This window comes from Colias eurytheme, chromosome 14, assembly GCF_061535395.1.
Source record: "Colias eurytheme isolate Ceu_HAF_F1 chromosome 14, ilColEury1 Martin Lab GWU primary, whole genome shotgun sequence".
Lineage (NCBI taxonomy): Eukaryota > Metazoa > Arthropoda > Insecta > Lepidoptera > Pieridae > Colias > Colias eurytheme.
In genome coordinates this window covers 10,906,471-11,023,457 of record NC_142993.1, presented here as the reverse complement: position 1 = coordinate 11,023,457, position 116,987 = coordinate 10,906,471, and the positions used below count along the sequence as shown (strand labels likewise).

Sequence of the window (116,987 nt, the reverse complement as noted above, 5' to 3'; positions counted from 1 at the left end):
TGATAAATTATTATAGAATTTTGGTAACATTTTTCATTTCTGGCGCGCTCCTATTGGAAAAGGTGTAAATGGACTATGTAACACCAAGATTTTTTCATTTTCAACCTAGTTTCCGAGATTATCTAATTCAAATAAACTTCATTTCTTCTCCATACAACGATGCATACTTACAATTATTAACACCGCAACATTGAGTAGGCGTTTGTAATCTTTTGTTTATCATCTTTTATTCTGTTCTAAGAAAACTTATCTAAAATATATCATGTAAGATAAAATGGTAGTTGAGTCAATAATTAAAAATGTACCGATTAAGTAAAATACGAAAATATTAATAATCATGCATTATTTATTACTTACCTACTAGTTGGGCCTCAACGTGCACCATCGCAGTGCTCCGCTCCTGCTGGTCTTAGCGTGATGATATAATATTACAGCCTTCTTTGATAAATGGACTATCTAACTCCGAAAGAATTTTTCAAATCGGACCAGTAGTTCCTGAGATTAGCGCGTTCAAACAAACAAACACTTCAGCTTTATAATATTAGTATAGATTTAAACTATAAAAATATCTCGTTTATTTTAGATTGATTGTGATAATTTCAACACGTTTAAATTAATGTTTGGACTGCCATCGATCACGGCTCATTTGCTTTGAGTTAATGTTCCTCGTTCTTTACAGATGCCGAAGATAACTTGGATTGTGAAATAGCTAATTTAAACTCATTTGAAATACATTATAATATACATTACTGTCAGATTTACTTAAAATATATTTCGTCAAAGATACCTACATTGTTTTGAAAATCACTGTATTGAACTAAATGAAGTTGCTTTGATATCAGTATAAAATAAAAAAAATTGCAAGTTAAAATAAAAAGTCCTACCTAATTATAAAATAACAAAAATTTGCAAGTTAAAATAAAAAGTCCTAAGTATTGCTCTACCTTCTGAAATAGGTTTTTACCTGTATCTCAGAACAGTGCCTTACTTTAAATATAATTAAATTAGAAAAAATAGTACCTATCTGTTTGCGTATTTTCTAACTGCCTATATTTACCTACATTGTAAAACAGTTCATTTTTCGTTATTTTTTATCGTAGTGTAAATTCTTGTAAATCTATACTAATATTATAAAGCTGAAGATTTAGATAGCCCATTTATTGAGGAAGGCTTTAAGCTATACCTATAGGTACGTATAAATATACCAATACGCCGCCAATACCAACGCCAATACCAACAGGAGCGGAGCAATGCAGGTGAAACCGCGGAGCACAGCAAGTAGTCAATAATTTGATTGGAAAAAGAAAAAACAATCTATTATTGTTAAAACAAAATACTTATAATCATAAACTGAGTAAAACGATGTAGAGTGGCTATCGATAATAATTAATTACTGAATTTGCCAATGTGCTCATTATTTTTTTGTTAATATTTGTCATTATTATACGTGTTAAGTAGGTACCTACCTAGTACCTACAATAAATAACGCCAAAAAATAGAATAATACAGAAAGGTTAATCATATTAATAATGTTAATAGTTAGGTACCTTGTTCTAGTCTGAGGTTGGAACAAAGTCAAATTAAAGGTCTTCGCTAGATTAACAAATTCATTAAAAGCAATCAATAGATAAATAATAAATTATATGAAACTAGATTTCCGCCTGCGGCTTCGCCCGCGTTTTCAAAAAAAAAAACCCGCATAGTTCCCGTTCCCGTGGGATTTCCGGGATAAAACCTAGCCTATGTCACTCAGAAATGATGTAGCTTTCCAACAGTGAAAGAATTTTTCAAATCTGCCAAGTAGTTTCGGAGCCTATTCAATTCATACAAACAAACAAACAAACAAAAAAATCAAACCTTTCCTCTTTATAATATTTGTATAGATACCTTTCAATCGTGTCTATTAATAGACATTAATAGAATCCTTTCATTATAAATTGCATTTGTAATTAACATGGCTTTGTGTGGATGAATCATATGTGTGATGATAACTAATGACTAACGTTATGATTTCTATTAAAATCTATACATAATATTATAAAGCTGAAGAGTTTGTTTGTTTGAACGCGCTAATCTCGGGAACTACTGGTCCGATTTGAAAAATTCTTTCTGTGTTAGATAGTTCATTTATCGAGGAAGGCTATAATATAATATCATCACGCTACGACCAACAGGAGTGAAGCCACGGGGGTGAAACCGCGTGGAGCAGCTAGTTGTTAGATAACACGAGAGAACTTTATTTTGTTTCTTATATATTGTAAATAATAGAAAATATATTTTCTTTCGTATTTTAGTCTAATCCAGGTTATTAACCCATGGAGCCCCAAGTGGCCCGATCGGTCCCAGACACAATAGATTTTCTATTGTGTCCGGTTCCGGGGCCTGAGTTAATAAAATAACAAAACTATCACTACTTTTTTGTGTTGTTAATTATTATTATTATGTTAAATTTGGTGCTGTTAATTATAATTACGTGATTCGAATTGAATTGATTTTTCTATGATTTTTTTAAAGTTTGTTAGAAATATTATTTTTCACACACCTAACATTTATTTTCTCGACTAATTCTTCATCCAACATTTCATCGAATCTTATTATTAATTTAATGGGTATGATTTGAGACTTGAGTATAATTATAACACGAAGGGAATTTGCGCTTATATTCATATGTGTAGGTATTATCTGATAAATGAATATATTCTAACCTTTCCAATTATATCATTAACACTTCAATACATATCTCTAATTTATATTATTAGGCAGCATTCAGTTGGAAATATTAATAAGATCCTCAATTTTAATTATAATAATCTTGCCCTAACAAAGAGAAGCCTCCAGACATAATTAACAGACCTCACAGTAACAATTGTTATTTTAGAAGTCATTATAATTTATTATGTTCCCTTTAAAATTGATTATTTGTTAAATAATGAAGCCACTATGACGCTGAATGCTATCGTGATTCATATATCACGTAGATATGCGAAGGTTGGATTTTTATAAGTCGTGATATATTTTGGAGGCAGGGGTCAACTGACAGATCGGTAACAATGATCCGCGCTTTGGATATATAGTTCTGGAATGTTCTAGAAATTATTAAATTTTTGACATCAGTGTAAATGTGGTGTGTACTGTGTAGTGGGGTTCTGACTTCTGTGGGTATATATCTTACCCTTACAAATATGCAATCCTATCGTACTACGGACTAGTCTTATTTATTAGGGCGAGCCAATCGATCCTATCCTATCACAGAATCTGTGCATTTTTATGATTACATTTTTCTGAGAAAACTATGACAATTATAGGTTGTGCTTTGTTTTTATTAATATCTAGATGTGTCATGCATACCAACTATAAAAATGTATTAATCATCTATTTATATACTGTTTAATCTCCATTTATATAGTTGAAAGTTTGAAAAACTAGATACTTAAAAACTACGCGAACTCTCATAGAGCTCCACTTTTCTCTAGTACAAATAGCTCTTATCGTAAATAATAACTGGGAGCGTTCATGTAAAATCGTATCTATGTATTGAATTTTTAGTATGAATTAAATCAACAGTTGCTCCATCCAGTAATATCTACGCATTGGTAAGTGTAGTGTATGTGAGTGAAAGAGAGGGAAGTATTATGTCATCTCTTGCGCACGTGCAACGGTGACACCGCTCACACAGCTCAGTTGGCTGCAGGCGGTCGGAGTGATAGGTCGTGTGCGTCTAAGAGCCGATAATAGGGAAGGACATACACTACATTTTTGGCGACGAGGTAAATCGGGAATAAATGTAAGTAATTTTTTTTTGATAATAAAAAAAAAATTACAAAACAAAAAAAAAGGGAGGAAATAGGTGTGCTGTGATAACTATTGAACTAATTATATCCACAGTCGAGTTACATCGAAGGGAATATTAAAGTTAATAATAATATACACACATACCTATTTTCATTATGATATTTTGTGCCGCTTACATAAAAAAAAAATATATCCGCACAAAGTAGATAAATAACATGTGCGTGCCTTTCGAGAGGCCTCCGGCCTCCGCGCCGTAGAAAACGAAGGTTTCGTTTACATAAAGATTTAGCAAAACCTCGTAAATAATTGTAGCCAGAAGGATAAAGTAGGTGTTGTAAATTGTTTCTCGTATACATAACTACACTGATACCAATGCATACGCGGGCTGTCTTTATTGCTCGAGCGTATGGTGCCTGTTTGATAAATACACTGTACAGTGTACGGGTATACAGCTAGCGTCGTCCAGTATATTATGTACTCACGTAGTCATGCATAGGACTGTAACTGCGTTATGCGAGACTAAATGTGATATTTTGTTTAGTCGAGGCTGTAGATTATTATTTTGGGACATTTGTTTACATATAAATTTATTGATACTGATATGTAAAAACCTGCATAAAGGATTGGTTAAACATGATTAAATGAGCTAAGAAGGTTCGATTCCCGATCAGCTCAGAATAGATTTGTCTGGTTACAAAAATATAATTATACCAAATACCCACTTATATCTTATTTAATTACTCGATGTGAAGTTGCATGAGTATTATTTAAGATTATTCATTATTGCATAAAGAAGTAATTAATGGTTATCATGCAAGGAACGTAAGTTTCCTGGACAGGCTTATATAGTAACATTATGGAAGTTCATGTAAGTTGATGTATGTGTTTCGATGGTGATGTGGACCACGACAAGGGATTTCTAAAGTTGTTGTTGTTAAGCTATAATGTTACAAGATGAAGCCTGACAAAAAAAAAAATGTTGTGTGGTTTTATGAAACCACGGTAAAAGTGAAACTGTTCGAACGGTTCCGAACACTGCTTTATACCTACTCGGCAGCCGACCGTCACGCGACATGCGCTACACAGACCAAAAAGTTTGAGACGATGTAATAAAAGTTTCACTTTAAAAAGGGTAACGCCCGTGTACGTAATTTGAAATGTGTTACCAGATGATGCCTGGTAGTACAGGAAAAAAAACGGGTGATGCCTGTGTGTACTTTGTACTGTGTTACCAGATAATGCCTGGTGGTCAAGAAAAATCGGGTGACGCCCGTGTGTATTTTATAATGTTATACCAGATGATGCCTGGTGGTACAAAAACAAAAATCGGGTGACGCCCGTGTGTATTTTGTAATGTTATACCAGATGATGATGCCTGGTAGTGCAAAAACAAAAATCGGGTGACGCCCGTGTGTACTTTGTAATTTTATACCAAATGATGCCTGGTAGTCGTAATATAATTACAATACAGGTGATGCCTGTAGTGATGTGATACGGGTGATGCTCGTATAAAATGTTTATATTTTGGGTGATGCCCATATTGCGAATTCATGCACTTAAATACGCGATCTTAAAAAAAAGTGATAGTCGTCACCATTTCACAGTGAAGTATTGTTCGTAAGATAGATTGTATCTTCGAAAATACTTACGGTTAGTATTGATATCCAAATAAAAAATGGAATAATACAATTTTTAAGAGCATACAGTAAATACTAAAATATTTACAGTAGCTTTTATTATTCTTATCTAAAAGTGACTTAATATTTTCATAATTTCATAGCAGATTTTGTTAAACAACGAAAGAATAATCATAATGATAACAATACCTAAAATATCTGCGATAGGTATTGCACATTTAACCGACAACTATAAAGTTAGACAGGTTAAGTGATAATATAATAATCATAAACAGGGTAAGGTAATAAAACAATGAATATTCGAAAACAAAAATAAATGGAATGAGAGACATACAGAGTAGTCTCAATATTCATTATTTCAAACTACCCACCTGGCAGACGTTGTTATGCTCTTTCGCCTTTTATCGGTTCTTTAAACGAATTGGAACATGAATATTATCCGAATTGGTCGAGCCGATACGCCGCGCGCCGAGGTTTGAGTTTTACACTTAGCAACATATTTGGCTATTCATTTTTATTGTATATACTATGTGGCGTTGTAGGTGAGGTGGAAACAAAAAAATAATAATAAGAACTAGATACTCACCATACAGTTGACAATTAATTCAGTTAATTAATAAAATAAAATACAAATATCTGTAACAATAAGGGTCGTGGTGTGCCTAGGTCCAAACTCTCCGGTAGGGCTCTTACTGATATAGGTGGACGTAAGATGGAGTGCGCGTCTCGTTGCGAAGGCTAGGCGGTAGGGTGTCTTTAGGGTTGGTCGCCGAATTCCTCCAACAGGAATTAAGGAGCCGAAGCAAGCAAGACGTAGAAGGATTTCCTCAGCGGCAATCGTAGCAATGTCGTAGTACTACTGAAGATGGGTCTTAAGCGGTATGTAGCAGCGTATGAGGTTCCTTATCGGAACATGGCAAGGACGCGACAATTCCCTGCGCGGGAACGTTGCGGGTATGTAGAAGCTTTCTAAACGGAACGTAGCAGTAGCATAACACCACTCCCTCAGCGGAAATGTAGCACCCCGGTTTGGGGTTAGGTATAACACACTGTTAATCATTACATGTTGGAACGTTGAAAACGACTTTTACGTAATTTATACAATAATATACCGTGAAAGACAATAGTTGGACAATAGACAGTTGGCATAAAATATGAATCGTTAATTGTTAATAACTAGCAAACCTGGCGAAGTCCGTTTCGCACCAGAGACACCTTTTCCTTGTTATAAACCTCACGGAGCCCGAGACCTTTCCAACGAGTGCAAAGCCGTGGAAATCGGTTCGTGCGTTCTGGAGTTGTAGCGTCAGGAAGGAAAACCCGACTTATTTTTATATAGTAGATTACTTTGATAGATAGTGTATAGTGACAAACAACCTGTCAAATATATCTACACTTAAAATTTTTAGATAGATAATAAAGGTCAATTTCAAGACGAACATTTAATGTAAAATAAAAAATGGATCATAACCACATCATACCGCAAATATTGGTATATGTAAGAACCATGGTAAAATCATACACCATGTGCATCTAGTTATTATTATATTAATAACGACTGTTTTTAATTTAAAAACACCAATTTTATAATAGACGAGAAAACACTAGAAACACCAATTACTACTAAAATTTAACGCTTTATGTGTTTTAAAGTGAAAAACATCACTTCTACTAGAGATAAATACTAAATAAATTCTGCGCGATGTTATTGCGCACGAATTCATAAACGCTATGAGCTTGGCAGATGACAGCGCTTCAAAGGTGATGTCAAATTGGCGATGACAGATGACATACTAGGGACGCGCTCTTGCTAGTGAGGTGAAAGATCCATCGATATTCGGTAAGGTGACCCTATTTTATAGAGATATATAGGATTCATAGACAGCTTTCTTCATCCAACGCTGTGTGTTTTAGAAAGACACATAATACATCTTTTAAGAGCTCATCTTTTGAACATTAAATATCGCACCTAATGCATTAACACCGCTGCGAAAAAATAATGGATATCGTACTAGATTGAATAAAAGATTATCAATTAAGAAATATGTACGTTAAAGATTTCTTGTCAAAGCAAAAAAAAAAATGTATTATCGCGAAAAGGTCACCATTCGTGCCTTAGTCAGAATATAAATTCCAAGTATTAATCTCTACAATATTGAGGTGGTATAGTGGTATTGATTTCGAAATGCAAAATTGAATATTGTAAATTCAAGTTAATTAATTTATGCAAATACTTATATAGTTATAGGTAACAAAGTTTTTATTGATTGTTACAGTTAAATTTGTATTACTGATTGTTACAGTTAACATTGTACAGTTAAAAAAAAAAATATGTATCCAACTACTTACTTATTTTCAGACCATTAATGTGTGATTAATGTCTAGCCATTATTATTGTTATTAAGTTATCTTTTTCTTTTTCAAGTGGCTATTAAGTTGTCAGTAATACAAATACAAATGTTATCATAAGTAACAAATAAAAAAAAGTCATCAACAAAATGATACATTTTGATTCGTTTTAGGTTCGTTACATTAATTGAATTTTAAATACCTATGTGTTATTAATGTAATAATCATACAATGAACAACACCGCGTGTGTGTTGAGGTTACAATAAGAAGTATAAAAAAAGTAATACATTATTAATCACGCTTTACTAAATATTCATTATTGTATTGTCAATAAATTGTTGTAATATTGTCACTGAAGTTAAATCTGTACGGTTTGGGTAGGTCATAAGCGAATCGAAAAGAATCGGTTGCATACAGTCATACGAACATACAGGTGAAGCTAAAAGCGGTTCAATAGAAGTCAATGGCACAGTATAGTATGATATTGTACTGTTGCAGAGCAAGCTCCACTAAGACTATAATTCTGTCAGAGTGGTTTATACCCGAAAGTTGGTATTTAAATAATTGATAATTATGAACATTAACATTGTAATACTATGTATCTGTATGAATTAAATATTTTTAATGCGCTATAAAAAAGGCTGCCACTTTCTAGCCTCTAAACTATCACCCAAAAATATATCATAAATCGCTTTATTGCGATATGAAAGAGAGACGGACAAACGAATAAATAAACAAATCTTCCCTGTGCATAAGGATCATATGATAAGTTGTTGTTGCTTAAATAAGAATAAATAATGAACCAATTAATGTTTGGTTAAAATTTTGCCGTACAATATTTATTATATTATTTAGGGTACAGATATATACATATTATATTACATTCCGATTTTATTAGGTATATTGAATTAAAATCGGAACATATATTGTTTTAGTAACGAAGTACATATACAGAATATAGATATTAAATAATAACCGAGCATTTAAGTAATGTACCCAGTCTATAGGCATTTCACTTGGTAATAATTCGGTTTGCAGCTATCGTTTATTAATAATTTTAATATGTGGGAAAACAGTGGTTACTTAGATGGTGCAGATGCCGGTGCAGGTAAAGTGAATTAAATTATGCGTCAGAAGAAGCAGCATTCACCTCTTCTAAATGACCTGGAGTGCAGGTCATGATAAATAGTGAGTGAAACATATCAACAAGGTAGTGCAATAGTCATGTAAGGAAAAAATAAAACAGGTTAAGTACAGTACAGGTACAGTACTGGTACAGTACAGGTACAGTACAGGTACAGTACAGGTACAGTACAGGTACAGTACAGGTACAGTACAGGTACAGTTAGTCAAAAGTATAGTCAAGTTACAGAAGGAACATAGTTTAAAGATTATACCTTACATATACATTAAGTTACTGAAAACGATTTCGTCCCATTGGTTAATAAATAAATAATGACTTAATAAACTTAAATATAAGTATACAACTTATTCATGATAGATTGTCGTATACATAAATAAATTGTCATTATTGTTATTATAAATACCTATGTAAGATGTTACATTTCTGTGATTTTGAAGGAGCGACTATATGCCTATATATTCTTGCCGGCTCTTCTCTGTTGAGGCGGCTTTCCGAACCAGTGGTAAATTCATATTTTGTCCTTATACTGACGATTTTAAAACGTTTCTGGACGAGGTCTGGTTGATGAATGAAGGTTTGAGTTTGAAAAAATTATTAATTAATATCGATTTGAATACATAGATTGTAAAAATTATTATAATTTTGAATATACATATACTTAATGGAAAAAAAAAGAAAAAAAATGAAAAGGAGAGATGTTGCATATAGATAGAATTATATTACTAGGCCAGGTGACACATTCTACTCTATCGCTGGTATGGAGCGGACGTGTCCCTGAGTTGTGTTTACTAACTGATACTGGTGCTTAGGTATAGACTAGAATAGAAGCATACATATAACATACCCGAATAGAACATAATATTTTATTTAATAAAATTAATTGAAAAAATTAAAAATTTCTAAAATAAAGGAGGGATGTAGTGTATGTGAGTGAAAGAGAGGGAAGTATTATGTCATCTCTTGCGCACGTGCAACGGTGACACCGCTCACACAGCTCAGTTGGCTGCAGGCGGTCGGAGTGATAGGTCGTGTGCGTCTAAGAGCCGATAATAGGGAAGGACATACACTACAGTAAGTCAATACATCACACAACAGAAGTGACGGGCGCCTTGCCGCGTCAACTTGTCAAAATCTTCATTGATAATCATTTTATTGTGCTAGGAACACTGAAAATGGCTGAGAATTATGACGCATTGTAACACAAAGTGCGAATATTTGAACTTTGGTCAAACGTGATGAGGAATTTAATTAATAAAGACGTTTTAATGAACTGGTTGTATTATTCAATTTCCTATCCTATATTAGCTTGTGTTATTAAAATGCATTTTTTTATTTAAATAGCTTTACGAATCAATTAAATTTTTAATAAATTAGACTCACTTCATTGTGATACAAGAAACAATAAATGTCAAATAGAAACTAGATTTCTTTTATATTTCCCTGGATTTACACATATATTATTTTGATTGCGTAAATAATAATGAAATGAAATAAAATAATTGGTGGGAAGGTACGCCTTCGTCTTTTAATGTTAAGTGATCTTCAGAGTATTGAATACCACTTGACATTTTTTTGCATTTTTGGGTAGAGGAAAAGTGTCGACACCAGTTTTTATGTTAGCTTAGTACCTACGGAACGGGAACTATAGTCCATTGAATGAGTCCCTCCAAGGGGGGTCTAGAGTGCGTGAGTTAGTAACGTAAGATGTTTCTTCGGAAACATGTCAAGAGTCCCTAGGTAATAAACATACTAAAACCCCGGGACACTAGGAGGAGCCCCGGAGTGGGGGGAGGGGGGAAATGGGTCCATTTTTTCATTTTTCGCTTAAATCTCAAAAACGGTACATGTTAGAGAAAAACTTTCAAGGAAAAGTTGAAAGGCCATAAAATTATCTACAAGTTGTACCTAAATCATTTTTTCCTATATCCTACCGTTTCTGAGTTATACGCAGTAAAAAATGATTTTGGCTCAAACAATTTCCCCATACTACACATCAATCGATCAAAAAATATTTCTTTCTTCCAAAAAACTCAAATGTGCAACTTGTGACCGGTACTGATAGATTGCTCTTAATTAGGTCTATAATTGGTAAAATAAACACATTCCTCCATGGAAGCCTTTAGGAGGAATCGATTGTCAAAATATTATACAAAAAAACAACTTGTGTTGAATTTTTACTACCAAACGTTAAAAAGTTAAGCAGAAATATTACCTTGAACGGGGAGGTATTACACCCTACAGAATCGACTGTATTTCTTGGGTTAACATTGGACGAGAAACTACAGTGGGGAGCCCATGTCAACACCGCTGCAGGTAAGCTCAGTTCAGCAGCATATGCAGTCCGAAAGGTAAGGCATCTCACCGATGAAGATACAGCTAGATTGGTTTATTTCAGCTACTTTCATAGTATTATGTCCTATGGAATTCTACTATGGGGCAGGGCAGCAGATATAGAAACTATATTTATCTTACAGAAAAGAGCCATTCGTTCTATATATAATTTACGTGCTCGGGACTCACTAAGAGATCTCTTTAAGAATACTGGTATCCTTACTGTACCATCACAGTATATATTTAATAATATTTTGCATGTACACAAAAACGCCGACTTACACACAAGAGTAGGAGATAGACACTGTTATGGCACAAGGAACAGAAATAGAATTGAAATGCCATTTTTCCGATTAGCTAAAGTTAAAAATTCATTTATGGGTCAAGGTATACGCTTTTACAATAGAATTCCTCATAATATTAAAGAGTTTAGTAGTTCTAAATTTAAAACTTATATAAAAAATGTACTAGTTCAGAGAGCGTACTACAGTATTCAGGAATATATGGACGATAAAAACCCATGGAGGGTTGTCGCGTAAAAACCACAGGACAGTTCTTTGGCATGTTATTACAATACTTATATGTTGTTACATATGTATTTTGTAAAATTGTAAAACTGACATGATTTAAAAGAGCAACTATGGAGTTTCTTGCCGGTTCTTCTCCGTAGATACTGCTTTCCGAATCGGTGGTAAATTTTAAAATATGTAATGACGTTTCAAAAGTGCTTCTTTAAGAAGTCTAATTGAATAAATAAATGTTTTGAGTTTGAGTTTATATTAGGGCAGTTTCAGTTACTGAATTTGATCTTTTTATTTTTTTCTTCCAAAAAACTCAAAAGTGCAACTTGTGACCGGTACAGATAGATTGCTCATAATTAGGTCTATCATTGATAAAAATACCAGATTCCACCACGGAGGCGTTTACGGGGAATTGAATTTTATCAGGGTAGTTACGATACTTGAACTTTTTATTTTTTTTCTTCCAAAAAACTCAAAAGTGCAACTTGTGACCGGTACAGTTAGATTGCTCATAATTAAGAAAATATAGTTAAAAGATAAATATAGTTCATGTCTGTCACGTACCGCCCACGTCCTCTCAATTGCAAGTATTGCTACAATGCAATAATTCTTATGTTACATCGAATATAAGTGGGATACACGATTTGGGTCGATATTTCGATATGACAGGCTAAGAGCAGTTAAAATAATAATCCTTAAATAAATAATTGATAATTTTATGCTGAAAATGTCGGTTTTCATTACCACACGGTAAAAGGTAAATAAAGTACCTGGGACTAGGTCGATTTGTGTAATAATGTCCTATAATATTTAATATTTATATTATATTACTTGGCGCTATGCTCAACAACTTAGGGCTTAAAGTTACTAATGTTTGTACGCCTAACAGTTCATTTAAATATATAATCAAATCACTGGATCATTTCAGCTTTAATAAGAATAATATTGTAATTATATTATATGGGGACAGTTTAAATATAAATAATAAGGATATTGATGTAGGATTAAAAAAAATGTTAGATATTAGTAGTAAGACTAAATGTAAATTTATGTTGTGTACCTTGCCATACCTACCTGGTTTGACACAAGAACAAAATAGATTAATTTATAATATGAATTTAAAATTGTATAACCTAACAAATCATCATCGTGATGCATTTATTTACTTTGACATTAACTCATGTATTAAATCTTTTACTTTGACAAAGAATACAGTGTATCTGCCATATAGATATAAGCGTGAACTTGCTATGTTAATAGCATATAATATTAACCAGTCTGGTACATGTTCGGTATCAGACCATCGATCTACTATAATTTTATGTAGTAGTAATTTTATACATCAACCTAGATTAAGTGTAGACAGACAATCTAGCCCTAAGCTAGATTTAAACTAGTATATAAGACAACAGCTAAGCAGTGTTTTTCCATTGTGCATCAAAATATTCAAGGCTTGGCTAGCAAATTGTTAGAAATAGAATTGTTTCTGAATGATAACAATATTAAAATATTTTGTGTAACAGAACATTGGCTTAAACAATGTCAGTCGTTAGTAAATATTGAAAATTACAAATTAAAAAGTATATACTTTAGGACACAGGCTATTCACGGAGGTTCTGTTATTTTTGTACATGATAGTGTAAAATGTAAAGAACGAACTGACATTGTTAGTCTTTCTGTAGAACGGACCATTGAACTGTCCTGTGTGGAGCTGGAGCGTTATATTATTGTTTGCGTTTATAGACCCCCTTCCAGTGACTATAATATGTTTGAGACAGTCATGGAAGAAATATTAAAGCGTCTAAGCAGGAGTAAAAAAAAAGTTATAGTATGTGGTGATTTTAATATTGATTTACTTTTACAAACACAAACGGCTACACGAATTGTTAATTTGTTTCAGTCATTTAATCTATATAAACTTTTTAACGAACCCACACGAATTACACCTACTTCTGCAACTTGTATTGATAATATATACTGTGACTGCATCTGTTTAGAGAAAAATATTCTCAATACATTGACTTCGGATCACTGTGGCCAGAAAGTAGTTTTTGAATGGGATTGCATACCTACATTTAAAAGGATTAATGTTAGGCCTATAACTAAAAAAGGCATTAATAAATTTAGGAATAATATTAATAAAAACCTGCCCGTACTAAATGATCAATCCTATCCTAATAGTCCTTGTGAAATGTTTAAAAATCTTTTTAATTTAGTACATAAAGAATTTGAAAAAATATTTAAAGTTAAATCTTTAAATATTACCAAGGATTTACCATTTAGTAAATGGGCGACAGCTAGTATACATAGGTGCAGGAACATTCTTTATGAATTATATGGTATGAAGCAATATAATAAAGACCCATCTTTTCTTAGTTATGTTAGAAATTACTCAAAAATTTTTAAAAAAGTTTGTTTCACTGCAAAGCGTTTGTATATCAAAGAAAAAATACGCGACTCTGATAATAAAGTTAAAACAGTTTGGTCAATTATTAATGGTGAAATGGGTAAAAGCAAATCAAGTAATACCATAAAACTTGTAAATAATGACAGGGTTATTGACAAAAGTGCTGATGTTGCGCTTGCTTTTGAAGAATTCTTCAGTAGTGTCCCTGCTACTATTACTAATAGTTTAAATTCGTCTTCAGCACTTGCAGAGACCTTTTTGAGGGACCATGTTGCGGAGTGCAGTACATTATTTGAATTACGACACGTAACTGCTAATGATATTGTTACTGCCTTTAAGACGCTTAATCTTAAAAATACTTGTGATCTTTGGGGAATGTCCGTAAATTTAGTTAATAATATAATAGAAAATATTGCGAAAAATTTAGCTTCCATATTTAATAAGTGTTGTGACTATGGTACATTTCCTAATTTACTAAAGCTTAGTAAAGTTATACCTTTATTTAAGAAGGGCGATCAAGAAGACTGTAACAATTATAGACCTATCTCTATTTTACCAACATTAAGTAAGGTATTCAAGAAGTTAATATTAAACCAATTGAGTAGTCATTTTGCAAATAATAATTTACTGCACACCAAACAGTTTGGTTTCACAAAGGGGCGCTCAACCACAGATGCTGGAGTTGCACTTCTAACACATATATATAAGGCATGGGAAAACTCAAAAAATGCTCTAGGGATATTTTGTGACCTCTCCAAGGCATTTGACTGCGTTGAACATTGTACTTTGTTACGTAAACTTAATCACTATGGAATTAAAGGAAAAGCCCAGAACCTCATAGCGTCATACCTGCATGATAGGATACAGACTGTAGTTGTTAATGGAGAACGTTCTAGCGGTGCGTCAATTAACATTGGTGTTCCACAGGGGTCAATTTTAGGTCCCTTCTTGTTCTTGGTATATATCAATGATCTTCCCTATTATTTGCAGGATAGGTGTGAAATAGTTCTGTTTGCAGATGATACCTCATTAATTTTTAATGTGGATAGGCATGACCCAAATGTTGACGAAGTGAACAGTGCTCTTTTACACATATCTGAATGGTTTACTGCCAATAATTTATTATTAAATGCCAAAAAAACCACTTGTGTTGAATTTTTACTTCCTAATGTAAAAAAGTTGAACAGAGATATTACCTTGAACGGGGAGGTATTGCATCCTACTGAGTCTACTGTATTTCTAGGGTTAACATTGGACGAGAAACTACAGTGGGGAGCCCATGTCAACACCGCTGCAGGTAAGCTCAGTTCTGCTGCATATGCAGTCCGAAAAATAAGGCATCTCACCGATGAAGATACGGCCAGATTGGTTTATTTCAGCTACTTTCATAGCATTATGTCCTATGGAATTCTACTGTGGGGCAGGGCTGCAGATATAGAAACTATATTTATCTTACAGAAAAGAGCCATTCGCTCTATATATAATTTACGTGCTCGGGACTCACTAAGAGATCATTTTAAGAATACTGGTATCCTTACTGTACCATCACAGTATATATTTAATAATATTTTGCATGTACACAAAAGCTCTGACTTACACACAAGAGTAGGAGATAGACACTCTTATGGCACAAGGAACAAGAATAGAATTGAAATGCCATTTTTCCGATTAGCTAAAGTTAAAAATTCATTTATGGGTCAAGGTATACGCTTATACAATAGAATTCCTCATAATATTAAAGAGTTTAGTAGTACTAAATTTAAAACTTACATAAAAAATGTACTAGTTCAGAGAGCGTACTACAGTATTCAGGAATATATGGACGATAAAGACCCATGGAGGGTTGTCGCGTAAAAACCACAGGACAGTTCTTTGGCATATTATGTAGTTAGGTAGATATAAGTTACATATTATGTAAATTTATTGACATTATTTAAAAGAGCAACTATGGAGTTTCTTGCCGATTCTTCTCCATAGATACTGCTTTCCGAATCGGTGGTAAATGTTAAAATACTATGTAATGACGATTCGAAAGTGCTACTAAATAGTAGTCTAATTGAATAAATGAATGTTTGAGTTTGAGTTTTGAGTTTACTTAATACTTAGGTATATCATCAAAATAAATATTAGAAAATATTTAGGCTCTACATTATATGCCCACTACAATACTCCACAATATTAATACACTTACATTAATCCAATTAAGAGATATTTATATAATTTGACCTATTTAAACCATTAAGGTACCGTTGACCTTCTTCTTAAGCATTGGATGGAAGAATAAAACGATTTGAGAATCTCGTTCACGTACATTATCGTTAAGTATATTACATGCACTTAACGGCTAAAATTTAAATAATATAACGTATAACGAGATAAGCTTGTAAAAATAAACTATATCACCTTGAGATTAAACCTTCATCATCATTTATTTTGATTTATTATGTTCGAGTTTTGCCTCACTTTTCTGACAGGCGTTTTAAATTTTATCACACCGTTTATGGTTTAAGTCACAGCTCACAGATGGTTTAAGTTGTGTAGTTGATAGACTTTATTATTAATCAGATTATAATCATCCAAAGGCAATTTATTTGAAAGTATTCCTGACAACAATTTGTACATTAAATTCAATTTTCCAGTAGTCAATATAGACGAAAACAGAATTGTATGTAAAAGAGGCTTTCAAAAATGCAAACACTCGTATATTGCATGTTTAACGTGAATTTTGGTTAGATATAGTACAATAATTTCAAAGTGTAGAATTTACTGAAGATAGAGATGTAGAAAATAGAACCTATAATCTAGTTGTTAATCTCTATCATATTTGCATTAGGTACCTAATTACGATTAAAGTGCTATTTATTTTTAATTATTATAAATATTGCGCACACACAATCGTGGTTTTTGATTTCAACAAAATGGAAAATCATCGTTTAAAAGATTTAACCTTTCCAGAATCAATAACTTATTAGGATGACTCTAGCTATGACTAATCTAGTAACTAAAATTAAATACAAACTTTCGCTTTCAACTAGACAAAGAAGAACATGAGTTTAGTCACGAATTAGTTTTTAAGTTTGTTACATGACATCTGATAACAACAAACGCTTCCGTGATTTTTTGTTACATAAAAACTGTAACATCCTGTAATATGAAGAAGGATGTTGAAAATCTTGTTAAGTATTTATTAGTTTTATCTTTGAGACTATCTTTTGAGATTTAGTTGAATTTTGTAAAGCTAAAAATAGATTTAAGTATTTTTCTAAATGTAATATTAGCGATGATATGATATAGAGTTATATTGTATTTCGTATAACATTTTTATATTATGCACTGGTCTACTAACCTTCTTTAAAACAAAACTTCCTAAAAGTAAAAATAGAGGTCATATTATAGTAGTTATTTAATCATATGAAAAAATATGTAAAAGAATCGTTGTGACAATTTTTTAATAATAACAATGTAAGCCATTTTTATCACCTTTTTTATATAACCCAACCGGAAAAAATTTAATATGTTTAAAAGGAAAATTATTTTCTAATTATAAAATCAGTAAAAGCGATTGCTTTCTATGAGCAATTGTCTAAAAAGTATAGATAATCTGTGCTTATATGCAATACTTTCCGAATCTATAGTCGCAACCTATAGTATTATTGTCTGTACTGGCAACATATTTCACGTACCGCCCCCATCATTCACGATATCTCTAACAAAAGCTTCACACAGAGGTACTTAGAAAGGTGATAAAAGCCTTATGTCATGCAGGAAGAACTATAATTATTAGGTAGTGTACATGTTGCCAAAGTGTAATGTATCTTGTGTAAAAGCTGTTTTTGTATACTATTCAATGTTCTGTACTGGGATTTATAACTTTAACTTACTTTAAGTCATGTTTTATGTAACTATCTTTGACTATAATCTATCTTTCATAGGCAATACCTCTTTTAGCTCTACATTGTTGTCCTCTATTAACCCATTGAGCCCCGAACGGCCCGATCGGTCCACGACACAATAGATTTTCTATTGTGTCTGTGATTTCGGGGCCTGAGTTATTAAAACCAATAATACCTATCACCACAGATTACTAAATAGGCCTGTATGTAGGTATTCAAAAACTTGTGTATTATATATTTTTCCTATCTCTTGTCACACGTAATGTTTTAATGCTGGTAATAAAATTATGTTTACGTCAAAGAACAAATTTCACTCGTGAAACCTATGAAAGGACTACCTAGATATTTTATAATGTACCAATACAATGTACAAAATGTTATTATGTACAGGTACAGTATTATAAATGAATATCTCAGATAATAATATAATACAAGTAAAAACAAATAAAAATGATGATCCCTTAACCGTGTTTTGAATCGCGCCTCACAGTTGAATTTTCCGTGTTTTCCATTTTAGGAAAACTACAATATTTTCCTTAATCTAAGCAGCGAAGCGTGTTTAAACTAGCTTTTATAGTATTTACCTATACCCAGTCTAAAATCGTATTATTTTTTTCAATTACAATACATCAGATAAGCATGGGAACTTGGTTTGTAGGATATTGTAGTATGGTTACTGTTGGTCTCACAACCATAAAATATTATCATATATACGCAAATGTATACACAATGCATATTGCGTTAGATACACCAATTTGTGACTAAGTTAATTAATAAACGATGCCAAAGGATTTATAGTGGAATTATCACATTAATCATTTATTAAAAAAGTAAGTATATGTTACAGTATTTTCAAATGAGATAGAGTAATTGAAAATTATTTCAAATATTGTGTGGGCTTCAGTAAAAAAAGACATGCATTGGAATATAACTATATAATCAAATTAATAAATGTTCAAATGCTGTGTTATTTGGAAAGAAAATAATCCAGAGTTATGTAACCAATTTGTAGAGTTTTTACAAGTAATAAAATTAAATCTGTCATACGAAGGCTACCTTGGCTAAATACGAAATCTTGAATGTATATTTGATAAGCAAACTTCTTTTCTTCTGAAGCCTGAAGAAATCTGAATTGATTTTCTATTATACATTGTTATAGTATAGACTCTAGAATTTTTAATAGCTTTTTACTTGAACAACCGAACGAATTAACGAGCAGAATCTGTAAATAACAAACGGTAGGAAGAATAACATTTTAAAATAGGTAGGTACCAAATAAGTACCTACGAAAAATCTTAACCATTGTTATTTTAGCTAGAACGTTTATAAAATGCCACAATAATAAGTTTATTTTAGGATCAAGACAATTAATTTTCTACAATATAAAATAGCTCCTTCCATTATGATGATGAAAATAAATAGGATTTGTTCTGTGTCGTTGGAATTGAATGAAACAGATAAATTTATTAGCAAACATCCGTACTGGATTGTTCGGATAATAGAACAATTAAACACTTGCAAAATCAACGACAATGGAGCTGTGTGACCATGCTGTATGGAAAAGTGGGACTTAAGTAAATTAACGTATGGAGAATGACTAAATTTAAAAGTTGATGAAAATATTAAGTAATTTATTATTATGAGAATCAGGTAGTTGTTTCATTAGAAGGCAACAATATATAGAAATCATTTAACATAATGGGTAACTTAAGTTAACAAATAACTAACTTAAGTCCACGTCTAAGCGAGAATTTTGAAAGAAAAAACTTGTAATGTAATATCTCTAATCATGAAATGTCGGGATAACTACCTAAAATCATCAATCAAGCATTAAAATACCAAATTAAAATTGGAAGTTAATCAAGTCAGGTTCCAACTTCGTTTTTAGTAAGCGTCATTTTATAATGCACGGTTCATATAATTCCGAATAATTATATTTCTTCTATCTTGAACTCACCAATTTGTCTGTCTTACCAATTTTACATTTATAGCATTCCTCTAATAATTAAAATTAAGATACTTCTCTGTATTAATTGGACCTACTACCTAGCGTATACTTAACTAGAATTTTAAGTACATAACAGTACCCTATCATACAGTCCTTATTTCTACAAAAACCTAGTCCCTCTACAAGTCCTCTGACCTATACAATAAATCCTGATTGGTGATAACGGTCAGTGACGTTGCATCCTTTAGACATTTGTATTGGCTAGTTAACCTTAAACTACATACAGTCATATTTCTTGATAAGCAGGAAAATTACGCATTGGAAATATAGGTGCGTAATGCGTATTCATATTTCGGGAGAATCGGTTCAGCTGTTTTACAGCTTTTGTGGTCAAGCATAAAATTACGTAACACATTTTAATGCATTATTAGCACTGATCATTTATAGGCCGGGAGATACTGACACAAAATTTTGGGTCATTTGTAACAGGATGGCGGTTCTACAGGGTTCTTAGTAGGCAATGACAGTGTTTATTTTGTTTTTAATTTTCGTACTTATACAAAATTTTATTAAGTTTTTAGGTACATTTAACACATGATGCGTCACTCTTCAGGGTTAAATTTATTTATTGTTTCACCAACAATGCCTCGATTTTCGGTCAGGGACGAAGAATTTATCGGCAGCAATATATTAAGCCTTATATTGTATCCATTTATTTATTAAACACCGTGAAATGATATCCTGAGATACCTTCTGATGTGTTTATTTTATTTTTAATTAAGCTGTAGAGAACCAATTATTCAATATAATAATATGATTTTTGTACCTAAACTGTTACTTTTGTTAGAAATTACGAAATGTTCTCTTCTGCAGTTTATACATCTTAAGAAATGGAATACATTTTGTTGTTTTTTCGTAAAAACCATGAAAATCGGTTAAGCCGTTTCGGAACAATTTGATGATCAACACGACTCTATTACAGAATAAAAAATAGTAAGATTTTCTATTCAACTGCGGTCTGCGTATAAGAAGAAGATGGCCATAGGAAATATTTAAAAATACAATAAAAAAAAGTTTCCCTTTAATATTAGACAGACAAGGTCCAAATGTTGATTGATTGCCTTATAATAATTAGTAAATCGTATCTAATTGATGAACTTCATTTCGTGATTAAAACTTATAGGAAATGTTTTATGAGTAATTGTAGTTTATTTCTTTTTCTGTGGACGGTACAGTGAAGTTCTAATTAACATGTTTTTCTGAAGTAATTACTAGTTTGATTTTTTATTAGGTTTTTAAACCTAAAAAAGGTTAAATATTATTCACTCAATATTTTAAACTTTTTTGTCCCCTAGTGCAGTAGTAATATTCAGCAAATTGGGTCATATTAAAGTATTTTTTTAGAGTAATGTGGGCTTAGTTATAAATCAATTAATTGTTTATCTATCAACAATCTTTCTCCCTACTTTGACACTGGTATTTAGTACAATTGATTATAAATCTGATATGGTCATTTCGTTTCAATTGGTTACCCAATTTCCTCTTAAAAATAGATCAATACCATTTTTGTAGCTGATAGTGGCAAATACATAACTATTGAAGTATATACTTATAATCTATAGTTATTTATAGTGAAGAGCAGTTAAGCCTTTGTACTTCTATAAAAAAAGAGACTTGACGCATTTACAAATATGATATACTTAGATATTTTGAAATAAATCTGTCACTATCCAAATGACCACAGATCCAATACGAAAGGAAAACTTTGATAGGAATAGGCTACAATAAAAATTTGCCTGTCATCTCCCAACCCAAATTATGGCCTGGGTGAATTACTGGGCCGTATTATAACCTCTTATTTCCAGACAGACTATGCCGTGATAAGAACTGACTAGCAAATTCATATTATGATCGCAACAACCAGCCATGGCTAATTATCACAGAAGACCTGCGTGTGGCTGACAATGACGAATTTTAAAATAACCATTATTGATTTTTTTTGTTTCAATGCGTATTGACTTAAGCCTTATTTACCTAATCAAACGTGCGTTAGCTTAATGACAAAATAATAATTGACAACTGCCAATTTCTACACATTCTTGACACGTTTGACGTACGGATAAATTGTGTCAAGCGCGTTAATTAAATAAGTTTTGCCGGACTGGGGGCTAATCAGAATATCATTAATCACGATTCAATTGTTGGTTTGTCAATCATTGTTCCAACCTTGACACGATCTTAATTACCCAAGTACAGTTTTTATGGCCGACCCTTGCCGTAGGGTAATCTTTGAGTTCAATATTGTGGCTAATACTTCAATCTTTTTTTTAAGTGAAATATGAAGCTTTTGTTAGAAGCAGCTAGCGTGTCATCGTATTAAAAATGCGATTAAACGACTCGTCATCTAAAAAGTTATAGCGTCGGATTTACGTTTGTATTTTGTCGCCGGTGTATTTATTAGTCTCAGTTATGATAAAAAATGTAAGCTTTTTATAGAAATTATAAAAGATTTATTATTCTATCAATTTATCAATTATTTACAATAATATGCAATTCCAATGCAATCTTCGTGGAATAGAGGTGATAAAAAATGACTTTACTTTCAGCCATAAGTGATACCTATCCACATAAAATATACCTTGTATATAAATGCTTTACTTTGTATTAGTATTTCCTTGTTATTTATTTTTTATTTAAAAAGAAATAAACATACAGAGTATAAAACTCTATGCAGGAGCTAGTTTTTTTATTTGCACATCTGCCACTTGCGTCATTATTAATGATCAATAAGAAGCTATAAAATGCGAGAAATTCTTCTCATTAACATACTATTTCCCATACAGCCGTAAATAGTATGGAGTCAATAAACGTCATCCTGTAGGTACCCTTTAGTTTTTTTACCTACATTTTCTGTATATAATATATATCTAGAATGTATTTAAAAAGTCGCTTCCAGCTTTATCTCGATTACATCCCGGTTATATCCCGGATTTAGATGACGCTTTTTAAGCTATTGTATAGCTTCTATCGCGGGCCTTGAGCGCGGGGACCGAGTCGAGAAATTCCGTAACGAAAAAACCTCACGTCGGACAGGCTCGGAGGTGTGGCTTGAAGGCATGCTATGCAACAGCTTTACCGCGGCAGTCCCCGAGTGCCACACGTCTTTTTTTATTGTCGATAGGGAAGCGCTCGACCACAATCTCGCCTGATGTTAAGCTGAGATGTGAAGATGGTACGCGATTCCCTAGAAGGTACCTGTTCACTCTACACTGGAAGACCCCCATATTGTACTCGTCGGGGAACACAGACTCAGGAAGCATGTTCCAGTCCCTCGCGGTTCGGATCAAGATGGTGGATGGGTTTAAGATTAGATGGTGGTCCTCGAGGAAGAATAAAAAAGTAAAAGCCCCGAAATTACAGAATCGATTTTGAAAATTATGTCAAGATGAGAATACCTGATCATTTTTTGTTTTTGTTTTTATCTGCAGTCAATTTGATTTGGAGTGAGCCGGTAATCTTGATATTACTTATCTACTTAAATATTTAAATAAAAAAAATATGATTCATGATTTTTTTAATTATGGTGATAACTATATCAATCGTTAAGTTTATTGACATTTCAATACGTGAGAAATTTATAGTTATAATCACATAGATCGGTATTTGACCTATAGCAGTATATTATTCATTAAATAAACATGTTGTTATTTCTATCCATACCATACACATACTTAACTAAATAAAGCTCGCGACTTCGCGCGTGGAGAGATTTCTTAGTAATTTAATATAGTAGAGTTAGAAGTCTACAACAACTCTCTTTGACCGCCTCATTGGTACAGTGGTTGACGCGTGATCGTAGAAACGAGGGGTGCCGGGTTCGATTCCCGGTGGATACGAGAAAAAAAATGTCTCGCTCTGGCAGGACACAGAAGGCTGATCACCTACTTGTTAATAAGAAAATCGATCAGTGAAACAGATGTATGCATAATGCATCTGCCCCTTACCCCACTTAGGGACACGGGACTGCACTTTTATAACTTTACATGTGATTTAAGTAAATGTCTAGAATTCACCTCTAGAAACGTAGGAACTATACTGTAATAATATAGCGTGAAATAAACGAAGCTCTTAATGCAACAGAGAATGTAGAGCAAAGCTTAGACACTATAATTTTCTTCGATGTTTTCAAGTACCTACTTCGGAAAACTTAATATAGTTTTGATGACCAATGTCTGAGTTTTTTTTTTTTTTTTGTAACACTCAGTTCGTTATTTTGTATAATTCTAAGTGATAAGCGTATCCAGGGGCCCATGCTGCCTTAAATGGTGCATTGGATTACTTTTTGTTTAGTTAGAAATATCATTTACAACAATAGCGCCAAAAAATACAATGAATCATTGACTCAAAAAAATATTTAAAAATTAACAAAACGACTTCACAAGCGTCCGTAATCGTGACAAAACAACAGACAATGCTGAACTTTGACACACCTAATTTTTTGCTACGACCTGTTTAGAATCGAAACCACGGATGCGCCTAACTTACCCGCGAACAATGTAAATTGTATATAATATATATATGCCCAAGGACGTCCATAGTAGGGGCATTCGATAGACTCGCGCCAAATGTCAGTAATATCTCGAACGCCGCGAGCGATACTCGTTGAAACGAATATCGATAAACTATCGACTCTTTACAACCCTAGTGTAGTGCTGTACGATAAACAAGGGTGAAATAACGTTTGTGCAAGTTTGTTGAATGAATTTAATATACAATATTTATTACTTTTTGATTTAACTCGTATTATTTTGCATAAATACATAAAAATTGTGTGTAGATTGATGTTATATATTATACTATCAAACAGTAGCGACAACTGAATTAGGTCAATTATAAATTATAATTTGAACTAAATTGATTTATTAATAGTTCGACACATAAACTATAAAACATTTCGAAGTGTTTCAATCTACGAAATCTTTGACGAATTCATAATTCATTATTGAAATGTAAATTTTGAAACGAGCTTGCACAAACACGTTATTATAATAATACATTTAATAATAAAGAGTTGATTAACTAGAATTTAGTATTCATTAGGAGCCTGGAGTTTTATAACGTTAAGTATCTTTGTAAGAAGTAATAAGTGATGTCAAATTGATACTGTGTCGAAATGAATCGAATGAACTTTTTTTTGTTGTGTGCAACACTCACTTGCATCTATACGGTTACGACTCAGGTGAGAAACAATGGTTTTTACTAACAATTATAGTCGTTATTCAATAGTTATTGTACTAGGTAATAATTGAAATAGATAAGTATTTATTTTTCTACACATAGGGTGGAAATTTTTTATGAGCCGTGGAGGGAAAGTACCTGAAACACTAAGGAGAGTAAATTTTTCAGGAATGTTCAATTTCAGCAAAATTTGCTTTATCCAATATTTTAAGTACTTTCCTCCTAGGACCATAGGAGATTCCACCCTGAATAAGAGTAGCTGCTCGTCTTAATCTAGTTCGGGATTATGTTAATATTTTGTTGCAATAGGATGACTAAATGCTTCTTATTGTTAGATAGAGCGATCTACAGAAAATTGCAATCTATATTTTGTAAATAAAATTATGTAACGAATTATTTTTCTGGTAATTGGATTCGAATCGTCACAATTTGGGTGATGGTCAAGGTTATTAGCACTTCGCCAATAGGGTCAATATTATTGTAAATTTAAGATTTTTAAACTTTGATTGTTCGATTCGGAAGTGAATTATTTTTTTGTTATCATTATTTCTACTTATCTGAACACTGGACATTATTAACTAACCTCTAGCCTTTTAAATACAATTTTAATCACATGATATTATTTTTATTTACATTTTAAAGAAATTACTTTATTGGTTATAATATAATAATACTACATCTAATAATTTAAGTAATCGACTATAATAATTGTATTAAGTATGTAAAACTAATTTAATATGCAGGACTTTATATCAGGTAACAGGTTAGAAAAAAAATCTTATAATAAAATGCAAAATGATCTGTTATAATATATCATAAAAAAATACAACCGTACTTTATACCCCCAAGTTTTTGTTGATTATTTATATAAATGAACGTCTATCTAAGTATTTACTTGAACTTTAAAAGGTTATCAAGTGCTCTATTTAATGTCGTAAACATCGTGTTTTTTCTATTAGGTATCTTCGTTATATATAACTAAGTATATATATATATATATATAATCTTATGTGTATATGTTTTTTGTTTTTATTTCAAGCAGATTGCGAAATTGAGAACGTGAGACTATGCTTTACTTGTATTTTTGTAATTTACTTTCATAATTCAAAACTTTTCTTTTATTACCCAAAAATATACGATATGGTATTTTGTCACACTATAATTAACATTAATTACAATTAACTTTAATTCAATTTTACTGAATAAAAAATAGTTCAGCATTTATCGGAATTTCTAAGCAGGCAATATTCCATCGAAGGTGCACTGTTTATAATGCTAATAATAGGTTCTTCTATATTATTAAATATAAGGATCTAGTTATTTACAAAAGGCAGGTTTAGTGGTTTTTTAATTAAACAGCAAACTAGATTATTGGCTCGATCCGGGTGTTTAAAATATGGTGATAAATAATCATTTATTAATTAATTCTTACATCACTTAAAATTTGCGCAAATTAGAGAATAGATAAAATTGTTTATGTAATATATAGAACTCATTAATTTATTACTTCTTTTTCTTTTAATTTGATAGAGTTATGTAAACAATTAAGAATGTGAAAAAAAAATATGATTTTTGTATGTTTTCGAGTGTATATATGTACCTATGTCTATATTTCTGTATGTCTGTATGTATATTTCTTCGGCACGCCCTAGAGCCCAAACGGCTCGTCGTATTTTAATGTGAGTGGTGTCAATTGATTCGTCCTAATCGTGAGTGACTACATCAAATAAGAAATGGCACAGTTTTAGAAGTCGAGCTTTTTGTTTTTAATTGGTTTTTAAAATAATAACTTGTCAATATTCATAAATTATTCACTATAATGATATAATAAATCATTGTTATTAAATTGAATAACTACAAACATAGTATTTAGACATTTAGTATTAACTTATACACTGCGAATGATTTTTGCATTTCAAAATAATTTAAAGCAGGTCATTAATGTGCAAGTTGCATATAAAATGTTTGTTTGATTCTATTAACATTAATATATTATATGTATTTCATTATCATACAATTTATAGATTTTTGCTAAACAGATTTGGTAATGTTTCGAAACAATGGAAAAATCAGAGTATTGGGTAAATATTGTGCATCATCTTTTTGGTGATATTGGTTAAAATGAATAATAATATTACAAATTGATATTCTGGGAATTTGCCTTTAGGTACAAATAAGGAAAAAACTAAAGAGTTTGTTAGTAAGGCCTCCTTTATCTCTGGAATGAGTGGACTATTTTGCACATGGATGTCAATTTAATACACAATACAATAATTAATCAGCTTTCTAACATCTTTATATATAGTTGTGAATTTAAGCTCTTAAATTTTGACAACTCGCCCCGGCTTCGCTCGTGGTCGTGGCACTCACTTGTTTCGTTTTCTCTCCATAAGAACCCACCTCGTACTTCAGGAATATTATAAAAAAATAATTAACGAAATCGGTTAACACACTTTGTGATTCGTTTTTTTTTATATTTATTTATATGTACTAATATTATAAAGCTGAAGAGTTTGTTTGTTTGAACGCGCTAATCTCAGGAACTAGTGGTACGATTTTCAAAATTCTTTCGGTGTTAGATAGCACATTTATCGAGGAAGGTTATAGGCTATATATCATCACCTTAAGACCAACAGGAGCGGAGCAACCGCGTGGCACAGCTAGTAACTCATAAAAGACAATGACCTATTCAACTCAATGTCCCTATTGCCTATTTGAAATGGATCATTTAAGTAATAAAGACCAATTTAAGCAATAAATAACAAATGAACTTTAGCTTGTTCTCACTTATTACAATATTATTTCCTTGGGTGCAAAGGTGCAAGTTTTCGGAATAACGTTGAAATAATTGATGCGAAAAATCGATTTGTTTCGTTCAGTTGCAAAACAATAACGAGGACGTTCATTAAAATATTGTTTCGTTATATATTTATTGATTGACATTTGTCGAAACAAATAAGTTTAGATTTGATGAGATTTGCGTAATTTGTAGGTAATAATAAGGTTTTATTTTAATAAATGAACTTCCTTTTTGTTAAACGAGTTATTTAGTAGGAAATAAAACAGATAATTTTTGTTTTTTTTTGTGTGGTGTCTCTCAATGTTAGCCAGAAGGGCTTCTACATTTTAACGCGGACGCGTGGGTGAACTGAAGGTTCACCCTGGTAGCGACATGCGCAAGGGCGTCCCCGCTTGACGGGGATCTCGAACCTCGGCTTGGGCTGTCGCTTGAGTGGAGGAGGCCGGAAGGGCCCTAATAGTCGGACGGGCAAACAGAAGACTATTTGCAAAGCCATATGACATTGATTCAGTTTAACAAAAGATTGTTAATATGAAAGTTTGGAAAGTTGTTTGTAACTCAATTTAAATTTACCGCATTTAAATATCTATAATAAAAAAATAATTACTGATAAGCGCCTGGATTGTAAACTGGAAGACTTGATTTTTATTTTGTTTTGATTTTTATACTGCATTTAACTTAATATAATATTTCGATTTATATTGTATATTTGACAAAAAATGCGTCTTTAAATATTTCCGTAACACTTAACTTCCTGTATAGGCGCGGCTTAATTAAGTTAATTTTCTATTTAACATAGGACACTTCCAACACCTAATATGTATAGATTTTATTGTCTTGACTCTAGATCCTGGTATCCTTTTCTACGCCTTGCCTTTCATAACAAATTGAACAGGAAATTTCAAAGGTAGAGTTTGGTACCGAACACTAAGACCGCCTTACAATTCATGACTTACAAAAGCTTCACTGATTTAGACGCTTGATAAAATGGTTAAATTCTTTGTTATATTAATCTTTTACAATAGTCAATCAACCAATAAAACTATAGAAGACTTGTCTGGGTTTCACATAAAAACCCATTGGCTGATTTTGAATAATTGTGTTGTTATACATAAAGCGAATAGTTTTCAGCAACATATAAGATACATTTTGAAGAATTTAATTTGAATTTGAAATCTACGTGCGAACGAAGACGCGGGCATAGCTAGTTTATAAAAAAAATATTCCTCAGCATTTAGTAAAAAGGTGAAGTTAGTTTTGACAGTTTGATCTTTCTATTAGCAGATTACATTTTGCGACCGATTTCTATGCACAGGTTAAGGCCACAGAGGTGAACTATACGATAGAGATAAACAGAATTGAAATAGTAAGAATGTAGCGCTTGTTAACTAAGCTATTGAGCCAATGTACGTGTTATTGTAATGATCATTTATTGTTTTCATTACTTGCATTTGTAGATATATTATACTAGCTTTCCGCCTGTAACTTCGGCTCGTAGTCAAAAGAAATCCCGCATAGATCCCTTTCCCGTAGGATTTCCAGGATAAACCCTTTCCTATATTCTTTTATTCGTAAAGAAGAGACAGACAGATATAGTTATTTTAGCATTTAAAATATTAAAGTTAGGATTTGGTAACGAACCAAACCGAGTTCAATGCCACAGTAGAATCTTATTAAATTTAGCCTCATTAAAGTTCGTGAACTAAATAATTATATTGTTCAGAGTTGTTCTACAAAAAAGCATCTTCAAAAAGGAAGTTACTCAATGTTACAAATTATCTCTGTAAACATATATAATGTTATTTACACATCAATATATACATATAACACTAGCTGCGCTCCGCGGTTTCACCTGCCTGGCTCCGCTCCTGTTGCGTTGGTCTTAGCGTGATGATATACATATAGCCTATAGCGTTCCTCGATAAATGGGCTATCTAAAACAGAAATTTTTTCTAATCAGACCAGTAGTTCCTGAGATTAGCTTAATATTAGTATAGATTTTTTTATTTAACCTAGAAATGTATCATCACGAACATAATAAGTATTAGATTGGACAATAAATATCAAATTCGTGACTGCTCTGCCCAAATTGGGTACATCACGGTCAAATTTGACAAATTATAATAATATACCATCCTCTCTGTTGCGTTATTTTATAGTATTTCGTAGTTTAACAACATTTATTACTTAATAATAATAATAATAATGGCGTAGGGATGTGACGACCCCATCGCCCACGCTTGGAATATCTATTGTCTACGTGACAATAGATATTCCACCCGTGCAATCAGTCAACCCGCAGGACACCTTGTAGCGGGGTGTCGGGGAGTAGCGACCCCGCGGGAACCGAGTGCTCCCGGGGGAGGCCCCTGTCTTCATCTCCGGCTCGCCTTCACCGGCCGGTCGGAGTGAAGCCTGACGAGGACAGGACCCCCACCTCTGGCTTGCCTTAACCGGCCGGCCAGAGTGGAGTCGCGAGAGCTTTTAGCTCGAAGGGTGGATGCGAAGCGTAAGTGGCGAGTGGGCACGTGATGCTGGACCCTCAGGGAGCGCGTGATCGTAGTTTAAAGTCCAGGGACGCCTCTCCACCCTTAGCTGCTCACAATATGTTGCCCCCTTGTCGCACTATTGCAGCGACTTATTTCGGGGGCCCATACAGTGAGAGGGCGAGTCACCACCTGCCAACAATTTTTTGCTATATCTTAGTAGAAAGGCAGGTGCCATAGTCTTCCATAGTCCTTAATTCCGGTCCATTAACATCCCATTCCATAGCCCAGTTTATTTTATTCCCTTATCTTGCAATAGTCCTACATCGGCCGTGGACTGCCTAGGACTGTATCTCTATATAGTGCAGTCATGGGCAGGCTGCGGCTGGTGTCCCACAACACATTAAAATTCTCGAAAGGGCCTCTGCGTGTTGGATCCGTGTCCCCACGTAAGCCTTCCAAAGATCCGGGTACCGTCCTTCTGGTGGTACCCGAGTATTATGGAACAGAGAAACATAATAATAATAATATATATTTATTTTCAGATAATTATCCATAATTGTGTTAGTATACATTAAACTTAGGAACTATGTTAGTAATACATAAATTATAATTAAATTACATACAAATCAAAATCATACAATTAAAAAAAACAAGATTAAAACCATTAAAAATTATCCATTATCATAATTATTATATTGCATACAATGTAAATTTGCCCACCGCTTAAGGAATGGACCGTCTACTTTCTCAATTAATGTCTTCAGAATACCATTGGAACTCTCACGCATTCTCCTCATCATAGATGCTGCCCTTTTCCTCATTATCGCGTAAAAATCGTCGGTCTGGCAATTTGCAAACATCTGAGACGCGCTACAGAAGCGCGGAAGCCCCAATAGTACCCTAAAGCCATTATTGTATTGTACACGTAGGACATTGTAAGCCCGCTGCGTAAAAGATAGCCATAGGCTGCAAGTATAAAATGTTTGACAGTACGCTTTAAATAAAGTAACTTTAACCTGTGGAGAACAACGAGCAAATTTCCGTGCTAGCATATTGCAGCGGACTGCCAATGCCCTACGCTCCCTCTCAATATCTTGTATATCATTCATATCTTCTGTCACAATATGCCCTAGATATTTAAACTCAACTACTTGTTTAAGAGGACTGCCATTAATATACACAGGTGGTATGTCATGTACAGGGACTCCCTTACTTTTAAACACAAGAAGTTCGCATTTTTTTACATTATATACTAGACCATGCGAAGCTGCATATGACTCACAAATTTTAATGAGCTGCCTGAGAGCACCAATCGATGGACTCAGCAAGACCATATCATCCGCGTAACTAAGATTATTTATGGTTAGTCCATCGATAGAACACCCGATACCAGTCTTGCTGAGTTCATCAATCAGCTCGTTCACATATATGTTAAAAAGTGTCGTAGACGTCAGGCCGCCCTGTCTAAGGCCACACTCCAATACATATCTATCAGAATACTCCCCCGCCCATCTGACTGAGTTAAACTGGTTGTTATACCAATATTGCAACACTCTAACAATCTCAAAAGGAACTTCAAGATATCTTAGTTTTTCCCATAGCTTTTCGTAAGAAACACGATCGTAAGCCTTAGACAGATCAAGAAAAGCTGCGTAAACAGGTGTCTTCCTGTCTGTGTAATATTTCACAGTCTGTTTTAATGTTAATATAGCATGCTCTGTGGAGAGGCCGTGCCTAAACCCAAACTGTGCATCGTTAAAGTTTACATATTTTTGGAGGCGTCAATCGAGCAAGCAGTCAAAAACTTTGCCAAGAATCGCGGCTAGTGAGATTGGTCGGTAATTACCTTTATCTCCGATATCGCCCGATTTGTTTTTAACTACTGGAACGACGACGCTCTCCATCATGTCTGCAGGCAGATAGGAATGACGGATACAAAAAGTATACAACATTGCTAAGACTCTGTAAATATGTTGTCCCGCGTTTAAAAGGTGTTCTACGCATAAACCATCGTGCCCTGCTGCTTTCCCTTTCGCTAGATTTTTTACAGCGAACTTAACATCATTGGCATTAAAAGATAATGCACTTTCTTTTATAGGTAAGCAAGCATGAGACATCCGCTGGGACGACGGTGTATTTGAATGTACACGGCAATAATCTTTAAATATATTTGCTATACCTTTTGGCTCCGTCTCTCCATCGACACTCATAGGGAGGCCCGCCCTACAATTCAATTTGTTAGTGGCTTTCCAAAACTTCTTAAAATTTTTATTTTTATGTAAATCTGCTATAATGTCCATTTTAACCTGTTCGCTATTATTCTGATAATATTTTAACTTATTTTTAAACTTACTTCGGCTTTTTCTCATATCTTTATAAATATTTCCATATAAAGGCATGCCACACGCTTTCCAAAGCAAAAATTTACTGCGCGCCTCCCTATGAGAGTCCTTGACATATCTATTCCATCCTACAATATGTCTACGCTTACGATACAATCTAGTTGGTTTACTCAATATTGCAGCATCTTCACATGAGTAGAAAGACGGAACAGAGACTAAGCTTCTTAAGAACGTGCAAAATTGTTACCTATTTTGGTAGGGTTGTCACAATAGGTTAAGACAAATTAAACAAAACTACCTACTACAACCCAACCTAGGTATGTACACACTTACAATACATACATACATACTTACAAATGCTAAACTTGTAATAATAATGAAAGGTAAAAACACACCATGTACAATTCTCATCTTATTAAAAAAGGACCTAATAAAATAAACGCAAGTAGGTACTGACTTGAAAAAGTAATAATCAAAATATTTACTCACCTATTGTACTCCTTGAGATAGTTGAAGTATGATATATTTTTAGTTTTTCTACTATTATTCATACACACAGTACAATAAACAACCATTTTTGACAATGAAATATTACGTTTTATATTAAAATATTCAAACTTGCAAGTTGCAACTAATAAAACAAACAACGTGCGTCGTATCAACCCTGAGACTGTACTCTGCCTGTGCAAGCGCAAACCGGTTTTTTCCAGAATCGCTGCGTACGCGACAAGCGGCCAGAGTCACACACACATGGCCCCGCGTACTTGTAGTAGTGCAATCGATTCTCGCGTTTGTTTGAAGCTTAGTCTCTGTTCCGTCTTTCTACTCATGTGGCATCTTGTAAAATATTTATTATTTTATAATACAACTCATCAATAAAATATCTATGCTCCCTATTATCATAACACATATTATCACAACAAATTCTCAATTGGCAAGGAAAATCAATATTTTTAAGCTCCGAGTTACATAATTCAGAATACTCGTCTACATTTATATCCTCATTCCAATGTACTGTATTGCATTTTTGTGAAGCTACATAGCTACTTAGCATTAGATTTATTTTAAATGTGTATTGAGATCATAAGCGATGATTGCTGTTATTTGTTAGATTTTGTTGTAATCGTTTTATGTAATAAGTAGTTCTTTATGAAAGAAATGACCTAGTCTATCGCATATTGTACTGTATATAGACAGGACGAATGTTTGTATGTATCTATTTCATAAGTTGAAAGCTTAGTTGAAAGTGACACATATTTGCTTTTTGCCTATTATGGTTAGGGAGCCAGGTGCAAATTTGGTTAACTATTTCCTCTCAAGAGATAATTCGTCAGACGCATGAGAGTATAGTATTATAAAGCCTCGTGAACGTCAGCTGGCGCTCGGTTGGGGGGGTGAGCGGTTGTAGCCTCCCACGCACATAGGAAAAAAAATACATTCATTCATTCATTTCCTCTCAGCTAAAAATTTGTCAAATTGTAGCTAACCCAATATCTCAACGAAAAAAAATAGTCAGCTGGTTACAACATGGTGTATTATACGTCAGCTGGTGTCTCGAACATGAAAGTTAAATTTAAAGAAAAATTTATTTTCCGTTATTTCCTCTCAAACAAAAATTTACCTGATGATAGCTTATATGTAACTGTGGATAAATATATATGTCAGCTGGCTGTATCTTGGTGGAAAAACCGTCAGCTGATACGGGAGGCTACAACCGCTCTTCCCCCCAACCGAGCTCCAGCTGACGTTCACGAGGCTTCATAATACTATACTTTGATGCATTTTACTAATTACCGCTTGAGAGGAACTTGGTCATAAAACCTGCTGCTGGCTCCCGGACCATTACGCTCAATTTTTTGTAGGATTAAAAAAAAATAATGAATACAATTCATGAATTAAAATTACTTGTCATGTAGGTACTTATGTTTTTGTTTAAGAATATTATGTCACTGATTTCGCAATAATTGTGCTTCTCCATAAATTTTATAAAGCTGTAAGTGTTGTAAATATTTTTGTAGATTTACTTTGGAAGTGATTTTAATTAAATAAATATAAATAAATATTTCGGGACAATTTTCACACACGGCACGATCTGATCCCATACTAAGCTTTCGCTTGTGTTATAAGTGCAATAAGCTTCATTTTGTAAAGAAACAAAACTTGTAGATCAATAAATGGAAGGTAACATAAAAAATGTACTAAGTGTAAACGACAAGCTGGCAAAACGAATGATTACATACATCATTAATCGATAAAATCGGAACAAAAAATGAGTTCTCACCGTAGTATCGATTCATCACAATCGGTTTTAAGGCGATGAATTAATTTTTCTAACATTTACGGCCCTTTTTAAACCTTCGTAATTTTTATATTATTAAAGTTGTCGTGATGAAAATTCTTGACAAGAAAGTTCAATAGTAACACAATACGTCTACCGTTTTAGAAACATGATTCCATGATATTTTCTCGATAGAAAAAAAATACAAAGTTCTCATTGTTATTTTTTTATAATCTTTGGCATCTTCAAAATAACAAACGTAAAGTTACGACTTTTTGGATATAAACTATAAAATATACAACCTATACGTCTACCGATTTAGAATTTTGAAATATGCGATGGTTTTGAAATAAACAAGAAATACTTGAAATTAGCGCGCGACCAGCCAATATAGCGAGAGCCGCCCTGTACCTTCCTACCCCGATCGCTGCACGAGTCATTCCCGCTACGGCCGTCACACGGGGAACTTGTGTCGCTCGCGCAATCGTAAAAAAGGGTGACAACACGATAAGACAAAATGAGACAAATGGGGACAATAAAGAAAATAAGAAGAAGAAACATAAAGGTTGGAGGAAAAAGAATGCTTACAATTGGAACAAATTAATGAAGTAAGTTGGTTTTATTTTAAATTTGATGATAATTGTATTATAGACGATGTTTGATATGTACCCCTGTTTTAAGTACATAACGAATGTGTAAGATTTTTTCATTTATAGCATAGATAATCTTTTCAGAAATCCGGAATCCAGAAGGAAAATAAACCCACTGATTGTTCACAATGTGAACCCACTCCTTCGTAAGTACCTTTATTCAGTCAAAAATGTATGTTATCAACGTTCTACTGGTTTTATCGCATGATTCCATTTTTAGCAAAAAGCAACAAAGTGCAAAGAAATAAAAAATCATGGTGAACTTAGTGGAAGTATGGCGGACATAATATGGAACAGGAGCTCATTGGAGTAGTATTATATTTAAAAAAATACGAAATAATTTCAAGAATTACATTTCTTAGAAGGTGGTAGATAAGTATGTTGTATAAAGAATTTGATGTTGATATTTATTTCATTTATACTTACTACACCTGTGCGGGAAATTGCTTAGTAATAAAACAGGTTTATATTCATATTTACATAGTAATGTGAGTTTTCATTTCGAAAAATTTTGTGTAAGTATATTAAATTGAGTTCCTGGGTGATCTGGAAACACAATTGGGCCCGGAAGATGGCGCTGCAGTCACTCCTCCTAATGACATGAACCGATTTGGATGAATATTTGTGTGCACATTTCATTTTTGTGGGATGATTGGTTGATTCGCTTTCACATTAGCTAATATTATGTATTTTTGTTGTTAGAAAGTAAACTTAATTTAATGTTTATAATACATTATTATTGGTATAAATAAGCCAGTGTTCGTCTCACATTGCTGTACCTGCCTACCTACCCTACCAGGGCCTAACTTTGTTCTGGCTATTTTATTTTGATTATTTGTAATGAATAATTACAATTATAATAGAGTGCAAAAAATAAATACATGCGTCAATATATTTTGTGTTTTTTTTTAAACAATTTTTTTATTTAAAAAAATATCATTCCGACCGCGGCTTTGCCCGCGTGGAATTAGGTTATATCGTGAATCCTGTTTTATCCCATAGAAGTGTTCAGTTCGGATAAAAAGTATCCTATGTGTAAATCCAGGCAATTAGCTATATTTTATCAAAATTGGTAATGTAGTCTTGACGTGATTAAGTAACAACTAACAAAAAAATATACAAATTAACATCCAAAGTTTCGCATCAGTTTTACTGTATTAGTGATATCTTCCACTCTTGACTTTGACTGAGAAGAATTAGGGTTTATAACTTCTTTCAGAAATAGTACCTTTCATTTCTGGGCATGATGTAATATCTACGTCAGCATCAAATTCTATCTAAATCAATTCAGTAGTCCGCGTTATTGAGTACCATTTCATTTTTTCAGAGTAACAATATTTTTTGTTATTTTAAAGATTATTTATAACCTGTATTATTTTGTAATAAAGTAAACATTACGAAATAATAATAATTATTAATAATGTCTAAGTAGTTGTTGGAAAGAAGATTATTTGTTTATAAGCAAGAAAATAAAACCAATAAATCAACAATTGAATAAATGTATAACAATATTATAACTGTATGACGACTCCATACATGTTTGTCCCGAGTCGGCCAGCGGCAGCGCGGCGAGTTTGCAATGAATGACTTCGCGCACACCGGCGTTCGCGATAGCGAGCTATTAGACTCCGCCCGCCAAGCAGTGGATTTTTTTTTGTGTATCGTCTTAAATCATCACGTCTCACGGCCGTTGGGAGATCAACCAAATTCATCTTCACGACTCGATGATAATATCGATTTTGGACTCGTTAAGTAATCGATAATTTATCTCGATTGTAAATGTCATGTGATTGTATTTTAGATACGCGTAATGAACCCATTTTCGATGAATAAGCATATTTAATATTTTATAATAGAACTTTTAAGTGGTCATTGTATTTAAAACTTTCTTTAAGTTGTTAAGTATGAAGTAGTTTAAGAATTGATACGAAATTATCGTGAATTAGGAAGAAACGTTAATTTGAGTTATTTTAAAGATTACCTATTTATAGTACCTGTTAAACTGGCTCTATAAATTATGATTTAATCAGTTCATTCATTATCATTCATTATCTAAAATTTTATAGATTTCTACTTTATTAAAGTTTATCTCTACTATAATATCCTATTAACTATAATATTATAAATGCGAAAGTTTGTGAGGATGTGTGTGTGTGTGTGTGTGTTTGTTACTCTTTCACGCAAATACTACTGAATCGATTTCAATGAAATTAAGCACACTTATAGAGGGTAACGTAGGATAGGTTTATCCCGGAAATCCCACGGGAACGGGAACTATGCGGGTTTTTCTTTGACAACGCAGGTGAAGCCGCGGGCGGAAGGCTAGTCTTCTCTAAATTCAACATGATTTTAGCTTTAACATGAAATATAGGAATATACACTTAAAATGTAAAAGTATTAAATCCAAGACGATACAGTGATAAATATATTCAAGTAAACATAAATATATGTCAAGATCGAGTTTGCTGTATGTCACGAAAGGGCAGGCGTTATCATAATGTGCTTCGTAAACTGTTCAAGAAGCATTAATCTTGGAAATTATATTTGAAAGAGGTAAATTGATATCTTTTTCCTGTTTTTAATATTCTGGATTGCATACGGAATGTTATATTGTGACGTTTGTTTCATAATACCACTAAAAATATATGAAAAAGCAAATTAAAACGAAATAAAAGTGCAGCTTTCAACAAAAGAGGAAAGTTCATTAAAATAAAATTAAAATACCTCCTTTGGGTTTTATAATGGTTCTCATAAATAATATCGTAACTTTTATTGCTTTATTATAATAAACTATATTTCCACTCGCGGCTTCGCCCGCGTTTTCAAAGGAAAACCCGCATAGTTCCCGTTCCCGTGGGATTTCTTGGATAAAACCTATCCTATGTATTAATCCAAGTTACCCTCTATATGTGTGCTAAATTTCATTGAAATCGGTTCAGTAGTATTTGCGTGAAAGGGCAAACATAGTTACACAAACATCCATCCTCACAAACTTTCGCATTTATAATATTAGTAGGATAAGATGATTGCCCCTACAACAAGATTCCTTCCATACCTCACCAATACTTAATTTCCAAAGTCTATATACCGATTATTATTGTATAAGTTTAAATAATAACTCAAATTACTGTAATAACTTCACAATTAAAGTAGGTAAACATGTTGCGTGTGTAACAATTTTAATGGGATGAGATTAGGCAATATTAAATAATATGTTTAATGACTATATACTTATTATAATATACTTCCTACTAATATAATAAATGCGAAAGTTTGTGAGGATGTGTGTGTGTTACTCTTTCACGCAAATTCTACTGAACCGATTACAATGAAATTTAGCACACATATAGAGGGTAGCTTGGATTAACACATAGGATAGTTTTTATCCCGGAAATCCCACGGGAACGGGAACTATGCGGGTTTTCCTTTGCAAACGCGGGCGAAGCCGCGGGCGGAAATCTAGTATTAAATAATATTATGTTTAATGACTATACTTATTATAATATACTTAATTCATAATATTCCCTGATTCCTCTTGAGAAGAAGTGAAAAAGTGAAGGCCCATTTTTTTAAATTTGTTCTCGTAGGTTGGTTTCTTTGTAGATGAAGCTTTCTGCGAAGCTTTCTATTGAGATTGTAAATAATATGAGTAGTATTGTACAACATTTTCTGGAATGTTCTTCTGCGATGATTTTACCTTAATGATATGATAAATTATGAGTTTGGATGTAGGTTTATATTATGTATTTTGTTCTATTTTTCCGCCCATTGCATCCTTAACAACTTGAAAAAATAATGCTTTTATTTATATATATTAAAAAGAAACATTCCAATACATAAATAATCCATAACACCATATAAACACAAAACACATGAACTTATAATCAATATCCTACAAAAAATAAAAAGAAAATTAATTAAAATATATCCTCAAGCCCATATATAAATACTTCCACAATCCATAATTGTTGTTTATCATTTCCCTTCCTCTATAAAACCTGCTTGTTACCTTTAGGCTTTAGCCTTAATAAGGTTAAGATGTATATTTACTTTTTAAACAGGATTAATATATTTTTAACTAACCTTATACCCTCATGAATCGTTGAAAGAAAGTAAAAAGCAGAACATTTTTGATCAAGGTTCTTAAAAAAATATGACAGAACGTCCGCGTCCCGTTAAAACACAAACGTACAAAGTTTTAATTGTCGATCAGTCATACAATTTTTTCTAATTTTACTCGCAATTTTCTAAATATTTTATTTCATAGAATCTTCTCCTGCCAATTGCGAACATAACAAAAAGAATAAGCAAAATCGCGGAAATAGTGTGTCATTTATATTCGAATATAATATGTAAATAATTCTATTTGAGTTTAAGTTTAACAGAACTATATTGACTTAGAGACCTCGATTCAACTGGTCAAATTCAGATATCCAAATAAGTCAAAATTCGTCATCTTTCCGTCCAAGCCACATGATTCACTGCCAAATATATTTAACACATATATGAAATCTGTATAGTTCGTTAATATTAGTCTACAAATATTAAATTTAAGTTTTTTTAAAGCTAATCTAGAATAACAGCCTTTTTGATTGCTTACCTATTAACGAATAACGGAATAAGTTAATTAAAGCATAAATGAAACAATAATAAAACATGATTAAAGTTTCTTCTAATTTTAATCAACAAAGTATAACCCGAGAAGCCAAAATAATTTGCAACCTATCTCGACTCGAACTAACTACGGGAAAAACCATACTCTTTGAAAGAGCACAGATGTTCAATAAATTGCCAAACAAATTAAAAAATTGTAAAAGTCAAAATGTATTTATGAAATTACTTCAAAATCACATTAACTGTAATTTAGAATAGCATAGTAGAATAGTACCTAATATTTAGTATAATTTCTGTAACAATAGAACAGGTTTTGCCAGTACTTTCACTAGTATAGTTAACTGAAGGTATAGGTAAGTAACGTCGGCTGTTTTTATTTTGTTAAACTAGTCGAAGATGATCATAGACGAAGCCAAGAAAATCGGGAAAACCTGGAGCAAAATCAAAAGGGAAGCTCTCGATAGAAACGCCTGGCGGAGCACTGTGGATGCCCTCTGCCCCAGCTAGGGGACACAGGAACATAAGTCAAGTCGAAGATGATAGATAAATAGAGCTTTTAATTTGGGAGACAGGGTGGAATCATTAAGTTTAATACAATCATTTTAATTAATTAAAAACATCTTCAATAAAGTTTAAGGATTAAAGTTTATGCAAATATGAATTTTAAAACAAGCTTCACATAATTAATGATTAAAAGCTTAATTTGCCTGATAGCAGATGACTGAAACTAGTATATCTTTATATGCATTTGCAATGTTCTTCAATGTAAATCAATGTAGGTACCTATTCAATGTACAATATTCCTATAAGTATATAAAAGGATAAACTCCACATATATAGGTATGTAGAGTAGGTATTCAAAGGGGTCGGTAGGACAGTCACTAAAATATTTTTATTTTATTAAAGTGAAACTTTTATTACATCGTCTCAAACTTTTTGGTCTGTGTAGTCTTTTTTGACGGTCGGCTGCCGAGTTAGGTATACCTACTCGGCAGCCGCGATACACGCGACATGCGCTACACAAAGCAGTGTTCGGAACCGTTCGAACAGTTTCACTTTTACCGTGGTTTCATAAAACCACACAACATTTTTATTATTATTTACAATTGTGTATTTGTATAAAACTGAAAAACACATCGTAATGATAAAAAAACGTGTTTAATTTTAATCTATTTAAATATGGTATTGATTTATTCATATTTATTTTGATTTAATTCTGTTTATTGTTGGTCGGTAAGCGAACAATAGCATGTAATGGTGTTACATAAAGTTACATAAATATTGAATACAACGGCCGACAGCGAATCATGACTTTAAATAAGTCTCCAGTGAAAGCTATACTATACTGGGATATAGCTGTCAACACGCAATATTATTGTGGAAGTAAATTTGGCTCTTTTAGTTACATATTTAATTGTAAATCACATAGCGATTTTTTCAATTATAAAAAGAGGTAATTCATGATTCTTATTTAAATTAATTAACGCAACATTATATCGGCAATAATGAGTCTGTGTATGTTTTTAGTGAAAACGCTACGCTAAATTTTAATTTCTACCTGTTTAATTATTTTAAATAACTAACCGACCAATTAAACACCATAAAATCAAAACAATTTTATAAACATAAACCCTCATACCTACCTGTTAATAGAATAAAGCATAAAAGCACAGACTAATAATAATATACTACGTATACAAATAAAAGTATATAGCTTTCTTTGGACTATAGCCTGTAATTTTATGTGACCTTTGGCTATATCGGTAATCGGCAAAGCTGTCTGACCACAAGGCATGTCCGATTGTCATCATATGACATAGAAAGTACATGTTGTTTTGGACAGAAAAATATGTGGCAATCGCTGGGATGAAAATAATATTATAATATTATGATTTTGTGAAGTGTATGTGTATGTGATTTATAAGGGTTTTGAGGGTCTGGTTTAAACATTGTTGCTATAAGGAAAATAGCTCTTCTAAGAGCGTCTAATATGCAAAATATAATGCTTCTGAAAAAGCACAGAGACCTCTAGACAGTTACCTACAGGGTATATTTTGACTTATAAAACAATCTTTTTACAGGGTGTTTCTTACGATTGCGTTTACTCATACAAATTTTAAAATAAAAAAATGTATTTATAAATTAAAGTTATCCCATAAAATAAGTGGTGAATATTATTAATACCTACGCATGATTTAATATATAGATATGTACTTTCAACAAAATTATTCAAAACTAAACCGAGATTTTGTTACCTGTTAAAATCTGTATAACATATACATAGAGTGATCATTTATTTTGGATGTTTTTACTAAATTCGTGAATGGCATATAATATATACCTAACTTACTTAAGTTACCTACCTGGTAAGTCAGGTAAGCTCCTATGACATTGACCTGTGTATTCAATACTTTAAATTCGAATAAACGTTAAAAAAATAATCACAACTTTTTGTGGGCACGGCTCTATTTTTTACTTTATTTCGAGCCTTATTTGGTAAGAAGCTCACGCTTATAGTAAAACAGTTGTAAAAATATTATAACGATTTAGATCTATGTAGTTTTTATTGTATAGTTCAGTGACCGGTGGATCTTTGAACTTACTATGTTAGAACGGGAATATGTGTATAATGTTTTTTTTAATATGATATGAAAAACAAAACTTAGGACTTTAATACGGTATATAATAGGTTAAAAAGCTATGAGCTGAGGGAATAAATATGGAATTTTAACACATTAAAATGGAAGTTATCAATGTCTTAAGTGTACGTATGTAAAAAAATTGTCAACTTTATTTTTACTTTTAAGAAACAAGTAACTTGAAAAGACCAACAAGATTTACATAGATGACTTATATTCTTGTAACTTTGTTGTGCCAAATGTTAAAATAAGGTTATTTTAACCAAGAAATATCTAGAAATAAAAATTACGTGTTTTAGCGCCACCAGGATGTTATACTAACCCATTAACACATGCCTACGTGAATCATGTGAATATAAAATAAGATTTATTAAATTTATAGTCCAATTCTAATGGAATTCTGATGGAATAATAAAAAAAACCTACACCCAGTCTATAAATATAGTTGTAGTAATCATTTTCCGATGAACGTCTAATATTTTTGCAATTTAATATATGTATTATTTTGAGTGATCCAGCGTTTGGTCATGGCTGTTAACTTAGTTTTGCCAAGTTTTTATGATATTTTTAAAGTCTACAATTCTCAATTCGTTTGCGTCACAAACAAGGAACGTTTAAAATTAATTATCGGAGGTAGTAAATATATTTGTGTGTGTATGTTTATTGTTTGTCGATCTTTGTGTGTAAAATTGTAGCTCGGAATCGACTTTATTCAAAATTTATATTGAATATTTAATATCAGAAGAACTTATTTCAATATCAATTTGTTATTTTTTTTTTCCTTTTTGATAAACACGTAAGATTAAATATTAATATGAAATAGCGTTAAACTTAACACATTTTTGATCTTACAAATATGAACTTAAAATTTCTAAAGTATCGTTCTTATTTTTTAATTTACAATTGTATGATAAAAGTAAAGGTCGAGGTCACAGACATTCTTCAAAATGGCCACATTTCACACCTGTCCGTAAAAATCCTGTTTTTATTAAAAAGCTATAAACATAATAAGGTTATTTAATTATTATTATGCACAAAATATGCAAATAACAACTCAAGACACTTTTTAACCGACTACAAAAAAGAGAGTTCTCAATACGACTGTTTAATTGGATTTGTATTTTGTTACCTCAGAACTTTCGACTAGGTGGACCGAATTCGATGATTCTTTTTCTATTTGATAGCAGTGGCCGTATTACAACCCCTTATTTCCAGGCAATTTACGTCGTGAATTCAACTGACTGGCAAATTCATATCATACCAGAATTTACCATTGTTGGTTATTGCGATCATCATTTGAATTTGCCAGTCAGTTCAATTCACGGCGTAAACTGTCTGGAAATAAGAGGTCATTACATAATATAATACGGCCCTTGTTGCCATTTTCAAAATTAAATGTCACGAAAAAATTGCTCTACAAAGAAGCCTACATTTAATTCTAAATATGTAACTACATGGTATAGGTAATCCATGTTTTTTTTTTTATTCTAACAACATAGTTATCCAAAAACGTAGAATGAATCATTAACATCGTTTTACCTACATACGTAATAATTGTAGGCGTAGTAAACCTACGGAACGTTTTCGTAAGTTTTATGAGAGGTTTCAATTTCATAGATTTATCTAATGATAGCCCCAGAGGCAGGGCCTTGAATCTCTTGTCACCATATTTGGTTAGTTAGCAATCTTGTTTACAAAGCATATGATTATAATGTCAATTGTGCCAAAAATACTCAATGGGTTTGTGTGATTTTTTGTATAAAGATAGTAGTGGCAAAGGCTAATTTTTATCGCGAAAAACAACTTGAGTAACGAAAAGAAGTGGAAGCCTCGTGTCCCCTAATGGGGTATAGGGCAGATGCATTATGCAATATGCATACATCTGTTTCACTGATCGATTTTTCTTTTAGGGGCAAGTAGGTGATCAGCCTTCTGTGTCCTGCCAGACCAAGACTTTTTTATTCGTCTCCAACGGTAACAGAACCCCTCGGTTCTACACTCACGCGTCAACCACTGTACCAAGGAGGTCAATGAAATAGGGTATACAAAACATTTCCTATGTAATTACGTGAATTGCAAGCCAAGATGCGAGAAGAAAGATAGCTAGATAAAATTATCCTAGAGTTTATCTAAGCCGTTTATCAGTATTGCATCAAAATCTGTTTAGGCATTTGAGCCTAAAATATTAACAAACGTTCACAATAATGTATCATTAAATACGCAACGAAGTTTTATAATAGTCCCAAAACTAAAAGACACTAACTACGTGTAATTATAAAAACAAAAAATAAAAAACAATTCCGTGTAAATAAATGTAATTGTAGCCAGTTATGTAAGAAACGCAACTTGCATAATCTAAATAAGGTCAGCTGGTCAAAAGATGTTAGTAATTGTTCGCCTCACTCAGGTTCTTCGCAAATATCATTGATTTGAAAGTAACTTACGTTTATAAGTCACTAGCTGTGCCGCGCGGTTTCATCCAAAATCAAGTATTTCTATAGTTCATGTGTTATTCTATGTATAACCTATATTACCTACTGTAAAGTTTCGTCCAAATTCGTCCAGCAGTTTTTTCGTAAAATCGTAACAAACATACATAATATATCCATAATCACACACTTTCTCATTTATAACATTAGTCGGATAGGATAGGACTAGTAAAACATCCGGATTCGCATGGCGAAATATTAGCGAAATGTTTTTATTACACACATGACATTTTAATTAAAATGTATCTATTTGACATATAACAGGCTTCTGTGTTCGATTATTTGCGTGATGGTGAACGTTGCAAAATCAGTTGCATACATATGAATTAAGCGGACAAATAAACAGAGACTTCTTTCTATTAAATACTAGTGGTCCGCCCCGGCTTCGCTCGTGGTACCTACATGTTTAAACTATCCTATCTCTATCTGGATCGAACTGCACATGGTGTGCGAATTTTATTATAATCGGTTAAGTGGTTTAGGAGTCCATTGAGGACAAACATTGTGACACGAGATTAATTATATATTATATATATTAAAGACTAGCTTTCCGCCCGCGGCTTCGCCCGCGTTTTCTGAGAAAACCCCGCATAGTTCCCTTTCCCGTGGGATTTCCGGGATAAAACCCATCCTATCTCTCAAGTTGGATCGAACTGCACATGGTGTGCGAATTTTATTATAATCGGTTAAGTGGTTTAGGAGTCCATTGAGGACAAACATTGTGACACGAGATTTATATATATTATTAAGATTATGAGATAACATCGAAGAGACAAATGGCTTCGTTCAAATACATAATAGGTATATTATGTAATTATTGATATATAACATCCCAATTTCAATACATCGATATTTGTTAAATAGTATTTACTAAAGATTTATAACAACTATCTGAGTCTTTGCACACGCAATATATAAAACCTATACGTAACAAAGTTACAATAGATTCCAATATGATATTTATACTCTAACACATTAAAAGCTATTATTGAAAAAGCAATAAACAACTTCACATACATAATATTTTGACTTTTATTAGAGCTATAAATAAATTCTATAACTATATAATATTATAAAAAAACTTTTCTTGATTATCGCGTAAGCAATCGATAGAATATATGGCTTGACCTCGATGGTGGATGCAAAAAAAGGCACCGAACTATGCAGAAGTTTTCCTGTAAATCAATAAATAGATATAGATATTCTAGAGAATCGTATCTATTGAAAGGTTAAAAAATATAGAATACCTACTAGCGCTGTGCCCCACCGCCGGCCACGGTGTTACCCGCATTGCTCCGCTCCGGTTGGTCTTGCCTTCCTCGTTATAGGGACTCGAGAATCGGACCAGTAGTTCCTGAGATTAGCGGGTTCAAACAAACTCTTCAGCTTTATAATATTTGTATAGATATGTGATTTATACGTCTGCTCGGAATCGGATAGTTATAAGACGGTTTTCAAAAGCGTTTTATTAATATGTTAATACTGTTTTAGTTTCGGATTTTTTACGGGCAACCTTGTTTATTCTGCCAGACCAATCCTTTTTAGTCTGCACTGGGGATCGAACCCAGCATCTATTGATATATTATAACAACATGTAACAAAAAATAAAATTATCTACAGTCGATTTAGTTACATCTTCCCTTTAAATTGGAATATTATTATTTCCATAGTTTTCGTATGTAACCTATGGCTTTTGCATTTAGTAGGATATTTATAAGTGAAACTTCAAGTAAGCCTTATTATGAAATGTTGAATACTAAAATAGGAGGATTATAACGTTGAAGAGATAATATAAACTGTCGCTAAGGTACATGTTGCGACACAGTGGGGTAACAAATTGTTTTAAGCTGGGATTAGCTGACCAAAAGTTGGTTAGAGTACTCCTCTAAATGTGTAAATGTGAATTAGTTTTAAAGTATTGTACGGAACTTATCTACTACCCGTCCGTACGTCCGAATATTGTTTTTAATTTTTCAGAACTCCATAACTAAATTATGTACCTACTGAAATAAATAATACCTTTTTATATGAAAAATAAAGGCATTTTCTATTTCAGTATTTACGCAATAGGCCAGCCTAGGTTAGAGTTTGTACTACTAGACTAGAGTAGATAATTTTTGAAACAAAAAAAAATCGCAGTCGGATGAAACCCATTAGAAAAGGAGGGGAATATGATGAAAATTAAAGGAAAAATAAATTACGGTCAATCCGAGTTCGGGAAAAGGGAGGGGGGAGCTTTTAAGAGAAAAAAATGGTTTCTCTTGATTTCCGACAAAACTACAAGTCCTACGGAAAAAAGTTCAATGGCAAAGTTGTAGGTAATAAAAAAATCTACAACTTTTTCATTGACAATTTATTCACATAACCTCAAAATTTAGGTGAAAAATTCACAAAACCAAGTTTTTGGTTTTTTATTTTTAACTACTTCAAAATTTATTTTTTTTCTACGACATTTGGTAGAAACTTGCTTTATTATGTCCCAAATACACTGTAATTTATTTGATTGAAAATATTTATTTTTTCGCCTTATTTTGAATTAATACCAAAAAAACAACCTAATTTTCAATCGAAAAGTCACCCGTCAAAATATCAGCTTTTTTCAAAAACTTTGGGAGCCTTTTATTCATCAAAATCTCTACTTTTATATGGTGTAAAAAAAATAAACCTTACCATAGTAAATTTTCTCAGGAAATGCTTACAAACAGTGTCATAATTAGCTTTTACTAAATCAGGCACACTTCTCGAACTCTATATCTTCTCTTGTATCGGCTTTTCGGTAATATTTCAAAAGAAAAAAAATTATCTGTTCTAAGTATAATATTTTACAGCATATTCAAAAGCAAAATGATGTCGATAAAAACATTTCAGGTAGTTTGAGAAGTGTGCCTGATTTAGTAAAAGCTCATTTTCACACTGTTTGTATGCATTTTCTGAGAACATTTACTATGGTAATGTTTATTTTTTTTTACTCCATATGAAAGTAGAGATTTCAATGAATAAAAGGCTCCCCAAGTTTTTGAAAAAAGCTGATACTTTGACGGGTGACTTTTCGATTGAAAATTAGGTTGTTTTTTTGGTATTAATTCAAAATAAGGCGAAAAAATAAATATTTTCAATCAAATAAATTACAGTGTATTTGAGACATAATAAAGCAAGTTTCTACCAAATGTCGTAGAAAAAAAATAAATTTTGAAGTAGTTAGAAATAAAAAACCAAAAACTTGGTTTTTTGAATTTTTCACCTAAATTTTGAGGTTATGTGAAAAAATTGTCAATAAAAAAGTTGTAGATTTTTTTATTACCTACAACTTTGCCATTGAACTTTTTTCCGTAGGACTTGTAGTTTTGTCGGAAATCAAGAGAAACCATTTTTTTCTCTTAAAAGCTCCCCCCTCCCTTTTCCCGAACTCGGATTGACCGTAATTTATTTTTCCTTTAATTTTCATCATATTCCCCTCCTTTTCTAATGGGTTTCATCTGACTGCGATTTTTTTGCACTTTTTATTATTTTTAAAGGGATCTACCCCAGTGTATACCTTGATAGAGGTATTAAAAAAGATATTTTTTTCTATTTTCTATTTCTATTTAAAACTAGAGGTCCGCCCCGGCTTCGCCCGTGGTACATATTTACGTTTTCTCTACATAAGAACGATCCTCGTAATTCAAGGAATATAATAAAAAAAGAATTATCGAAATCGGTCCACCCGTTCACACGTGATGCCGCGGCCGTGACCAAGGAAAACGGGTTTCATTTTTTTAACCGACTTCAAAAAAAGGAGGAGGTTCTCAATTAGACTGAATTTTTTTATATATATTATATAGGTAGATAAGACCATATCCGTTACAAAATATGTCACACAACAAACACATTTTTTTACATCTGTTTGTCTAATCTCCGAACGCCTAGACTGGTTTGATCAGCATCATAAAATAACTCGATAGGCGGACAAAGTCCTTTGGGCCCCGGCTATAAAATATAAATAAGCCAGACATATAAAAAAATACAATCGCTTAGAATACGAGTTTATAAAATACTTTAAAAAAGACAATTTGTCACCGGGCTTTTTTTGAATCAAAACCGGTTTTAGATATCATTAGTGTCCACAAAACGTGTAGAGATAATTTTAAATGAAAAATTCGATTTTACTTTCATTCGAATGGCGACAAATTACGATATCTTACGGTTTCTGTCTTTATAATTTATTTTTATTGTTTTGTTATTTCTATTCATATCTTTATATAGGCCAATGATATGAGTTTAAAATATAATACAGGTTTAAAATGATAGAATTATTTATAATCGCGTGTTTCAATTTCATATTAAAATACACATAAAATAGTAAACTTTATGTTATCGGGAATTTATAAGAACGACCAATGTAAAACCTGAAAGTAAAATCATATTCATTAAATGAAACCCAAATAAATATCTTAATATACCTATATAAAGCTCGTGTCACAATGTTTGTCCTCAATGGACTCCTAAACCACTCAATCGATTATAATAAAATTCGCACACCATAATATGCAGTTCGATCTAACTTGAGAGATAGGATAGTTTATGTAGGTACCACGGGCGAAGCCGGGGCGGACCGCTAGTTAACCATTATAAATTTCTATATAAAAACTTTTACTTGTTTCATGTGACCTTATGCCATGTCCTTCGAGCAGGATATAGTTGTTTTCAATTCATAATATATCTTATTTAGTACACTAACATTGTAAAATGTCACATTTGTATAATTTTCTTTCGTCTAGGATTCGTCATAAATAACTTGCGTAGGTGTTAATCCGATCGATTATTTCGTAATACCATTTAGGAGAGCAATAAAATATATTTATTTACTTGTAAATGATAAAGAATAGAGTCATTTGAAATACTATTGTATCACTTTTACTTTTTTGGAGTATTTGATGGAGCATTTTTCTAGGTGACATTTTCGGAATGATATGTTTGTAAAAAAAGCTATTTGGTCTGGTATTTTAAGTGCCTTTGATTGTTATTTATCGTTGTATTATTTATTTTATGGGTCATTTACGCATTTAAATGGCGTGATTGTTTTAAGAGGGCATTGTATCAGGCACTCTGTGTGACATATCTATATCTCAAGATAAATTTTTACATGCTACTTTTGAATCAATTTATTTTATTTAAAATTCCATTTGAACGTTAGAACAGACATTATAGGTTTTCTATTGTTTTTTCGTTTGTGAACTACTTACCCACATAAAAATATGTGTACATGAAGATCATTGAAATTAGTTTTAAAGCGAAAATCTCAAGAATTTTTAAAGTGAAACTTTTATTACATCGTCTCAAACTTTTTGGTCTGTGTAGCGCATGTCGCGTGACGGTCGAACCGTCCGTACAAATACGATAATTTTGTGCCTAAGTTTCACTTTTACCGTGGTTTCATAAAACCACACATTTTTTTTTTGTTAGGTAACAGTAGTTTTTTCTGAATATGGAGTACTTTTCTCTCTCAAAATTACTAGATAATAAGAATTCACTTTCTTACCAAATTTTGTGCCAGAAAAAAACCTATATAGGTTACTTCTAATCGGGGTACTGAAGTTGTTTCCTATTGCGTAGTCCAGAATAAGGGATCGCATTATACAGAAGTAAAACAATTAAATCTCAAACCGCATCACAAAGACATGTCGCAACACACAGTATAGAACAGACAGAACAATAACTATGTACATTGTATGTACTTATCGAACTGTTAGAGCGTGCTTTTCTCAGTCTATAAACAATGAACGAAATTTTGTATTATCTTGGATCTAGAGGGTTGGGAAATAAGATCGTTTTTGGAGTTTAGTATATTTCCCGTGGGAGTGGTCTATTTTTTATATGTTAATGAATGTGGGAAGCTAATTGCTTAAACGTTTTGTGTATGTACTGACCAATTAGGAGCATTTGGCTTCATTGTATAAATGTGGTTTTGGACTGTCCTAAGGACTGTCCTAACTTTTCTATATTTAAACGGTATGACAATTGATATACATATGTAGTTGTAGAAATAGAGTTAGAGAATTTCTTTCAATTAAGCCTACGTTATTGTTTTTATATATGTGTTATTTTATGATGAATACCTCGTGTGTAGCAAATAAGAATAGTATAAAGAATTATCTACAAAACTAGTTATGTGGAGAGAGGATGAAATCTATTGCACAGAGATAGAATATTTTCTGAAAAAGATGAAACTGGGTTTAAAAATCTCTATATAGATGTATGTAAATCAACTATCTTGTAATCCTTTCGTAGATATCGAAGAAGTAGTCCTAGTAGTTGCATCAATATTGTTTTTCTGGGAACTAAGAAATCTTAAATGAATCTACAAAGTCTATAATGAAATAAATATAGGCATACAAGTAATAACTACAATTCCTTGCGTTTTCATGCATGAAGATACATGTTTTAACCATGGACGTATAAAAAAAGACGGACGCCGTTTTACGAACAAACAACGTGAAGCCACCGTAGTAAGCTAGCGATCGTGTAAAGACAATGAACACGCACACACTCTCACCATAGTAAGCTAGTCGGCCGCCATTACGTCGTGAACTACCGACTGATTAACTGCGTCACTGTTTCACAAAAAATATTTAAAATGCCGTCTTGCGTGGTTAAATGGTGTCGCAACAGTACAATTTTAAATAACAAAACACAAGGGATTCATTCCACAGGGAAGCAAGTTATTTCTTTTATGTTTTAATGACAAAATTATTACGGCAAAATTTATAGAAAAAAATACAGCCGCCATCGGTATCAACACAGCTGTTGCCATGGCAACATGGCACACACACATGGATGTGTCGCCGCCATTATTAAGCTTCACTCCATGTATAAGCGATATACCGTCCGTCTTTTTTTATACGTCCATGGTTTTAACATTGTCATGTTACTTTTTTAAAGATTAATTAATAAATTGCATTATTGCCAGCAAATCGGAATTTCAAATTCGTTTGAATCGCGTAATGTGTTGTTGTGATTGTTTTTCTTTGCTTTTCTCATCTTGTATTTATATTTATTCTACAGTTACGTGAACCAGGAAAGGATACTGCTTTTGTTTAAGTAAAGATTTAACTCTAGTATTTAGTATTGTTACGTAAATTGGAGAAGTAACTGTTTTGTTCTAAAGAATTTGTCTTGTATTTACTATTGTTATGTAAAGAAGACTCCCCGCTTATTACCTAGTTAATAACATAGTTGTCCCTCGAAACCCAATGCTCTGTTCTTATACAATCTAAACCCGGAAGGTGCACTATTTTAGCGTGTTAACGATTATCCAAGCCTTCCGTTTTACGAAACTCACGAATGTTATGTAAACTGATTGTGATTGGAGTAAACGGGAATGAGTCATTTACTTGTCTTTGAAAGACGGGAATTATGTTTTCAGGTACTTTACTCACACACACGTACGTAAAGGAAACTCACACATATACACCATATGAGTTTTCTTTATGTATGTGTGAGTTTTGTTATAGTGTGTAGGTGTACGCACAGTTTGTGGTTTTATTGGGATTTGTGAATGTTTGTCGATGTGGATGTGATTATTACGATTAAATCTCTTGTTCATCTGATTACCTATATCTAAAATAATGTTGGTTTGAACAATCAAAATAATAATATCAGGTAGAGGTTGATTTTTATTATAGTATAATTAAATTCTTAGTAAAAGTCTTAGTTCAAAACAGTAGTGAAAGCACAGAGTGAAATGTAATAGTAAAGGATGTCAAAGAGCAAGTGCGTGGATACTAAATTTATGATGATTTATAAATGTGAATTTTTTTTCATTACCATTCTCTATTCGCTACGGCAAATTGTAGTTGCTTCGTTTTTTTATGAACCTATTTTTACACATAATTCCTATTGTATTATTCACAATAACATCTGACTTCTTCATTGGTAATACTTAAACAATGTCATTGTATAACAATTTTCCACGCGTGTGACTAATTTCAGATATTCTTGAAGTTATAAATACATTTATAGCCTAGTTTAATAGGTAATGATTATATCATTTTACATTTCTATGTTTTTATCGTCAATGTTTATGTTCTTGTGTAATAAATTGCGGTTTTTATAATGTTTACATTGTACAGACAGTATTTCTTATGTTAATTGAATTAAATTGATAATCTTATGCGTGAACTGTCAAATTGACAGGTGTAGCAAATGTGTGCTATTATAACATGTATCGCATTGTATTGTTAAATCATACAATAGTATTACGTGACTACAATATACGTATATTATTGAATTGATCTTGATTTGAAAAAAAAAGTTAATACATAAATACTATAGGTACTTATTATGGTGATTAATATAGCTCCGCTGCGGCGCTGCTATCGGTTTCTATAACATTTTCATAGTTACTATTTTTTTTTATTTAATTATATCTATGTGTATGTACTTAGTTAGGTCAAAATTAGAGTGATTGTTTTCGGGCTCTATATTTTTATCCTAATGAAATTTATAGGCTGCAGCGAAACCCGATATTCACCTTCAATTTAACATTGCATTACATTATCTGTGATTGTTTTATCTTGATGTGAATACCTACTAATCTGTAAAAATATCTGTAAAGTACCTAGTTATACCACATTCCACACACGCACTATTATATAGTCTGTATTTAAATTAATTAATAGATAAAAATATGTATAAATTATGTTTTAAATGCCGGCAATGGATCCAAGCACCCACAATGTAAAACGATACCCACATAGCTATAATACACCACACGCTACGCTTCCTAATTATAATATATAAAGATATTTATACAAAATAATAAATTATTTAAATTGTTTACAGGCCGGCAAGCTCGGCCGAGTCAAGATCCCGGCCACTCGGTTCACCTGTCAAGGTCGCGCGTCGGGCTACTATGCAGATGTCGATACTGGCTGCCAGGTAACTTTCACTGCTTTTTACTGCTATAAAAAATACGTTACGCCACAGATTATTATTCTATACATAGGTTGGCAACCTCTTATCTATTAAAATATTTGTAAGCTTGGTACTTGGGTGTCCTTTTTCATTAGTTCATTAGATGAAGATGATTTATTTTTCAGCGTGTATTTTTAGAAGTTTTAATTTAAATAATTATGCGGTTGGACTAAAGCAAAGGGGGCGCAGGACTTAAAAAATTTTTGATGGAGTTGGTGTCATTATAACACCTATTTATTATTGTTTTATCGTAAAGATTACGCTAATATAAGCATGTTTTATAGGAACAACTTTTCTCTAAAATCAAAAATGGCCGAGATATTCGCCCTCAAAGATTGATGGTTTTCATTAGGTTAGGTTAGGTTAGGTTAGGTTTGTTAAAAAAAAAACTACACAGAAATAGGAGCCCCGCGAAGCGGGGCTCCGTCGACGCGCAAAAAAAAAATTTTTTTCACTTTTGATCAAAAAATTTCTAAGTCCTTACTTTGCGCCCCCTTTGCTTTAGGCGGACCAATTATGCATTTAGGTAAAGCCATGGTATAGCTGTTATATTACTGAAGCTTTTGGCTGTTCGTCTGTTCGATATCTGCATCTTTTACCGAATAGGTAATCTCTGGTCACCGGTCGAAGGGAGTGCCAGTGAAAAACTGTTTCATTACATATATGTACCAAAAAAGTTATATATAGGTACACAGTCATGGATTCAAAGTAGTAAACGATTTGTTAATGATTATGTATTCTTGTAATTTTAGATGTGTCGTGATTCAAGTAGTTTATCCCATAAGAGGAATTCCATAAAAAATATAAGAACCTTTTCACCAACTTCTTAGATTCTAAAATCAGAACAAAACTCGAACGATGTCCATTAATACTTGTTTAACGAGATTTGCATTTGCTTTTTTATGAAGCGCTTTTAGAATGAACATCTTCGTATAGGTGCCGACGTAAAGATGCGTTTTTTTCAAGGGTAACTTGTTTTCGAACATTTAAGTAGTATTAGTAATTTAGTAATAATTAATAATATTATGCATTAATCAAATAAAGGAAAAGTTTGAGACTACACATAATTAGGTGTTATTCGGTTTGATAATATTACTGTTTCTAAAAATGCGATATAACAAAACAACATTACAGAAATAATAACAATCGAGATACCTAAATAGTTTCCATCTTTAAATTATGGCTCTGACTTGTTCTTCTGTGCACATTTCTTATTCAACTATGTGCGATGAGTATTTTCTTTTAAAAATAGAAGAAGTTGAATCATGTTCGGCAGGATTCGAACTTGCGTCTTTCTGTCATTCCGGGACGTTTATAAAGCACTAGTGGTCCGCCCCGGCTTCGCCCGTGGTACATATTTCGCAATAAAAGGTAGCCTATGTCCTTTCTCGGGTATCAAAATATCTCCATACCAAATTTCATGCAAATTGGTTCAGTAGTTTAGGCGTGATTGAGTAACAGACAGACAGACAGAGTTACTTTCGCATTTATAATATTATAGTATGGATTTGAATGCTATAAAACAAAATATCAAATTTTAGGTTTTTGTGATATTAAGAGATTTAACAAAAATTATTAACAAATATTGTTAATGTTAAGGGAACTTAAATAATAAAATACAATATTTATCCTGGAAGTGATAACTATTATAGGAACAAGAACATTAGATTTACATACTGGTAAACAAACTTTACATAACCTTATATGTAATTATGAGAAGATTTATGACATAAGTATACGTAACATTATTTAATAGAAGTAATAGAACAACGTTGTTACTGGGATGCTGCAATATATAATAATGTCTATGGTATTTGAACTAATGTCATAGAGTAAAAAACTGTTATGATTTTTTTTTTCATAATAAGATGGTAAGAAAATATTTCCAAATTTGCTAAACCCGTGCAAACTATAGTTTATACTATAGTCTACTGTCTATTAGACATGGGTAGGTAATGCGTGTAATAGTACAAAAGTAATATCACTTTGACACGTAATGCAACATCACGCATTACGCATCAGTTACAAACATCACTCGCATCACTCTTTTTTTTATTTTGTTTTACATTTGCTTGCGTTCATTACAATTATTAACAAACAACATAAAGTACGTGGCCAAGTATGAAGGAAAATCAACTACATTTTTTTAATATATTACTTAAATTGTAATTTTACGATATGTAATAACTAATAAGTATTGCAGTTATTATTGCTATTTTTCAATATTATGATCTGTAATACTTCACATATCACCATTAATATAATATAAACATTATAATATTATTAATGTCATCATTTCATTAAAAATCGATCGGGTAATGTGTGATGTTACGGAGTAATATCACTTCCGTGGAAGAGATGCGTGATGTTGCATTACTATTTGACGTACTGTTTTGCGCATGTCTACTGTCTATACACCCTTGATGCAATCTATTAAACTCGATTAAACTCCACACTTCAGAAAATAAAAAAAAATACAAAGGCTACAGACCTGTTACAAAGGCGCGCGAACCTTCGCGAAATACAGATTATCAATAATTATCTGGCAGGACGAGATCTCATTGACCTTTGCCTGAATACTGTTTTAAAAATGTCCCTGATCCTTCAACTGACGTATGATTAACGTTGTTTTTACATCATATTATGGACATAACAATATAGGTGTAATTTTAAAAATAAAAGTCGATGGTTAACTTTAATATTGAGAAATATAATCTGTGAAATGTCAACGTCTTATGTCCAATGATTACTAATGTCATAATATGCCGCATGTAATAAATCACAGAAGGATAATACTGGTTGATTCTTGATTTATTATCAATTTATTATAAATAAATTAAAAGAAAGTTCCCTTCGATGTATAAATTATGGTGGTTAGGTTATAATTATCGAGAGTTAATGAAACAATAGAAAAGAATATCTATTTAATAATTATAGTTTTGAAACAATAGGCAACTGAAACGGATAAATGCAAACTTTGAATCGTAATTAAAATGTTTTCAAATTTTGAAATTTATTGATAACTAAGAAAAGAGCTATTAGTATGCTTCTTATACAGGGTGTCCCAAAAAGTAGTGATATACTGAAGCTGGGAGGTAGAGGACTTAGAGGGCTATCCGAATCACCCCCATGTGTGTTATGCGATTTTTCGTATTTTCGGAGTTATTACATTTTTTTCAATTTTTCATCTATCGCCGAGTACGATGAGATTTTTATTTATGGTGACGTGAATTATTGCGCTAGATGCTTGATTTTTTTTGTGTGCTAAGCTGAAAGATAGGCCAATTCAGTATGGTAACATTTACTATCGTTAGATCTTCGAATGGAATAAAAAAAAGAATTAAATGCCAAGAAAGATAAAATTACCCAGTATGTTCATAACTTCAAGGGCCCATAAAAAAATAAAATCACATAAAAAAGGTTTTCCATTTGGCTTTTAAAAACTTGCTCTATCGATCAGGTAGCTACCCTAAAAATTTCATTTTATTATTCTGAAGGCTTCAATCGAAAAATTGAAATCTAAATGTGGTAAGTGCAAAATTTTTAGTAACATGATGATCATTAAAACCAATAAATAGGTGTTTAAAAATGATTTTTTTTTAAATAGCCCCGCTGTTGCTCAATGCAAGTGCGACATCACCGTAAAAAGTTGTCTTTTTAATGTCTGAATGCTCTTTTATCATTTTTAATGGTTTCTTCTGCTACTATGAATTTCCGGGTTATTTCGTCCAAATTGTGGCAGTCTCTCGTCTTTGTAGTATCCCCACGGAAAAAATTCAATAGGGTTTATGTCCGGAGACCGTGGAGGCCAGGCTAAAGGGCAAAAATACCCTGAAAGATGGATTGGTCGTTGCAGCCTGCGCATGCGCCGGTGACGCCTGCTTTAAAGCCTAGCCTCCACGGTCCCTCGACCTAAACCCCATTGATTTGTTTCAATGGGGATACTAAAAAGACTTCGGCTACTTGAGAGAATGCCCCAATTTGGACGAAATAACCCGGAAATTCATAGTAGCAGAAGAAACCATTAAAAATGATAAAAAAGCATTCAGACATTTAAAAGACAACTTTTTACGGTGATGTCGCACTTGCACTGAGCAACAGCGGGGCTATTTAAAAAAATTCTGGTAATTAAACACCTATTTATTGGTTTTAATGATCATCATGTTAATAAAAATTTTGCACTTACCACATTTAGATTTCAATTTTTCGATTGAAGCCTTCAGAATAATAAAATGAAATTTTTAGGGTAGCTACCTGATCGATAGAGCAAGTTTTTAAAAGCCAAATGGAAAACCTTTTTTATGTGATTTTATTTTTTTATGGGCCCTTGAAGTTATGAACATACTGGGTAATTTTATCTTTCTTGGCATTTAATTCTTTTTTTTATTCCATTCGAAGATCTAACGATAGTAAATGTTACCATACTGAATTGGCCTATCTTTCAGCTTAGCACACAAAAAAAATCAAGCATCTAGCGCAATAATTCACGTTACCATAAATAAAAATCTCATCGTACTCGGCGATAGATGAAAAATTGAAAAAAATGTAATAACTCCGAAAATACGAAAAATCGCATAACACACATGGGGGTGATTCGGATAGCCCTCTTGGTCTTCTACCTCCCAGCTTTCGTTCATCACTACTTTTTGGGACACCCTGTATTTTTATTGGATTCAAAGAGAAGGTTTTAACTTTTATCTTTTTGTTTTGTTATTGAGGTCTCATCGTTTGCGGTCTTATCAAAGTGCCCAAAACCTACCTACTTAAAATTCTGCAGATAAGTGGTTAAATATTTTTATATACTTACATATTTATGTAGTAAGTACAACTTGTTTGCATCTTCGATCGGAATACTTGCCACTAACCGCTATCTAAAGCGGGCACCCATCAATTGATAGGTCACGGCTAAAAGTGCTTACCCATAATACGTTAATGCTTCAAATATTTTTAATCGCTTATCTTGAATACTTCAACATTTTTTGATGATTAACTCAAAAGTAAGCACTTGATAATTTTGATGGTATGCACTAAGGTATTAAATAGAGAAGCTACCTACTTACATACTTACGTAATGGTCTTTTGTAAATTGTGTAATTGTTCTAAAAGGTACCTACATATTTTCGTTTTTGCACATAAATAAAATTATCCCACTTTATGGATTGTTTTACAAACTTTATAAACCGAAGTCATATTATTACATAATATCTAAAAGATACACACTCACACACTCGATTTACTCATTGCCAAATAATATGATTAAATGTACACATGAATAAATGGATTAAATAAACCAATGCGTTATAAAAAGCAATTAAGATGCAAAATAATTTGTACTTAACATTTCACCAAGTCAAGGTCGAAAGCAGATGCCTAAGTTATCTAGGTTATCGGTGTATTCATTCACACAGCCTACGTGTGAGAGAGACAGAATTGGTGAATGGGTTAAATCTATGGCATTTAATAAGCTATGCCAAAACGGTCTTTTATTGGATAATACAGTGACATGTTGCTAAACTCAGTTCGATGGCATTGTAAAATAATTTGGAAAATCCAAAAGTGCACGCCTCATAATTTTTTTTTAATAAATATTTATTAATTATTATTTTTGTTTATTTAATAACAATTAAACCACATCGAATCAGACCCTGAAAAATGAAAGGGTTCTATTCCTGAGCATACTCAAGCGTAAGAGAAAAAAAAAGACTCGATTAGTAAAGTATTTCGGTCGCTATCGTGTTAACAAGAAAAAGGATCCGCACATACAGACACACGGACGTCCAAGACAGAACTTTTTTAAACTGTTTTTTAACTAGTTTAAATAACAAAAATGACATCAAAAATATCATGAACGTTAAAAATAGTGTTTTTTCTTAATATGTGTGTGTATGTATTATCTTACAAGTGCAATGTATGATACATAAAGACATTTTAAGTTTGAGAAATCAGATGTTTTGCGCGAAGTGACAGTAGTACCCACCTCAACGCTTCGCTTATGAGGCGTGCAATACATTTAAAATTTGGGGAAACTAAACAAATTAACAAAAAACCTCAAAAAACAGATAGACAAAACACATTCGGAAATAAATGAAGACATAAGTAATAAAATGTTGGATAATACACATTTTTGAATTATACAATATACAGGGTGTAATCGTTAAGTGTGCACAGGCGATTTTTCCGTAAGTATTACAGATAACAAAAAACTTTAAACTGATATCGAAAGTACTTAACCTAATGAGTAAAATGGCCGTAATAAATTTTTAAAAATAAATCGAGAAATATCAAAAAAATTATCTTTAAACCCTCCCATACATTAAAGTATGAAATATGAATATCCCATATACCTACATTTAATATGAAAGGTTTTAGCTTTCTTTTTTTTTTGGTTTTCTGCTTTAATTACTTCGCAAATTTGAAGTGACATTTTCCACGTTTTTCCGGACATTTTCACGCATTTTCCGGATATTTTCCGGGAATTTTCCAGGCATTTTCCGGACATTTCCCTGACATAGCCTGTAAATGTCTGGAAAATCCCCGGGAAATGCTAGGAAAATCCCCGGAAAATGCCAGGGAAATGTCCGGAAAATGTCTGGAAAACATCCGGAAAATCCCCGGGAAAGGGCGCTTGTGCACTACAAGGAATTTTACTGTCCGGCATTCCGATTTTTTACGGTCCGGTATGGCACGCCATTAATCTAAATGCTAGCTTGTCCACTATACGTAATTTTACTGTCCGACATTTCACTTTTCCCTATTCCGGATGGTTTTTTGTGTCTACGAGTCGCTGTACATATAATTGTTTTCAAATGCCCACTAGCTTGGATTTCACTCTTTTTACAGCATATGCCAATTGAAAGCAAGCTCTTGTTTTACTTCCTTTTAGCTGGCAATGTGATTTGAAAAGTCGGTATTGTTATTTTTATATACATTGACCAAGCATTGACCTATAATTATTATCTAAGTAAGTGTTGGTAAGTTAAAGTTCAAGTGGGAATAGATTTAGCTTCTCGTCACCGATTAAAATAAATAAGTGAAACACGCATTTTAAATCTCTTACGGAACTTTAAGTGACTAATATAATATTTCACCTTCTATATTTTTACTCGTTTCTTGTAAAATGCGAAAACAATCATTTATGATAGCATTATACCGCCAAACTTCCTTGAACTGTACCGCACTGATCCGAGTAAAGACGGACAGGTGCACAAGCAATTCATCGGTTTTTTCATGCCACACCGGACCGTAAAAAATCGGAATGCCGGACAGTAAAATTCCTTGTAGTGCACAAGCGCCCAAATGCTCGGAAAATCCCCGGAAAAAGCCTGGGAAATTCCCGGAATATAACCGGAAAATGCCTGGGAAATGCTCGGAAAATACGTGGAAATTTCCGGAAAAACCGTGGAAAATCTCTGGAAAATGCCTGGAAAATATCCGGAAAATGCGTGAAAATGTCCGGAAAATCCCCGGAAAATGCCTGAGAAATGTCCGGAAAATGACTGGGAAATGCGTGGAAAATCCCCGGAAAATGCCAGGGAAATGTCCGGAAAATGTCTGGGAAACATCCGGAAAATCCCCGGAAAATGCCTGGGAAATTCCCGGAAAATGCCTGGAAAATCCCGGAAAATGCCAGGGAAATGTCCGGAAAAGTCTGGAAAACATCCGGAAAATCCCCGGGAAATGCTCGGAAAATCCCCGGAAAAGCCTGGGAAATTCCCGGAAAATGCGTGAAAATGTCCGGAAAATATCCGGAAAATGCCTGAGAAATGTCCGGAAAATGTCTGGGAAATGCGTGGAAAATCCCCGGAAAATCCCCGGAAAATGTGGACTATGGACTATTTTATTTATTAAATCATGTGACCTTGTATTACCACAATTCTGACAAATAAAATAATTTGAATTTGAATTTGAATTTTAGAGCAGCTTATCACATAACCGATTTTTATTTAAATAAATAAATAAATAAAAATCGTTTATTTGTTTCAAAACACAGTTTACAATCATTTTAGAATACACTAGTCCCCACACTAGGATCCCCTGTGTTGTGGGAAACTAGTCTCTTCCTATGTTACAGAAGTATTTTTTAGTTTCTAAAAATTAAAAGCTATACATTGCAGTGTAAGAAATATAACAAAAAACGAAAAACGAAAATAAAATATTTAACAAACTCCAGTGTATGTGTGAGCGAGTGTGCGTGCATGTGAGTGTGTTTGAGTGTGTGCATGTTTATGTGTGTGTGTGTGTGTGTGTGTGTGTGTGTGTATGTGTGTTTTATTTTTCACTGACAAGCAATGCTTCAGTTTCACTATAATTTAAGTTAAGTAAAAGTTGTTCTAATCTCTTTTTAAAAATATATATACAGTAGCACCTCGTTAAGTCGAACCTCGATAAGTCAAAAACCTCCAAATCTCGAAAAAATGTCTTGTTCCCTTCCCTTCAAACCCGAAAACCTCCGTAACTTGAAATCTTGGCCCTCTGTTAGTCGAAATAATCACCGAGTCCCTCCAAGCCATTTTGGTACATATTTTCACTCTATAACTCGAAAAATTAAATTTGACCTCTGTATCTCGAACATGGCAACATTTTATTTTACAATCTTTATAACTTGATCATTTGGACTTTAACAACTTGCCGACAGTGCAGTACACTATAATTGTTTCTTAGAAAACATTTTAGGAGTATACGATAATAAATTTATGACTCACGTAAACACGTGTTTGCATTAAGTAGGTATCTGATGACGAAATTATCGATTCAGTAGCTCAGAAAACCGATACTAATGATTAAGATGACATAGAAGACGTGAATAGTACATGCGCTCTATGCGTTTCCATCAAAGAGGCAAGAACCACATTGAATACCTTACGAAATTTTATAGAGCAAACTCTCAAAAATTTCTCTGAAGAAGAAGAATTTTCTGTTATTTATAGATTAGATAATGCTAGAGAACAACCAAATTATCTAAAGCAAAAAAAATACTGACTTTTTTAATGCCATATTTTTGATTTTAAAATGATTTGAAATAATGTTGATTTATAATAAATAAAAACATGTTTGTCACCTCTGCAAGTTGAATTTTAATGTATTTTACCTCTCTAACTCAAAATTTATAAGAATAAACCTCAAACTCTTTATGTCGAATCAAAATCCGCCTAAGTCGAAATCCTCCATAAGTTGAAAACTCTATAACTCGAATTTTTTGGCGTCTCCCTTGATATTCGACTTATAGAGGTGCTACTGTAGATGCATTTATTATATTTACATTTAATCTTTTAATGAACTTATTGTAGAGGAAAGGGCCCCTATAACTATAAAAGCGTTTGACAAAATAGGTATTACATTTCGGAAGCGTGAAATTGACTCGTCTTGGGGCTCTTGATGTTGGTGCAAAGGTTTGCTTAGACATTTTGTGGAACTTTTGTGCGGTAGCCAGAATGTAAAGTTGACGGACTGACAGAACTTTTGTGTCGGCGTAGAGTGTAGATGTAGCATATCGAAAAGGTTTCTTGTAAGCAACTTTGAGTATTGCCCGTTGAGCGCGCTCAATTTTAAGCATAAGGGTGGAACCGCCGCCTCCCCAGACTGAAATGCAATAAGAAATAATGGATTCGCAGAGTGCTTTGTAAACTAATTTTATTGTATGGGCATCGGCAACTGAACGTAATTTTTTAAATATGTGTATAAGCTTTCTAATCCTAGAGCACAGTGTATTTATCTGAGGTTCCCAGGAAAGTTTGGAATCAATGATGACTCCCAGATATTTTATTTCATTAACTTCTACAATGGATGGACATAAACAAGAAGAAGAGTTTGTACACGAATGTATTTGAAGATTTAGCGACGTAGGTGGGACAGAGCGACTCGTTATACTGAAACTGATGAATTTAGTTTTGTCAATGTTCAAGGTTAAAAGGTTGTCCTGTAACCAAGAAGCGACAGTAAGAAGACCATTTTGAGCTACAGCTTTTACTTCGTTCCAAGAGTTAGAATAAAATACGAGAGCTGTGTCATCTGCAAAAGAGAACAAATTGGTATATGGAAGGGAAAGGGAGCAGAGATCGTTCATGTACAGTAAAAACAATGTAGGAGCGAGCACGCTGCCTTGAGGCAAGCCATATGGGATGTTCATCAGAGTGCTATGTTGATTATTTATGCATACTCTTTGGCGACGGTCAGTAAGGTAAGAAGTGAACCATTGCAGAGCGATGCCTCGAACTCCGTACAATTCCATCTTACGTAAAAGAATGGGCCGCGAGACAGTGTCGAAAGCTTTCGCCAGATCCAGGAATACCGCGATGCATTTCTGTCCTGAGTCTAACTTATTGCTAATGCAATCAACAAGGGAGGAAACAGCACCGTCAGTAGACCTGTTCTGGCGAAAGCCAAATTGGTTGCAAGCAAGTAGCGATTCTTTTTCCAGATAGGAAAGTAGCCTTTTATTTACGACTTTTTCCAGAATTTTGGATAGCGTCGGGAGAAGAGATATGGGTCGATAATTAGAGAACGTTAATTTGCAACCAGATTTATGAATTGGGATGACGTTTGCGATTTTCCAGTCATCTGGGAATGTACCCGTAGTAATACTGAGATTACATAAGTATGTAATCGGGGCAGCAAGGCAGGTTTTTGACATAATAATCATTTTACTTGGAATATTATCCCATCCACAGCTAGAAGAGGTTTTGAGGCTACTAATTAAATTGGCAATTTCAAGTTCGTCGGTCGGTGTTATGAAAAAAGATTTTGTAAAATTAGGTATAGATGTCTTAGCGGCAAGAAGATTCTCAGAGGTATTGAGTTTTTGTAATGTTTTATTTGCAAGATTTTTACCTATGTTAGTAAAGTATTCATTGGTTTTGCAAAGAGACTCGTCAATGGAGTCAGAACATTTTAATAAATCATCAGAATTAGAGTTGGGCGAGTTTAAACTACAGATATCTTTAATAGTCGACCATAACCGCTTTGAATTGCCTTTATTTTTCTTTAAATTTTCACTATCATGGAAGTTTTTAAGATTTTGGAGAATATTATTACAATAATTACGATAACGTATGTATTTTTCTTGCAGTACGGCATCCTTAGGGCGCTTCCTAGCAATGTTGTGGAGACGATCTCTTCGTCTAACGCAACGGAGTAAACCGGGCGTAATCCATTGTTTTCTAATGGCCTTAGAATTTGGAATTGTACGGGGTGGCCCAGAAAGACCGAAGTGGTGTGAATTCCTTATAACTTTTTTATTATAATTTTTTTTTTCTTTTCTTTTCAGTATTTTGTAAAGAAGACTTGGATAATTTATAATGGAGCAATACACAATTGAACAACGTGCCCAAATTGTTGAAATTTACTTTTCAAATCAACGGTCCATTGTGTTGACTCAGCGTGCATACCGTCGTCAATTTAATGTGCGGGTTGCACCCTCTCAGTCAACAATAAACCGTCTGGTTGCAAATTTTCGAGAACGAGGAGCAGTAAGGAACCTTCCTGGTCCCGGCAGACACCGAACTGTTCACACGGCTGACAATATTCAAGTGGTACAGGAGAGTATTCGGGAGGATCCAGAAACATCAACCAGGAGACGTTCGTCACAACTGGGCCTCTCAAGAACGTCGCTGCAGCGAATTTTGCACACCATAGGATTGTTTCCATACAAAATTCAACTTGTCCAAGAATTGAAACCAACAGATTACCAGCAACGACTTGACTATGCAATTTATTTCCAGCAAAAAGCACAAGAGAATCCAAATTTTATTCATAACTTAATAATGAGTGACGAAGCCCATTTTCAATTAAATGGGTTCGTTAACAAGCAAAACTGTAGGATATGGGCTACGGAAAACCCGAGAGTACTTCATCAACGACAATTGCACCCAGTTAAGTGTACCGTTTGGTGCGGTGTTTCTTCAGAAAGGATCATTGGCCCATTTTTTTTTGAAAATGAACAAGGTGTCGCCATTTCCGTCAATGGTGATCGATATCGGGCCATGTTGCAAAATTTTGTAAGGCCAGCCGTGGAAAACCATCCGCAAATATGGTTCCAACAGGATGGAGCCACAGCGCACACTGCGAGGGCCACAATGACTCTTTTACGCGACATCTTTGGTGAAAGAATAATTTCTCGTAACAGCAATTTTAATTGGCCTCCGCGTTCCCCGGATTTAACCGCTCCAGACTGTTTTCTTTGGGGCTATTTAAAAGGAAAAGTTTATGTTAATAAGCCTAGGACTATTGAGGAGTTAAAAACCAATATTCGAGAAGAAATTAACAACATATCACCGGAAGTTTTGCGAAAGGTCATGGAAAATGTGTTGGAAAGAGCACATTTGTGCGAAGCAGAATATGGCCACCACTTGCGGGATATCATTTTTAATAACTAATCCAAAAATATTCCCCATAAATTTAATGTATTTAAAAAAAAAAAAAATTAAAAAAATATCTCTTAAATAAAAAGTTATAAGCAATTCACACCACTTCGGTCTTTCTGGGCCACCTTGTACAACAGCTTGAATTGTTTTTAATCGCTGTGTGAAGTGGATTGACAAAAGCTGCCACTGCTTCGTTAATGTTGTCGATGCTGTACAAGAATTGCCAGTCAATATTTTGAATATCATTATGAAGATTATCAAAATTAATTTTTTTAGATTTCTGTGAAGGAGGGAATGGTTCAAAATTGTTGAGGGTAACACCCACTATAACAGCATCATGGTCGGATACTGCTGAAGGACAAACAGCGACACGGCAAGATAATTGGCTTTTGATTTGTGCATGGTCTAAACAGCTGTCGCCCCGTGTCGGCAGGTTATGGCCTGAGGTTATTCCATAGTAAGCCAAGAGATCAAGATATTTATGGACTCTGGAGTCTGAACAGGAATTCCTTATATCGATATTGAGATCCCCTACGATAAATATGGACTTATTTTGGTACGATAAGATCAAACGTTCCAGCGATATTAAAAAGTCGTCAATATTGTGAAATGACGGGGATCTGTATATTGATATAATAACAATGTTGCTATTCAAAACGGTAACCGTGCAGTTGGCATCAGTAAACGAAGGTTCGTGATTCTCAACTTGCAAGCTCGATTTAAAAAGTAGAACAATGCCATCACTTTTATTTAAGAATTTGTTTGATTTAAATAGAGAGTAGCCAGCCAGATTTAAATATGTAAATGATTCATCAATCCAACATTCAGTTAGGATTATGAGGTCAGGAGCAAAATTGAGTCTATTCAAGAATAAGGAAAAACTATCAAAATTCTTATGAATGCTTCTTATATTTTGGCTTACGATGGTGAGATGACAAGAATTAAAGTAGTTGGAACAACTTTCGGGACATGACAAAAGTGCATTTTGAATAAGCGGCGTGTTATCAATGTTATTAATTAGCTTTAAGTTATCGAATGTTATAAATTATTTTAAAATAGAGGAATTCGAATATATATGCATAAAAAGAAAAAGTATGTAAATAGATGTGAGATAAGATTATTAAATTGATTCCCAATATAGTTAATATTTTAGTATATGGTGAAAAATAATTATTTGTGAGTGAGATTGAGTATATTATGTGAAGTGTGTAAGGAATGTTAACATTAAATTGTGATTTAATCAACAAGCTGGAGTTTGTACTGTTATTAAATTTATAATACGAAGGCAAAGAGATGAGTAGTTTATAAAAGTGATTTTTTCTTACTTCTAGTCATTTATTGTTTTGGAGAGATTTAAGATGGTTTTCGTTTTTCACCAAGATGTAGGGGGCCCCATCGTATTTTCTTAGATAGATATTCCCGTTGGGATGTCTGGGAAACATCCGGAAAATCCCCGGAAAATGCCTGGAAAATCCCGGAAAATGCCAGGGAAATGTCTGGAAAATGTCTGGAAAATATCCGGAAAATGTGTGGAAATGTCCGGAAAAAGCGTAGAAAATGCCTGGAATATGCCCGGAAAATGCTCGGAAAATCCCCGGAAAATATCCGGAAAATGCGTGAAAATGTCCGGAAAAAGCGTGGAAAATGCCACTTCAAATTTGCGAAGTAATTAAAGCAGAAAACCAAAAAAGAAAATATTGAAAACATAGAAATTTTCATATATTAAATGTATATGGGATATTCATATTTCATACTATGTATGGGAGGGTTTAAAGATAATTTTTTTTGATATTTCTCGATTTATTTTTAAAAATTTATTACGGCCATTTTACTCATTAGGTTAAGTACTTTCGATATCAGTTTAAAGTTTTTTGTTATCTGTAATACTTACGGAAAAATCGCCTGTGCACACTTAACGATTACATCCTGTATAATATAATGCTTTACAGGGAAAAAATATTCCCGTGATTCCCATTGTAACTAAAATTGCACTCGGTCTAATCTGTAAAGGGTTCCAAAGGTAAATAATATAAAAGAACGGATTAAAAAAAAATATTATTTCGAAAAAAACATCCTCATAAAAATTTCGCACCTCAGACGAAAACTGTACAATTTTTAATTAAATTAGTATCCTTATAAACACGATATTTACACTCAAGGTGAATGCCATTGTTTTAAAATTGTCTCAGGATCGCTTGCAACCTTTGAGGTTATTTCATTGCTATAATGTTGATAAGCTATATCTCCGTCTCGCCGCGGCCGTCGCTTGCGTACTTTTCAGTTTTCATGTTATCTTTATAAGGCTCGATTTGCATGAGACGAGCGAATGCTCATTCTACTACTATGTCAAATTATTTTAGTGTAAACAGGCGTAGACCATTCTTTCCTTGTTCTTAGTGCGTTCGACAAGATTCTATGCAATGTTTTCATACTGAAGAACACTGAATATAAGTTTTCGTTTACACTAAAAGATCACTTATGAATGCTCTTGCTTTAGTTCTAGCTCTATGTTCGTTTGATGTAAATCCACTGTAAGAAGATAACTACATAATTATTGAAATGGATAAGTAAAGAGATTATAGAGATCTCACAATTTTTGAATTTCACCCTTTTATGGATTTTTGTTTTCGCAAATTGATGGACTAGGAAGGGTTAGATCAATAAATAATAATAATCAAAACATTGAAATTATCAAAACAGAAGCGTTTGTGCCGAGCATACGTGTTAGAAGTGAAACTTATTAGGCAAGATTCAAAGATACCAAAATCGTCGTCATACTCCACGGTGACGCGAAGTGACGGTATTGCCATGACGCGACCTTGAAATTTTACGCTCAACGCGCCTAAAGAAGTTTCACTGCAAAATTTAAATATTAAATCGTGTAGTTTTTGTCTTAACCACATTATTATAATAATTATGCTTTTAAACTGCCTGAATTATTTTATTGCAAGAGTAAATTTGGCTTATAATCCCGCTGTTTTATGCAAGAACACTTGCGCTCAGCGCACCCATGTTTCTTACCAACTACCTACATAATATAAACAAACAATTTTTAATAACACCTAGAAGAAATTTACGTGTCACGGCCTCCATTTCGTTATAAATAAACTGCGAGCAGCGTGCGAACGACTATTGTGTTGGTTTACGACAGAACCTTACAAAACGCCATCTTATTTTACGATGAACATAACTCGTGTCAAAAGTTGATCGATTAAATGTTTGCATTGGTATTTGAAAATCACTATTTAATCAAATCTAAATTCGTTCCAATGCTAATTAAAATTCAGTGGCATTAAATTGGTAATACTAATTTATTGGTTTATTAAAAATTATAGAATTTCTAATTCTAAGAGTTCAGTTTGACGCGATTTTGTACAGAACTTCTCTCAAGAAAAGATGTAATTCCTTGTTCCTTATTTCTATTTCTAAAATACATACCTATAAAATATAAAAATATGGCATACGAAACAGATCAATAAAACTTACTACCCATAACATTGCGTATACATATCGGAAAGTAGATACAACGAAATTATAACCCAGTTTAGTGATAAACGGATAACCTCATTTTCGAAATCGGAAAAAGTCCCACGGATTGCTATCTCATAAGTAAATAGGTGTAGGTAATAAATATAAGTGATTACAAGATGTGTATTCAAGGGCATCCGTTTGGAAGGTGCATAGAGACACACCGACGCACCCATTGTTCTTTAAACTATAGGGCATAGATATTAAAAACATCTTTATGTATAAGCCGTTCGTTCGCATTCTTTACGCACGTACCGTCAGCAAATAACGTTGTTGTAAGATTTATTGGATTAGTTTAATGGTTTGAAAAAGTAGATATGTATTTGTCCAGTGATTGATCATTTTTAGGATAGATGTTAAGCGCCGCCATGTTAAATGTAAATTTGAATAGAACCAGCAAAAATCATAGAATTGCATTATTAACATCACAGAAAATTGCTGACGATACCGTCATTTCATTTCATTTGCAATAACTGCCTGTGTTTTTCATTTGTTTGTAAATAAAAATAAAAAAAATCACTGAGATAAGAATAATAACATCGATTGCTAACTACAGATTCAAAATCGTGACGAGAAATCAATCGGACTGTCATAAATTTTACTTTGTCTATAAATTTTGTCTCTGGAACATAATTCTTCATAATTAATGTGCACAGATTTAATATACCTATATTAAACCTGCGACTATAGTCTATACATCAGTGTCGTACACAATTTGCACTTGATTTTAACTTATTAATATCTTTGGAATGCTGTTTAGAGACCTTTAAGGGTTAAGGGCCAATAGGATCATGTGCACAGTTTAAATTATAATACTAAGTATTGTTTACATACTCGTAGAGCACATCTTCGTACAACAAAAAATAGCAAGTTAAAACGATGGTAAAGATTTGGTTACAAAACGTTATCTTCTTACCTGTTGTCACTTCGAGTGCGTTATTAGTTTATTACCTACTAATTTACTTAAAAAGTATAAGGTAGAACCACGTAGACGGTAGAACTTACCTCATCGAATCAATAACGCAGAGTGTGCTAAAATAATATTAATTTTATTATTAAAACTAATATCAAGCATAAAAAGGTAAAATTCGTATTTTAACCATTGTAATAATAAGGTCATGACCCCAAAATTTCTAAAATTAATACCTTTAAATCGGGCACGAATCGCGCGTAGGTTAGCAAAAAGTTGCATTGACAATTTGACATGCAAGAGAGCTAAAAAGTGACCCACTTTTTGACGGAAGACGAGATTCTAAACGTGTAGAGAATAATTATTTTATTGCAATCATTTTACATTTTATGTAATACCGATTGTGCCATTTTATTTTATTCTGTCAATGTATTTTTTTACAAAATTATGTCGTATGTAGGTTGGCTCAATTTTAAAATTAGGTAGGTAGGTATTAATGTGGATTAGCTCATTCTTAAATTCAAACAACGTCAAAAAAGGAGGTGGTTCTGAAAATTGACTGCATTTTTTTTGTATTTGTTACTATCATAACTTTAGATACCTACTTATGTTTCGGAAAGTTGATACCTCCGATTTCGTCCCATTTAAATTTGGTTTAGTTCAGAAAATTTGAAGTCGGTTTAGTTTTTTGTTAAAAAATAATTATTATAAATCAAATGTCTATTAGGTATACTGCAATTATTATAAATGCCAATATCGTTTTATTCTGATAGCGTTACAGACATAACTAGGTACATCCAATTCAAAAACTTTTGCTTTTAGGAAGTAAGTTCTATTTGTACGTACTACAGTGCGACACAAAAGAGATGAAAATAAATGAGGGCGCCACCGTCGCTCATATAGCAACACTGATACTGCGACGCAAGCAATCTTGATACTATAGAATAAAAATCCAAAAATGTATATATAATATAATCTAATAATTGTTATAATTGTTTCAGTGTAGCAATAGTGTAATTTAAGACAAAAATACATTAGTATTTTAATTGACCTACCTAGGTCAAATTTTACTTAAATGTATTTGGAATTAGTTATTTTATAAAAATCGGTCAAGTGTTTAGACTGCAGAGGCGCACCGCGCACATAGAATCAAACATACAAACAAACAAGCATACATGCAGCTCAAACACATTACCCTCTTTCTGGGTCCGTCGGGTAGAAAAAAACAAGGCGATTTGAAAACCACATATTTTTATTTTTTTTTTGTAGATAAATTTTGTACATTAATATAATTCATCAAAATCTAAATATTCTACTCCTTCAAAGGACTGATCATCACTCTGTTTCGAAGTACTGGCAAGAGGGTACGGGGCATCTTCAGTATCTGTAAATATGATACAGTAAATATGATTTTTTTTTCTTATGGTTTGATTGATTAATAGATAGATAGCTGTATGAAAACAGTTATCACTATACTATGTAGTAAAATCTAAACTAGGTACTTTATTTGAGGCTGGTTGGATTGGATATAACTTCTTGACTCAAATTGTGCTGGTCGCACTATAAAAACTAGTTTTTGTTTACATACAAATAACCTCAAATTAATTTGCGAAAACGTAATAATCGCCATACATACATACATTAAACACTCGTTACTAATGGAATATTCTATTTTACGTAGTACTGAGCAAAAATAAATGGAATCTCACCGGTATATTCTGCTGTACGTTTGTAAACGTTTTCCAAATCAGTCAATAAATTTCCAGCTTGAAATTCGGACAAACACCGAATAAAAACTTTATACACCACATCACGGACACCGCTACGTTTAACCTTTTTCATGATGTCTCCTTTTTTATTTAAATTTCTTGTTCTAAATAACAATTTTATCTCAATAATTCTCCACTTCACGAAAAAAACAACAAATTTTTATTCAACTTGACAGCTACATTGCCAATTCAGGGTTGCCAGGTAATGAAAAACGAATTAGTTCCAAAATAATTAATTTCATCTCTTTTATGTCGTACTATATATATTTTTATGGATAGTTTTTACAAATTTTGAATAAATTAATATGTAAATAAAAACAAAATTCACCATACGAATGTCTCGAGATAAGAATGAATCACCGCTTGACCAGACGGCCGTAATTTCACTCGTGAGTTACGTAACATAAGGTTCAAGGTCTTTGGATCTTAAACTCTTACTTTCCGAGGTTTTATGTTTGTTAGCGTATTGATGTAGTATTGTGAAAATGTTGAAAGGTTGTAGGTTATGTATCGGTGAAGAATAGTGATGCGTAAATAATTTAGGAAAGTGTGTACTTTTAGGATAATAATTGAAAGGGCATAGTTGAATATTGAAGTTCTTCACTTATCCATACTAATATTATAAATGCGAAAGTAACTCTGTCTGTCTGTCTGTTACTCAATCACGCCTTAACTACTGAACCAATTTGCATGAAATTTGGTATAGAGATATTTTGATACCCGAGAAAGGACATAGGATAGGTCCCGGAAATCCTACGGGAACGGGTTTTTCTTTGAAAACGCGGGCGAAGCCGCGGGTGAAAAGCTAGTATTTGAATAAGTTTAACTATGATAATTCGGGGATTGACTGTAAAAAGCTCTTAAAATTTTTCTCTGTATTTATTTACTAGCATAACGCCCGCGGCTTCGCCCGCTTTGTCTACAACCTTATAAATTATGTAGGTACTAAAACCTTCCCCTTGAATCACTCTGTCTATTAAAAAAAACCGCTTCCAAATCCGTTGCGTAGTTTTAAAGATTTAAGCATACAAAAGGACATAGGGACAGAGAAAGCGACTTTGTTTTATACTATGTAGGTAGTGATAGTGATAATTAATAATGAGGACTTTCAAAAATAGAGCTATTTTGAAATCACAAATTTCGCAGAGTAACACATTTTTTTTGTTGCACTGTACATTATTGCAGAAACCACAGATTAATCCAAAAACAGAATTCTAGAACGAAATTGTCTAGTATTTTATATAATCTAAAAATTTATTAACTAACTAGTTTCATGATGTAAGAGAAGAAACCCACGCGACTCTGTGTCAAGAACACGCATTAATATGGTATTGTCACCATATTGGTAGATTTTCTGTAATAGCTATTGTAATATGACGGCGCCATAATAGTAATTAGTTACTTAATCTTTCCAAGAAAGGTTTGAGTAGTGCAGACGCGTTATTGTAATTGGATTCACATAAATACTAATATAAAGCTTTACTTTTGTATGTTTGAACGCTTTCAGGAACCGCTGGACAAATTGTATAAATTATTTCACTATTGAAGAATATTATGTAGTTACGTGATACTTGATGGCACTCAAGGATTTATTTGGCCTACTGTGTTTGTTATTTTCCCACATTTTCTATTTTGGTGAAAACTTGATGAGCATATATTGTATCTGTTATTATATTAATAACAAACTTTAGTATATTTTATTATCATTTTCGAGAAAAATTCTTGAGATTAGAAAGCTTCTTTTTCCTAAAGCTTTTCTCCCTGTTTCATGTTATTAGCAATCGAGTGATAAAAAAATTTATAATCTGTGTACCACTCCGCCTTGTTCTTGTAAATAAATAATGTATATTGAAGGTATATTGTTATTATTTTGCCTCGGGCACTTACTTTAAATGGATCTCAAGATAATACAAAAGCTCATAGAAAAAACACACCAAATCCAATTTGACAAAACGTAATTTAGATTTAATTGGCCATTACTTTGATCTTGGTTTTTATCGATGGCGTCTTCTTTTGGTATGAGGAAGTAAGACCTTGGCAATAAAATAATAAAAAAAATACTTTTTGTTCGTGATCTGATTAAATCAACAATCACATTTCAACTTTTTATAAATGTTAATACAGTTTATTAATATTCTTTTGTAATGATGACCCTCGATAGGTCATGAATTTTTATTGGTTATAATTTTGATTGCATTTTAGCCAAATTGTGGTTTCGTTGATTTGATTTTGTTTTTTCCTGTATTTTATGTGGACCAATTAATGAAATCGGCGGTGGCAGGATTCGCAAAAAAATATTGACGTTTTTTCGTGGAAGATCGTTTTTGAGATAAATCTGAAGTAAACTTAATATTATAAATAGCTATGTTAAAGTTTACTGGATAACGTAAAAACTAAAAACGTATTTAAATTATTTGAACGTTAATATAATATTAAGCATTATTTCAAGGCTTCTTTTAACAGGATGGAACAATAGGAAAAATATTTAGGTCAACAAAGATATTTTTTTATTTCATCAAGTACCTATATATAAAGTATGTTTATATACCCGCGCTATTTTATAAATAAAGTAGGTACCTATCGAATAAGTGCCTACCTATTAATTATTTAAGTTAGGTATCTGTGGTATAACTACTATTATGTATTCTGTGGTATAACCACAGATTATCCATACTATAATATTATAAATGCGAAAGTAACTCTGTCTGTCTGTCTGTTACTCAATCACGCCTAAACTAGGAACTGAACCAATTTTCATGAAATTTGGTATGGAGATATTTTGATACCCGAGAAAGGACATAGGCTACTTTTTATCTCGGGAAAATGACGCATTCCCTGAAATCCCATGGGAACGGGAACTATGCGGGTTTTTCTTTGATTGCGCGGGCGAAGCCGCGGGCAGAAACCTAGTATAATAAATAATAATATATTTGTACAAACTTTAATCGTGTGTTCATCTTCAACTTTAATCGGGTCTTATATACGTTCTTTCCCATGTTCCTACAATAAACGTAAGTATTTATTATCATTAGTTATTACCTTAACTATGATCAAAAAACTTAATTTACAGGTATTTAAATCATGGATGGCTATATTAGTGTTTTTCACATAGGTATTAATCAGTACATTCCATTAAGCCTATACTTATTGACCATTATAATGTTGAATTTTAATGGAAATAAAATAAATAGTAAACGAGTAAAACCTAGCAACGTGGGTGTCGACATAAATGTAATAACTTTATAATAATAAATGTATATCTTTTGATCGTCCTTATGTATATTATATAATATGCTATACATTACGATACAATATCGTTTGTATTATGGTAATAGTTTTGACAATAAGATATTTTACTAATTTTATGCAGATACAATTTGAGTAATCGCTGATAAAATAAAATAAATCTTAGGTACCTACCTACTGCGTCTGTGGTAACATGATAAACTTAAAACGTCTTAAAATTGGTCATGGAAAGTGTCAATTTTCGAAAACCTGTATATACATGCATACTATTTCTTTTTAGAAATAAAGTAATATAACCTTTCCGCAAAATTTGCCATCTTCAGTATTTAAAATATTTTCCTCTGGGGCCCATAGAAAATTTCCACCCTGTATTATTAGACAACACGCACGAAGCCGTGGGCGGGAAGCTAGTGTATCTGAAATAGATTAAAACCACATCGTATAAACGGGTCGTTATACAAATTGACCATTTATGATTCGTGAATGAATCTATTTCTGAGAAGATGTCGTTTTATCATTCGTGTTTTATACACTTGCGCAAGTTCATTATGAATTTAATCTCTCGGTTGTTGTTTTTGCTCAAATTAATAATGCATATTGTTGGACATGTCACACGTTATTATCTATCGAATGCCAAAATAAGCGAAGCTTCTATAACTTAGAAATAAATTGCAATAGTTGAGAGTTGAGTCTCTACTTGTGTGTGTGTTTTTATTAACTATCCGCTCGTCTTCGGGTGAAACGCAATACCTAATAACAAAAGTTTTAACTATGTCTTTTAGAATAACACAACTAAAAAAGCCTTTTTCAAATTCGCTCTATACTTTTTAAGTTTACTTCAAGTATTCTAGAGTACTTTTCCTTTCAACTCGACGAATGTACATAACTATATGTGCCGCGTGTTTTTTTTGCGCCACTCCTATTGGTCTCAGTGTGATAATAGCCTTTCCCGGTACTGAAATATTTTTTCAAATCGGACCCCTGGTTCCTGGCATCAGCGTCTTCAACCAAACAAACTTAAACTCTTCGGATTTATAATATAAGTATACATATTCTTATAGCCCATGTCTAATTCCAGATCTACCACATGTGTGATGGCCTCGGGCGGCAGTTCAGCTACTCCTGTCCGAACACCACGCTGTTCCAACAACGAATGCTGATCTGCGACCACTGGTATATGGTCAACTGTTCCAACTCGGAGGATAATTATGATGCCAATCTGCTTATAGGTCTGTAGTCTACTGTATTAATAGTAGATGTAAATTTATTCAGCGTACTCATACCTATATGACCAACTGTCGAATTTGAAGGAAAATTTTGATGTCAATTTGCTGATAGGGTCAGAAATTTGTTTTCTCCCGCGGCCTTTGAAAATTTTTGATGATTCGCTCTTATTGGTAGCTCCTATTAGCGCAGCTTTCCACGATATATGCTAAGCTATACTACAAGTATACCTACTACATATAAATATTATACCTATAACTGCTATAGGTACGTTTTACGAAACAAAGTTCAGCATTGTATGCCAGCCAAGACCGAAGCTAAAAGGATAAAGCTTGGCAATAAGTTTAAGAAATATGTTATGAAGATTTATTTTAATATCTCCATGATAAAAATAAAATGGTTATTAAATCTACCCCAAATGTTCATCCTACAGATCTGCTTTTTATAGCAGAACAAGATAAATAATGTGAATGCAGGTCACTTGAGGTTAAGTGGTCATCGCTACCACGAAACATTGGCTAGAGTCTAGACATAGGTATTGCAGATGCTTTAGCTTTTTATGGCTTTATGTACTTAAAGCTCATTTCTTAAATGCCTTGAGGTCCGATTTCTGGTTTTGAATCCTTGTAATTAACAGCCATATGAAGGAAGTTATGTGGTTATATTATGTTAAGGTTTGTTGACCGTATTTTTTTTTATATTTCTTGAAACTAATATTTTAACTTAATTTCCAACTTACATACTTAAATACGTAGCGCAAAAACTACACCAATCATTACGAAGTTACCATGACCAAGTAATTTTTTACAACCTAATTAAATCTTACAATATAATAATTAAATCTTATAACATAATAATAATTATGTTTCTGACATTATCAACGATCTGAGCAACTAAAATGCGTGCTGCCCTTAAAAACTTCTCTGCTTTTAGGCAAGGTATCAATGAGTTCATTATTTTAAACCTTAGAGATTACCTTAATAAAATTATTAGTTATAATTAAAGAATATTAACATCTAACAATTTTTGCCAACTTTTACGTAACGTACAATAATACAATTGTAATTAAATAATATTATGAGTAAATTTGCAACAATTATGGAACCATCCTTCAATGGAGGTCGTTACAGACCTAATAGCAGCCTTGCTTCGTATTGCACTTTACAAATTATAATTTGAACTCTTGTTAATAATCAAAAGTACATTAGCACATGAGGAGTCAATCAAAATCAATTTGGTATTGATGTTTAGTATTTAAAAATGACTCCATTCAATTGATTGCATATTATTTTTCGCTTCTAGAATTAATGTAGAGGAAAATGCAATTTATATTAAAAAAAATCAAATAGTCTGTATAATTCTCCGGTTATTAATGATTGCTACCACCTATAAATTGTTATTAAAATACGCAATAACGTTTGCGTGTAACTTTTTATTTAACCTTTCCTTACCGATTACCAAACTCTATAATCATATGGGCAAATTGCTACTTTTCAAATGCAATAAAAAACGTCGCATTGTCTGGTGATGTCTATCATTTTTTCCATAATTGTTTAGCGCCTATTATCCTAACATGGTCAGACATAATGGCCTAAACATTGTTTTTGCTCATATAATCATTGTTTGTTTGAATGGACGTAATCAAGTGCAATGCCCTTGGCAATATTTCCGTGTGTCCGTTACATGGGTGGTATAATTGGGTACTTTTTGCGTGATAACACGAATACGGCAATGTATTATCGGATGTCAGAGTTCACGCGGTAATGACCTGTTTGTGTGTAGAAGGCCGTGTACCCATTTCAATAAATCATCTGTAAGTGTCATGTATTAATGGGCCAAGAATTTCTTCTGATGATTCAGTCATATTTTATCAGTTATCACGTCTTCTGGCTTTAGTCTTTAGGTAGACATACCAGACAGCAGTGTATTAAGAAAATTCTCAACTTTCTTTGTCTAGTATAATTTCTTCGTCTCCCTCATGTCATCCCTCATCATTTCTAACTGTAACTGAAATTAGACTGTATTAAGTTATAGTTTAAATAATATATCAATCACAATTCACATGGAAACATTTTGTAGAAGCTTGCAGTATGCATCTACTTTATAATGACGATGCATTCGTGATAATATATCACGCAATCAACTCACATCGGAGTTTCCTTGCATTAATTAAACAAGTTATGCAATCATTAACTAAAAGTATTTTTTAATTGCAGGTCAAAGAGATAAACCGTTCGTGTCTGATGAGGAGATGCGACAACGGACCCCTCGACCTGACATACTCTCTGTTCCACCGAATAGTAATTACTACGATGGTCTTAAGGAATCTGAAACAAAGGTAATAAAAAAATATTTATCCTATGTATTCTATAGTAATCAGCCAATTCCAAGAATTTGAAATCATCCTGCCTTCTTTAATAAAAACAGATTTAATAGATTACACTGCACATAAACTAAAAACCACAGAACTATATAGTATGACGCACACAATACACATACTTACATAACATACAGTACACACTACAATATGCATAAACGATCTCTGGTTTGATTTGTTTTTCGGTCCATTCGATGAATATTTAGTAAGCAAAGTACCTACAAGCAAATGTTCAATCATTTAATATTTAATTTGCTCCCTTTCAGTTCTCAATCCACCCTGGCAACAGCATCGTCGGCATAGCTGATTCTCTATCCAGCGCTAACAACAACGGTTTGGACAGCGATAAGCAAAACTACCGGCCACCTTCATCCTGGTCCACTGGCACCGGCGTACGGTCAACAACTCCTCGCTACATAGACAATGATAACGATGATATATTAGCCCAACCTACAAGACATACACCAGTCAAAGAAACCCCTAAAATACAAGCACCGTCCAAAGAATTGAACCCACCTTTCCTGCCGTCTCCAGGCTCTAATGATGGCGCTGGCCAATTAGACATCAGAATGGAACCAGAAGATTCAGTATACAATTTTATTAAACGCTTCGATCCAAATTCTCCCGATACACGTACTATCGGAACGTCCATGACGCAAGCGGAGATCTTAAATCTCAACCAACATTTACCAGCTGGACAAGCTAGTGCAGAAGAAGACAGAACTCCGCGCAAGAATAAAAACAACGACAAGAACTTTAACTTCGTCAAGCTGGAAAACAAGAAAGGATCAAAAACTGAATCTAGATTTGATTCTGTAAATTCCAAAGTGAAATCACAAGACACACAAACTACACCTTCCACACAACAGACTTCCACTATACCAGAACCTTCTAGAGATTTGCTGCCACCGAAAAAAGATTTCCCAACACTGGGTATGACCACTACAATGGGACCACCAATCTACTACGAATGGAAATGGGCAGTACCTGCACTGGAGCTCGAACCACCAAAGTTCAGTAACTTCACGAATGTAACTAACGTTCCACAAAAATCTCAAGGAAAACGACCATTTAGCGCACCAAGAACTACGCCAGCGACTGTTGATCTAACACCAAGCAACACAGAGTACAATATTAGTTCTTACTTTGTACCAGACTACGTATTTCCTTTAGACAATCCTCACCCAGGTTACGGTGACGATGAAGCACAGACTTCCTTCCAAGTTGAAGTATCAAGGGCCGGGAGGTCTAGTTATGGAGAAAACCCTAACTGTCCTCAATGCCATCCAGCCTATCTTGAACCTGGTAAATGCGAGCCTTGTGTAGTTAAACGGTAACACTGTTAGTAAATTATTTATTCACATAGTTGTACGAGTCATTATAATTTGAATGATTCACATAAATCCCTTGTCTTTAGGTACTAAACAGCGAACATAATATGCTCAATACCAATTTAACGAATGCAAGATAGACGAGTATCTTTGTAGAATATACAGTAGAATACAAGAAGGCTTAACACTGTGATACACCGACAATAAAAGCAATGAAGAATAAGGAGCCTTATACAATAGATGATAACGTTCACAAATTGTACATATGGCTTTCAAGATTTTGTACACACCCACTGATGGTAATTTTGAATACGAAACTTGTACAAATCTTAATTCTTTAACATAGTAACACGCTAGAATCGTTATTTAAATCGATAAGGTTCATTTATTATCTACTAAATTGTATGAAATATATTTAATAAATACAATATACAGTGAATGTATGATCAAATTGATAAGTAATAAAACAAAATATATGTAGGTAATAAGAATAATTATGATTTTATAGTTGTATTCAACACAACAACACATTTAAAAATTGTTATTTTTATACAATTTGAAAGAATTTGATCTTGCCATTTTGATGGAGTAATTTTATTCGCTTTATACTTACGTCTTATTATATTTTTTGGCTATTAATTATTATATATTATCATGTATATTTTGTTACTGACATCTGTTGTTTATTAATTCGTAATAGTTGTGTACAAATAGATTTATTTTTATACATTGTTGTAATATTTTACACGTGCCTATGTAGAAAGTTAAGTTAAATTAAATACTAAAATGTATTTCTTGTTTTATTTATTACCTGTAGAGCGCGACAGGGACAACTGTTTCCTCTTCCAATACTGGATCGATTTAATTACTTTTTTCATTTTAGTAGAGAAAAGTATAGGCTATGTTCCTAGGTTTTGCTTTTTTTATATTATAATGTTCAAAAATTAGTTTTATGGAAGACGGAACATAACGGATATATTTCTTACGTTTTGAAAGATTCATATATGACTAGATTTCCGCCCGCGACTTCGCCCGCGTTTTCAAAGGAAAACCCGCATAGTTCCCGTTTCCGTGGGATTTCCGGGATAAAACCTATCCTATGTGTTATTCTGATGTATAAGCTATATTGTGGTAAAGTTTCATTCAAATCCATTCAGTAGTTTTTACATGAAAGAGTAACAAACATCCATACATCCATACAAACTTTCGCCTTTATAATATTAGTAGGATTCATATTATCTTGTATTAAGATATGACAAAAAGGAAAACGTAGGAACATGGATAAAGTTACCATAGATTAATAGTAAAACAAAGTGTTAGTGTAGAGCTCTAGTGGCACAATCCAGGGAGGAAACAGGGGACTACGTTTGTATGAAAAAGCGGTACTTTTGTTTGCTCCTGGGTCCCCTATAATTTTAAAGATTTTATCCCGGATTCATCAGTTAAATGAGGCCAGACAATGCCTAGGTACCTAGTGGCTACTATAAAAATAGATATTCTTCAATAGGTAGATACATACCTGTTGGCACTGTGTTGTGAATGTAAATTTATGTTCAGATCACTAAAAAAAGTAGACCGTAAACCGTACTTACCTATTTTTTCTCGTCCAAGATGTGATTATTTAAAAAACTAACTCTTTAAATAAATCTTAATCTTTAATAATTAAACAGTTAAACAGGTTACCAGCAACGAGATAAAAATAAAACAAACGAAAATTTAAATCGAATTGAGGCATCAAATTCAATTCAAAATTCAAAATAAACATTTTTTTAAATTACGTCTACAGACAAGGCAAGGGACTAATGCCACAGAGTAGCAAGGGCACACAGTCATAGACTACAAGTACATATTAATATTTTACTAATGTGATATTAATATTTAATAATGTTATATTATAAAATTGGAAACCTTTACAATATACGAAATATCAAGGTTGGTAAAATAAGAAATTATTTTTTTTATATAACATTGCAATTATTTTGATTTTCATAGACATATTATTATCTATGCCATGTCTATGGTTTTAATAGAAGTGGCAATATTGTTGTAGTCTATGGGTTCAACTTCATTTTCAGACACCTGTCAGTGATAAAAAAAGTAAAAACGCTTTTGTGAAAAATAACTACTCGCAAACTATTCAATTGCAATATTTTATTACCTTTTTTATAAAGTGCAAACCTCGATGAGGATTTTTCAGTGAAACAGTACATGTTATGAAAATACTTCTAAACGTATATAGATATAAGAATGAGTAAGGCTAATCCGCTAGGATTGCTTGTAAATTATGGCGATTCCGATGATTCCGACGATGGTGGTTCAGTGCCCAAGAAGCCGCAAGGAAGTGTAAAATTGCCGACAAGCTATGCGACAAACGACCACGCTTCAGCCGCCATCCATCCACCGCCAATATCACATTGCCGTAAGTGTTATTATCAGAGTAATAACCTATACTAATTTTACAGCTTTAAGTACTGAAAATCAGTGATTATACGTTCAAATTGAAATTAACCACGGACGTAGTGCTCAAGATATTAAATTTTCATTGTTAGAATACTATAGATTTTAAATACATCAGTATCTATTGTGTTTGAACACTCATTCGTTATTAAAAAAAAAAAAAAATATTTAGCTTGTAAGTACTTATTTTTGTGTTTGGAACATTCGACTTCCATTTCAAAAATTCTTTCACCATTAGAAAGCTGCATCTTCACTGAGCAACATAGGCTATATTGCATTTAAAACAAATTAGAGATCCTTTCAAAAAATGCAATAATGTAACCCAAGGTGTAAAAAATATCTGAGCAACCTTTACTTTGATTAATACTATTTTAATGTGAAACTCTACTATTTAGCTTGGTCTGCTTGCTATGATGAGAACAGTGGTTTTACATATTACTGGAACCAACATACAAACGCAGTCACATGGGAAGCACCTCCAGAGTATCTATTGGCGTTAAAATTAGCGCAACAACAGTTGACTACAGTAGGTATGTGTTTGTGTTTATTTTTTACAAATATTTAACTATATTAATATTATAAAGCTGAAGAGTTTGTTTGTTTGTTTGAACGCGCTAATCTCAGGAACTAGTTGTCGAAGTAGAAAAATTATTTCTGTGTTGGATAGCCCATTTATCGAGGAAGGCTATTGGCTATATTATATCATCTCGCTAAGACCAACAGGAGCGAATCACTGCGGATTAAACTGCAGAGCAGAGCTAGTTTTAGATAAAGTGTAAGACTCATACATTTATTAATCAAATAGACTTTGAAAAGTAGCGCTTTTGAATGGTCAAAATACAAAACTATAAAAATGTATCATCAATTTTTATTGTTTATTTAAATGTTGATATAACTCAGGTTCAGCAGAAGTATCCGCAGAGGAATGGCAATTGTATCAACAGGCGTTAGCGGAGAAACAAAGCACGCCATCAAAAGTAGCTAAGCCTTCCGTAAAACCTTCCAAGAAAAATGAGAAAACTTCCAAAAACAAGAAAAACCCAAAGAAAAGGCCTTCCAGTGACAGTGAGGATGAGTAAGTGTATGAATATTATATTAATTGTATTATATTATTTACTAGCTATCCGCCTGAGGCTTCGCCCGCTTTGTCTAAAACCTAATAAATTGTGAACTAAAACCTTCCCCTTGAATCACTCTATCCTTAAAAAATCCCGCATCGAAATCCGTTGCGTAGTTTTAAAGATTTACGCATACATGGGGGCATAAGGACATAAAAGGCGACTTTGTTTTATACTATGTAGTGATTAGCATTATAATAACACATTTTTATGCTAACTAATCAAATTTCTTTTAAATTCCAAAAAAAAATTGCGTTAGCTCAATAATATTATATGTTTTTGTTGATTTTACTTCCTCTAAAGGCTGAAAGTTTGTGTCTTTCATTTCTTAAATATTAGGTAAGTATTTATCCCTAACACAAACTATGTGTTCTTATCTTCTTATATACAGGGTTACAGGTTAAGTCGACCTATTCCTGTTAAGAGCGTGTAGTAGGGGTCAAAACAAACTGATTTGATCATATAATACCATATCCAAAAGTTAGCCGTTGAAGAGTTATTGCAATTTTAATTTTTTTCTTGAAAATGCCACTTTATCTTCGCATTTAGCGTTTAATTTTTTATTTTACTTATTTGGTCTGGGTTTTTTTGAGTTTTTAAGTAAAGGTTGAGTTAAACAATAATTCTCAGCAATAAAAATCCATATCGCTGCAAACAATTCAGAGAAATGGCTTTTAAACTAAAAATAATAACATTAAAATAATTAAGTTAACTCGTTTTAAACAAAGATATTGAAAAAAATCTCTATGAAAATGTGTCTGCAGATGTTTTTAAAAACATGTGCATGTTCTTAGCTATGTAAAAAGGTATGATAACCTCAGGTAGCATTCGTAGATTCCAAGAAATCGGGGATAAACATGGGACAGTGTTAGTAAAGTACAACATCAGAATAAATTTTGTCATAATTTATTTTTCTTAAAAACTTTACAGTTCCTGCTCAGCATGTCTTCCTCTATTGCGAACACATATTCGAAACCTTTTCCGCAGAAAACTCTTGACTACCCCAGTTGTTAATTGGTTCCTCATCTTATTGGCTGCATCGATAATTTTTTGTCGTAAAATATTAACAGATGGAATCGGGTTCGGCTCATTGTACACCAGACTCTTCATATGCCCCCATACGTAAAAGTCCATGGGGGTTAGGTCTGGACTTCTAGCCGGCCATGGTATGGGCCCACCTCTTCCGATCTATCTGTTTGGATAGTTGATGTCTAACCATTCTCTAACACTTCTTCTGTAATGTGCAGGGCAGCCATCATGTTGGAACCACATGTCTCTTAACAAAGTCAGGGGTATGTCTTCAAGTAGGTCGCTTAAATGTTGGCGCAGAAAGGTCTCATAATTTTCACCATTTAGGTTGTCCGGAAGGAAGTATGGTCCAATTAATTTATTTGAAATTATCCCCATCCACACATTAAGACTGAATCGTCTTTGTGATTTTTTTGGATTCTTCTTGTTAGGATTGCCACGTGCTTTCGGAGCCCAATAGTGAGCGTTATGGTAGTTTGTGATACCGTCTTGATCAAATTTGGACTCATCTGTCCATAAATTTTTTTTGAAAAAACGAGGGATTTTCCAGATCCGCATTCAACATGAATCTACAAAAATCTAGTCTTCTTAAAGGATCTCCTTCTTCCATCACGTGCACGGGCGTGTAGTGATATGGGTAATATCCTGAAGTGTTCATTGTGAACCATACTTTCCACTGAGACAGACCAAGTTCTCGGGCAACAATGTTTGTTGATATCGTGGGATCCATTAGAAAAAATCGCTTAATTTCATTTTCCTCTTCGTCTTCCTCATCCCGGACAGATGGCCGACCAACGTCTGTTCGTCATCTTAGAATCGAACCAGTTTCTCTAAGGCGACGATAGGTCCCTTCGAAGACACTAACATCTGGTGCACGACGGTCAGGATAGCGGGTCATGTATTCCGCACGAGCATGTGCAGATACACCTTGACAAAACCCGTAACACATCAAAATGTCTCCAGTAGGTGGAAGCGAGATAGTTGCAGCGTGTGAGTGAGACATCATAATCACGCGGCACAACCCTTTATTGTTCGCATAGGCAGATAATAACTAGACCGATGTTAATGAGCTATTCTAAGAATTATTTCCCCATACCAAGTTTATTCCCGATTTCTTGGAATCTACGAATGCTACCTGAGGTTATCATACCTTTTTACATAGCTAAGAACATGCACATGTTTTTAAAAACATCTGCAGACACATTTTCATAGAGATTTTTTTCAATATCTTTGTTTAAAACGAGTTAACTTAATTATTTTAATGTTATTATTTTTAGTTTAAAAGCCATTTCTCTGAATTGTTTGCAGCGATATGGATTTTTATTGCTGAGAATTATTGTTTAGCTCAACCTTTACTTAAAAACTCAAAAAAACCCAGACCAAATAAGTAAAATAAAAAATTAAACGCTAAATGCGAAGATAAAGTGGCATTTTCAAGAAAAAAATTAAAATTGCAATAACTCTTCAACGGCTAACTTTTGGATATGGTATTATATGATCAAATCAGTTTGTTTTGACCCCTACTACACGCTCTTAACAGGAATAGGTCGACTTAACCTGTAACCCTGTATAAAATTCTCGTGTCACAATGTTAGTCTGCATACTCCTCCGAAACGGGTGGACCGATTCTCATGAAATTTTCTGTGCATATCGGGTAAGTCTGAGAATCGGCCAACATCTATTTTTCTTATGTACCACGGGTGAAGCCGGGGCGGACCGCTAGTCTTATATATAAAATTCTCGTGTCACAATGTTAGTCTGCATACTCCTCCGAAACGGGTGGACCGATTCTCATGAAATTTTCTGTGCATATCGGGTAAGTCTGAGAATCGGCCAACATCTATTTTTCATATGTACCACGGGCGAAGCCGGGGCGGACCGCTAGTATACTATAAAGGCTTAAGTTATTAGGGTGTCCTGAACAATATTTGCACATAATGTAGTAAAAGTATAATTTATTAATTGAATTTTTTATAATAACATATCTCATCTCTATAAATTATATAAAACTAGGTTTCCGCCCGCGGCTTCGTCCGTGCAGTCAAAGAAAATCCGCATAGTTCCTGTTCCCGTGGGATTTCCGGGATTGCGTCATTTTCCCGGGATAAAAAGTAGCCTATGTCCTTTCTCGGGTATCAAAATATCTCCATACCAAATTTCATGAAAATTGGTTCAGTAGTTTAGGCGTGATTGAGTAACAGACAGACAGACAGAGTTACTTTCGCATTTAAAATATTAGTATGGATTAGCCATGTATTATATCAAATCTTACCAATGTCTCGTTATTAAGCCTCCAACTTATTACAGGTACAAAATAGAACTGATCACGTCCTACCACAACTCAGATTCGGAATCTAACGATGAGCAAGAGATTGTTAAACCGCAGATCACACCTAAACCCCCAAAGCATCAGCCGAAGAAACAGAAGACCAAAGTATTGGAATATGGACCCTCGCTACCTGATAATCAGAGTTATTCTGCGCCCATAGGACCGGAACTACCACCTGACTTGGTTGATGTGAAACCGGAAGAAAGTAAAGAAATTGTTAAGGAGGAGGTATTAACTTTATTTTATGTGTATTAAATTAATTTGTTTTTTGTTTGGAAAATTAGGGAATGTTTTGCTCTCTATAAAAACTGATAGTTTCTTGTATAGAACTACAGACTTATGATATTCGTAGCATAAAAATAAGAAGATATTACATTTTTAAATGAATGTAGGCATTAGATTATTTTTGATTGAGATTAATAAAGATGATGCAATTTCTACTGTATTTACAGTAGAAATTGCATTATCATCATAATAGAAATGTATGTATTATTTTTAATATGAGCTAGAATGATTGAAATTTCTTAAAAACATGCTAAAAACATGTATAGTATGTTTATATGTATATTTCTTTACTTATCCCTTATTAAGTTTGTTGTAACACCAATGATGAGAAGCGCAAGCTGAAAATGCAACTGGCAAATAGCCACAAAGTAATGTTTCAAGATCACTAACTTCTTAATTGTCATTTAATTTTGGAAACACTTTGCAAAAATTATGTAATCTTATAGTTTTTGCTTAGTGGGTTCAAGTTATTTAATGATATAGAATTTAGTGAGATTGGATTTATTACTATGCACTTTGATGGCTAAGTTTTCAATCTGAGGTGACGAAAATATAAAAAAAGTATTAAAAATATATTAGTATTGTTTATATACCAGAATATTGTTCATTTCGTTACAGGAAAGCAAATTAACTCCCAAGCCAGTAACAAAATCCGATGAAGACAGTCAAGACGAAAGTGAATTGTTAAAGAAACTCAAAGATAAGGCCATGTTGTTAGAAAAATTAGGGGGTGAACTTCCTTCAGAGTTACAGAAAATAATAAAAGATGATACATCAAGAACAAATTCACCTAAATCAGTGAAAGATTTAGACATTGATGAGCTATTACAAGAGATTGAGCAAAAGGAACTACCTAAAGCTAAAAGTAAAAAAGTAGACATATTTGACGATAAAAGTATATCGAATTCGCCGCGTAGTCTTACTCCAAGTCTAGAAGACAAACATACAAACGGACCGTTATTCCCTAGTGCAGTTAATATAGATGAAACCAAAATTGTAGATAAACCACCGCCACCACCTCCTGAAAAGGAAAAAAAGAAGAATATCTACCTTACTGATGTAACGGAAGGTGAAACTAGAAAACTCAGAATATCTAAATCACTCCTTCCAAGGAAAGAGAAAATAGAAGTTCCGGCGTATACAACGAAATATAGTACGCATATTGAAGGGTTTTCAAGTGAACGAATGGGTTTAGGTTTTAACGAAGAAAATGAAGACAGTGCGCCGAAAAATGCTATTAATTATGGCAACGGTTTGATGTTCACGAAAGGGGAAGTGTTGAATGAAGATAAGAAAGATGAGGCGTTAGATGACTTGGCTGATTTAGTGGAAGCTAAGTTAAAGTATCTGATGCAAGTGCAACCGGCACCACTCACTCCGGTTCAAGAGATGATGGTACAAATGCAGGTCAGTTATCATTGGGTTTTTATGTTTGTAGAAAGTAAAATTTTAATTGTAAAAAATATTGCAATACGGCTTCTCTTGACTATCTCTGCAATTATTAAAGGTTTGTGCTGTTCAGTGGATCTTTTTGCAATTGTATTTAAACTTTTATCATAACCATTTTAAGTATATGTTTAATCCATCAGGCCCCGGAATCACAGACACAATAGAAAATCTATTGTGTCGTGGCCCGATCGGGGCGCTCGGTGGTCAATGGGTTAATATCATAAAAATGTTGAAGTGACTTTTAACTGTTTATGAACCAGAAGGATTTACTTTACTCATTCCTTTTCTGACATGCTTTATTATGCAGTGTAGTGGTATTAAAAAAAAGACGGGTTGCACTCCGGGAGTGCCGGCAGAAGTGAAAACTTGATTATTAACGTTCAGCATGTTTGATATTTTGGACTGGTATCCGTCTTACGCTTTTTCGATCAGGTCACGTGTCCTGACGCGAGTTTAAGATTTTATACCCATTATAGAAAAAGTGCTCAACGCCGCTAAAGAAGTTTTCACTTCAAAAAAAGTTTAGACTAGAAATAAGAATCATGTGTAAACAAACAAATTTATTAACAAATATTTTGATATAATATTGCAGACGCTAGTGTCAGCGTTCCGCGCAGGCGCGCTGTCCGCGCCGTACTGGCGGCGCTGGGTGGCGGGCGCGGCGGCGGCGCTCGGCGCGCACGAGCGGGGCGCCGCGCCGCCCGGCTGGCACTGCGTCTTCCAGAGGTACAAGCCCCTATATATAGACCCGCACGCACACGCGCACGCGCGCCGCTACACCTACACACGTTGCATATGAGATACATGCGCGCACACAAACACACGTACACCAATACGAACATGCGATATATGAGACACATATGCGCGCGCGTACTTATATACGATAATACACGCACACGCGTACAACTACTCGTACACCGACACACATGCACACGTACACCGACACGCACGCACACACGCGCTCATATAAGTGACATAATATTAAAGACTCATCAATGCGCGTAACGGTACGAGATATACGAATTTACAAAACTATTATTTGAGATATGAATAGCAAAGCAATTATAAGCAATTATTGTAATACCACAATTTCAGATAAGTAGATCAGTTCAGTAATATTAATTTTTTTTTAGAAAAAACGTACAGATATAACACTTGATCGCGACGTTTCATAATTACACACACACACACACACACACACACACACACACCCACGAAGACACCAACATTTTACGTGTTATACTTTATCGTCAAACCGATGTTGTGTTAGTGAGGTCAGAGAATATGGAATTAATAAAATTTAAATAATCGCGTATTCCAAATTTAATTTCATTAATAATAAATAAATATATAAAATGTGGTCCTTCAAGCCGGAATCGAAAATGAAGATTATAAATGCTTCTAATGTAGTCGATTAAAATTTTATTTTCCATATTCTGTCATCAAACAAGTCTAATTGTTAACCGAGAATATCTTCAGATTACTACTTTTTTTACAATATTATAATGTGAATTGTTTAGGAATGAATTTTGAAATCATTTTCAATCCTGATACCAACGTGGTTATCTCGTAAACTTACGTATATGTAATACACACATTAATGTTTTTAATTTCAGTCAGTTTTAAATAAAAAAATGAGTTATAATCAATGTAAAAATTAAACTTTTAAACCATTTTTACATGGGAATGTGAAAATGGAATAAAATATGCATAAAATGCGTATTAAAGATAGAAGACTGATTTTTATTCAATATGTTAACAATATTGTGATATAACTGTGATAAAAAGTACCTGAATTATTATTGTTAAATAAAATATTTATCGATATAATTTTGAGTTTCTTTAATTCAGTAACCCGAAAACTTGTAAGTGATAAAAGTGTTAATATCTTAACATTTTTGTCGATTCTCCGCTGGCCCTTATTAATATAATATTAAGAATTAATGAGGTTTATATTATTTAGTTCTATTTAGTGGTTTTTTTTTTGTTTTTAGCCTTGATTGAAATGTAAATGTTAAATATGTATGATTATTTTTCTCTGTAATTATTGACCTTAAGTCTGAAGACAAAATAGATTTTCGCGAAATGGTTTATTTATGTTTTGCTTTTATAAACATCCGTTATTGTTCCAAATGTAAAAGTTTTGATAAAAATTAAATTCAAAATATAAAAACAATCATTTGTTTCGCTTCATTTCTAGTATGTTTTGTTTATAAGTCAGTATTTAAAAGGTATTAATACGGGCCGATAAAAATAATTGTATAAAGCCACTAAAAGTTCCAACAAATCGTTGAAGCAATAAGAAGAAAGAAGATCATCGGATGCTGAGATACGTCGCGCGTGAAACTGGTAAGATAACATTTTTGTTATTTACCATTTATATTCTTGATAATGCACTTTGATCTTTTCCAGAACGGCATAAGGACGAAAATCGAATGGCGGTCGAGCTTCTTTATATGAAGCTTCTTACAGCTCATGGGTTTAGTATGAACATTTGAATTTTATGGGAATGGTCCAGAAATTGGTTTTTTGATACGTTTCTGAACTGGTCCTTTGTGTTATAGCTTAAGTTGCCCCCGCGATTTTAGTTGGTGGTATCGTGTTCTAAGTATACGTTATATTGAATTTATGGCTGGACAGTTAAATTAATTCTATAGTTCAAATTTTAGAAAAAAGTATCTTTATAGGCTTCGTCGGACAATTGCAAGTTAAACAGTAGTAAAGAAATTTTAAAAGAGGAATAGCAAAATAGTGATTAAAGGTGTCTGACTTGATAATAACATTAAAAGAAAAGTTAAGGAGAATACTTGTTAGTGTCTTTATTATATTTTTTTACCGATCTATGATTTTTCTTTTAAATTCGGCCTTCGGACCTTCAATTGAGATGTAAGGTAGCTCTTGCAGCGACATATTCGCGTTTGCAGTAATTAAATTCATCCACGCCAAATTATATCAACTATTTCTTATACTTTTTAATGTAGCCTGCTTGGCAAATAAACGTATTTTCTCTCAAATCCTTAAAACGCAATCTACGTACTACGTCTACTTAAAAAAAAACGCATTTGCTTAAATCCTGCTACTTTTCGTTCCTTTTTATAATAGCCCACTTTGAAATTAAACGTCTCTTCTTTCAAATCCAGCTACTCCACGTTCTTTTTTATGTAGCCAACTTTAAAAACATACGCATTTTATTTCAAATCCAGCTACTCCACGTTTTATGTAGTCCACTTTAAAAACACACGTCTCTTTCTAAATCCTTAAAACGCGATCCACCACTAAACTCCCGGGGCATTACCCAAATTCCCCGGGTGTGTACTAACGGTCCAACCCGGGCAGGTCCGCGGGGCGCTACAGCTACAAGCGCGAGGCGGACGGGCTGCTGCAGTGGGAGTACCCGGCTGTGGCCAGCACGGATATGGAGATATGCACTACACCGCCGCCGCCGGATAGGGTATGTATGCTAGTTAATCAAGCCTCTGCCTGGTTTCTTGCGAAAAACAGCCTTTATTTCGGTGTGTAACTAGCAAAAATCTTTATAATTGCTCAAATAAATGAATCAATTATTATTACACTAGCTTACCGCCCGCGGCTTCGCCCGCTTTGTCTAAAACCTAATAAATTATACACTAAAATCTTCATCTTGAATCACTCTATCTATTACCGCATCATTATCTTTTATCTTTTATCTTTTTCATGAAAATCGGTTCAGCAGTTTTTGTGTGAAGGACTAACAAACAAACAAATATACAGACATTCGCATATAAAAGTATCAAAATATAAAAAGGCTACTAAAACAATTTATACATTAAATCAATGTTTCAGTATAAATTATAATATTTTTTCCCTCTACAGGAGAGTCCTCCCCCTCCCCCTCCGCCGGCGACCCCCCCTCGTCTACCAACCCCCCCTCCCCCCGCGTGGGACGACCCACCCCCGCCCGGCACCGACGATGTGCCGCAAGTGCCGCTTGTGCCGAAAGTACAGCCCCCGCCGCCGCCCGTGAGTATAATATACCTGGATATACTGCACACGATCGTCAAATACACACTAAACAGTAAGCACTTTACGCTACACAGTATTACATACCACTTATAATAAATCGTCATTTCATTTACATCCATATCTAGTTTTGATTGTTTTTTTTTATTTTGCATTGATGCTCACAATACAGGCCACGAGTCTAGTGTGGGCATCTTGGTTCAAATGATGTATACGCTATTTACTGTGTTAACAGCCTTATTGTCATAAGTTCAACGATATTGTATGCTTGATTTTTGAATAAAAATTTTTTACTTTACTTTTACTTTACTTAACGCATGGCAAACACTACGAAAAACGCACGCAACTAATGCTGCAAGTGAAGTGCGCACCGCAAACTGGTGCTGGTGTAATAAATACACAATACAAAACTCAGACACTGTAACACATTATACACACAGATGAACTGTACATAATACATCTCTCACACAATCAACAATCCACATTCTATAACTAAGGAAACTGTATACAACAAACTGCATGCATCACTTATTATAACTACAAGCTGCACACAATGATTATAAAATTATCAAAACCGACAGTTTTTGTTCATATCCAACAAATAAAAAGAAATAATATCTTTTCATTTATAACTAACTTTAACTTTCTAACACTACTTTATATGTATTTTTTTTCATGTAGTATTAATATCATCATTTCAGGAACCAAAGAAAGAGATAGGCGACGAGCTTCTATCCTTCTACAGCGATATAGCAGAACTAGAGAAACACTCCTCCGGTCCACCGACAGCATCCAACTCTCCCGAAGCAAACAGAGACAGTGAAAAGAGAGACAAAGATAAGAGATACAAAGAGAGTGACAAAGAGAAAGATAAAAGATACAAAGAGAGTGAGAAAGAAAGGGATAGAAGATACAGAGATAGTGAGGTAAAGCCAGTGGAGAAGATAGAGAAATGTGAAAAGGAAAAGAGTAGACGGAAGAGTAAGGTTAGTATTTAAAAGATTGTCTTCTGATACTGTTGTTTTATTATAGTCTGTATTTTGCTCTAGAGTCTAGAAGTATTAGGGCCGATTTTTCAATGCTTGGATAAAACTTATCCGTCCAATAAAGTATTACACGATAATATTAAAATGACACGTAAACTGTCAAATACGGGCAATTAGAATACGTTTTTAAAATGGTAGTTTTATTCATTATTCGACGAATAAGTTTTATCCAAGCATTGAAAAATCGGCCCTTAGGAATATAGATATTAAGCATGTTGAAATTAGTAATAATGATTTAGAAATTAAAAAATAACGGATTTAAACGCCATTTATTCATTATATTATTTATCCCACACAAGAATGATGTTCCAGGATAATTAACTTTCGAATTAACTAGTAAAAGATTGAAATAGTTACAAATTTTCCAATATTTGTATGTTTTAGAAATAATATTGAATCGAACCGCCAACTGATAATAAATATAAAACAAAAGACTATAAGGCACAATCCCTACTAATCCCTATAAATGCGAAAGTAACTCTGTCTATCTGTCTGTTACGCTTTCCCGCTTAAACCTCTCAACCGATTTTGATGAAATTTGGCACAGACAATCTTTAGACCCTGAGAAAGAACATAGGCTACATACAATACACATAACATAGCATAACCTTTTATTGCGAAATATGTACCACGGGCAAAGCCGCTAGTATTATATAATAGAAACTGTATTATTTGTTTCATTCATTCTATAACATGTTTGTGTTTAATTTATCCATGAGCAAGTAATAAATTTATTTTAATTAATTCACAGGTAAAGATCTCCAGTTCAATAGGAATGAAGCATAAAACAGTGTCGTCTCTAGTCGCCAAGTGGCAACAAGTCGCAGAAGAAATTAATTCTGATTGAGAATTCTCCACTTTAGTTTATATAACTTCCATTTTGTATCAAAAGATGGCGCTTTAATAAATTTTGTAAATGACATCATGGCTCATAGATGGCGCTGATATTAAAAAGTTTGAAAAAACTAAACGATCGTTGTAAATAATAGGACCACTTTGTATTATTTTTAGTTTAATAAATAATATATTGTATACATTGGTTTTATTTTATCAATATCCAGAAAATTAATTGATAACATAATGTTGTGTTGTAATACCACATATTTTAATCTTAGGAAATGCATATTGCAGCATTGTAAGGTTAATTCATTTATCTTTTTACTGAGTCTGAGTACCTAGATATTCTGAAAATTTGTATCAATTTCAGTATCTAATAATTTTGGAAATACTAATTTTAAAGCATATATTAATATCTTATATTATTATGCGAAATTAGGTATAATTTTTATCCACTCTTATTCTTTACAAATATACATGACACCATAAGATGTGGGTCGATTAAATCGAGCGTCCCTTAAGGTGATCCCTTTTCTGTATGCTAAACAATAGTACCTTACCTTTTTGTATTACGTCACTGTAACTATGGGACATGGTATACATAATAATATAGGTAATATGTAATACCTACCCTAGCGGCTTTCCCGGTTCGATCCCGGTTGACGCCAAACAAAATATAGCCTATATATAGCCATAGTAATTATTGTTGCTTTCTCAAGATAAATATAATTTTAAACCTGTCGAGATATTTTTGAGTTAATTGGATAACATTTATTATTATATTTAATAATTTAATACGCAATTTCAACAAAAACTGTTATAAATACTAACTCATTAAAATTATTGTTAAAACAACAAACAATAGAATTTAATACAAAATGTCGACGAAAATAAGCTATGAAAGTAAAAGGATATCTGATAGTACTTATAGGCAATTTATTTTATCAAAAGCTGTATTCTCAACAAAGTTTCGAAGCCCACGCAAGAAATACAATACAGAATAAGACACCATAAATAAAACAAGGCCTCTATTTTTCGTTGTAACACCAAATTAATGTATCCAAAGATTAAACTTACTCCATTAAAAGTTCCCGCGAAATAGGCTGTAGCTATTGCATATTTTATGTCGTGCATAACTTTAGAATTATAACTTGGGAATTAACTTCATAATGTGGATTTAACAGTTCGTGGAAAAATTTAATGATACTACCGTTGAAATGCGGATTTCTATTTTATACTTGATTTAAATTACGTAATTCATTTGCCATTTCTTGGGCGATAATGTTGTTTTTTTGACGTGACAACGTCTTATAATTCGATAGAGCCGGCTGCACGCGCGAAAAAACATGATTCATGCGGCGTTACCTCGCACTGAGGCGTTCCATGTAAGGCTTGAAGTGCAAGCGAGAGCGCGGATCGAGCGACCAAGAATCACAAGCGGACGTTGTCACGTTCAACTATCGTCAGTAAACCGACTTTACAGACAACCAATTTTTTTATAATATAGTTAGGGCATTTAAATATATTATGGTCAAGCTGTATTCGGAGGTATTTTAATAATTAAAATAGTCATTTTATTAACATAGTAGAATCCTTAATTTTAACAAGACAACTACTTACGTTTTACAGCACAACCAAATGGACTTTTTAGTGGGTTTTGAGAGTGATAAAATACGGAGTGCACTTTTGATCGCATGCATACATGTGCACTTTAAACTATCCTATCCTATCCTATCCTAATATTACCTATAAATGCGAAAGTTTGTGAGGATGGGAGTGTGTTTGTTAGATACTCTTTCACGCAAATACTACTGAACCGATTACAATGAAATTTAGCATACATATTATAGAGGGTAACTTGGATTAACACTTTTTCGAGGGTAGGTGTCAAAATAAAAACACGTGTTTATAACAGCTCTATTTTAAAATTATTTATTTTATTTGCAAATTCATTCAATTTTGTATAGTAATGTTCTAAATTTCATACCTGGTGTCGCTAGCAGTATTTCCTTTTAAAATTATTCTACTTTTCAATATATTAAGGCACAAAACACAATGGACACAGTAAAACAGTCAATGGTCAACATGGCAGTTGCTTTTAACACACGTTTGGAGGAATTTCAACAGCAACTTGATGGAATGAAATCACCTGCAACGGCATCTTCTAGCCCTTCAGCAAAACTTGCTGCAGAATTTGATGTTTTTCGCACTTTTGTAGTTACTTCCTTAAAATGTTTAACATTGCAAGTCGAAACTCTGTCAAATCTTTTTGAAAAACAAGAGATGCGTAGCCGGCGAAAGATGTTACTGTTGCATGGCATACCTGAACAAGCCAAGGAAGATCCAACATCCACAGCTGTTAAAGTTATTAGTGAAAACTTAGAGTTGCCGGAGATCAATTCCAACGCGGTATCACTTTGTCATAGACTTGGTTCAGTTAGAAAGGATAAACCCCGGCCTATATTAATAGAATTGCAGACTATACCTCTAAGAGACAAGATCTGGTATAGTAAAACCGCTTTCAAGGGCACCGACTACACCTTATCTGAATTTCTGACAAAAAGTAGACATTCTTTGTTTATGGCTGCTCGAAACAAGTTCGGTGTCTCAAAATGCTGGACGGTGAATGGGAACATCATGCTGGTGGCTCCTGATGGTTCGCGTTGTCGCCTGCAATCCCTGGCTGATCTAGATGAGTTGCCTGTAGTGGGTGGCTCAGCTGAAGTTCCTGCTGCCGTGACGGATCCGCAACGCCAGACGGAGTCAAAAAAGCCTCTTTCTGCTGCACAAAGAGCCCGAAGACCCAAAGCCAAGTAATTACACTGTCTCAATACTGAGTCCTTTCATATATATATAGTATTATTAGTATTGTCATTTCACTCGGTTTTAAGCTTAGTTGTTTACATTGTTGTATAGTTTCTGTTAATATTATATTTCACGTTTCTATTAATTTTAGTTATTATGAGTTGTCTTTTGTATGCTTCCTTTAAATAGTAGATAAAACTAGATATACATATATTATAGTGATAGTATGTACTCAGAAAACCATTTATAAGAAGTACCCACTGATTTATTTATAATTTAGATTTTTATTTTTGTTCACCTTTTTGTTTACTTTATAATATTGAAACGTCAAGTGTCAACAGCCATCTAATGTCACTGGTGACAAATTGTGTCAAATCAATGACAATTACGTCATAATGAGTTCTAGCTACTAGGCTTTTAGTTAGTGTTTATTTTATTTTAAGGTAGATAATATTATATGATTTACTTTGTACTTTCCTATGTTACTTTGCTATTGTGTCTCTTTGCCTTGAACAGAATATTGTGTTATTTCTGATTATGTGTTTAATTATTGATTTTATCTGGATTAGTCTTAGTGTTGCCTTCTCTGAGATAAGCTAGTGGTACAAGGTTAGCGAAATAATTATTGTAGCTTATTGAATTATAACTATAATTATATTTATATATTCAGATTTATTTATACATACTTTATTACTGCTTATTATTATTACTATTTTTTTTTGTAGTAGTTTGTTTGTTATTCTATCTTAAATATTTTATTATTATATTATAGTAGTATTTATTTATTTATTTTTCTTATTTATTTATTTAACTTACATATTACATTGCATATATTATCATGTCGAACGTTGATACTGACAGTGACGGCACTTATCATTCCCTTCCATTCGATGAACAGGACAGCGACAACAGTTTTCACAGTACATCCTTTTCTCCTTTATCTGATACTCTTTCCTCCCATTTTACTCCTTTCCCTAATAATTTCAATGTAGTGCATATTAATGCACAGAGTATTCCGGCACACTATCCTGATTTATTAACATCTTTTGATTCCCAACATATCCACGCCATTCTCATTTCCGAATCCTGGCTTAAGCCCTGCATCCCATCCATCTCCTACTCCTTACCCGGATTCCATCTTATACGCAATGACCGCGAGGGAAGAACAGGTGGCGGTGTTGCTATCTATCTTCGTACGCACATTCCTTACTCTGTTGTGAACTCCTCTCCTCAACCTCCACCAACCGATGCAGCCGAACATCTCCTTCTTGAAATAACCCTCTCCCACACTAAAATTCTCCTTGGCGTCTTTTACTCTCCTCACCTTTCCGTTGACTACTTCGATAAACTCGATATTATCCTTGACCAATTTACTCCCCTTTATGATCACACCATTTTAATGGGTGACTTTAACACCTGTCTCCTAAAATCCGATGCTCGCGCGCATAAACTATCTTCCATTGTCAATTCCTTTAATTTACACATACTTCCTCTTAATCCTACGCATTTCTTCCCAAATTGTGCTCCTTCCCTTTTAGACCTAATCCTAGTTTCCTCTCCTGATAAAATCTCAAAGTTTGGACAGTGTCCTGCGGAGGGGTTTTCCTATCATGATCTTATTTTTGTTTCCTATAAACTCCGACCTCCCAAACCTAAACGAAAGACAATCCTGCAGCGCAATTTTAGTGGTATTAATGCAGATCGTCTCCTTGATGATGCGTCCGAGATCAATTGGTCTGTAATTTTTGAGGCTCAAGACATCGACGAGAAGGTTAACCTCTTTAACGCACTTATTATAGACCTCTATGATAGGCACGCTCCATTAAAACCAATTAAAATAAAGCACCGGCCTGCTCCATGGTTAACTCCAGAAATTAAATCGATGTTAACTGCCAAAGCTAATGCCAAATCCAAACTGCGATCTGACAATAGTGACGCGCTTCGAGAAAAGTTCAAAAGAATTCGAAATCGCTGTAATACATTATGTAGAGATGCACAAAGACGCCACATTCACAAATCAGTCGAGAACGGCGACTCTGCCAAAGTTTGGAAATTCCTTAAATCCCTTGGTATTGGTAAATCCTCTCATAATTCCATATCGTCAAGCGTAAATTTGGATGGCCTGAATACGCATTTCTCATCTCATGTGCAAAACTTCGATGCTGATGTTAAAAAGCGAACCTTACATAAAATTTCCACAAATCCTAATCCTACACATCCTCCGTTCATTTTTAATCAATTTTCTGATTGTGATGTTAAGAAGAACGTACTATCTATAACTTCTAAAGCAGTTGGCAGTGACTGCATTAGCCGTAATATGATCATCCCAATCCTTGATATCATTCTTCCTGTAATAACTCATATCCTAAATTTCTCCGTTAGTTCACATACATTTCCCAGTGCATGGAAAAATGCACACATTATTCCTCTTCCAAAACTTTCAAAACCTGCCTCGTTTTCCGACTATCGACCTATTTCCATCCTTCCTTTCCTTTCTAAAGTCCTGGAGCGCTTAGTGCAACAGCAGTTAAGTGCCTTCCTTAATAAATATGATCTTTTGAATCCTTTCCAATCCGGCTTCCGTCCCGGTCATAGCACGGTTACTGCTCTTGTTAAAGTCACTGACGACATTCGCTTACACATGGATCAGAAACAACTAACGTTGCTAACATCTCTGGATTTTAGTAATGCGTTTAATACAGTTGACCATGACATCCTTCTTAGCATGTTACATTCTCTTAACATATCTCCAACAGATATTGATTGGTTTCGTAGTTATCTACAGGGACGTCAGCAACGCATCCAAGTCGATAATTCTCTTTCTTCTTGGGCTAATGTTACTGCTGGTGTTCCACAAGGTGGTGTGCTTTCCTCTCTTCTTTTTAGTATATTTATAAATTCTATATCCCTAAACATCACTTCTCTCTATCATATGTATGCAGACGACTTTCAAATTTATTGCCACGCAGAGATCAATGATTTGCCGAATGCTGTGACAACAATGAACAATGACATTTCCACTATTGTTAGATGGAGTTTTAATCATGGCTTAAACGTGAATCCTAATAAGACACAAATTATTGTTTGTGGTACGAAATATTTCGTATCCAGGATAGATTGGACTTCACTGCCGAAAGTAGTAGTTGATGGCGTTGCAATACCATATAGCAACGAAATTAAGTGCTTAGGAATTTGGATAGATTCATGCCTAACTTGGAGTTATCAAATAAAGGAAGTGCGTAAAAAGGTTTTCGCTGCCGCTAGTTCCATTCGCCGGCTACGCAACTTTCTGCCGATACCAACTAAAATTGCGCTCGTTCAAACACTCCTTTTACCTATAATAGATTATGCCGACGCGTGCTATCCTGACCTCTATGAATACCACCTTGACTGCCTTGAGCGCCTTCAAAATTTTTGCATAAGATTTGTGTTTGGCTTGCGCAAATACGATCATGTCTCCGAATTTCGTACTAAGCTCAAATGGCTTCCCATTCGTCTTCGCCGAAATACTCATATCCTTCACCTCCTGTACTGTGTTCTGTTTGATCCGAAAACACCGCAATATTTAAAAGAGAGATTTGAGTTCCTTGTGTCTAATATCCACCCGATTCGATCATCAAACAAGTCTCGTCTGGTCGTACCAGGTCATGTAAATCATATATATAATTCTTCCTTTACTGTGCGTGCCATCAGACTATGGAACGATCTACCATTAGACATAAGAGAAGCTCAATCTCTACTCACATTCAAAACACTGCTGAAGCGATTTTACCTGTCCAAGTAACGAATTTAGATCTACCTGTTTAGTGTTAAATATCTTTGTATTGATGCTGTCTCCGTATGTGTCTGCTTTTCGACTAGTAAATAGCTCATTTCTTTCTGTATGTATGTATATGTATGTGTATGTACGTATATGTATATTTATGTGTATGTATGTATATGTATATTTATGTGTATGTATGTATGTTTATGTTTGTATGTGTATGTATATATGTATATGTTTGTATGTGTATGTATTTGTATGTATATAATATGGATATATGTGTATTTTATTTATGTGCTCTAAACTATAAACGCACCTCTTGCCCATTAACTTTTACTTCCACTGTTTCTCCTTGACCACCAGGTTGTCTGGAAGAGATCGCTGTCTTAGCGATAAGACCGCCTGTTGTGCTCAACTGTGTCTCTTTCTTTTATACATTTGATTTTGTAATTTTTATGTCCTGGTGCACAATAAAGTATTTTTGTTTATTGTTTGTTTGTAACACATAGGATAGGTTTTATCCCGGAAATCCTACGGGAACGGTTTTTCTTTGAAAGCGCGGGTGAAGCTGCGGGCGGAAAGCTAGTATAATAAGGATTGGCACTCATGGTCGAATTAATAGGTCTTCTTCTTCTTAATTAATGTTTCATTTGGCTTTTAGAACTCAAACCGATGAACAATCGTTAACGGTTTCTATTGTAATATAATACTACATTTCTCTCAAGCTTTTATTGGTGTTTATCTTTTGACACCCTTTTAAGATCAATCTTTGTATAAAGTTTTAATTTGTTTCCCTTTAATGTAGACTTTAATTGATTTTAATATTGAAATCAGAGTGATTTAAAGAGGAATAGGGCAAATAATAGTTGAGATAAAACTTCTTTATTACAGTAAAAGGTCTGTGTCAAGCTCAAATAACTCTTAATTAAGACAATTTTCGAAGCCTTTTAATTAATTAATAACCATTTACTATTATAGCTACTTTTTGAGCGGCAATTTCTACAAATAGATACCTACGAATAGTTACATAGATATAGATTTTTGATTATATTATATATGAGGTCATATTACACATTAGAAATATTCAGCTCTATATTATTATTGTTTTAGTGTAGCGCCCGGCAAACTTCTTGGCCAAAAAGTAGCGTGGTGGGGGAAGCTTGCGTATATAAAAATGTACTAAAACTTGATGCGCAAACTTCCCCCACCACGCTACTTTTTGGCCAAGAAGTTTGCCGGGCGCTACACTAAAACAATAATAATATAGAGCTGAATATAGAGCTGAATATTTCTAATGTGTAATATGACCTCATATAATATAATCAAAAATATATATACATATATTAAGTACCTACCTACTTACAAGCATGTAAGAACAATGTAAAATTAAAAAAAAATCCAATTAGTAAAACCTACCTATGTAGATACAAAGTTTGAGATACCTAATTGAAACTAAAGCTCTTTTACGGTATCATCATAATATTTTATTTCTACGTATGATTCGATAAGAGCTAAAAAATAGCGAAATGGAGAATTGAATTTGGTAGTACTTAATGCTTTAGAGAATACTGGATATTTTAAACTGCATTATATTTACCTTTAAAAAGAGTAATCATTTGCAATTTTGCTGAACGATAAACCATTAGGTAAATATTCTTTTATCTCTCTCCATAGATACTGCTCCATAGATACTACTATATCATCTTCTCCATAGACACTGCTTTCCGAATCGGTGGTAAATGTAAAAATATGTATTGACGTTTCAAAAGTGCTTCTCCAAGAAGTCTAATTGAATAAATAAATGTTTGAGTTTGAGTTTGAGTATTCAACCTCAGTTCTTCCTGACTTCAGTTAGTATCTATCTAATTGGAATTATTAGGTACTGCACGAGGATGAAAAATGAAATTTATTTCGTACCTATTTCTGCTCTATTATATGTTGAGAGGAAAAGTAACGAAAATGTTCAAGAATCAAAAGTTCAAACACATTGCCATGACACAGTATTACAATATTATGCCATGTTTAGTCCCTTTAGTCCCTGCAGTGTGAATAAATTGTTAAAAGCTGTAATCATAGGAAAGTAAAAGTAGTCGCATCTAGTACTTTACATCCGTGGTTATGTAATACAGAAAGAGTCACTGTAGGTGAGATAATTAAGTTTTCCGTCACTGACCTGACGCTACGAGCGCCGAGCGGTATCTAGGTTACAATTTTTAGCTGTCGACGTAAATATATTTACTTGTCTCTTTTTATAAAGTAGAGTGGGTAATGTAAGCTAAACTATGGTGTAACAAATAAAATACGTAGAAGTATGCTAAAGTATCTAACGAAATAAAAACTGAAAGTGTTTTTGTTCGTACAAGATGAAAGTATTTAAAATAATTTTAAATAGGTATTTTGAGGAGTTAAATTTAGAGTAACTTTTATTTACTTGCATATAGGTATTATTGTTTACAAATTACAAAGGTAATATAAAATAGCATTGTCTGAAGACACAAAATGGTTGAAATAATTAAATTATGTGAACTAATAAATTCATAACTAATTGATATTTTATGAGCTTTAAATTACAAATTAATTGTAATTTTTAATAAGGTATAATATAGTGTCATTAAATTGCAAAAAGAACCAAAGTTTTCAAGTAGGAAGGTAACAACAATGCAATCTTAAAATAGTAACCCTACCTATAGTTATATCTACATTATGCATTACGACCACAAATACGTTTACTTAACCATATCTAATAATAGGTAACCTATATAAAAGACAATCAAGACAAAACACAATTTACAAACATTCCAATTTTCATAATACTATATGTCCGAACAAACTAACAGTTAAACAGTTTTATATTGAACCACGCCCGTTCCGTGTCGAGTGAAAATTGCTGGTATTGGAGTCAGTGTAGACTCTGTGATATTTTTAGCAAACTTTCAGTAAATTAAAAGCTAAAAGCTCCATTTACGGATAAAGCGTGTAAACATATTATGTGAACTGTTAAGTTTAAAATTCATGTTGTAAGGGAATTCGCTGAAATAAGTTAACCGATTTGAAAATACATGTTCTTGTTTTAATGTTTTGTACGACTTAATATAGAGTCTGTTATCTGTAGCTAATACTCGGTCATCGTACTAATATTATAAATGCGAAAGGTTGTGAGGATGGATGGATGTTTGTTACTATTTCACGCAAATACTACTGAACCGATTACAATGAAATTTGGTATATAGGTAAGACTCAGATTAAGACAAAGGTTAGTTTTTATCCCGGAAATCTCATAAGAACGGGAACTACGCGGGTTTTTCTTTGAAAACGCGAGTTTAAGTATTCTATTGGTGAAGAGAGGATAGGCAATTACTAAATTTTTGGTAATTTTGCTTTGCCAACTGATTTTGTGCTGTGGAATTTAGACATACTAGGATGTTAGTAGGATTTATTAATTAAGGTAAAATAGACCATTAAAATATTATATTATTTAAAGAATAAATCTCTCTTTTCTCGTTAAAATAGTCTCTATCTTGTCATAGGCAGTAATTTTAACCATTTTACCATTTTATTTATTTAGTACCTACTTATCTAGTAGAAAAAGCTCGAAAGCTTTAAGACTTTCAAATTTTAATCTCACTTTTTATTATTATTGCTCTTTTTTCAAGAAAAATAATTAAATATAGTAAGAAATATTTTGTAAATTTCATCTACCAAATATACATATAAGATCTAAATAAATAAATGTTATATTCAAGTAGATGTTTATTTACGAAGTATTCGCATTGTTTGAGTAAATTGATATGATGCGTGTCGGGTTACAGTTTAATAGCGTTTAACGGGAACCTTGAATATGTATTCCATTGCTACCGTTTAGGAGAATATTTATTTATTGAAGTCTATATAGTCCAATCTTTTACTTTTCTGTTTTGTTCAGGCATTAATAAAACCTGGTCTTATAATGGTCACAAATCTATTAGGTACATAGTATTAAAGGCCTCCTTAGTAGGTGGGTATATGATGGGTATGTAGATTTGTGTGTTACAAAAAGGAGATTGTGAATTTAACCAAGTTTTAGTCTGATAGAGCACAGAATTTTCATTTTGTATTTTTGAAATAGAATTTCCCTCAGACGATACAGGATATTAAGCAAATACAAAATAAATTTCTTGTTTCTGAACATTAGTTACCAGTAATAAAAAAAGTTATGAAATTCTTTTCCAAAGTATGATGCGATCCGTGTGCAAGAATTTCCATTTCATCTTTGATTCAATAACTTGATTCTTATACGCTTAATATCATTCTTTAAAAGTTTCCACGAACACAATGTACCTTTATCTTTCGAACCAAGTTTCCCCATTCATTTCAAATAGAATTCCATAAATTGTAAGTTCGTAAAGTTTTTATAAAAGAATCATTCCGACGATTTATACAAGACTTCGCCACGAGTTGCGATATAAAACGAAATAAACGAAATAAGAAGCTTTCTATTTAGTTTTTATTTTTCTTTCAACTCTGAGGCTAACTGAATAAGTTCCGATAACTTCGCTTTGACCTCCGTTTACGGGAACGTGAAATTGCACCTCTGTTCCGATTAAACTTTTAAAACTTGTTGAAATTTAATGAATTACTCTTTTATGAATCCTTGCAACGGTTTTATCGTAAATAGAAATGAAGGAAGTAAGAAAGTCGATGTTTTCTGTTTTCATTTCTTGAAAAGATCGTTCAGGAAATTGTACCAAGTATACCTACTATGTACTGAGATGTTATGAAATAAATGGAACCAAGAAATGATTGCTTCTAGGATTTTGTAGCGATGGAAAACACGGTAACATCTAAATGGGATTTATTCCTAGAAGTAGGTCCATATATTTATTAAACGACTTGTATAAAATAGCTTTATGACACACAAAATTATCTTTTTTACTACGTCGCTACTGAAAAATGAAAATATTATTGATGATGAATGATGATGTATTGATGGTGATTGTGGCTTTGAAATTAAAATCCTTTCAGTTTGATGTATTTCATTGTCAATGCTTTCAGTGTTTCAATGGATGTGTTTTTAATTAAAATGATGCACAACACAGCTTGTAATAAAGAAGTAATTTGTGTAAGTCCTTCTTTCCTACAAAATAAAAACATGACAACAGAATCTTGCCAGCCTGTATGTCTTGAGTCGTGAGGTACAGTGTGTATGTATGTATAGGTATCCTGTAATACATACTATACATTTGATTGTGTGATGATCTTCAGAAAAGTTCTGCATGAGTTCACGGAGGTTTCTTAGCAACCAATCTTCGACAGTGTACCACAGGTGTTGGTAGACAGCTAGTGAATTATAAAGTACAGGACAAAGTGCAGGTCCACGGATTAAGCATGAGTCATGACGCATGCTCTGAGGAACTCATCTAGATGAGTGGAGAGCAATAATAATTAATGTCCAGTCTATGCGATTTGAATGCAATTTACTGCAGGTTGAGAACACTACCTACTGAGTGAGCTGGAGCGGTTTAGACGCAAATAAATAAAGAAATTGGTTGGAAAATCTTAAGATTACGTTACGCCGCATGTTGTAGATAATAGATTTATTAAGGTAGCTTTGAGATTTTGTTACGATGATGCAAAATTTAGTATCTAGAATTATTCAGATTATGCGAAACTATCTAAGCTTTACGTATCATATGTCACGGCCAGAAATTACTTTTTAAACTTTCATTTCTGCTACAGGTTTGGTGAATTTTGTTGTGAATGTAATATCTATATTTCTTTATGATTTCGGAAACGAACCAGAGGACGACTGCGACGGTAATGGATTGGTATTGTTCATAAAAAAATTACATAGAGAGCCATTGTGAATTATTTGCCATTTTTGAGTAACTTATTTTTACTTATCAAATATATAGAATTAGGTAGGTATGCTATATAATAACAAGTGGGTTATCTACATATCAAAATAAATAAAAAGCATACTTATAATATATTTTACATAATAATATATTGTAATATTAAAATTTAACATACACACTGCTACACTAAAAATGATCCACATTGCCAAATACTCTATCTTATAATATCCAATAGCTTCAGGAATTCACACGTTCAATCGTCTACGATCACAACACCCATATCCAAGATCTAAGTGTGAAATATTCGATCTGTGTGTCGACATCCGAGGAGCAATATACAGATTCCCTCCCCGCCATAACGGGCCATAACGTTAAGGTATTTCAGTATTACTTTTGAAACCCACCTGTGAATTGCCAGAGATTTTAAATTGGATAATGCGGATATATTATGTGATCAAAGAGTCGGTAAATTATACGTAAATTGGACCGTGCTCTGAATTATTAATAGGTATTCTTGGGGAATTGGAGAGTGGCTTAATCTATTTTGGAAAAAATGTGCTTTTCTATATTTATTTTTATGTTTTCATGACTGCGATGAAGACATAAAGCTAATCTACTTTCAATTATTCAGGGAATGTATTATAGAGCCCATAGATTGATCTTGAGCCTGAGTCCTATAGGGCTTTCTCTAGGTATACCTATTAAATCTGATTTATAACTCGATTTATTCGAAATTCGATTGGAAATGATTGATAATGTTCTTTTTAAAATAATCAATGCGAATGAAAACAAACACTATCAAAGAAACTCAAACTCAAAAATTAATTTATTCAATTACGAAAGACTTCTTTTGGAAGCACTTTCGAATCGTCATTACATATTTTTAACATTTACCACCGATTCGGAAAGCAGTATCTATGGAGAATAATTCCAAGAAACAAGAAGAAACTCATAGGCAAGAAATAAGGCAAAAATTATTGTTTCCAAGAAACAATGGAGTATCTGCCTTCAACTCCAATTTAATTTTACGTAATATGTAACTTATATATAACTACATAATATGCCAAATAACTGTCCTATGACTGATGACTCTATCAGCAAGATGTTAATCTGACCATAAACCTACTTATCAGTGACATCGCTAACTTCATGTGAACTAGCTTTATCACGAAATTGTAACACGAAATGTTTTCTGTTTAAATTTCCATCTGTGCACGTAACCACTTTGTAATTCCTTAATTTTCTCCCGGATTAGTTCCCGCTTGTTTCTCAGGTAATGGGATGCTGTGGTAAGAATATCTCATTCGCTTTAAATGCTTTAGTTACAGCGATTACTTAACCAACGCATTGTTATTTGGTTTGCGAGTTCGTAAATAGACTTAGTTTTGATACTGCGGTGTTTTGAGTTGAAATTGAGATTGTATTATAAAACTAGCCGCTCCGCGCGGTTTCACCCCCGTGGCTCCTCTCCTGTTGGTCGTAGCGTGATGGATGGTAGCCTATGGCCTTCCTCGATAAATGAGCTATCTAACACCGAAAGAATTTTTCAAAACGGACCAGTAGTTCCCGAGATTAGCGCGTTCAAACAAACAAACAAACAAACAAACAAACTCTTCAGCTTTATAATATTAGTATAGATTTGTAGATATTTTTTATATTTACTTATGATAGAAGTTACAAACCATTATAATTAATTTACCAAACACAGTTTTCATTATTCTAATCACATTATTAGATTACTTACCTAGTTTTTGAATCTAGACGAAATTATAAAACTCGATACCAATCATGTCTATTTATTTACCTATACCTTTATGAAAATTAAGAAGCTTTAAGAACATCTTTACAAAATAAATAAATAAATTTACAATATAATTTTTTACATCCTTTTAACTATATTAAAAATATATATATATTCAAAATCATGTTCAATCCATGTAAAAATATTGGAAAAATCAAACACAAGCAAATACTTCAAATTCAATATTGAAAAGCGTCCACATTATTGAAAGGCCGTCGACAATTCGAGTTCCGTAATAAGACCATTTCTCTCAAGATTTCTATCCTATAAACATAAATTGTATGAAAAATCAAAAATAACGGCACAATCGGAAATCAGGTCGGTCCCCGGTGACCCGGGTAAGGGTCTAAAGTTCGAGTCCTTTGCAATCGAGATTTGAGACAGATCTTATTACTATAAGGAATTTTCCGCATAATTAGACGTTTTTCGGGTACGGAATTTGAAGTGTCGAATTGGAAACGTGGAATTATGTATGGTAGAATAGGAGCTGAAGCGATAACTGAAACAAGGTTAAATAAAAAGCTTTTTCTTTTTTACCTACCGATAGAAATGTTAACGGGTGACATTCTGATTCATGGTAGTTCAAATTTTTGTATTCTTCCAATATAGTTCTTTTCGATGTTCTTTCGAACCTATAGTACCTACCAGTAAAATAACAGCTGTTTTCTAAAATACAAGTTAGGTATATTATATTTTAATTTAATAGTTTTCAATAATGATTAATAAGTATTATGAAAATGTTTCTACATTGTGCCTGTCGCTAATCTATCGCAATTACTATGAAAAGCATCGTAGAACGACAAATCGAAACTCGGCTAAGTACAGGGTTACAGATTTCATGCTCGTGTTATAATGTTATCAAGTCGTAATTAATATTTAATGCTAGTACCAAGTCAATTATCAATTCTAGAATATCAGATATTCGCGTATATATTAAAGTAAAGGTATTAAGCCCCGCAAACGTGTGGGTGACTCCCACGTTACATTACTGTTCATTTCTGGAATATACGAGCATTGCAAAAGGAATTCAATTTCGATTTATTGAGTCTTATATCATGATAATATTAAAATTTTATTTTATTTTACTGTGGACAAATAGCTCAAATTAATTGGGAAATAAAAGCTTCGCAGGATTACAACCAAAGAGTATAATGTATAATAGGGCAATTACAACATTGGGTCAATACGTAGTAATTTTGTTTTGGAACAATTTTATAATCTTTAAAAAATAACATGTTCAAAAGTAAATTCTACTTATCAGATTCATCGTCGTCTTATTTGTATATCTGCATTTATAAAAACATAATCGGAATGGGACGGAATCTGTAATATTATGCTAATAAGCTTTTTATTCAAAAGTTTAAATGATTCAGTAAAGTTGACTAAACGTTCTCGCATTCGTTTTCCAGTTAGTATCGTAATTTGTTACATACAAAAAGTTGCTTTTAAAACGTTAACTTGAAATGTTTACCACATAAAAAAAATTGCGAAACAAATAATACAATATAACTCGTACACGGTGAACATTTTTCGACTAGATTTTCATTCAATTTTGCTTTTCCTAACCTTAATGCCGCGGCCACACATTGGAGATATTTGCACCAACGTAACGTTTTGCGCCCAATGCACCAATGTATGTATCAGTACTTTGGCACAATGTAGACATTGCGTCCAATCACTGTCCAATGCCCAATACTAACGCGCTCAGTGTCGGTTTTCGATACACGTTCAAAGGAGAGGGGAATGAAAGGGGAGTGCGCGGGGGCATCTTGGACACAACACCGCGCTCGCGCCACACATATCGTCTCTGTTAGTCGTCTGAAGTGTGCATTTTTATCATCCACCATCGCCTTTTCTTTCGTTGATGTTGATGATGCAAGTAATAAGCATATGTATATGTACCTAGTTCGTACACGTAAGCCGCTAGTGCAAATAAATTATCGTCCATCGTCTTCGCTTCTCTGCTACTACCACAGTTGGGACTGGCCCAATGAGCTAGTCTGTTTCCATTGATTGGTTACAAAGTGGACATTGAAGCCAATGTATAGTGCAGTAGTTTGATCATTTCAAATTATAGCCAATATTGGACGCAAAGTTGAATCCAATGTGTGGCCGCGGCTTTAGACAGTATCGCAAACCTAATCATAAGCTGACATTTAAATGTATTTTCCTCGTGTGTATCAATTGTGTAGGACGTGTAAAACTATCCGAGGATTTAATTATCCTGCTATCTATCGAAGTGTGGGATCCAATCGCAGAGACGTGTAATCAAGAAGCTACTGTAATTGCCTCGAAGCGAATAATACGCACACGTGAAATGTGTCAATTTACGATATAGCCTGGGGATAAATAGGTATTGGTAAGTATTGTAGGAATGTTCTCTTCTTGGTTGACTTGATAAATATGTAAAGGTGATAATATTTTATTTAGCTGGGTTTAATAAAATGATCTCATGAAGAAAGAGCTTCCAACTCTACTTAATGCATTTAGTAGTCGTAATATTATCAACCTCAAACATTTATTTATTCAATTAGACTTCTTTTAGAAGCACTTTCGAATCGTCATTACATATTTTAACAATAACCACCGATTCGAAAAGCAGTATCTATGGAGAAGAACCGGCAAGAAACTCCATAGTCTTTTAAAATCATGATTATTTCAATTTAATTTTATAATTTTCATTCCAATCCCTTCATTTGTTTTAATTTGACAACCTATGGAAGCGAACGTGTCGATCGGTTTTACAAAAATGGTAAAAGAGCAATATCGTTCGGTGATTCGATTCCTATTTTTGGACGGGAAAGAGCGCATCAAAATCAAAGACCGCTTGGATGCTGTGTACGGTGACTCTTCTCCATCGATAGCCACCGTCAAGAATTGGTTCAACGAATTTGCACGTGGCCGTACGTCGGTTTTTGATGAACCACGTCCAGGTGCACCAAAAACAGCTGCTACGGAGGAAAACATTAAAAAAATCCATGATCTCGTATTGACAGATCGCCGATTGTAGGTTCGGGAGCTAGCTGAGACTGTAGGCATTTCAGAAGGAACAGTGCATCATATTCTTCACGAGGAACTCGGCATGAGAAAGCTGTCGGCGCGATGGGTGCCGCATTTACTCACACCGGAAAACAAGCGCAACCGTGAGTCCACATCGGAGACGTGTTTGGCGCTGTTTAAGCGGAATCCAGGGGAGTTTTTAGCCGTTTTGTGACCGTCAATGAAACCTGGATTCACTGGTACACACCAGAGACCAAGGAGCAATCAAAACAATGGATCCAGACCGGGGAACGTGCTCCAAAGAAGGCGAAAACTGTAAAATCGGCCGGAAAAGTTATGGCCACCGTTTTCTGGGATTCACAAGGAGTGATCTACATTGATTACCTCGAGAAGAGTAAACCAATTACAGGGCTTTACTATGCCGATTTACTGGGCCGATTCTCTTCTCTTCAAACTCAAACACGAACACGAACACGAACACGAACAGGAACACGAACACGAACACGAACTCAAACACGTACACGAATACGAACACAAACACAAACACGAACAGCGAACAGCGAACAGCGAACAGCGAACAGCGAACAGCGAACAGCGAACAGCGAACAGCGAACAGCGAACAGCGAACAGCGAACAGCGAACAGCGAACAGCGAACAGCGAACAGCGAACAGCGAACAGCAAACAGCGAACAGCGATCAGCGAACACGAACACAAACTCTCAAATTACAAATTCAAATTCAAATTCAAATTCAAATTCAAATTCAAATTCAAATTCAAATTCAAATTCAAATTCAAATTCAAATTCAAATTCAAATTCAAATTCAAATTGAAATCACAAACACGAACACGAACAGCGAACAGCGAACAGCGAACAGCGAACAGCGAACAGCGAACAGCGAACACAAACTCTCAAATTACAAATTAAAATTCAAATTCAAATTCAAATTTGAACACGAACATGATCAAATTCAAATTCAAATTGAAATCACAAACACGAACACGAACAGCGAACAGCGAACAGAGAACAGCGAACAGCGAACACAAACTCTCAAATTACAAATTAAAATTCAAATTCAAATTCAAATTTGAACACGAACACGAACAAATTCAAATTCAAATTGAAATCACAAACACGAACACGAACAGCGAACAGCGAACAGCGAATAGCGAACAGCGAACAGCGAACAGCGAACAGCGAACAGCGAACAGCGAACAGCGAACAGCGAACAGCGAACAGTGAACAGGGAACAGCGAACAGCGAACAGCGAACAGCGAACAGCGAACAGCGAACAGCAAACAGCGAACAGCGAACAGCGACCACGAACACAAACTCTCAAATTAAAATTAAAATAAAAATTAAAATTAAAATTAAAATTAAAATTAAAATTAAAATTAAAATTAAAATTAAAATTAAAATTAAAATTAAAATTAAAATTAAAATTAAAATTAAAATTAAAATTAAAATTAAAATTCAAATTCAAATTAAAATTAAAATTAAAATTCAAATTAAAATTAAAATTAAAATTCAAATTCAAATTTGAACACGAACACGAACAGCGAACAGCGAACAGCGAACAGCGAACAGCGAACAGCGAACAGCGAACAGCGAACAGCGAACAGCGAACAGCGAACAGCGAACAGCGAACAGCGATCAGCGAACACGAACACAAACTCTCAAATTGCAAATTAAAATACATATTCAAATTCAAATTCAAATTCAAATTCAAATAAAAATTCAAATTCAAATTCAAATTCAAATTCAAATTCAAATTTGAACACGAACACGAACAAATTCAAATTCAAATTGAAATCACAAACACGAACACGAACAGCGAACAGCGAACAGCGAACAGCGAACAGAGAACAGCGAACAGCGAACAGCGAACAGCGAACAGCGAACAGCGAACAGCGAACAGCGAACAGCGAACAGCGAACAGCGAACAGCGAACAGCGAACAGCGAACAGCGAACAGCGAACAGCGAACAGCGAACAGCGAACAGCGAACAGCGAACAGCGAACAGCGAACAGCGAACAGCGAACAGCGAACAGCGAACAGCGAACAGCGAACAGCGAACAGCGAACAGCGAACAGCGAACAGCGAACAGCGAACAGCGAACAGCGAACAGCGAACAGCGAACAGCGAACAGCGAACAGCGAACAGCGAACAGCGAACAGCGAACAGCGAACAGCGAACAGCGAACACGAACACAAACTCTCAAATTACAAATTCAAATTCAAATTCAAATTCAAGTTCAAATTCAAATTCAAATTCAAATTCAAATTCAAATTCAAATTCATATTCAAATTCAAATTCAAATTTGAACACGAACACGAACAAATTCAAATTCAAATTGAAATCACAAACACGAACACGAACAGCGAACAGCGAACAGCGAACAGCGAACAGCGAACAGCGAACAGCGAACAGCGAACACGAACACAAACTCTCAAATTACAAATTAAAATATTCAAATTCAAATTCAAATTCAAATTCAAATTCAAATTCAAATTCAAATTCAAATTCAAATTCAAATTTGAACACGAACACGAACAAATTCAAATTCAAATTGAAATCACAAACACGAACACGAACAGCGAACAGCGAACAGCGAACAGCGAACAGCGGGCATATGACTGTTATATAATAATTAAGTTTATCCTTATCCTATCTACTATTAATGTTGTAAAATTTTATATAATAATATGTCGCTCGATTGATGAAGTGTAGGTATGTAAACAAAAAGGTAGCAAAACAGAAAGCTATATAATATATTATATAGGGCTATAATGACATAATTGCATAAATCCTAATTTTGTAAAGGCCCACGCGTACAACCAGATGACAAATGACTGAATTTATTCTGAATTTTAATCATTTCGTTTCCTTTAATTTTGGCTATAGATATTTGAATTTTGTTCCGTGCGTTTGTAGAGCATGAAAATTTGTTTCAAATTACGCTTAGTATTTTATTGCTGTTTAGTTGTGGGAAATATCTAAAAATGTTTTATAAATTTCTTTTTTCCTACTATATAATAATACAGGCCAATGTAAGAATACCTGGAATAAGAAAAACAATAACAAGGAATATTCAAATACCGATAAACGAATTAAATTGACCGACCCGCGAAGGCGCAAAAAAAAACGAAATTTACTTAATAATAATTTATTGTCATAAAAAATTACATTTAAATTATATCTAAATTAATTAACTACGTCCCTCCGATTCAATGTTGGAACCAAGTGTCCGTCGTCTTTGGCGGGGCAGCGTCGCAGTCGTGGTGATTGCCGTCATACTTTCGGGAATCGCAGGTGTGCGCGATGTTGCAATCGTTACTGGGTACAAGTCCTTACTGGGTGGCATTATGTACTTAAAAAACGTGTAAACTGTATTATCACAATATAATATTTTATTCAATAAATCTCTTCTATTTTCAAGCGAATTTAACCCTTATCTTCAAAATAGTTAAAGTTTTAAAAGCCACATCTAAACGTTAACACAAAAGGATGTCGCAAAGTCTAAAGCAGTTTTATATCAACGACATCACTTAAACAGTAAACTCTATGTTAAAATAAACGTCAAACATAATGGCAATACTGCAATATAAAGTTTATTTTCTTTTCCGAACAACTTTGACCTATTTTCGTGTGGCAATTAACTGCACTTGTTAGAAATGTGGGTTTTAACCGAGATATAAGGTTTCATTGATTGGCTTTCTTATTTTTATTTGATATCGAGCTATCTGGATGTAGTAATTTGGTATTGAATGATTTGTGTTTTATGATCCGTCTATATCTGTTACATTTTGGTAAATAAAAACATGGTAATTAGTATAAAATAGAATATTTATTGTAAACTTAGTTCAGCATACGGTTTTACCTTTAATTATAATGTCATAAAACAAAAATCTTCACCGTTATAGGTTCATACATTTCAAAGACACAGATGAATTAATTTTACACAATATTGTGAGGAGC

General features: G+C 33.3%; 2 protein-coding genes and 1 long non-coding RNA gene across 3 annotated transcripts; all 3 read left to right on the top strand.

The window, feature by feature from the left end:
* Positions 1 to 25,162: 25,162 nt before the first annotated feature.
* On the top strand, positions 25,163 to 82,049 carry LOC149903116 (uncharacterized). The gene is made up of 5 exons (XM_090109763.1): positions 25,163 to 25,262; positions 54,383 to 54,478; positions 77,405 to 77,555; positions 79,767 to 79,888; positions 80,194 to 82,049. The coding sequence occupies exons 1-5, from the start codon at positions 25,197 to 25,199 to the stop codon at positions 81,262 to 81,264; spliced, it is 1,506 nt and encodes a 501-aa protein (XP_089965889.1). The 5' UTR covers positions 25,163 to 25,196; the 3' UTR covers positions 81,265 to 82,049.
* Positions 35,205 to 37,484, top strand: LOC149903117 (uncharacterized). The gene is made up of 3 exons (XR_016457463.1): positions 35,205 to 35,778; positions 35,905 to 35,966; positions 36,041 to 37,484. It is a non-coding gene; the product is annotated as an uncharacterized LOC149903117 (long non-coding RNA).
* A 1,314-nt stretch (positions 82,050 to 83,363) lies between the features above and the next one.
* On the top strand, positions 83,364 to 96,002 carry LOC149903115 (uncharacterized). The gene is made up of 10 exons (XM_090109311.1): positions 83,364 to 83,677; positions 84,111 to 84,245; positions 84,616 to 84,790; positions 88,170 to 88,419; positions 89,095 to 89,883; positions 90,518 to 90,651; positions 93,262 to 93,384; positions 93,783 to 93,924; positions 94,626 to 94,910; positions 95,722 to 96,002. The coding sequence occupies exons 1-10, from the start codon at positions 83,506 to 83,508 to the stop codon at positions 95,815 to 95,817; spliced, it is 2,301 nt and encodes a 766-aa protein (XP_089965437.1). The 5' UTR covers positions 83,364 to 83,505; the 3' UTR covers positions 95,818 to 96,002.
* The last annotated feature ends 20,985 nt before the right edge of the window (positions 96,003 to 116,987 follow it).

What these genes read in the sequence shown, in the direction of transcription:
- LOC149903116 (XM_090109763.1), top strand. Translation starts at nt 25,197, where the DNA reads ATGAATCGAATGAACTTTTTTTTGTTGTGTGCAACACTCACTTGCATC. An exon ending in TCTATACGGTTACGACTCAG is followed by an intron (nt 25,263 to 54,382) that starts GTGAGAAACAAT and finishes AATTGTTTACAG; the next exon opens with GCCGGCAAGCTCGGCCGAGT. An exon ending in TGATGCCAATCTGCTTATAG is followed by an intron (nt 77,556 to 79,766) that starts GTCTGTAGTCTA and finishes TTTTAATTGCAG; the next exon opens with GTCAAAGAGATAAACCGTTC.
- LOC149903115 (XM_090109311.1), top strand. Translation starts at nt 83,506, where the DNA reads ATGAGTAAGGCTAATCCGCTAGGATTGCTTGTAAATTATGGCGATTCC. An exon ending in TGGCACTGCGTCTTCCAGAG is followed by an intron (nt 90,652 to 93,261) that starts GTACAAGCCCCT and finishes CAACCCGGGCAG; the next exon opens with GTCCGCGGGGCGCTACAGCT. An exon ending in AGAGTAGACGGAAGAGTAAG is followed by an intron (nt 94,911 to 95,721) that starts GTTAGTATTTAA and finishes ATTAATTCACAG; the next exon opens with GTAAAGATCTCCAGTTCAAT.